Source organism: Vanessa atalanta, chromosome 10 (genome assembly GCF_905147765.1).
Source record: "Vanessa atalanta chromosome 10, ilVanAtal1.2, whole genome shotgun sequence".
Classification (NCBI taxonomy): domain Eukaryota; kingdom Metazoa; phylum Arthropoda; class Insecta; order Lepidoptera; family Nymphalidae; genus Vanessa; species Vanessa atalanta.
This window is the reverse complement of record NC_061880.1, coordinates 5,133,621-5,254,684: the sequence shown is the minus strand read 5'-3', so window position 1 is coordinate 5,254,684 and position 121,064 is coordinate 5,133,621. Positions and strand designations below refer to the sequence as shown.

Sequence of the window (121,064 nt, the reverse complement as noted above, 5' to 3'; positions counted from 1 at the left end):
GTATGGTTAATAAAGAGTAGTGTACTTGTATTATATTTATTAAGGAGGCTCTTTTAGAAATTTAAGTTCTTTTAGAAAAGTCGAATAAAAGAAACAAGAAATGGGTAACGATTTTAAAGGCGCCTACAGGCTACAAAACCTGTTATCCCAGGCAGGAGCCCCCGTGGCCATAGGGCAAATACACCACTGTTTCACATAGCAATTAAATACTGCAAGGAGCAAAACATCGCCAAAAAGGAAATATAAGCCAAGTTTTTATATACAACAAAAGAACTGACTCATTAGGTGGAATATATTATCAGCTGTGCTGTTCTGTTAGAATTCACTTCGTATATCTGTCGTGAAATGTCGAAAACCGACATATAGAGTCCTATTATCCTATTTTGATTCGTTAATCTTTAAAATGTTACCATTGGTATAGTCAATATATTTTCTGTAGTGAGTTTTGAGTTTCTTCTCACAGAATACCAATACTGTTAAATATCTTAAAAAAAAACACAAACATTTTTATTCTTGTTAAAATACTCCAAAAATGTATATTTTATCATAATATTTATCTGCAATAAAGAATATGTAATAAGTACGTAAAATGAATAAATTTGCATGGATATTTGACAAATATTCGTCTTAAGTCGCTAAGGCAGCATACATAATAACAAGATCCATATTAATGATCCGTCCAAGACATGATCTAGATTTAAAATTTATTTTAATATTCTTAGATTATGTAAATATAAATTGTTTTAAGTATTACTCTCAAGAGTGATATTATTTAAGGTATGTGTTTGAACAAGCTTTTTGCGATACGTACGGAGACAATTTTAATGAAATTATTATTAATATTATAAATTATTTACGGTATTGTAAAACAAATTTAAGTATTTTTTCAAATACGATATTTGAATGTTCTAGCATAACAGTCAGGCGTCCTGCCATCACAAGCAGGGAGAAATATAGATCATAGAAACACGACCAAAATGTTGAAAGTTTGTTCTGATAAATGATTGTTGTTCTGAATTTTAATGACACAAATAACGGCCACATTATTAAGCAAAAATGACTATATAGAAATTCAAATCACATTCAATTTTGAACCCTAAAATCTGACAATAAAGTTAAAATTAAAATAATTATGCAGCAACATTCGACTCACGTAAAATATTCTATAGTATATTTCATTTCTGCTAGAGGGAATTTTAAAATAAAACGTCACGTTACAGTTTTTTTTTTCTTCAGTTATTCGGTGAAATAAATATATAAAAGATTTTCTTATACTCCCCGGGGTATGAAGTCAATTCTTATTGTACTGAGGAAAAGTTTCTTTGTGAAAATGTTTTTACGCTTTCATTATTCTTGTGGGGGTGGTTAATATTGCCGAGTTTTTATAAATATTAGCCATACAATGAACTAAAGCTATTTTAATTCGCTATATAGAAAAAGTATATCATTATATTGATGTTGTAGAAAATGTCTGCAGACTATTAATTTTATTAGTATTGTGAATTATAGTATTTCGATTTGTTTATAGTTATTTCTCTGTTACTTATGATAATAATAAATAATATCAATTATTAACGCTTTTGTTATTGTTATGTATGTATAACTCGAAGATCTTATCAGTAGATAATGAAAGCTCCACGTGATCTATCTACCATTTTTTACATTATTTAAGAAAGGAATACGAGTATATGTGCAATCTGATGGTAAGTGTATCAATTTCACTCATAGAAAATAATATTACATCAATTCTAAAGCGGTATCATCTACAGAATCTATGTTAAAATATGCTATGTCCGTTGCACCGGTATAATATCTAACTTATAATTTAACAGAACACAGTAATACAAAAGAAGGAATTATTGTAGGGTAAAATGATTGGTGAGAGAGTTCCATCCAACCAGACAGTCTTGTAATAAGGTCTTCCATCAATTAAAACAACCGTCTTTTACAGCTTCTCTACTTTCTGGCCTCCTCATCAAATCAACTTTATGATACATTATTATTGTTATATAATAATAATATAACATAATTGCAACTTGTGGTCTAAGGTTACTTGGAAGCGAATTTTTATAAGCAAGGGATAGCATTTCTAAATATCAGTTATAGTGTGCCAAAAAGTTTTGACTAAATGATGGTCATAAGTTAATTTATAGACTTCCTAGAAGTTTTAAGCTACAACAGTAACTCAGAGGTGTCGCTGTATAATGAAAACTTTGCTAGAATATTTGTTACACTGCACTAACATGTCTTAAACTTTGGCATCGTAAAATACTTTGCGGTATAAGGGCTTCTTCACACAGATTGAAAAATGAAATAGTAAAAATAAATTATCATTATTCTTTTTTATCATCATTTTATTTCTCATTCTGTAGCGCGTTTTGTGTCCTAAAGTGTCGTGGAAGTGAATCGAATTAATTTTACCAGATATCTCGTATCATTGTTAAGCATTGACATTTGAATGGTTGTAGTATTTCATAGAATAGAAAATATTAAGTCGAAGAAAAATCCAGATACAATGACTCGTTTAAATATAAGTGATTCGATACGCACGTAGTTTTATTATTACATTTGAAATCTTACCGTAACTGAAAACCCATTGTTTCAGATTTTCTGATAACAAATTAATATTATAACATTTGTACCTATAGTCCGTTTATAACTGTGACTAGTATTTTGATGTGAGTGATTGTGTTTTTATAATTATTAGGTGTAGAAAATAATACTTGCTTATTTGTCTCTGTCATTGATGGCCATTCTAAAGGTCGTGTGTTCGAATTTTGCACTTGGCATATTTATATACGTCATACATCTTTATATTGTATTGTGTTGTGTCAAATGGCTATTTGATTTATTTATTTTGTGTTAACATAGCATCAATGTTAAACAGGTAGACGTTTTCCAATTAAATTTATTTATCGCATGGGTAGATTACGTAACGAATTCGTTTTTTTTTCAATTAAAAAAAAAACAGTATAATGAACTGTAATAAAATTTCTGTCTTAAAAAAAGTTAAATAAATTAAAAAATGATTAATCAATTGTGTCTGATCGCATAAGCCCTTAATTTCGCAATAAAAATATATTTGCACTGGCAAATGTTCAAACGCTGACGGCAACACTGCTTCCGATTCTATTTCGACTCGATATATTATATTATCTCATAGAACACATTGATATTTTATTCAGTCTGCCATAACGTGCTACCTAAAGCTACGATTTCATGACATTTCTACAAAATCTAATAAGTTTTCTTTAAATAGCAAAAATAAACTTAGTTTAAAAGAGATTCGTTATAATTAGAATATCGTGGTTCAAATATGCTTTTAGTTATTACCTAAATAATTTTATTTTGAAAAGAAAATACATATTCGAGAGCAACGAAGAGACTTGGATAAGGGTATCTTCAAAATAAATGTGATTTTTTTTTTTTTTAAAGAAATGAAATCTGCAATGAAAATAACCCTTAAACATTTAAATAAACAATAGACTCTATTCTATTTCAGTTCGAGTTTGGAATTCGATTTTATTTAAAGTGCGCTTGTTTCAACCGAATGTCGAATGGATTTAAAATATATTATGAAAAGAGAGTCATTACAATTTTTAAAAGTATTACGGACTGTCTGGGGTTTTTAGCAAACGCTTGTATTATATCTTTTGAAGTAATTCTTACATACCAATTTTCTTAAATACCACCAATTCACGGGACAATTGAAATAAATAAAATAATAATTACTAGCTACAGTATAATTGAATGGTCTTGAATTAAAAAAAGTCGTATTTTTTATATATCGAACAGACTATTGTATGATTTTAATAAGTACGGTAATATAATAAGAGGCTTTCTAGATACAGGCTATTCTTCGTTCACTAATTTAATGGTGGCGGCGAGAAACTTTGACCTTTTCGAAAAAAAAAAACTATTGCGATACTTTTTTGAAGTTAATAAAATATTTTTCCTTCGAAACGAAGTATTTTTTTGTTATATAAATCCCTAAGCGATGCACTTTTTTTAAACTACAGATATTTTAGGAAATAAAAGCATTTTCCATGTTTTTTTCTCATTGTGTACCATTAGATATTAATAAAAGATAACAATTATCTATAATTACATACTCTAAAACATTTTCAAAAGAAACAAATGAAAGGAAGGAAATTAGACGGACCGCCCGCAGCGGTTCGCCGAGCATTGTTCTTAGAGTTTTCTAGAATCTTATGAGAATTTAAAAGTAATTTCGATTGAGATGAAAAGACAATAATGAGTCCACGTAAAAATGGAAAAGTCTGTAAATTACGCTTGTTACATCATCTTTATTGTTAATATTAATAAATTACAAAATATTATTTTTCTTCATAAAATTTTATACAAAAATCTTCGGCAACTCGCATCCTTCGGCAACTCGCATCATGTCTTTAATTTTAGATATTTAGAATTTTAATTGATAACACATCTATTTATAAGATAGAAACGAGAAGATTAAATAAAAAAATATTTTGCTAATGTAACAGTAAATATATTATGTAATAAATACTTTTGAATAAATCTCAAATCAGGCGCTCAAACTCTTTAACGAAATTCTGCAATATTCTTATATATATTAGTTTATGTTTTGATAAATGCCAATTCATTTATATTCCACGAACTCCTCCACGAATTCGTAGACTCCCCTCTCCCTCTGTGGGAGGAAATCCCTGTGACGTAAGACGATCAAGGTTAGGCGCAGAGCGTTCTGTTCTTAATTTAGTTGGGTTGGCTAAAGTATTTTTTAGATTTGCGCCTAATACTTCCATTTTTGTGTTTGTATTTAGCTAACGTTTACAGTTTGTACTGTAAGTAGATACTATTTTTTCTAAGTGTGTATGGATGTCTAAATCTAAAACGGATAGCTATTAAAAGTCAATTGAGTTCGAAGACCGATTTTATTCAATATGAATAAAGTCAATCTGGCTTTAAATAAAATCCGTGGTAATTAATTTTATAATAATTTTGTCAAAAAACAGTACTCTATTGATTCACTAGAAGCATAATTGACTACTTGTAATAAAAAGTGTCGAGTTCAAGTACATTTTTAAATTATATAATATGATGCCCTGAACTCCACCGTTTTACCCATCTGCTTGCAGCATCACAGCAATAAACTAATAAAATTTTCTCCATGTTACGTGTGATAAAAAAATTGGTATAGTATGGAAAAAGGTTCCAGTGCTGTGTAAGTTTAGCGTTATTCCACCATACTGCTCCAATGCCGGTTGATAGATACGTATATGGTGCCTACCTGTGAATGTGAATTTTCGATTTAGATTCAAGTTTTCTATTCACTGGTCCATTTTCAAGTCAGAATAAAGAAGCTACATATAATCAAACAACTATTAAAATAAAAGATCAAAATTTTAACAAGGTACTTAACGTTAATTAACCTGTCTGTTAAGAAATGTAATTTATAAATTTAAATAAAAAAGTTAAAATATCGCTTGCATTAGTTATAAAAGGTTGAAATGTTAATAAGTTCAGACTTTTATAGCGGAGAATTGCCTGAGTGATCACAGACTAACACTAACGAGTTTTTAATTTAGGTACTTAAATTAAAAAAGAGAAATAGTTATCTCAAAGTACTAACATATGCTTTGAATTTAAAAAAAGTATATTCACAAAAAAAAGTATTGTTATCAATTCTCTTTGGTGTAGAAAAATTATACTGCAATGAGTTTTATATCAAACTGACGTTTGTTCAACACATGGGCAATTTTTTGTTTCGTCGGTGGTCGTTCTTTTGTGAGCGATCGTCCTGGGGAGACTATGTTCAGTGATTGATCCAAGTTGCATCTAAAATAACGCTGTTGTATCGTAGTTGCATCTGAATAGCACAAGCATCACGCAGATTATTTTTTTCTTCAGAAAACACAAAATAGACTTAATATGTAATATAAAATAACTGAAGTACAAAGTTTTAACTTATCTTTACAATGAATCTTCGTCAGAATTATTAAAATGCTCAAAAGCATAGCTTTTGCTTTGTAATTAAAGAAGATATTTAAACAAACCGATGAGTATACAAAAAGTACTCATCGGTTTGTTTAAATCGCTTCAGAGCGGTGTCGAGTCGATTGAGACCTATGCCTTGAATGGATTTAGTTGGATTTAAATAAAAGCGTCCGTAATTAACTTTTGTTTGCCGAGAAGAAACATATTAATTTAAAGTTACAGTTTCAAATCCACACTATGGAGAACAGCGGGGCAAATACGTTTATATTGCTTACCAGTTTACTTCGATTAACTTTTATGAATTTCGCATAACTTATCTTAACTCTTTATCACTTTTGGCAACAACAACCTATAAATAGAATATAATTTGAATAAGTTAAATAAAAAACATAGAAAATACCACATAAATACTCAATACTTTGGTATACTTACCAGAAATAATATACAGATAAACATAATTATGTTAAATAATGCTAAGTATAAATACTTGATAATTCTGTCCTAGCTGATAATAAATATATTAATCTCGCAATATCACGTACCTACAGAAGTTAAATGGTGTGGAAGTTAATTTACAAAGAAAAGCATATTCCATGCTAAATACTTTGTCATATAAATTGGAACAATTACATAAATTGTTCTAATAACTTTTTATTGAAAATGAAAATAGATTGTCTTTTGCGATTAGTTTATGGCAGTGAGTTCATTAGCCAAAAAGAGTGCGGTAGCGTCATTCATCAACGAATAGTGGGTGGCTCGTAATGGGAATTGACCACACAATAAACAAGAAACAAGCAAATACAGAAAAGCAAAAATGTTTTCGAGGGTAGTTAGGGATTAAACAAAGTGTCGTAGAAAAGACACACTCTGAGTATTTTTGCGAGACTTTAAAAAGCCGCTTGAGTTCATCATTTGAAATTTGAAAACATGATAAAATTAACAGAGCTTGAAAACAAAACTTATTCATAAGTATTTTGTAGCAACTTAAGTATATTGAAGACATCTTTAGCATCGTTTTGATAGTAAGAGATAGAAATAAACAACATGGAATAAATGATTTATTGGAAGGAGAATTAACAACGTTCAGGAAGGAATAAATGAAGGATTGGATAAGGTATAATTAAATTCAGTGCTTTTCAAAGAATTGATTTTTAAAAATTTCGTACAGTAAAGAATAAAGAAGCCTGCCTGTCTTTATCATTAAAACTGTCAATTATCTCATCTGTTGTTAATGTTTTATTTTACACTTGCCAAAAACTCACAATTACTGGTACTTACATATTAACGCCACCGCAGCAAAAAAAGGGTTGGGTTTAGAATTCCGTCGCACGGTTTTGGGGAAACAAAGTGTTGTTAAGGTAGAGGTTTGGTCCCTTATTCTAACAATATGTTTGTTGTGGTTTCTTTTGGTAATTTTACTAGAAGGCTTGGATTCATAGATTTGATTGCAAAATTACACAAAACCGAGTCTGTTCACTCTGACCTAATATGGTATTGTTGGTTTTACCCCTAGTGTTTTTTTCAGAAACCGAACGCCACATAGTTTCGAAATTGATAGTAAACAACCTATTAAGTTTATTTAAGTTTATATATATTTTTGCCAATATCTCAGGAACAGAGCATTTGTATTTTGCGCACATTGGTGTATTCGCCGAAATTTGCAGAGGTGGCGTTAATACGTAAGTACCCTTTTTCTTATAAATACATATCTCATTACTTACTTTATATCTATTTAGAAAAGCAAGGAAAATTCTGAATATTATTTTTGTATGAAAACACCAAAACAAACCATATATTTCTAAAAAATGTTATCCATCATATTTTTTTTAAAATGCGGTATTGATGACCACAGTTTATTTACAATTTTTCAATATTCCTGTTTTACTGGAGGACTCGGAAGACACTTTATTATATAAAGTTTTTATTTCGATAATTAAGTAAACAGTGATTCTTTTTAAATTACTTAAATGTGGAATATCCTCGAAGTTTATTTTTCCTGAGCATTACAATAAGTATCTTCATAGAAAAAGCGAATGAATATTTTCTAGGTAAGCGTGTTTCATTATAAGCTGCATTAATACTTACCATAAAGTATGAATATAATAAAATAAATGATTATGTAAAACTAGTAGTAGTGCCACCACAAAAAGAGAAGTACCACTCTCTCACTAATCGACGTAAAGCGTTAGCTAAGCTATATATATACTATATGTAGGAGTCCTCGCAAAATGCGAATACCTGACGTGAAAGATCATACTTGTTTTCTGTTCTTCTGCTGACTTCTCATCCGGACGGCTACTAGGTTACCGTCGATCCACCTCTAGGATGGTCAGTCTACTGTCTCGTCTGGAATATAGTGACGGTTGCGCGCTCCTCGCGGCCGCACTTTGCCACTATAAGTTAGCATAGTTTTTTCTCGTTGGATGATCCAGATGTTGCTGTTGACTCTCACGAAAGTTTGGTCTAACGCATCGGTGTCTCGTGCCGTAAATTGCCATGGGCGGTGAGGTCAGGTGAGCTCGTTTGCCACCTCTAATATTAAAAAGGACTTTGATTGCAAGTTGGAAATTATGGGTAATATACCATTTATAACATTTATTTAATAATTGCTGTTTCAATTTCTTTAAATTATTATATGATGCATAATTTTATTTATGCAGTACATTATCGCGTTAAAATTAAAGTATGTTGAATAAAGTAAGGCTGATTTCATTCATTGAGATGAGATCACTATGTTTTCATGTGTTTTTAACGTGTATAATATATCTTGTTCGCGGCAATAAAGCAAAATATCGTAAAAAAAACCTACACGTGTCGTGAATGCTATCCCTAGCACAAACGTACTTTAAACATGTACTTTCGGCTTACACTGAACAAAAGAGATGGAATTAACTTCGAAATGCCTGGAAAGGAGGTCTTAGCCCAGCAGTGAGACATTTAGACCCCTAAATGTCTCACTTCTGTGCTATGACCTAGCATGTATATTTTGTTTTACATTAATTTGATGTTGTGTTTTTAATAATGTAATTTTTTAAATATAGCCTTTTTATGGCATCGTTAGGCTAAGTGGTCACCACGACCCATAGACATTTGCGCCGTATGAATTTTTAATATTTCTTTTACACAACCAATGCGCCACCTACCTTGGGAACTGTGACGTTATGTCCCTTTTACACAATAAATTTTTCGATTACTTAATATATCTTAAATAAAAATAAATGTTAAAGATAAAGATAATAATATTGATAAACGTATGCGAATATGCGTAATTACACGTGTACATTCATGTATATTCAAGGCTTCGTTCTAAAAAAAACCATAATCGAATTTTGTGAGTTTTCGTTCAAAATTTGCATTTCAAAAAGTTGGACCTGTTACAATAACTTCCAAATAGTGCACACAGGTTGCCTTGAATAAATAAAGTAGTTCGTTATAATTTTATCACGTACCATATACATATACACACATGTAGCGATGTGATCATTCGAAAATATTTTATCTAGACACGACCCAAAGACCTACGTGCTTAGCCACCTAAAATAATCCTTGTTACGAATATGATACAGAGTTTTGTTTTGTTTGTTTGGTGAGTTCGATTTAAAAAAAAAGAGCACCGCAAGCGGTTTTTAGTTTCATGTATTAACAATATTCAATCTGTACAAATTACATAAATAGAAACCGATTTTATTTATTATATTTTTATTAATTTCTTCATAGTCGTGCCGTTCGTGACGTTGTTATATTACATAATTTATAATTGATTTTCATTACCAGGGAGTTTCACAATGTGCAAAACTTGATGTCGAAAAGTTTTGTATATAAAAAGAAACAGTTTATAAGAATTAAAATAGGGTGAAGGTAGGTGATTACTAATGATTTTATTTTAAGTAAAATTATATAAAATTGTATTTATTACAATAAAAAATTATATAATATTTATATATATATATATAAAATTTTATATAATAAAAAAATTATAAGAAATGAGTTAGTTATTGTAATTTAAATAATTATTTCAATATCACAGCTGTGGTTTTCGTAATTTTGAGGGCTTGCCGAGGGCTCTGGGCTATTTCCCCAAATAAGGTCTCTCTTAAAGGGAGGCTGAATAACTTAAAGCTTAATTAAACGTACTAATTTCACGTGTTAACATAATTAACATCATATAAACGTATATATAACGACTGACTAACGAATAAAACTTTCATTACACCTAATTTTAGTATCGCCGTGAATAGATTTTGCGCAGCCTACAGCTATAAAAACGCCGAAACCTTTAATATGTATAGATCTGGTCACACACAAAGGGGCGCCTGTCCACATTAAATTCATTATTTGTTAAATAATATAATTTGTATTTTTTGTTCACTTTTGTTTCAGTTGCAAGCACTTGCTTACAAGATCACGCACGCAGTGATATTTTGTAAGTAAGAGCGTCACTCATATGATTGCAATCCGATAATAAATAATACCTACAACTTTTAGGGGTGTATTTTCGTGGCTACATATAATCTACGCATTGAATGAATAATAGAAGGTGGGAAAATTCGCAGGTTAAAGTTAGTCACTAGTATATTTATGAGATTTATTATTTATGAAACCTGTCTATGTTTAGAAGAATGTTCCTTATTTTGCCTTAATTATGTCGTTTCTAAAAGTTTTAACGCTCAATATATCATAAGTTTTATTAATTTTATCAATCATTTTATTTATATATGTAAATTGAAAACTAAAGGTTTTCTTCTATTAAATTTTAGAATTGAAAATTTTATATTTATAATTCTCTTATAAATATAACTTAACAAATTAACGTAACTTTGGCTGGTAGTTATATAAGTAAATAAATAAATTTATTCGCTCGTCAAGTATACCGTTATTAAATTATTGCTAATATTTTATTGCAGGCGCAAGTCACTCGTAAAGTAATAAATACTTTAATGTTTGGGTGTCATAAATTGTCAAGAACACATTCTACTAAAACTAAACTATTAAATATTGAACGTCACAAGCATCTGCCCTGGCATTGCTCATTGCGAACGGGTTCCCCCCAGACCTACGCCTACTCGAATTGCGTCATTCTTAAACAGAGATCTTTAAACAATTGAAATGGCAACCTTTGAAATACGATTGCGTTACGATAAAAAGTGACAAGAATAAGTTATTGACACATTATACATTTTCAGTTGTAGGTATTTGTATAAGTAACAAAAAAACTTATATATTTTATAATACTGTCCATTTTTTATATTTTCTTTTAATTTTGCTAACCTTACTTGAGGTTTCGTTCAACACTGTTACATGACGTTTAAAAAGTGCTTTTATTGAATAAATAATATTTTGGTCATTTTATATTATAACGTTTTAACCACTCACGAGACTTCTCAAGAAAAAAAATCATATTTTTGTATCTTATGTTAATTTTAAGTAAATTTAATAAATCAATAGAAATACATTTTGTGGCACTGGACTAAAAACGGCGAGAAACGGCTCAGAAGCACTAATATGACTGAATTCATTACAAAAAATGTGGCCATCACGTGACGGCAGGGAGACGACAAATATCGAAATTGATAGCAAGTAAAATCATCGAAAAATACAAATACATAGTGAATAAAGTAAATAAAAATATTGTGTTGGTATACTCGCCAAACACACATAACTAGACTAGGGAGCATCTTGTATGTCTACGAGAGCATCATGCCGCTTCCCCTTACGGCACACGAGACGGTCTAACTCCCAAAGCGTGAAGATAGACGTTTCACATTAAAAATGAGCAATAACGTTCCATCAAATGATACAATATAATGTATCTACACTCATAACATAAGATATAAGGGAGGAAATGATATCGATTCAACTTTAGTGTAGGAATCATAATTAAAATCAGCATTTAAAACCTTGCAATCTCCCAGGACAAGAAAAATATAATCCATATTAGATTTAATTAAATCGATTACTCTGTCTTAGAAAGCTTTTATTAATGTTTCATATTAAACTCAATTGGTTGGTTGAATAAGTGTAGAGTATACGACTCTGAGCAATTTGGATTAATTTGAGCAGTCTTAGAATTTATGGGACGAGAACGCAGGGGTATAATTACATACGGTTCATCTGCTAAAGCCGGTGCGTACCAGTTCGGGAGCGTGTTCTGGCATAGGCCGTGACGTTCAGAAACTAGCACAGCACTGCCGCGATTACATTCACTGGTTACTGAATCGCGGTCGCATAAAAATACCTCATATCGGTTATCAAAGTATACATAATCGTAAAAGTATTTATTGAGCCATGATTCATCGCTCTTAATCACACGTCATGCTTACCATACAGAATAGTAGTTAAATTACAATTTTTTACTTAAAAAATTACAAAACACGACTCTACCTTGAATTAATGAATTGTATAATATATAGCCATCACTTGAAAATATATAGGGATTCCAACGATTCCCTATACGTCCAAATCTATTCAAAACATTTAAAAGTTGTGGATTCTTAAAAATGACATATATTATTGTCATATATTTTTATTTGCCGTACAACATACAGCTTTTCAGGAAATCGGGAAAAAAAGTCAATCAATCAATCAATTACGATTACTAAACTGTAATATTAACATAGTAAAAATTGCGTAGCATGTATCTCACACAGATGTCATCGTAAGTATGTGTTAATGTAAGCTGTAAACAATTATACTTGTATATGTACTTGAATCAAAAAACTTTAATGAAAGATATATTTTCAGCCAAAAGTAAGTGAAAAAACCTTTTACCTAATGTGACTTCTAGTACGTTTAACTCGATATACAAAGGTCCTTTGAAGGTCAAACGAGTCCTGCCGCTGCCGTTGGGTGGAATTTCAAAGGTATCTACGTGAAATACAGTTTCAAAGTAAAAAGAAATGTAGATTTAATTGTTATATATATAAGTCACAAAATGGCATGTATCGTTTTGCGATACGACCGTAATTTACAATGCACACATGTAACCATTGGTCTGGAAGATTGAAAGTTTATGCATCATTATATTTTCCGTACGTTTTCCACTCATTGTTTATTATTTGCAAATGGTCTATTCGATATTTTTAATTTTAAAATATCTTTTATGAAGTTGTTATAAAGAGTCATTATAGTATGTCTGTTAGTTAGGCCCCGTAGCGGTCTCATCCCACAAATATTTAATATTCGGAAATTGGGATCTATGAGTGTGTTCATGTATTTGTAAAGTGTGTGTGTGTGTGTGAGCGGTGTGCGTGTGCGTGTGCGTGTGTGTGTGTCTGTGCGTGAGGATTAATGTCAAATTCGAACACTTTCTACCGAGTTATGAGTATATTGTGCTTAATTTGTGCTCATAATTCACCTCGGTAGTGCAAAGCGTGATGGAGGAAGCTTAAAACTTTAATCTTTAATGGAGGGGTGCTTTACACTTTTATATGCATATTATATTTAATTAAATATTAGTCTAAAAAAATGCATGTTCGGAACGAAATTTAGCAACATAAATTACCACCAATGTGTGTAACCAATTTGTGTAAGCAATGGACGTGGTAAGCCGATTTTTTTATTATGAGAAGAAGATGGCTTTGTCCACCATATCTGTTAAGTGTTTAAGGGGTTGCATTTTTTGCCATGACCATATAACAAAAGCTATGAAATATCAGTATTCTGAACAAAGTACAAAGAAATAGTTTCTGAAATACATTAAAAAAATATTATTCGAATAAGCTGAATTGATAATTCATACTTTATGATTACTTTTGCATAATCAAAAATCTTCCAAGCTTTTAAAGATAAATTAAGAAAAAAAACAAGTACTCCCTTGTATATGGCGTGAGATGTATTCGGAAGAACAATCGAAAAATTTGGCGTTCAATAAACATCTTGAACCTTCATTTAGAAGACCCTACTCAAGCAGTGGCGGTCAAAGGTTTCTCAAGGTTTAATCCAATACGGGGTGTGCTTCAGGGGCTTACATCGGTCCTAAGCTATTTAATATTTTTATTAATAAATCTTTTATCATTCCGATTTTATTTATATATGATATGATGATTTTAAAAATAAAGTAAAGAAATATCATAGTATTTAATTAATATTGATTAAAATTATATTCCAAAATCGAGGTATTAATATTTTTTCAAGCGGCTTAATAGTTGCGATAAGCCTTTAATTTATGTATGTATGTATGTATGTATGTATGTATGTATGTATGTATGTATGTATGTACTCTGTCGTTCTGATTCTGTGTTTACCAAGTGTAATTTGCAAACAGTGTCTAACATTTCACACTTAGAAGTTTATTTGTATAGCACAGCACATATGTATGGGATAATCGCGGTCGCTTGTCAGATTTACTATGCCAATCAGAAGGTAATATAGAATATGAAAGCAAATACAAGGAAACAAAACAACTTGTGGGCGAACTATCGCTTGGAGTGATACTCTCCGGCGCATCATTCGCCCGACCGCCGCGTCCGACTGTATTGCAATAATTATACAACACGCGTATCCAATTATACAACATGGCCATTGCGGACATGTGTTGATATTATAAATTGCGAAATATTAATTCCTATTTAATCAATTCCTATACATGTAAATTTATGGATGGAATTTTGTGATAATATAAAAACATTATATACACTTTTTTTGTAATTTATTTGTAATATCATTAACGTATTTAATAAAAAATAAAAGCTTTGAAAAACTTTAGTAGTTTTTACGTATTACATATTACGGTGTGCATTTACTATCAGGGGGGATTTTGTGCCCGTCCGTTTTCTCATTCTAAAGTTAAATAAAAGTTTAACTAAAATACAACAAATAAGATTTTTTATCAGACAAAAACCTCATTACAAGGACTATGATAAGACTCATAAAACTATGGAATTACATATTTTACGGTTTTGGTAAATCATACTTTTAATAGCGGTAAAAAAGAAATTCGCTAACTTACAAAACATTGGTCTTTCCGACCAATTATATAATTGTAAGGAAAAATATTGTAAATGTGGGCGAGGTCGTCGACAACAGCTGCTTTTTTAAGACGAGAGTTATAAATATAAGTTTATTACTGTTTTGAATTTTATATCAATTTATAATAAACGCGAAAAATACGTTTAGAAAAATTATTATTTAAATCGGTATTTAAATAAGGTCCAAATCTTATATTAAAACTTCTATAGATAAAAGTATTGTTACTTGACCTAAACATTATGAGAGATTGACCTTATTCTATCTATTATTGTTTATGCTTTTATATTAAGTAAGATGTGTTTGTTAAATATTAGTATATAGAGACTAGTTCGATTGATATTGGGAAAATTATATTGGAATGTTATTGTTATGGGTCTAATTTTGAAAATGAATATTTAGACAGCTCGTTTCGAGGTGCCCAGTCAGTTTAAGGTTCATTTTAATAGATGTTAGTTTGAGTATGTCTTCGAATCCAAAATTAATCCGAATCCACGTCCAATCCAATCGAATTGACGTAAATTATTTATTATCCAACAATATAAAACCGTTGGATGATTAAGAAAAAAATAATGACATAATAAAACAGAAGATATTTTTGTCCGTAAGGTATTATTACAACGAGCAGAAAAAATATTGCTTACAATCGAAAGGAGCTCGTATATATTTTATGTTCAGTAAATTAGGTTTTATTAGGACGCTTATTGCTTTTACCATTCTCAAAATGTTTTCAGGTGCTCTGTAATCTTTAAATTAGAAAAAAATTAATATGCCGTTTAGTTATTACAAACTTCTAGTTAGTTAGTTTAATTGTGAAATGTTTTCGGATAATTCTAAGAATTAAATTGAAAGTAAACTGTACCTACACAAGCTGAATATCTTAAGTTCAATTCAATGGTGGTTTAAAGATATTTCAGTTTGCAAAGAGATCACCGAATATTTCAATGTTGAACTGAACGTAAAAGCCAGATTAGATATGAAAATTTCTTTTTAATTGTTTAGGTACACTTAATTTACTTTTAACAGACTTGAACATACAATTTATTTTTTAAAATTGTAGATAATTGTTTTTGTAGTATTGGTGTTTTCTGCAACATTATTGGAAAATAAATTCTGTAAAAAATATTTAAACGCTACTGGCAAAGATTTCTTAGGCGAAATTAAGCGGGAATGTCCCTTGAGGAATTTTACGTAACTTAAACGCATACTTCCGCATTCACACTAAGGAACTTATTCTTAGTTGGTTCCAAGAATGGGTAATATTTCTTATTCTTTCTCTTTGACTCTGGTGGTGGTATAATCACCATCACACCCACCAGTGCAAAATATAACAGCGCCTAGATTTTCAATACTCTATGGAGGGAAACGAATAATGTTCTTCAATTAGAAGTAGTATCATTTACAAATATTACTAATTAGCTATGTAGTAACGGTAGTTATAATTGAAGCGAGACTAACGTTACCCTTATTAAAATTCATAGTTGCTTTACAGCTCAGTGCTAACCGCCGGTACATTAATTTTAACGATCGCCTGGGCTCAGTAGTGCTGAAGAGAACCTCGATTAACAGATATTTGAATGAATATTGTTGTTTTATTATCTGAGACATTGTTGTAGGGGGTTATTGCTACCTATTAACACTTCTTGAGCCAGTTAACGCTTATATAGTTGTCATAAGTATGACTTAGCTTAGTGTCTAGTTTACTATCATGTACTATGGAGGTGTGAGGCAAGTGTTAAGGCAAAATTTATGAATAGAGCAAAAGAAAATTTAAAAACATTTTATGAAGAAAAATTCTGACTTTATTCTGAAAACTGATTAATCTACTATTTTATAAACTCGCTTAGTACATCATAATTCGTTTGCCATTACCTATTTATTAGTGGTTGGTGTAGTGTATAAATTGCATGGGAAGTATTAAGTCGACTTTTACGACCACCCGAGTTTGTTGAAATGTCGATCAATTTCTGTAACTAATAATAATAATAATAATACTTTTCACTTTTAACTATAAATAGCTAATAGTGTTTAAGCCAAGTAAATTAAAAATAAAATCTTATAAATTAGAAATTAATAAATTAAAACGCTGTTAATCATTTCTTTTAACTATAAAATAACCGCATCTGTTCTCTAGTAATTAACAATTATTATTATTGCCTTACAATAATAATTCTGATTATTTTTTCAAGATAACGTAAGTAGGTTAGGCGGATAATTGTCTTGTGCAATGAATGGGTCTTAAATTAAATTGTTCGTAATAAATCCTAATGAGTCGTTTAATTTAACCTTGTACTAAATGTGTATATTAATATGTTTTTTTTTTATCAATAAAGTGTTTTATATATTTCATTAAAGACCTAATCAATAGAACACGGAAATACTATTTAAATATTAAAAGGTATGCGTTAACCATGATAGGTTCGAGGTATCAAAGGAGAAGGTGTATACAATTGGAGACTAGCTTAAACTATTCAAGTACATTGAAATTAATTCTCATGTGTAGGGAACTCAAAAGTATTGATTGATGATTTTAAAATAAGAGAATGTACCGACTTTTGGTTGCGTTTAGTTATAATTTCAGAGTATTAAACTTTGGTTACAATGATATTCATTTGGCGTCGCTGCCAAATTACTTGTATGTGTTTTATGATTCGTAGAATATAAAACCATATACATATATTGTTTTTATATTTCATCTGAATCTCAAAAAATATAACATTTGTTGAGATTTAGATGAAAAATTGTGATTTATATACAAAGTGATTACATTCAAAGTTTGAAATGAAATGTGCCTGTAATGATTTCATAGCAGCCAGACTAATTTTAAATTCTGAATTGAAAGTATTGTGTGAATAAACGAAGCAAAAATTTTTATAAACGTTTCAATCAATGCAAGTAGATATTTTTTCTTGTATAAGAAATGATTGACAAATTGAAAAGATAATTATTACAATATTGCAGACGGTATACTTTTAGTAGAAATTGCTTAAATCTATAGGGTTTTTCAGAATGACTGTTTATAATTTCAGCGCTTACAATATTGGCGACTTAATACGTATCTAATTTAATTTTCAATTAAATTGTATAGCAAAAGCTTATATTTTATAGCTGAGATGGAAGTGAATTATGTGCATTTTAACAAATAAAACATTAAGCTTGGAAGAAAAGTTTGTACACACGATTTAGAAATAATAACATAAAAAATAAAACAAAAGAACATACAAAAAGTAACTGACTGTAAATATCTCACTGCTGGGTGCTGCCGGGCCTTCTCTCCTTTTCGAGGAGGAGCTTACTCTTCTAAAATACAAGTGACGTGGATACTAATTTAATAAATTAAATCTATACAAATTAGTTTGGTTTATAAGTTTTATTAAAAAAAAAAAACATATAATAGAAAACTAAATGTAAAGACGTACGTTACGTGTAATGAATTAATTTAATTTTAAATAGTTCTCGTCTCTATATCAGAAGATACTTTGCAAATCTTCGATACCAGGGTAGAAAAATGTCATCTAACTCAAATCGTAAGAATCAAATGTGCTCATTAAGCGAATGCTTCCAAATGAGGTTTGAGTCAGAGAAATGACTAGCCGTTGAATTCTGTTATTTTGTTACCAGGTGTACACACTGTAGTGTAGAGTTATTCTGTAAGAAGAATCTCAAACCTCACCGCAGAACACGGACTTTATATTCGATATTGACTACAATAATTATAATATATGTAATTACAGAATCGCACTGCATATCCCGAATAAAAACAGAGCAAGCGAAAGACGTACCCATTAAAAAATAGAAACAACTGCTATTAACAGTGAGATCAGTAATTTAGTTAACGCAAACTTTTGTTACATACATTACCAACCACCGAGTATTAATGTACACTGCTGAGTTTATGCATTACTCAAGTTATTCTAAGTACGTTTAAGTAGACACTAATAGCTTCCCTCGTGAGAGTTCACTTGTTAGTAGTTACCAAGTACGTCCAACTGCTTCTGATTTATTTAGACTTGTCTTCCTCTAATTCAGGAAAATTTCTAATACTATATATATATGCTATGCTATTGTATGCTATACTTATTCAGTCATTTTTTTTATGTAGTAGATATTTATTACCTATTTTATAACTATGTTCATAAAAATATTGCCTTTGAATGGGTTTGAATAGCAAGGTTTTAGATACGCGATAGTTCTTATACAATAAATACCTGATAAGCATTTTTTTCTTACAATCAAGTGATTCGTTTGCTTGTCTGCTTTCTTAAAATAATTTAAAATAATGAACTAAACTAAACTAAAAAAAAGTATACAACCCTTGCAATACAAAAATGAAATTATAAATAAAAAGGAAATATGTAAAAATGGGCTTATCGCTACAAATTCGATCTACACAACGTTGTGGACAGTAAGCCTAACGAAATGAAACCTCAAAGCTCAATACTTGAATAATGCTGACTCCGCACGAACCTATTTCAATATAATGTCTCGTTTCGCAATGAATAACTTCGATTTATGTTTAGGTCGACATGCAAATTGGATGTATTATAAGTTTTTTTTTACGATACCGTGCGAATGTACAAAGAAAACTTGGGTCCTATAGCTGTCGATATCCTTTGCAATCGTAAAATGTTGTTGAATATCCATTTATATTCAAATACTAGAAAGGTTGACATTCAGATTTCTAGAAAATAGTACTCAATGATTATTGTTTTCTTACTTATGTAACTAAGTAATTTTAAAAATAAATAATAGTCTTGATGATGTTAAAAAAATTACACCTCAATATTTGTAGATATTATCAGAAGTAACGAATTTAATTAAAAATACTATTTCAATACTTTAAGGACTTTGCCCCTGAATATTTTCCGTTGTTTATCACTTACCTTTATTTTGTATCTTGATGGAATTGAAAAGAGCTTTCATCTGAATCCTAAGGTGGCACAAAAGCCGAGTAAGGTAATGCTATGCGCATTTATCAATCGAGCACGCAAGGGCCTAGATTATGCATATAGTGGCAAGGAACTGTTGTTCCTATGTTATAGTGCCTGGTGGCGGCAAGCAGTCGCTGATAAAAGATTGCTTGAGTTACTTTTCTGCACAATCGACAAGTGAATTATCAAAAACTCACAATAAACAGAATGTTATTATTGAGCATTTTCTTACTTGTTGTTAACACTTTGCGATGTGGGCCAGCAATTTCGGAGTTATATATATATAAAAAAAAAATTATGTATATAATAAAAATAGCACTATAAAATAAAATACACAAAGATGGTATGTAGCTTTCAGTATGTCGTGAAAATATTGCCGGGTATTATAATTATTGCTAATTTTAAAATAAACATATCACGAAGTTATATCTATTTCTTACCCGTATGAACTTAGAATGTTATCACATAATTTCATCCATTTGTTACAGTCTGTACTCTGTAACTTAGACCCTAAAGTTAACAGTCAACAAACCTTCTACTATATATTAAAATATTAATTATAATTGTTTATGAAAATTTCATAATTAGTTTTAGGACTAGAATACTTGTCGCTGCGTAATGAATTCATTTTTAATTAAACTTTAAGTACTTTTGTCAATATTGTCATTGGATCAATTTTCGTTACAAGAATTTTCAGAAAAGACATTATTATAATTTTAAGCGGTGGAGACTAAAAGCCGTAGATCATAGTATTTTACAGTTACGGATAAATGCGGATTTTTTTTGTCACTGAACTCTATCGACCTTCATGTTCAGCTCAACTTAAGAATTTTAGATAATCTTAACCTTAAAATAAATTTTTAGTTTAAACTTATTGCGAATTGACTTGTTCGACCTTTTTTGTTAAATTGTGACTAAAGTTATTATTGTTAATTTATTAATCACAATTACTTATACAAAGAAAAAACGTAATTTTACTAAAATAAATAAACATATAATATCGAAAGAAACAGCAAAAATCAAGGATACGCTAAAGTATCGCAGTAGGCCAATGTGACTTTAAATGACTTTATCATCTTGAAAACGCATCGCGTTTACAGCCCAAAAATAACCCAAAGTTGGTCTAGAAATACCTTTCATCTTAACATTCACTGAGGGAAAAAATAAGTTTTGGTAGCTATACCATTACGCAGATACACAATCTTCAGTTGAAATTCACGTATTCGTGCCTCTGGGTCATGTCATAATAAAGAAATCCTATTATTTCCAAACTGTATTAGTAAACCAATGATAAAAGTCTATGAAATGAACATAGCATATAATAAATATCGTGTTTATATTTCGCGGTAAATTATACTACACAAAAACAAAAATCGTTGTGTTATTATTAAATATATTTGTGTGTTTATTTGTCTGTGTTTGATATTATGTTAGAGCATATTTTCATTGTGTATATGAGAATATTTTATTAAAAATGTGTATATGTCGTAACTAATTAGTTCAACCAGCGACCTGAAAGACATTCGTCCAATACTTAGCTAATTAAGCTAGTCGCCTGCAACATAAACTGTTTTGACCCCATTAAATCTTGTACGTATTTTAATACGATAGTTTCAGCTCCTGTTTTTCGAAGAATACATTGTGAAAGTTATTTATTGAGCAGCAACTTTTTTTTCAAAGGAACAAAATATATTACTGTAAACGAAAACTTAAGATTAAAAAAGTATATGCATCAATGTATTTTCATGTTAGTACCGTTGTTCTATTTATGAGTTACGACGTGGACGTATTCCAGATTGCGTTAAGTCATATATCATAATGATATCTTTGTGTTCTGAGAGTTTCTTAGGTCAGACATTGTACTAACCTTCTACTAAATACAGGGCGTTGCGAAGATATGTTCGATTTTTGATTTGTTTTCAAAAATTATTTATTTTATAAAAACGATAGCAGCAATTTATTAAAAACTAGGCTGTTAATTGAAAAACTAATTATATATAGGTATACTCCTGCAATATACATGAAAATAATTTAAAAAAAAACATGTCGTAATGAGATCAAGTCAGCCAATGTTAGATTTGCTATTTTCATGTGCATTATGAATAAGGATCTTAAGATTAATATAATGATCTAGTTGACGTTTCTATAAACATACTAATTTGAAACCATTTAGCATGTGACAACTAATGAGAGTTTTAGTAAACACAAAGCTCTCGACAACTAATAAGAGTTTTAGTACAAATACATACAATCCTCTCATCACTCAGATTGTGATGTTTACGACGTCGTGGCTGATAATGATCAATTTTTCCGTTAGGGTGTAAATAAAAAAAAAAAAAAACTAATTGCATAAATATTTCTTACTAGAATTGGATGATTGTAGTAAGTATACCAATAACTTTGTATTACAAAGTAAATGTGTAACATCGTACAGATTAAACTATAACGCATAACATCTTAGCGATATTTTAGGGCTTAGCTGGATTGACAGTTTTATTCTTATTATAAAATATGCCATTCCGGCGAAACGTGTTTCATGTTTCCTATTTATTTGAATGTTTTCTTTTAGAACGGAGTTTGTTGCATCTCTTGGCTTTCACGAAGGTTAAATATGTCTCCTGTTTTATAAAGATTATTGTTAAAAATGGCTCAGTTGATGCTTTAGTTGACATATCTTGAGGAATTTAACATAACGAAACGGGTTCAAATCTGGGAAAACACGATTGTGGCGCTTGATGTGGTTTTTTGTATTTTTAATTTATCTCATGCTTGGTGATATAAACACAGTTTCATCCAACCTATGAGTGTTGGAAGAAATTGTTTGTGTATGAATACACCAGATAAATCATATTAGAGCTCCAAACTAGCTTTAACACGTTAATATAATCTGTTTATACACTGAAGAACAAATCATAAAATGGAATGGTACTTAATATTACTAATTCTAAAAAAGTTTTATCTTCAAATATAGTATTATATTTCTATAAGAATAATATGTATCACCACGTTCATAGCCAATTTTTATATCGAGGAAAGGCATCATATCTCTTAAAGTAATTATAAAAAGGTATTGTAGTAGATTTTTTATTAATATAACACAATTACGAATGACGGATTGAAAATATTTTAGTTGTTAATTAATGGAAAATGTTACAATTGTATAAAAGTATCCTTAAATATTTGTTTTAATACGATATAAAGCGAGGGATGCCAACGGTCGAAAATGCCCGAGGATGAAGTCACCGTAGTAAGTAGATATGTATGTTACAGCCAAAATAATAAATCCGGATATTATATATATTATTTAGCCATTATTTATAACGCCTACTCAATTTCGTTACAATGATAATTGACACAGAACTAATCACATTAACTAGCAATTTTATATAATATCTCCGAAGACTTGGATAATACTGTAATAAATCAAGTAGGGATAGGTAAAGATTATAACATTATATTTCAATTTTCCTTAAGCATACCTAACTAGATATGTGGCAAGATTATACTGTTATTTGAAAAGTAATAATTATAATGTTTATATTAAGAATTAAAATAACATTGTCATAGATAATAATTATGCTTTAATTAATGTAGTTTGTTATATGACGATTCAAAAGACGAAGTAAAAGCCTACTCGAATAAAGTATATTTTTATTGATTCAACTTCAATTTATAAAGTAAATTACTTTGGCTAACTTTGACACGGTATTATGATATAATATTCGGATAAAATTATTAATTTATCACATTCTGTAGTCAATTTTGCTATTATATATAATGACCAGTCATTATATATAATAGCTATTTAATCAGTGTGACTGCAATGTATATACAATAATAGTATATTTCGATATATTATTAACAGTCCAAAATTAAATTATTTAAAATAATCTTAATTAATAAAATATAATAAATAAAAGTTTAAATAATACAATTAACGATGAAGATGTACTCGTATTTTCAGGATGTGTTTGACTAATAACGTCAAAAATAGAACAAATGAAGTACTAATTCATGTACACATTTCAAATAAAAGAGCAGTTAATGGCGTATAAATCAAATACATGAAACGACCTCTTGGATTTGTGATCGTAAACATTACGTTCCTTCAGTAGAAATAACACCGTTAGAGTCTTTATAGAATTATATTAATTGTTCTTAAAATCTAAACAAATTAAACACGTCACATCGACTGTCGATTGACGATCTTTTTTATAGAAAAAACCAAAAATATAAATATACATACATAAGTATCACTGTCACGTTATGTACGAAATAAAGACGATCGGAATTGTTTCGATTTGACTTCACTGCTTTTGTCTAAGCCCTTACTATTTAGCTATTTACTTGATCTACAAAGATCGCTTTCTACTTTTACATCGACTATCCCAAATGAATTGGATAACATACCACCGATACGTGGAGCTTTGGTCTCGACTCTTAGCATATGATATGGCATAATTGGATGCAGTCTTTCTTTGAGTCCTATGCATATCGGTGAATTTCCTCTTCGCCGGATGATCCAGACATCGTTGCTGACTCTGTCACTGATGTGGCAGTTCCAGATCATTACATATGGACCACCGGCGGTAAATCCCAGCCTGTGGTTTGGTAGCTTCTTTTAAATGATGTTACGCTGGTGTTATTTTAAAGTTCTTTGCGAGTTTTTCGTCCATTACAAAGGCCATAATTGAATCACTCGATTATTGGTCTACATTTCTGCTACTATAAAATTAATATCTCAGAAATACGTTACATTCAGTAAATTTACATCGCCAGCTGCTTAATACATCAGTCTTGCTATTAATATATTTGATTTATCGTTTTGAATAAGATGCGCGCCAAGGATGTGATTTATTAACTGCAGATAAAGGTTTCGCTTAAGACTCGTATTAGAGATTACCTATGCCCCTAAAATTATTTTAAATAAGCTTTTAAGTTATGATAAAAAATTACATTTGCAGTGGGAAAGGTTACGCATTGATGTGACTCAAGTCTGCTAGAAATATTTGAACAAACATAATTATACATTTAATATAAATGTATAATTATGATAAATTACTAAAGACTAACTTTTATCTTGGTCTTTCAGGGTAATCATTTTAATGTATAGTAAAGAAGAAAAATGGTGACATTCAAAAACATAGTTTTTTTTAATTATTATAATAAAACATTATTGTCTATTTCTATATATTTCAAACTCATAAGACTATGTATGTTAGTACATTAATATATTTTTAAGATGTGGCAAGTGAAGATATGTATGTTCATTTTAATAAGATCCGGTGTAACTGGCAGTTCTTTTTACGAGCAGAGCACAAAATAATGTGAAACGTAGCCATTTTATTGTGAACCATAAATCATTTGTGTGTTTTAAAATAATCACTTGGATTTCAATATCATTCCCGTAAAAAGATGGCTCAAGATATTGTGGTTATAATGAGAGCCGAGTCGTTTATATATTCATAAAGTTTATTTTATTGTTTGACGTTGCTTACAATATGTATATACGTTTTGTTTGCGTTAATATACCTTAATATATAGATAGATATATTATAAACATCGCAATGCGAAAGCGATTAAGTAATGTAATTATCTAACCGGTTTTATGCCTTTTAAAATACGCAGTTATTCATTTGTATAAAACCGCGAATAGAACCGATGAAACTTTTGTCTTAAACTCGAACTTTCTTTGTAGACGTGATTAAAATTCGTAACCGAAGTCCAATTTACATTTCTAACGACCTTTTTTAAGCTCTGGAAGCTTAATTTCATTTTGTCGAACTTTTTTAATATCGACGTTCAAAGGGAAAATGCTTTAAGATCTAAAGATTGGAATTATAGTTAAGTTTTTTCATTTTTATATGCGTATAACTTTTTACCTCACTTCTGTAATTGATTGATCTATGGATTATATTAATTGAAAAAAAAAGGTGTTTTTTAAATAAACAGGCAAAGATAGCAGCTCAGTCAACCTTGTTTTTTTACTATTGATTAATTATTATTAATATGCTTATAGTAGATCAAATAAACTCTTAGCTCGTATCATACAAATAAGAATTAAATATTTCAAAGTTATTTGCATTGATTACCTCATGTTTATCTAATCTGAAATTAATTGCAACACTTCATGTGATGTATTACTGCTCGGACTTTAGATAAATCTACATTTGAATTCTTTTTATTAAATTAAATTCTCGGTTCCAAACAACTATACAACAGCTAGACGGTGGGAATAATAAAAAATATAATTATGGTTTTATTTTCATCTTGACTCCTGAGAAAAAACAATTCCAAGAATTTTCCTTTATATGCTATAGCTTGTTTGTAACATACTTAATTCGGTGCTGAAGAAAAACGTCATGCGAAAACCTGCACGTGTGGACTGAGCAGCGTGGCGGGATTGGCTTAAAAAGTGTTACCTAAACAGGAGAGAAGGCTTCTGTCCAACAGTAGGATGAATAAATTAGCCGCATGTTAAAATACTCCTCTGAAATAATGAGAATTTCATTCGAAAATTAATCAATATTGCTAAAAATATAGATAGATAAAACAATAAAGAAAGTCTTTTTATTCAACTTGGATACAAAATACTTGTCTAACAGACGTTATTATGTAGATATGTTATACATCGCGACACAAATAGTTACTTACCCTTAAAGCGCTGTTGTAGTTACTAGGTCACACAGCGGTTGCGAGTGGAGTGGAAGCATTTTCTTTCAATGTATTGTTTTATTTAGGTTTTATATCGTACATTTATATAACAGAATGATATATTTTTATATAATCTACTTGATATATATAATTTATAAAATATAAAAAAGTTACAGAAATAAATCTACTTATGTTTTTTTTATAATATTAAGATATTTTTATTTAAATAACATGGTTTGTAGATATATGTTTTTAAAGTGTATTATAAAGATACAACAATACCTACATAACAACATATATTATTTCAGTAATACGTCTAAGAAGCAGCGGTATTTTTAGGATGTTATGGAGCTAATTCAATCACACTTATTTAGTGTGGACAGGCAGGTTTTCTCACGACGTTTTCTTTGACCGTCGCACACGACTCAAAAAAACAAAAAGTGAACCGTGAAAACGTGAAATATCATAATTTAATATTAAACATGATATGTAATTATTAAACTTATATTATACATGTAAGAAAATGGCGTATGCTAAGTCTGTTGTCAACATTTTACGAATGAGATACGAAGTGAATACTCACAGAATCACACTTCTGCGCTTGTTGAATTTGGCTCTCGGCATTTAATAAATCATAATCTTAAAAATTTGTAATCAAGAATGTATCTTAATAATTCCTGAATTAAAACTCGCCCTATATTACTTTTCGTGAACGTACGTTCATCATAGTCATAACCAAAAGTACCACTCCGGTAGAGTCCAGAAGAAAGATTAGGTACTTATTTAATAGAAAATCTCATTGAATTGTGTGTTGCTATTAAAGTAAAAGGAAAAATAAACACTTAGATATGATTTAAGAAAAGGAACTTACACTGAATTTAATATGAAAAGTTGAAAATAGTGTGTTTAGTTAGAAAGCCAAAACTAACTTTAAGAAAAGTTATATGAAACAAAAATACAAAAGGTCAGGGGAAACCCGTTAACGTAAAACGTGTGAACTTTTCCATACTTCGCTGTCACGTACCATATGTCAATTCCCAAGCTGTAGATAGTTCTAGAATATTCGATGTCGTTCAAGAACTCGCCTGACCGCGATAGTCGTTCATAAGGAATTGCTTCGTTAGTTTATGTAGCTTTAAATTATTGTTGACTTACAATGTATCTTTAGAAATGAGTACTTTTTAATGTGATGATAAAACTTCAGAACAATATAATTTAAAAGAAACATATTTTAAATAGAAAACGGACTTGTTTACGATCACAATTAATTAATATCTAAAACTACAAAGGGTTACAATAATCGTACGGTTTCTTTACATATTTATTTGACTATCAAAACCGGTAAATATTTAGCTGATTTTACTTTCAGGCTTCTGGGAGCGATAAAATATTTCTTGTAGTTATGTTTTGTCGATGTTTTCAGAGACTATAATAAGATCAATTGGTTTTATAATATTGTGCATTTGATAATGTTTATATCACGTGACTCGAATATATAAACTGTCATCATCTCAGCTGAAATAATTCCACCGCTGCAAGCGGTTTTTGTTTTGTCTATCATGAATGTGGAAATAAGGCAAATCCTTATCTTATATTTTGCTGTAAAGTATACAATTCATACTACCTTTGCAGTAGCTCTTGCTACTTCTCAACCGCTAAGTAATTGCTAACCTTACTTAGACTTGATAAGTTGAATATTAAAATTATTTTAAACTATAAACTCAATACATAAAAAGATGACAAAGAGAGATACCCTTACTAAAATGTTGTACTTACCGCTGTATGCGTGTAATAAGTGTGCTTGTCCGGATTTGAACCCGCCACCGATTACGTTCCAAATTATGTGAATTTCTCTGAAACTATATTTAGTAAAACTTTTAATTATTTTTAACAAAATTAAATCACTTATTAATAGTTAATACAAATCCAAATGTATCATCAAAGTCAATTACAAGCAATTCTCGTCACTTATTTACATCACACACCTGTTTCCATACCAATTAAAAAGATGCAGAGACACTGACCTGACCTATTTCCGTGCTCGTGGCACTCAGGTCAATAAAATATTGGCTCAACTGTTTTAAGCTCTATACACAAGAGTTAAGATCTATTTTTGAATGTTTTAAGCGAATACTTAAATAGATTCGCGAGACATTTGGCTATGTGAAGTATTGATTCTATGCACGTCGCCTTTGAGAACGATTAGACTTTTATTACATTAATTTTATCTCAAGAAGTTTCATTAAAACCTCTTTGTACTTATATTATTAAAACAAAATTTATTTTTTGTCTCGGTATTCATAAAAGTGGAAAAGTTTTTTATGGACAGATGTAACCTCAGTTTAATATCATAGGTATGGAAATAGTTTGGCACGACAACATGAGGCTTGGCTTAAATCGCATGTGTATATTTTTTTAGCCACCTACGTCCTAAGTATGGATTTATAAATGACGTAGCATCAGCTTCGCGGTAATCTAGGGTGTGTTGTTAGAATAAAATCAACACCTTTTTTACCACATTTTTTTATATTAGAAAATCTAATGTCATAAAATATCATTAAAATGGCAATAATATGAAAAGATTCTTAAACAATTTAACAAATTATATCAAATTACGTAAAATATCTTTTGTTTCAAATATTAGTTCCAGTAATTTTATTTTCTGATAAATTGAGCCTTAGTATGCAATTAAGAGTACGAACGATAAGAGAGTCGCTTGACATTTGCCAATATAATGCTAGTTAGTAAATGAGGCATAAACCAGTTTGATGCCACGTGTAATATTTTCAATACTTAAAATAAATTTAATGTATATACTCAGTCCTCAACAATATATAACTAAAAAATAGGGCAACTTTGTTTCCGATCTTGATTGCGCTGAGTCAAATGAGGGTAAAAATAAAAATATTATTATAAAGTAGAAATTTTAAAGCCAAGGACGTAACATATAAAATTCGTATCACATACATACCATGTTTAATTTTTTGTTCTTTGATAATGTTGCAAATATGATTATTCAATTTTAATTTTAACTTTATTTGTATAATGTAAATATTTTACATTTATGCCTTTGTGTAGGCAGTCGTTAATATATTTAAATTACTTCTTTAGGAGATCTTAGAAGTACATATATAATTTTATGTTACTTTTTTAAGGATGAAAGGCCTCAGTAACTCTGTCAGCTTAGCAATTGTCACCCTTTAGATTAATGTGTCTGAGAGCGACCGTGATCATGAGCTCAGAATAACACGAGGTCAGATTTAAATTGACACAAATCTGTTACGTTTGCAAAGTTTAATATCATCGACGAAGGTCAAGTTTATTTTTGTTGATAAATTGGTTTATTACATTATTGTGATGTGGTATAAGATAAAATATTTTATAGGGTATTTTGTAACCGGTATTGAATTGAACATAATATAAATGCACTAACGAATTCGTTCGCGTTATGTTCCCTTTTTTATTGTATTTTTGCAATTTCGGATTGAATTAAACTTAGTTGATTTTTTGTAACGTCATTTACTCTCTAGAAATATTACTATTCTCTAACATATATTTATACACACGCAAGTATATATATATATGTATTTGTAATCAACACACAATGATCGAATTCTGAGAATCTCAAACGTGGATACTTTTAACATATTTCTATTTCATACAGTAAGAACTTAATAAAAGAACAAATTAAAGGGTCACTTCAATAAATCTATGAATATATAGTATAAGTCTTTTATCAGTATTTAGTTTATCTTATCGATACAAGTATTTGTATATACTATCTTAATTGTGAATCAGATTTATCTTCCACATTATATTTGTTGATTAACTATACTAGCATGAGACTGTATCGATGTGGACACCTTATACTTTCTCGGCAAAACGTCGACGATAACCGGAACAAATTTGTGTCTGAAATCAAGTCTTCGTTAAACAAAGTCTCGGACTGGGGCCGGCTAAACCTAGTCCACTTCAACCCCAAAAAGACGAAGTTTGTTAACCGGTAAAAAATCACAATTTGTCGTATCTCAACGATTTGAGAACATTCCGATAGCCGCCACAGCTAGTATCGGAATACTTGACGTTGATGTTGGCGTAGTTATTTTTATTCGTTTAGGTCTTAATATAAATAAGTCTTATGGTAATAAATATTATTACTTATTAAATTATATGAGAAATATCTGATATAAATTACATGTACAACAACAAACATACAAAACAATGTACTTTATGTCTTATATTTTATAATAGCTTGAAATAAAAACAATGTCCGAGTCGTATTTGTGCAATAGCACTTAAACTATATGTTACAAATGAATACGAAATGTCAGAGGATATGATTCTACTATTGCTGAAAAGCCTTGTTATTTTTTTACTCATTGGAGGTTATTGATCAATTGCTCTATCACATGTACGACGCCTTTAATAAGTAGGTAAGCCGTTGCGCAAATTATTAATTCTTACAATTCCTTCAAACAAACGAATCGCAATGCTCATTTTTGTTCTTATTCACTACATTCAACATTTCTGTGTGCTGTTATTGAGAATTTAAATTATTTTAATTGTTGAAAGTTTAAGGTTAACGTTACCGTTGCATCTCTTCGCGATGCAAAGGTCGGACGATATAATAATACTAAATAATTAAAATGATGAGATGGTTAGTTTATTAGTAATATTGTATTTAATTAATCTATGCCACTTGTTTGGTATACAAATAAACATCGTTATGTACATATCGTAGAATATTTAAATAAATATTTTCTTTGTTGACAGTTGTCAAAACAGATTCTGAGACAGAATAGAGAAGAAACAGAAACTGAGATTATAAGAGATGATTATTGATTCTTCTTGGACTAATTATCTCCCAAATAATGGGACAAATATTCCAGTCACACGGGTCAATGACCAAGTGTATCTGGGGAGTGAAAAAGTCAGTCAGTACAGTCAGTCAGCTCATTATCAGATTCTAAAAACTTACGTACTATTCGACAAGTATTTAAAATAGCAGCTTTTTGCATGGTGATGTATGTGAGAGGTGGTAAATCAAGAATTTTTAAACTTTGGTGTAAGTGTTTAGGTATGACTCCGGTAGTGGAAAGCACGATAGGGATAATAAAAACCTTATTTAATTATTCCAGATTCTTATTATTTCTTCTTTTAATTCTGTATATTTATTGATCTTTTCCGTAATAGTTTTTAATAAGTTATGTGTGTTTGGAACAGAAACATCAATTAAGTAAGCTATTTTAGATGATTTGTTAACTAAAGTTATATCCGGTCTATTGTAATGAATTTTTTTATCAGTAAGAATTGCTCTATCATAATATATTTTTATTTCTTCATTTTCTAAAACGGGGTTGGGTTGATATTCATAGTATGGTTTTAGTGGAGTATTTGTGAGGTTATATTTGTGTGCAAGTTTTTGATGTATGTAGTGAACTATTTGGTTGTGGCGATGGGTGTAATCTGTTTGAACTAGAGTAGGGCAAGCTCCTGTAATATGTTGTATATTTTCTGGCATTCTGTGACATTTTCGACATAAATCTGATTCTATTGATTCTTTAAGTATATATTTTTTATAATTTCTTGTATTGTGATTATTGATTATTATTATTATTATTATTTTATGGCATTGGTTGGCTCACGAGCATATGGGCCAACTGATGGTAAGTGGTCCCCATCGCCAATAGACAAAGGCGCTGTAAGAAATATTAACCATTCCTTACATCACCTATGCGCCCCCAACCTCGGGAACTAAGATGTTATGTCCCTTGTGCCTGTGATTACACTGGCTCACTCACCCTTATAGCCGGAACACAACAATACAGAGTACTGTTATTTGGCGGTAGAATATCTGATGAGTGGGTGGTACCTATCCAGGCAGGCTTGCACAATATTACATATACACATATAATATACACATATTACCTGTATGGTTTTTATTCCAAATAAGGACATAAAGACTCTATGACATAATACTATGAAAATCACTGAGATAAATGATTCAATATCGATAGCACTTATACGATAATGAAATTTTGTAAATATTTTGTAAATATGTATGTATATGTATTTATATAGTATATATCAATAATATACGTAGGATATGTATTTTGTGTATTGTATTTTTATGTATGTTTATGTATTATATTTTTATTTATGTAAGTATTTATATTTTCATTTTTTTATACTACAGTCTGCACTATTTTGCCCGCTACATCACCCTGTCACTCACCTCCATAGGTTGACTGGAAGAAATCTCTTTTAGAGATAAGTCCACCTTTGCCTGTACATATATTACTGTACCATCATTGTAACATATTTTAGTGCAATAAAGAATATAAAAAAAAAAATTTTTAGTAATTATGTCTAATTTTCCTTATCTCTTGAACGACTGAGCTGAGCCTACATGCTAGACATAACAAATATTAAACTTTAGTATATTAGCATCAAAAATTTTACTTAATGGTTGATCGATACACATATAATAATTTATAACAATTATTACATCTTTGTTTATAGAAACGAATCGATATTATCAAGATTTGCCAGCTTAAGTAAAGACGCGGCTTATACATCGACGCTATATATATTATTACTGGCTGTGCTCCAAGAATATATAATTCTAGATTAGATCAATTACTTAAGGACTTTGCTAAAATTGATAAGGACTTGACTTAATGACAATAAATCTATAATTTTATAACATACTAACTAACTACTAACTGGCAGACGTTATCTACCTCTGAATATATATTATGCCCAGTGTCAAGGTGGTTAAATGGTATGGATGTATAAATGCTGCGGCATTAGTAGTGAGGTACAATAAATTTATTTTTTATAAACCAATTCTACAAGTCAGAAACATTATTATCATCATAATCTTTGTATATATAGAGATATTGAAGTAACTAATTATAATATTTATATTAGAAAAGCTAATTAAAAAGCTCTAGTTGAAACAAATAAGATAACTTGATTAAAATAGTATCCTTTTTTACAATACACATCAGTGCTTATAAAATATTATGAAAAACAGTTATTTAAATAACATCTGAAAAGAAACAAGAATTACAACACAATTAAATGAAATTAATTAATGCTGTAGCTGTACCTACTCTAATTTTAAAGGGTATTTTTCTAAAGTGAGTTAATTGTCAACCTATTTTTGTGTACAAAGGTGTTAATTTTATTTTTAGTCTAAAAGGTGTAGAAATAACACCTTCAACAAACACCAATATAATAAGTAACGAATAACAACATCGCTATATACTTTCTAATTATTCTCCAAATTGTATATAAGTAATTATTGAATACAATTAATATAAGTACATAACTTATCCTAAATGCGTTTTAGATTACACCACACAAAGAAACTATTTGTGGGACTTTACGCATATACATACGAATAATTATCTCTTCAATAAATATTTAATAAAATTTATTCTAAAATATGTCTAATACATACAAACATACATGTTATACTAAAATTTTTAATGTACTCATTCTGTATAATTATAATAATTATTGTCATTATACATTACTATTTTTTCAACCTTCATATAAATACTAAACGAGACAAACCATCTGCGCATGAGATATTATAAGACACAAGTGTGGGTGTAACCACATGCACAATTTCTATTCACTTACACACACTTACACACGGAATCCGACACGGCTGAAGGGTATAACAGCATAACGTGCATTCTGTAACACTGGAGCGTAAACTCTTGCAAATTCCTTATTCGGGGCTTTAATTAAGATTTTCTTGACAAAAGAATCCAATTACTTTTATTTGTTCACAGGTTTCTAACCTTGACCTCAGAAGGCCTTAATAGTCGATGGAATATTTACATGAAGCATTTTTCATTTACCCGTATTTATCACACCGAAAGATTTGTTTTCTAAAATTATATTTCATATTACATATGAGGCACATTCGATAGGCGTAAGAATGTGTGTCTACTGTATATTATGTTAATTTTCTTGCAAATAATAGCTGTTTATATTATCATATTTTCCAATTAACGTCAATATGCAATGTTACAGGAAATCTCGGTTTACGCCCACAATTATTGGTAACGGTTAAGTGTGTGTTGGACGCTAACAAAATATTTAGTTTTAAATGTATAAATTTGTATTTTTATTGGAAAAAGAATACCCATATTAATTAAATTTTCAATCTATACTCATTTTGATCCATATGACATGCAGGGAAAATTTTCTCGAATACCACTATTAACTTTTAAATTACTTTATTAAATTCAAAATTAAGGTATTTTTTGTGATAGTTTGGCTGGTCCGGACAAATTACTTGATTCTGGAATTCATAATAAAAATGCAAGGTGTGCAAATACTTGTCTCATTATCCAGTATACCTATATTTTTGCCCTTTTGAAGCAAATACATTTTTCTCTTTTAATATTTGATGAATAAGGAATATTCCAGGGTTTTTTTTAAATCGCACCTTTTTCAGCTGCAACTGCAACCCATTAATGTGCGTCACGATCATTCTTTTCGTGCACGTGCACCTTGCGCAATTATCTTCCTCCTGAGAATTTTCCGGAGTTCTAAAATATGGAAGTTTTTAAACATTGTGTACACCAGTTTTCCGTCAAATCCGCAATTCCTTGTATGTTGAAGGCGTCGATAACCACTTACTTTCAGGTGACTGAGTTTTGAACGCTAACTAAAAAAAAATTAACGCTTTGTTGTTATCTATCTGTCACTAATTCAACGCTGTTTAGTTTATTGCCCATCGCAACACAAATGTAATTCACTTCGTCCAAATGATTCGACAAAGATTTATTGATACCATTTCACAATATCGCACACTTATTTTTTGTTAGTTATATATGTATTAGTTATTAATCGTAATATATATATATATATATATTATATTATATGTACTAATTTTGTACGGGTTAAATTCACACAAAGTTATAAGCCAAATATTCGTTCTAAACGAGTGTCTACATCACGAAAAAAGTAACTATACGAAATTTCAAGTCATTCTGACCTATAGTTTTGGAGTTCTCGTGATGAGTCAATGGAGTTTTTTTTCTTTTGCAAATTCAATGCTGAGTATTCTAGTTATCTTACCGAATTATTTAATTCAAAAAATATAATTACAGAAAGTTAATTTCAGAACCAACCAAGTCAGGTTACATTCTTCAGATTTGATTTTTTGCCAATTATAAAATGTAGTTATGGCGTTAAATAAAAACTTTTTAATAAACAAATAAATATTTATGGAAAGCCGTACTTGTTGATGAACCCTACACAAATAAATATATACAGATTTCACTTTTTATCATTTAAGCAAGTCGATCTATTTGAATATGTAAATGTTCGGTGTATATATAGAATTGTTATGAAATGAAAAAAAAAACTATCGTTATGAAGAGCTCGATTATTCTACATTGGCTGTTGATAGTAATCGGTAGTAAATATGTTAGGACAATTGATTATGAGTTATACGAATACTTCAATCGAACGGATCCTGCAACTCGACAATTGTGTGATTTCGAAGAACAGCATCCGGTATGTGGATAATATATATAATATATCTATTAAGAATCCACCAGGTACCCAATTACAGAGACTATGGAATATGGACAGCTGACGCCTGAGTTTAATGTTAAGTATAAAGTGGTAGCACAATGCAGAAGACGATGATGATGTTCTTCTAATCGATATCAGTTAGAATTCAGTGGATAATAAACAATTGCGCTGGAGATTTATATAGATATATTAGACCAGTGTGGCACAAACACAGGTGCGCTCTCTCATAGTCCGATGGGATAATGACAATCCGACATAAGTAGAGAGACTTCTGGCGCTGGACCAATGTTTAGTGCGCATTTCAAGGCACGGGAGTGTTACCTTTGCCATCTTGCAAACTTCGACTTGCTCCTGAGGATTTCTTCTCAAAAAAAAAAAACAAAAATAAAAAATGGTCAGATTCATGATTTGAATAAAGCACCTCGGGATCTGCAGCCTTTTAACCAATCGCTAAATCAATGAAGCATTAAAACTCAGAAAACACATATCTTTAATAGTAAAAAAGTAAAGTTAGAGGTCTAGGATGATTTATTTTCTAAATATAAGTTATACAGCAATATTTTATCACTTGAATTTCAATCAATCTTAACCTCTTTTAGATCTATCTTTACTAATATTGAAGGTATTTACCAAAGATTAATAGTAATTGATTTTTTGTTGCTAATGATATAATGTTTATCTTTACAGACACCGATAGGGATACTCACAACGAGTTCAGGAAAGCCGGTAGATATAAGAGAGACGATTTCTTTGAATTCCGATGCGTTTTCAAACCAGTACCATATAGATCTACTCACTCACGCCAATGCAGAAAGGATTCCTGAGAGAGTGGTACATGCTAAGGGTACAGCTGCATTTGGTTATTTTGAGGTAACTAACGATGTATCACAGTACATAAAATCTGACGTATTTAATGGAATAGGAAAAATAACACCCACAGCTGTTCGATTTTCTACAGTAATGCAAAACCTAGGCGGAAATGACCTTGCTAGAGAAACGAAAGGTATGGCTGTTAAATTTTATACAAAAGAAGGTAACTTGGACTTCGTGGCTTTAAATTTTCCTGTTTTTTTCATTAAAGATCCTGTAAAGTTTCCTTTCTTTTTTCACGCCTTGAAACGGAATCCTAAAACTAATCTTTTCGATTTCTCCATGCGTTGGGATTTTTTTACTAAAAACCCAGAGTCTATACACGCAGTTTTGTGGTTATACTCTGATTATTGTATTCCAAATGGATATACAAAAATGGATGCTTTTCTAATTCACACTTACGAGATCAATAATAAGTACGGCGATAAGTATTTCGTCAAATTCAATTTTAGAACAGAGCAAGGTGTTGAAAATCTGCCATCTGATGAAGCAGAAGCTATTGCTGCACGAGATCCTGATTACTTTAATAGGAATCTATACAATGCCATCGAGAACAAAATGTATCCTGCTTGGACGTTGGAAATGGATGTTATGTATGATATTAAGAATATTGATTACAATCCATTCGAAATTACAAGATTATGGAAAATGGGTACTTATCATACTATTACTATTGGCCGTCTAGTTCTAGATAGGAATCCAGATAACTTTTTTAGAGTTTCGGAAATGAGTGCTTTTAATCCCGGTAATTTAGTACCAGGTATACCTGGACCAATGGATAATTTGTTTAAATCTAGAAGATCATCATATCGCGATACTCAAGTATACCGTTTAGGAGTCAACCATAATAGAATCGAAGTCAATTCTCCTTTGTATTGGAAAGTGTATGATCGAGATGGTAAGCCACCTGTAAGGGATAACATGATGGATGCACCAAATTACTATCCTAATTCATTTAACGGGCCCGTTCCTTATGTAGATCCGAGTCGGCCTAAAGAAAGATATACAATATTGGAAGCTAACGCAGTTGATTTAGATCATGCAGCAGATTTTTATAATAATTACTTGCAACGCGATCAGAGAGAGAGACTTGTTAATAATACTGTAAATTCGTTAGTTCCTGTATCTCCAGACTTGCAAAGAAGAGCAATACGTTTGCTAACTTTAACAGATATAAATTTAGGTATACAAGTCTCAGAAATGTTACATGATGCAATGCAAATGTCATCGATTCCTGATCCACGCGTATTGATAGTTTCACGCCAGAAAAATAATAATAATTATGATTCTTATTCGCAGTTAGTTAAATAAAAGATATTATTTTTCTTGTGTATATTGTCTATTTTTTTAGTTATCTGTTAATATATTATTTCAGATGCGTTTTAATATTGTAATTGTTTTGTGTTATTAATATAATTTTTTAAGAAGCGATTTTATTTGTTTGTTAATTATATTTATTAACGTTATAAAATAAGTCAGGCTTATTAGAACAATTTATTTAATCTGTTAAAATGTTTGTATTTTGTATTAGTAATATTTTTCCGAAATCACCTTTTAATTTGAAGCGTTAATAGCGCATTGGTTTACAGGATGCCTAGCGATGTAAAAAGTCGCAGATTCGATCCCGACCCCTCGGGCTATTGTCATCCCCACTCCTAGCAAAGGTTTAAAGCTCAATTGGAGGGGGAAAAAGAATATTAGTAATTGATTTGAATGGAGCAAATAATATTATTAACAAAAAGCTATTATTTTATTTTTATTATTTTATTCTTCACATCTCACGGGCCACACCCAAGTGGGCGGATACTTATTAAAGCTAAAGCTTTAAAGCTTTAATGTCCAGTTTCCTTCTGTTGCAAAGAACTCGCACATAATTTGGCATGTGTTTAGTATCACGATCTCTTGAATAATATAAAGAATTTTATTTTTGTTTATATATGTTTTTATTCTGTTGATGCTCAGTTTAATATAGCCCGACTTGGGGCTAGATTTCAGGACCAGGGCTAAAACAAGGAGGAAGTTTATCATAAAGATTTAATTACCCATAATTAGTCATGAGAATAGTCTCATCATTATCATCAGCCAAATATCAAGCATGCCAGTAGCTCCGGTTCTTTTCCACATAACCTCATTTCTGATTTCATCCTTCAAAGATACTCCAAATATAGCTGGTTCCAAAGCATGCTGAGTGACCTTATTTTGGTGGAATAGCCCCGCTGTTAGTGCGACAACAAAACAGTTTTGCTGTTTGGCGATAGAGTGATGAGTGGTACCACAAAATGTTTATGTATATTATATTTATTGTGTTTAATAATTATAGCAACGAGGTAGTGCATTAGGAATTGCTGGTCCAAAATATCAAATGAATAATCTTAATTTTAAAATATTAAACTAATAATAAAACACATCGATTTATTTTATTAAAATTATCCTTTTATCGATTACAGGCCATAATTAAAACTTCTTTGAAGCTATAAGCAATTAATATATTCTCATTTCATATTTCGATACCAAACGCATTTTCTTTATTAATAAATTTTACCTCTGCGAAGCTGGAGCGGATCGCTAGTTATTATTTTTTAAATATTTAGAGCAATTAGTTATATTTTGAGTCGATGTTAGTCATGGCAAAACTGTTTATATTAGAATATTCATGTTAGAAACTACCTTTGAATGTACCATTATTGCGGTTAGTTCTCATTCATTAGATTTTCATCCGACACAAGAAGTGTTCACGGTGGGCATTCCTTCTAAGCCGAACACGAATTAACAGATTAATTTACATCTGCGAATTCGTGTTCAGCAAATTAAAAACACAATTTGGACACAAAAAATCTCAGTGGTGGTTTCCCAGTTTATTGAACCAGCGATCTAAGTTTAAAAGTCTTGCGCTATATTTATATGCATACATATTTATTTATTTTCTTTATTAATATATCAGTCATATTCTTGGAGTTGGAAATCTGTCTGTTGTAACTGGAGTGTCTACAAGATATTTTTTTCAATAGATAGATTGATTCAAGACAAAGGTTTATATGTGAACAATGTAGTAGAGAAAAACTGATAATTTTAGAGGCTTCTAAAGTGATGTTGTAATAAATACATTTTTGTACTAACATTGCATACGCTGCCTGAACGATACGAGATAAATAAAATCAAAATAGAGTACTACAGTATTGCACACCTTAAAAAAGTCTTAAAAAAACTCCGGGATGCTATATAACAATAATATTTTTTTATCCTTTTCTTTTTACGAGCAATAATGGCTTATTTTCGATTTAAAGCAATACAGCATTAGTCCTTATCCAATTAAGTACCTTAAATACATCGTGCATTTTATATAGTTCAATATGGCCCAAAGCATGTAATTTAAATAAATATTTCATATATATTCTGAGATATTACAGATTTAAAACGCAGGGTAATATCGGTTAATCTAATGACTGAAAAACTGTGAACGTTGTAAGACATACTGTAGTATATTTAGTATAAGCATTGCACCCGTGCGAAGCCGGGGCCCGCCCCGTAGTTATAATTGACTAGCGACGGGTCGCTAGTTTATTATAAAGAAACACCATTTGTTTAAAAAAATAACGTAGATGTTCTTCCGCAATTGTAACAGAAATATGAAACATTCTGAATTACAAAATAGACCCACTACTTTTCAATTATACGATATTGAATACATATATTATTATACATTATTTCAACAATAATTATTGACGTACGTAATTGATAATAAACATGGCTTAAACTCGAAGACCTTAATGGATAAATTGAGAGTACTCGAGGCTCGATTATTATTTCGTGCTTGCTGCACAAACAAAAACCTTTTTATAGTTTTTATAACTATTATTTTATTTTGAAGTAAGTACCTACCTAGTTTATAATATGATCGTAAAACCAAAAATGTTTTTCCGTAGCAGGGTCGTATTTATTCATTGAATTTAGAGCCATTTATTTATGAATTAGTAGTTTTTAATTTATCCAATATATAATAAAACAATTTAAGCGATTTTAGACAGTTTTTTGTTTGAAGGACACTAGAATATTTTAGGAAGTACTTTAGATTCAATATATCGATCGACTTTTCGCTTGGAATCTTTAAAAGGTTCGGCTTCGCAGAACACATATGTTTGTGTAAGCAATTTATGATTTTGATATTTATAAATTCAGATTAACATAATTTCCTTATATTCAAATATGTATTTAATTATATATCCTTGTCATACGACGTGTGTGACGTTTGTGCATTAGACACAAAATTTAGTCAAAATTCTAAATCTTATTCGAGACTCTCTTTGAAACGTTGTCAACAAAGTTGTACATAGATACCATGTCTATTTATCTAATCGTATGTAAAACAGGACGATGATTAATAAACGTTATATATATATATATGTATTATTATTTTTTATTGTTTATTTATTTAAAAGTAATATTGAACAAAAACAAGATGTGAACGATAATAACTGCGATAGTATAAAACTGTGGTGCAGGTATTAACGCCCGCCAACAAAGCGACATTGCTTTATTATTTACACACACTTAAATTGTACATATTTGTTAAACATATAAATACAAAACACAATAGAATTATTAATTAACAGATTACAAAATTAAAGAAAAAAAAAATTACCAAAAACAAAAACAAACAATAAAAAGTAACATCGATTTCGCCAAAACAATTATAAGAATGAAGTTATATTACAATTTGTATATGTACTTAAATTAATCAGTTACATTATTAATAAATAAAATAATATAACATTAGTTGTAAAAATAACAATAATAAAGTAAATTAAAAACAAATACAGAACCATATATTTAATTATTGTATGAATTTAGTAGTTTTAATATTTGTATTTATTTAGTATGAATAGATATATAATCGTATGTATGTATCTCCAAAATAATAACGATCTTGATAGAAACAGTAATAAACGTGGTATTATCTACTACAACTTGGACTAAATGTTAACGGGGTCGGAAACCCGATGTTACAACACCGCAAATACATCCTTCGAGTTCAAGGTGCATAATTCTATATTAAAATCCTGCAAACACTTTTTCCGAGTAATTAATTAGATTTTTTTATAAGTACTATATATTAAAATCATAAAAAAAGATTGAACATTTATTAAAATAAAAAAAATACACACACGATAAGTGATAGATGAGTGCGAGTGTACGAGTCTATTTCAATTTATTAATACGTCACTCATATAGTGTTAATATCTATAGTCTTATTTGGCAAGGTACGAATTGTGTATTCATTAAATGGGTAGTATGTTTTATTAATGAGTATCTACCGTAATTTGGATTCACAATCGGAGAAATGGTTTAAGAACGCATAGAAAATTACGAATAAAAAAATAAAAAATAAAGACGGCTATATCATATTTTGGTAGGATGTCATATACCTTTGTCTCTTAATTTAAATAATGTTTGATTATTACGAGTAATAATGAAAGTCATTTTGTAAATATAAATTACATATTATATTTGGACGAGTTGTTTGAGATATAATACGCGATATAATAAAGAAATAAAATAAATTAAACGCATGAAAAACCGACGTGGGGTGCAAAGTAAGTGGTATACATTACATGCGGGCGGATAACGGTTGGTGATACTCATTATATGATAAAATTTGTTATTTAAAACAATATCACGGGATGGAGCATTCATCCCATATGAAGCTAAAACTACAGTAAAAATTTTGTTTTGGAATTCGAATCGGTCGTAGTCCGTGGGTCCATTTATATATAATATTAGCATATAAATACGCGCCTCACTAGGGACTAGTAACAACTTATTATAAAGACTATTTCATATACATTAAGAGTATATCTATACTAAAAATACTCCTCATTATTAATAATATTGTCTTTTAAAAACTTAAAACAGTTTTGAGTTCATATATTTATGAAGGTTTACATTGCCATTCCCGTTGTTGCTTCTTGATCTCATAAAATACTTTAAAATATAAATATAGTAAAAATAGAAAATAGCGCTATGTTACATAACTCTAAAAAAATTCAGATAAATTGCTTATAATATGCGGTGATTTCTCTTTTCTTACACGAACAGACGATTATATCTACCGGTGTATATAAATTTGATCAGTAAAAAGGAGCCGCCTTTATCAGTATGAAGTCCATGGAAACATACATATGTTACTTTTTTTTCCTCGTAATTAAATATGTGCAGTGCCATGACAATGAATTATACGAATATCTCAATAGAACGGATCGCTCAACATGTCAACTTTACGAGTTTAAGGAGGACCATCCGGTATGTTTAAACAGTATAATCGTTTTAATCCAAAGATAGACGTGACAATAGACCTGTTTTAGTTTTAATTGAACGCTTTTTCTTATTGATTTCAAAAGCGATGCAAAATATGTTGACCAATACTGTCTATAGCTATCGTTACAAAGTTTTTTTTCGCTACTGTATAAGTAACTAACTTTATTTACAACATTTCAACGACTCAGTTACAGTTATAATATATTAGATGAAGGTGAATATATAAACTTAAATTACAATCTCCGATTTCCGTTTTATTATGAATCGTTACTCAATCATTAATTATAATAAACAATTAATAAATAAAATTCGCTATATTGAATGAATATTTATTCCTTTATCTAATATTTTTAATAAAACATTATCAAATCTAAGAGGTTTCTTTAAATAACTTGTGTAATATATTATTATTATGGGTACTGAAATATAAGTATTCTTTATGTGAACATTTATTATTGTATTATATATATTTGTTACAGAAACCTATTGGAATATTAACGACAAGCTCAGGAAAATTAGTGGAGATAAGAGAAAGTATCGGCTTAAATTCAGATGTCTTTTCGAATCAGTATAATATAGACTTAATGACTCATACTAATGCTGAAAGAGTTCCGGAAAGGTTAGTACACGCTAAGGGTACAGCTGCATTTGGTTATTTTGAGGTAACTAACGATGTATCGCAGTATACAAAAGCAGAAGTATTTAATGGCGTTGGAAAAAAAACTCCTGTCGTTGTTAGATTTTCAACAGTTATGCAAAGTCTTGGTGGAAATGATCTAGCCAGAGAAATAAAAGGGATGGCTGTCAAATTTTTTACGAAAGAAGGAAACTTGGATCTCGTATCTCTAAGCTTTCCTGTCTTTTTCCATAGAGATCCAGTAGATTTTCCACATTTCGTACACGCACTAAAGAGAAACCCTAAAACTAACCTTTTTGATTTCTCTGCTCGTTGGGATTTCATAACTAAGAAACCTGAAAGTTTACATGGTCTTCTATGGTTGCTCTCAGATTATGGTATACCAAATGGATACAGAAAAATGGACGCCTTTCCTATTCATACATTTCAAATAAATAATAAACACGGTGGCAGATATTTTGTCAAATTTAATTTTAGAACTGAACAAGGAGTAGAAAATCTCCCATCCAGTGAAGCAGAAGCCATCACGGCACGTGATCTTGATTACTATACCAGGGACTTATATAATGCAATTGAAAATAAAAATTATCCCGTTTGGACTTTGGAAATGGATATTATGTCATTCGATGACATAAAAAAAATCGATTACAATCCATTTGAAGTTACAAGGTTGTGGAAAAAAGGCACTTATTACACCGTGCCTATTGGTCGTCTTGTTCTAGATAGAAATCCTGACAATTTCTTCAGAGTGTCTGAAATGAGCGCATTTAATCCTGGTAATCTAGTACCTGGCATACCTGGTCCACTTGATAATTTATTTAAATCGAGACGTTCAGCGTACCGCGATACCCAAATATACCGCTTGGGCGTTAATCACAATAGGATTGAAGTAAATACTCCGTTATATTCGAAGGTGTACAATCGTGATGGTAAGCCACCTGTAAGGGACAACATGATGGATGCACCAAATTACTATCCCAATTCATTTAATGGACCAGTTCCATATGTAGACCCAAGTCGGCCTAAAGAACGATTTACAGTGTTCGATGTTAATGCGGTCGATTTAGATCAGCCAGAATATTTCATCAAACATTATTTACGGAGCGATCAACGAGAAAGACTTATTAACAATACTATACCAACATTAGTACCTATAGCTCCTTATTTGCAAAGGAGGGCAATACGTTTGTTGACCTTAACTGATCCAAGTTTAGGAAGAGAAATTTCGGAAAAGCTACAAGAAGCGTTAAAACAGCCCCCACCTCCTCCGCTTCCTGTGTTAAATGGGCCGAAAAGGAAAATTAAATCTTAGTGAATGTTATAATTTTGTTTAATAACGTTTTACGAATTTATTCATGTAATATAAAATAATTGTTTATATTAAATTTTTAGTCAGATTACAACGTACTACTAAAAACCGACTAAGAAAATGTAAACCTATTTTCTAAAATGTATAAACTATCACTTCGCCATTTAAAAGTCAATCAAATCTTACGCTTTATACTCTTAATAAAATAAATGTATTTAAGATTACATGCTATGTCATTATGTTACAATGGTTGATTCGAAGATTGAATTTGTTGGCTTTAGAGAGCAATCATAGATTTGTAAATAATGTAAAGTTTTCAGTAATATAATATATACAAATATACTTTGAAAAAAGACCTTGGCTTTGTTATTTTTTATTCATGTATTTTTATAATACTGGAATTAGTATTAAAGATTGAGGAAGACAGTGCCCCCTATAACCAATAATTACTAAAATATATTCCAAAACGATTATCGGGTATTTAAAAATTCCATTCAATTATTAAGTAATTAAAAAAAGACAATGGATCTCAAACTTGGTACCATTATTAATGTTTTTGCAAATACAAGGTTTTGTGTTTAACAAGTGTTTCTCATTGGTTTATAGAGTCCTGACAATATGTAATAAGTTTAAGGTAAAGGAGTTAATGAGGTAAGGTCATTGATATCTTACTTTACAATAAAAGTAAAGAAGTTGAAGTTAACATATTTTAATTACAGAAAATAGTCTAATTATTCTGACGGCGTATTCTGCGGATTTAATCGGATTAAAGAGTGTCGGATTGGTGAATGTCTTTTCGAAAAATTTGTTTAATGTACTTTGTAGTATAGTTTACAAAAAAGTAAAAGTTTATTGATATATTTCTGAAGCAGATACAATAAAAATAGCAGTCGCCCAAAAGACAAGACTACGGCAGGGAATTCCACATTAACCTTTATTATGTACTTACATAGAAAACTCATCATCGGACTTATGTATGCTATAAAATTAATGAATTTTATATCACTATATCTATACCAATATTATATATGTGGAAGTAGCTCTGTCGTATGTCTGTCTGTCTGTTACAGTTTCACAGCCAAACCACTGAACCGAATTTGATGAACTATAGCATGAAGAAAGGTTACTTTTTTACGGCTAACGACCGCTAACTGGATTTAAATATCTAAAGGAACATACAGTTTGTATTACCTATAACGTTATTAACATGAATAATACTAGGTACGATCCTTAAGCTACCCTTGTATGTTTTTTTCGGTTTAACCCCTAGAAGTTTTTTTTTTATAAAACTGCAAACGAATTAATTGCCTGTTCTTTGTTGCGTAAGGCGAATTAGCTGCACTTTCCATATTCCGAGACAATTCTTAATTGAATTTTTGATAAACACCTAATTTTAATGACTTACAACATTCGATGTCCGATGTACGATGTGACTATTTATTAATATTATTTAAAAGCGCAACAAAAAAATTAAGATATCAGAGCAAAGTTTTACATACAACTTTTTTAATTAAAATAATACTAGGGGTAAAAATTGCAACACCCCGTCATAGAAGTAAGAATCTTAAAAGTGAAGAGTACCGACACGGTGTAATAGAGGGGTACGATGCGCGGGGCAACGCTTCTAAATAATAGACAAATTAAAAATTCTCGAATAAGTAATTTCAAATTTCAATATCTCGAAAAATATTTATGGCTGTCGATCTAAATTTTTGAAATGATTTGAATGAACAATACATAAAAAAAAAATGTAGCAATCAGAAATTTAACCTACTTACTTAATATCTATTCATTAGGTATTATAATTTCTATAAATGTATTTCGACACCTTAAACAATTATTTATAATGAGAATATTATGAAAATACACGTGTTATTAAAAATATTTACCATTATGTCATTTACCATCAAATTATATTTTGTTCAGTCTTATAGCCAATAATATAAAAGCGAAGTTGTTTGCCAAATATTTCGAAATTCGGTATATGGATAGATGGAGTAAATAATAAATATAAAAGTAATTAAATTTTTTGGAAATCCTTACGTGGTTTTCAGTACAGTGGTCTGCTGGTCGAAATCGTTACGTAAGGAACACGCGTCGTAAGGCGATCTTTCCCTCTCTTTCTCCGTCTCGTTCTATTGTGTATGATTTCATATATTATTTATTTAATCTTATTTTTTGTTATAATTATAATTTACACGGGATTTTTAATAACATTTTTGTCATTGTCATATCATTACTCTCAAACGTTTTCAATATATTTTATTGTGTCTGCTATTTAATACATAATATATAGCAAAAGCAAATTATTTTTAATCCGGTGATCCCGCGGCACCACTTTATTTAGGGATATTAGTTGTTTTCAGTGTTTAAATAAGAAATCGCTTTTATAAATCTACTAATATATAATTATATAATAAATATGAAAGTATCTGTCTGTCTGTTACGCTTTTATGGCTAAACATAAGGCTAGAATTCCAAGAATGGGCACAGGACATACTTTTTTTACTTTTTTTTGACACCTGTCAATCAAGTGTTTACAAAAGGTATATATATTTATGGATTATTAAATAATTATAATGCTAATTTTTATCATAATATAGACTATTTTATCCTGATTTTTTTTTACATTATCATTTATTAAATCAAATTATGCATACAGATAAAACATAAATTCAATGGCACAACAGTAACTATATTAAAAAATATATATATATAATTATTTTTAATCAACCTGGCCCACTGTTGGGAATTGAATTAAAAATATAATTTCTTCTAGTTATGAGAAGCGGTTTATCAACCTGATTCAATGCGTTCAAAAGGCGGTAGAAATTTAGTAACGTAAAATTCACGCATCTTCACGAAATTTCGGGCATGCAGGTTTTTCAAATATTTAATCCAGCGAAAACATTATAATAGATACACAAAACTTTGAGAAAGTTATGGGTGAGTGTCGTGGAATCTAAATCCTGCGCTGTAATCCAATGGTCTTATTTTATATCAAAGACTTAAACACTAATTCACTATTATTATAAAATAATAGCATATTAAAACTAAAGCTAAACTTAAACCCTAAACTTTAAACGTAATTTTGATAGCACGATGCTAGTTTTTATATGAAGTATTTTTATCACAAATCGAACCAAAGGTGGGCGAGGCCGGGCGTTCAGCTAGATTGGTTATAATAAATATTGGCGATTCAAACATTTTTAGCATAACGATGATTTCACTCATTACATTTAAGTTACTTCGAATATTCATTGCGATTACAGTGTAGGTATATAAGGAAGGTTTAACGTTTAGCATCGTTTTTATAAAATATGAAGCGTGCTGGAGAGGTTATATTTCATTGCCTCTTAGTATTTTTAGTAAATAATGTTGTGTGCAGTGACAATGAATTATACGATTACTTAAATCGAACAGATCCATCGACCCGGCAGCTTTATGACTTTAAAATAGAACACCCAGTAAGTATTATATGCCTTTGTTATAAAGGCTTTATAACGAACTCTTTTATTTATTTAAGCGAATGTTAAATTTTATCTTAATTACTTTTGTTAAATGTCACGTATTAAATACTCTCTACTTTTAGTTTTCGAGTACTTATTTTTAATGTACGTCAGTGCATAAATTAAAAATATAAAATACTTATACTACTAATTTGAATACCTTTCTAATCGATCTTGTTGAATATTATAAAAAAAATATAAATGAAGAATTTAATATGACTATATCTGTAATTAAAAATATAAGTTTTTAGAAAAAAAAGTGTAATATAGTTGTAATCCACGCAATTGTAGACAATAATAAAAATTAATATTGATAAATATTGTCCTAAAGCTTGTAGATATATCTAGGATACTATATTAATAATTCAATATTTTTTATTCATGTTTGATTACAGAGACCAATAGGTATACTTACAACGAGTTCGGGAAAGCTAGTCGAGATTAGAGAATCTGTAACATTAAACTCAGATGCGTTTTCAAACCAGTATCACATCGATTCAATTACTCACGCTAATAATGAGCGAATTCCTGAAAGGATCGTCCACGCTAAGGGTGGTGGCGCATTTGGGTATTTTGAGGTGACCCATGATGTTTCTAAGTATATAAAAGCTGATCTTTTTAACGGCATTGGCAAGATAACTCCTGCGGTTGTAAGGTTTTCTTCAGTAGCACAAAATTTGGGCGGAAATGACCTGGCCAGAGAAATGAAAGGTTTAGCCGTTAAATTTTACAGTCAAGAAGGAAATTTAGATCTTTTGTGCATCAATTTCCCGGTGTACTTTTACAGAGACCCAGTCGACTTTGTAAGTTTTGCACACGCTTTCAAGAGAAATCCTAAAACTAATCTGTATGATTTCACTATGCGATGGGACTTTATAACAAAGAGACCCGATACACTACATGGTATTTTGTGGCTGTTGTCTGACTATGGTATTCCGAATGGATACAGAAAAATGGATGCATTCCCTATTCACACATATGAGATTTACAATAAAAACGGTGAAAGATTTTTTATCCGATTCAACTTCAGAACTGAACAAGGCATACAAAATTTACCTACATATGTTGCGCAAGCTATCGCGGCCAATGATCTAGATTATTTTAACAGAGATTTATACAATGCCATCGCAAATGAAAATTATCCAGCTTGGAAACTGGAAATGGATGTTATGACATTTAATGATATTAAAAACGTTGATTACAATCCATTTGAAGTCACCAGAATGTGGAAAAAAGGCACTTATCATACGGTACAAATAGGGCGTCTTGTTCTGGATAGGAACCCCGATAATTACTTTAGGGTTGTGGAACAGAGCGCATTTAATCCAGGCAATTTAGTACCGGGCATTCCTGGACCTCTTGATAACATGTATAAAACTAGAAGATCATCTTACCGTGATACACATGTATATCGTTTGGGTGTAAACCACAACAGAATTGACGTTAATATGCCGCTTTACTGGAAGGTTTATAATCGTGATGGTTTGCCCCCTGTAAAGAATAATATGAAGGATGCGCCAAACTATTACCCGAATTCATTCAGCGGACCAATACCATACATAGATCCGAGTAGACCTAAAGAAAGACTAACAGTCTATGAAACTAATGCCGTTGATTTGGAACCAGCATCATATTTCTATAACGATTACTTGACAGAAGATCAAAGAATAAGACTTGTCAATAATACCGCGCCGTTACTCGTGCCAGTGGCACCGTTTATGCGTAGAAGAGTACTACGTTTATTTACCCTAGTGGATGAAGAATTAGGCACGCAAGTTTCTAAGCAGTTACAACGATTGCTTCAAGTTCCACCGCCTCCACCACCCGAAGTGCTGACAGTACCTAGACAACATTACGATGAAAATGATTACAGTCAGTACCTAGATTCAACAATTAAAATATATAGTTAAATTATTTCAATCGATTCTTATGAAATAAAATTGTTAATCTGAAATATTTGTTATTCAGTATCAATAACTTTATACTTAATACAAAAGAACGAGTGAGTGTTTTATTTAATTGTGAAATCAATTTGTCATTCGTAAATATATTGATTCGACAGTTTTCATAATTTTTTAAACCTTTTCCTTGATTCTGATTTTTTATCATCTTTAATGGAAATTAATAAATAAATTATTATATCTTAGGAAATCTATTACTAACATTTCATAAAAAATCACTGGTGTATTTCTCTTGTACAAATATTATGAATTATATAGTCTTTTTCTTGCAAGTTTACTTCAAATTAAATAAATTAATTAATTTTATAAATAAATTCCCCTTTACTTTGCTTTATACATGAATCCTCATTTAAGTATTTTATTATTTATCTCTAACCGACTGAAAAAAAAATTAAAGCATATAAACTACGAATTAATTTACAATTTACTTTTATTTGTATAACTATTAAAATATGCAAAAGTAAGAATTGAGTATTACTTTAAGTTGATTCCGTTAAAATTTTATTGAAGTTAATTTACTTTTATTAACGTCTATTAAGTCAGACTTTATATTTTATGCATTGTTTAACCTAATTAACAAAAAAAAAACACATTTGTTTAATTTATTGGTTAAAACATTGAGATCTATATATATATAATACTTTAATAACTCAATCATTCCTTTGCAACACTGTTGGCAATATGGAAAGCTGTACCAACTATGTACATAATTGTTTTCCTGCACTTTGCTAATTAAAATGATAATTGCATTGTAATAGTCGCTGAAATAACGGTCGTTAAGACGTGGATATTTGTAAATTGGGCGTATGTGAGTTGCATTAAAACCTTTTTATCTCGGTAATCAGGATCGAAAAACCTTAGTAAAAAAGCATGATAATTTACATCATACAAAACAAAATCAAAGTAAGAGAAATAAATAAGAAAAGACTAGTCTCTATTTAGAAATCACTTGGTATTTTTTATTGTTTTTTAATCAGTACATTAAATACTAGATCATTTAGATTTGACTTATTTTTTCAAAGTTTAATATGCATGACATGTTATTTTTTTGCAATTTTAACACTTGACAAAAACCGCTTAACCGATTATTAAAACATTTGTACTTAATGCCAATTTGTACAAATGATCATTTTTACATAGTTATTAGGTAGGTAACCTGTATTTTAGACGGGTCACGAGAGAAAGGAATTTTAATATTATCAAAAAACAAAATTTAACACACCGATTCTATGTTACTGTATTTACATGAATCCTCCTAATCACTATTGAGAATATAATTTCATTTCATTGTAAAATATTCAATGTCGATAGATTTCGTGCCTACAAAACAACAGTAGAAGCGCAAATGTATTGCTTGTCCTTGTGCCGCACGTAAAATCAAGGTGACGCAGGCGTTCCTGAATCCTGCACTTTTAACGTTCCAGGATAATTCGTGATTATATATATTTTTTGTTTATACCTACATCATTAATTTAATATCACTTAAAATTTTCTTTATTTATAATGAAATAATTTGATTATACTTTAATTAATGTTTAATTAATTAATTAATTTATTTATTTATAGGTTCGCTAGCGATTTTTACACAAATGTATATTTAAATAACGTTACATATAAAATTAAAAACATGCATAAACTGTGTAAAATCAGTTAAAAGCAAACACTGCATGCATACATAATTCTTTCTTTTAAGTATTGTTTGATAAATATAAATCTAAAAATAATGAATAGCAATTTACATTATATATTAATTAAAAATAAAGTTAAAATAAGTTCATAAATATTCTAAAAAATGGATACAATCATAATGCGGTTTCTGATGCAAATTTAATGTATAGATATAAAACAAAACTGAATTAATATTAATTTAGTATCGAAAATTTCTTATTTTTATTTTATGACTGGTATGGCGATGAAGGCAAAACCCCATTTATAACTTAATAAATGTATGCTCAACATAATATTACAAGTATGAAGAAAAGGTATAAGAGAAAAGTGTAATTACAGGCACAAGGCACATAACATATTAGCTTCCAAGGTTGGTGGGGCATTATATTACAACTCCTATGTCTATGGGTGGTGGTGAAAACTTATTATATACTATAAAAATGTTTAGCTAAACACATACATATATATAGTAAATTTATTTATTACAGCACTGAATGGTATTCGAAAATATACAGCGTCCAACCAATATCGACCTTACGTTTGAACCCAAGAGAAAAATTATTGGCGGTTTAATTCAGATTAGCGCGCTTTTGTTTTTTTTTTATTCATTTTCAATCTCTCTCTATATTTTTACAATAAAAATATATATATATAGTGTTACATGCCAGTATTAAATGTTATAAAATAATACCAACTAAAGTTGTACAAATTATTGATCAATTAATTACAATAATAATTGTAATAATATGTAATAATAATAATGTGACATTATTAATGATATTATTAATTATGATATCCTATGACGTAGCACCGTATTGGAGGCTAGGGCTAGTCTCGTAACATTTATTATTTGATCTAGCCAGTTGTATGGTTAAAGATATGCTAAATATATTAGTAATATTTTAAAATTATATTAATTAATATAATGATAATAAGAACATATATAATTTGCGTACAATTTCTGTTTTGTATGTATTATGTTTTTGGCTATGAATAATGCGGAGGCCGTGATTCTAGAGTGCTTGCTTCTATTTAGAGCTGTTGTTAAGAGTAATTTGCAGTAAACATATTATTGACGAACACAATGATATATGCCTATAGTAGACTCCTGGGGACCTGAAACAGGATATCTTTAGTAAAGTAGTTTATAGACAAATTAAACAGGAATGGGATCATTGCCGATCTTTGATGAACTGGGCGTCAACACTTGTGGAATGATATTTTCAATAATTTCATCAAGATAATGATAGAGTTCTTGTGAATCATGTTAAATATTATATACATGATTAACTTAAATATGTACGAATTCCCGTGAAACTTTTGAGTAAACATTGTTTATATTTGTTTAATTAAATAATGATATAAGCTGTGCACTTGCTCCAGGTCAAACTTACCAAACCTACCTACAACACACGTGTTAAGGCATGTTTATTTTCAAACAGAGTTTACTTTATGAACAATAACTTTCTGCAACATACCGAAATTTGTACCGAGAGTCAAAATTGATAACATTATTATGTATTATTATTATACTTTCCAAAATTAAATTTGACTAATGGAGTAATATGTTATTTATACGATTGTAATTAGAGTATCTCACAAACTGACAGGATTATAATAAAAAAATCGATTAATTATTGTTCTTCTAATATAATAAGATACTACATATATAAGTTTTTGAAATATAAAGTCAACGAATGATTTAGATCATGAATAGAGGCCGATTTTTTTAATTTAGAGAGAGGACATTAGAAGGCAAACAAACTAAATGTCTCCCAAGCTAAAAATGTTGGAAAGCCTGAAGCCTTTTTATTAGATTATTTCTTAAGAATTGACTCTATTAGTCATGCGGAAGAAAGCTATAATTCAATCAAAATACTAATAGATATATGGAGGTAAATTGTTATGAGAAATGAGTTTTTTTTTGTATATGTTAATAATTAAACCTTTTTGGGTAAATCAAACTAGAAGAGGCGATTTTATAAAAAAATATCCTTTGTTTTGCTGCAAATAGTTATATAGAATGTTTTACGTTTCATAACAACCAACAAAAATTTTTTTTCCATTTAATGCGTTTTTTTATTGTATTGAACTTTTATCGACATCATCTGAGGTCGAAAGTGGTGGAAATAATTGCATTCTTAGATGGTATCGTACTCCCTGCACAAGCACAAGTAACGAACATCCGTAAAACTAATTGCCTCGATCGAACTTGATATTTCTTCACAAACATGTGTAATTAGAAATAGTTTTAATTATAATATGTTGCTAGATTATGGAGTTAAATTTTGTCTACTATTTGGAGTGTAACTACTCAGTATTGATTAAAAAATGGTGGTATTTTTTTTTATAATTGTACATATTATTTTTGATTGTCACGATCCTTATGCTTATATGTTACATTACAAAAACTCTCCTTCCTCTCTTAAAAGAAGCTAAGCTAACTTAATTAATTTCTTAGTACAATTCCTGACGCACGGATCCTGACATGAATAAATATATTTCGCCTGTTATATAAATGCTTCTATAAGATGAAAGCGACACTATGTTAATCAATGTGGATTTCACCTAATTGGCATTGTATCATCCGTCGTCCGTCCAGATTCAGTAAGACAGTCTTTATAAAGTTGCAACCAAATATATAAATTAATTCAGGATATTCTAAATTTTCAACGTAAGCGTTATTCGAACCATAGCATTATATAGATTATGCAAATAGCGATCTATAAGCGACGGGTTGTTCCGAGCCCGTTGTTTTGGAAACTCCCTCGTGTCCACTCTGCTGGAAGGCTGCCTGTTAGTATGGACTTATGAATAGCTTTTTATTTTTACTATGACGTGCTTTATTAGTGATCAGGGTTAATTTTGGGACTCTCCGTATTTTTGACTAACACAAGACTGATGTTAATACTTTTAATATCTTTTGTTAATTTAGTTTATATTTTTCTTCTTTAGTTTATATTTTAACAAAATTTACGTTTTTGTAAATGATGTTGTTTCTGTTGAATATAAGTCAATATTTGAGTGGAACAGAAGTTTATACTGAGTAGAAACAAGGTAAAGTTTAAGAAATCAGTTTATTTTATGATTTTATTTTTATTTTATTTCAATTAATATAAATATTAAAGTAATTAAATTACAATAAATTAACACAAATAATATTAAAATACAACATGAGGATGAAACATTACATTTTACATTTAGAACCCGAAGCTTTCATGACCAAGGCTTTTAAAACTAACAAATCGTTTGCAATTTCGTTTCAAGTTATTTTAATATATAGCCCGTCTGGGTAGGTACCACCCACTCATCGAATATTCTACCGCCAAGCAGCAATATTTAGTATCGTTGTATTCCGATGTAAAGGGTGAGTGATCCAGTCGCTCGTCCTCTAATAAAGTAAAATAATTCTGATATGTATGTTGAAATGTTTTGTTTTTTGATAGATATGCCTCATTCTTTGTGCCTTTTGTATTCGGAATATTTTAGTTATTCCACATGAAAACAACGCAATATTTTTGTTCCGGATTAATGGCCAAGTAAAGTGTGTGTTTTTTAACTGAACATTTACTACAACGCTATACTGTATTAATACTGTTTTATAAAATAGCTACGCGGACGGATACATACTCCATCTGATGGTAAATGATTACCGCCCATAGACATTGGCGCCGTTAAATAATTTAAGCATTTCTCACATCGCCAACGCCTCCTTAACAATGTTATGTCCTTTGCTCCTGTAGTTACCTAATATACCTTCAAAACGGAACTAAGTATTGCTGTTAGAATGTGTGACAAGCGATACGTACGTGCGTGACGATACGGGCCCGCACTAAGCCCAACCATCAAGGAAGTGATCCAGTTATTACAAATATGCTAATTTTATTATTTAAGAGAAAAAACACTGTTATTTTTCTCTTAAATAATAAAATTTTGTGTTTTTTCTATTTATAACTTTGATTTACAAGGTGTCCCTTCACGCGCTTTATATAGAATATTGTATATAATATGTAGAAAACTATGTTGTAATATATACATATATCGGTGTAAAACTCATACATCCATTATTACCAGTCTAGCGCATCTTCACCGTCGGTTGGTTATTGAGCCTAGTTGAGCTTGTTTGACGAAAACTGCATGGAATGTTATATAAATATACTTATCGGTATTATTTAAATTCATTGATTTTTAGGCATCACCCATAATTTTGAATATAATGATAATCATTCTACGGCCCATGAGAGCAAAGAAGTAATGTTTCAAGTGTGAAACCATTGAGCTTTTTTTTTTTTTTGTTTAACGAGGAGGAAATGCATTTACGCATTCCGCCCGGTCGGGGGACCGGGACGGGTATGTGGGACTCAACCGGGAACTAATGCCCCGTGCCAGAGCACGCTAGACTAATGCCCTGTCCTACCCACTAAAACCATCCTCGGGTTTCCACCATGCCGCCGAGTGGTGAGGCCACGGGATCGCCAAGGGCATGCAACCGCGACCCCACCAGCGGCAGCCGCCCTAAGGCGGCTGAATATTCATGGAAAGCGCGCCTAGTGCGCGCCTTCCCCCTCATCCTCCACGTAAGAATGTAGCGAACTCGCCCGAGTTCGCCACTGGAGGCTGGGCGTCAACGAAGCTGACGCCCTGCGGCGGATAAGATGGTAGGCTCCGCCGCTGACCGCCGGTGTAAAACACCTGGGAGGCTCGAGTAGCGAGCCCTCCTACTCCCTCCTAGCCAACGAGGCCACTCACATGGTCCGCCCTGACGCCGATCAGGGACGTACCAGGAGCAGCCCCGCGGCATCCCGCCCGCCAGTCTTAGCCGTGGCCGACGAGCAAGCTCAAGCCGGCCCCGTTGCCCAGGGTACACCACGAGGAGGTGATTGAGCTGCTAGTTAAATATAAAAATAAAAAAAAACACTGACGGATTCATAAACTGCACCTGAACTTTGAGTTCAGGATTACTTTCGAATTAATATTTTATATTAAGTATAAAAACTTTTTAGATTAAACTAAATAAAGACTAACTATTTTATACTTAAGTCTAACAAAATTTAATAATAGAACTGTACAGTAGTAAAAGATAAAATTAAAGCCGGGAAAATAAATTTATGCATATTATGTAGTCCTTATTCGTGTGTTATTCGAGTATAGTTTGAAATAAATTATTTTTTATTTGCTCTTTAAATTATTGTTATCAGTAGTACTGATTATTGGTCTTTTAAACTCAACAAAAGTTTCGTAACTCAAGTAGATTTTCAATCCGAACAAGCCGATTAAAAATATGGCATTGGTGCGAAAAGGCTTGGATCCACGAATATAATTGCTAGAAAAATATTTATAAACCAGTCTATGGCTTTTAGAGTATACCGAAGGTTTGTAGAGACAGGTTCATACAAAAGGAGACCCGGTACCGGCAGAACTCGAGTAACCACCCGTCGTGACGCCCGCTTAATTTTTAACTTATCTACGAAGTGGTTTCCTCACGTCAGTACATCAAAACTTCACGAATTAGGTGGAGTAATGCTGGGACCTCGAAAAATAAGAGGAAGGATTGAGGATACGACAATCACCATTTTTAGACCAGCAAGTGGTCCAAAGCTGTCTGCAATTTACAAAAAAATTCGTTTAAGTTTTGCCCGTGAACATCTTAATTGGACTGAAGAGCAATGGACTTCCATATTGTTCATCGATGAGTGTAGGACATGCTTAAATGGTGCCTACGGTCGCAGACATTGACGTGGGGAGAGATATGCCCAAAGTTGCATTGAGAAGAGTGCGGTGGCATTTCGTTGATCGGGCGAACGAAACTTGTGTTCATCGACATGGTTCGTCAAAACGGTACAAAAGATTATTTGACAGTAAATGCTATATAACAGAGGTTTTCAAAGCTCACGTGGTACATGGGATTAATAAGCGAAAATTTTACTGTAATGCATGATAATGCCCTACCCCGCGACACAAGTTCAACAATATTGCGAAGAGGTCAGGATTCGTACCATGACTTGGCCAGCAGGCAGCCCACATCTCAATCCCAATGAACATGTTTGCAGCAAAACTCACGCAAAATTATTGTTTTTGTTAAAAAAAAAATCTGAAGTTAACGAACCAAACCGGTTTCAATTTTACATCGTATAATTAGTTTGAATACCTGGTTAAAATGTTTATTTCAATGACAAATTCATGCAGTTTATGAGTCCGTCAGTGGAGTTATTAAATTTTATTTTAGTAATAGTTCGATATATTTGTTTTCTTATTATTATGTGTCGCACATTTTATTGATAAACGTAAATAAACGTAAAGTATACATATAATTATATGCATTTGTGTTCGTGTGCAAGACGTAAATAATTGTGCGTTTGTTAACCATTATTTATACTTTCGGTGAAGCTATAACACAAAAGCGAATAATAGTTTTCTTTTTAAATAAAGAAGATTTTTTTTGAATTTCAGAATAATCAATCAAAATGTTTTCATTAAACTGCCTCATCACTAAATGTCATCACCACATAGCGGTTAAATACGTGAGGATTGAATGGCTTCGTGCGGCAAATACTCTGGCAAGCAATTGAGGTCACATTTTCATTTGAACGAACTGGAATGAAAAACTGGGATCGAGTGCAACCGAGCTTGGCTAATCTAACGTCTAAAAATAGTTCGTCAATATATAAATCTTTGGACCTGCGTCGGGATACTAAAACGCTCAATTTAATTTACTGAAAAGATTATTATTAGAAATTAAGGAAGCGATCGTAATTGCCATCTTGTCAATTTTTTTTGAATTTTTACTCATTAGTATAATCATTATAATGGAAAAATATATAAATGTAATTGGTACTGTAAAAGTATTTAATCGGCCCTTAGTACAAATTAGATTGACTATATTACAAATATTGTATAGTTTTGTAAAAGTAAACAATCGGCTAAGTGCTTATTAGTTTGTTTACTATATAGTAACATGTTATTTATTTAGAATTACGTCAAATATTTTCACTATCTATTTAGAAGAGAAATGGATAAAAATGTAACCATCACAATAACGTGATTAAAATGATTACAGTTACAACTTTTACTTATATTATTTAATGACATTAATGAACCGATATAAATCCGTTTCAGTAATTAAAAATAAGTATATATATATATAGCTCACAAGTGAAAGTAAATTATAATTAATTTGACTATTGTTATTATTACTCTGTGGAAATAATTTTTTAATTAACTAACTATACATAAACCGGTAAACGTATTCGAACACGTATTTGATGGTTGTGTAATTTGTATAATAATATACTTAAATATAATACCTATATTTAGGTATTAAGCTACTAATAGTGCCCCACGGTTTAAGTCGCGTTCAGTTTTAATTATACAATTAAAACTATTAAATAATCTTCGTAACATACAGTTTATCATAATGTTTGACGTTTGTGGTTTTTTCTCCGCTCGTACCGTAGTACTTTCAAACTTTATAGCCTAAACTTTCCTCAACGAACTATAGTGTTAGTACACTAGGAATCCTATAGTGGTCAGTTTTACAGGGGTCAACATTAATGAAAACTGTTTCTGGAGATCGACAATGTTTTAAAATCGAGAAATTAATGAATACAAGTTCTTATTTTAAGCTCTTAAGATAATATAAGTTGTGTTACGTGTACCAACTTGTTATAATTTGTTTGAAAAATTATTTATTGCACTTGACATTTAATGAATTATTTTATGTATAATATTTGAATTAAATATTTATGAGAAAATGATATAAAGTATACTCACTTAACCAACCACAAAGTTTTAAAATTGGTGTTACATAAGTATTTTGTATCAATCGGAAAAAATCTAGAGATAGAATTTTTAAAATATGGCACTGAGTTGTCTTTTCATTTTGGTTTTTGCCCAAAATAGTTTGCGAACTGGTCAATAATAAATATATTCAATTCGCATTTGTAGTTCCTTAAAATATGGTATTAAAGCCCTACCACCAAGTAAATTATATCATATTATTTCCTTTATTAACCACCAGTGCGAAGACGGGCGGTACGCTATTTAATAATATAATTTAAACCATTTGATACAATGTAAAATTAAAATTAGCATAAATTATGATCGTAAAAAAATTATCGTGTCATAAAAATTCAAGGCTGAAGTTCATGAATATTATTTATCAAGACGAAACGTAAAAACATTATGTAACAGTTTTTTCTTTTTCCCAGATTTATATTTACGAAAAATGAGGTCTAGAAAATACTTCCTACTTTTCGGAATTAATTGAAGAAGTAAAAACCATAATAATAGAATAGCACCAAGGGCAAAAAAATAGATCTCATCCATTTGCGAATAAGTAAACATTTTGTGAAAACAATTTTATCTGTATTTGTAAAGTTTTCTCATTCAGGGAACAAGGTCACGGGAACAACGTAACAAACAAACGAATGGATCTTTCCGCTGTTGCGCGCCATTTGTCAGCATCGTGTTCGTGATGTTATATACAACATGCGAATATTCGATTACTCATTCACACACATAAGTAAAACCTCTTTTTATTAAATCATCTTTCATAATCAAGCATAATGCCATCTTGTCAAATGATATTGCATTTACCCGACTTAATTAGGCAATTGTACGTACATTAATTGTGTTACAAAAAACACCAGATTTTCAGTTTCAAAAGTCGCATAGCAGTTATATAAAAAAATATCTCTTATTATAAAATATGTGTATAGGAGGTCCTATGTTGTAAGTATAAAGTCGTCGTGAAGACTAAAAGAGAAAACATTATTGATTATTATAGTATTAAAAATAACAATAATTTATTATTAGGAATTTATTTGCAAAAGCAATAAAATCAATGGAATAGTATTAAAGTATATTTATTTGATTATGTCACTAAAGAGCCCTTTTGACTTGTCGTTTTACAAGTCTGTCAAGTCTGTTAATAGTGGTTACCAGCAATAAATTTTACAAAATGAAGGCTCGTGGTAGAGTTTATAGGTTATTGACCTTATATTTTTCATTTCTATAGCCATTGTGATACCCACTTTCCTATAACGGATTATTGAATTGAAAATATAAATGGCGCGATGGGAACGAACCCATTACTTAAAAATGACATTGATATGCACGATGTACTTTATTTTAAAAACAATAAAGGACAAAATTGCTTAATATTTTATGTAACGATATATTATGTCACGAAAGAAAGTTCTAGTTGTATAATATGACATGTAGATAATAACAACATTGTATTAAGTATAGGATAATATAGGATAATTATTCATGAATACTAACGATAGTAACCTTTTATAAATATAATTAATAAGTAAATTATTAATTTGCGAAAAAAAACGAATAGTATTAACATTTTAAAAAAGTTTCCCGTACCGGGAATCGAACCCGAGCCTCCTGGGTGAAAGCCAGGTATCCTAGCCACTAGACCATACGGGATATTGGTAATCAATGTAAAATTATATTTATGCATCTAAGTCATAATGCAACATTTTTTTTTAATGTAAATCTTATAATTTGTAGTTTTAAAAACAGGACTTCAATTAATTAGCAGACTAGATTATAGTGACGATTATAGAGAAGATAAAATATATTTATTAAAGAATAACATATTTTATAAAAACATTACATTTTTATTTTGTAATATTACATATAAAAAAGGTAAATATTTCTGTTCTAAATACACTATATACATACATATTTTAAATATAATAAATATTTCATAAAATATTTACGTATTTTTATAATCAACTTCCTACCGCCATCTATTAGCATAGTAGCAAAACTACTTTGTCATATTGTGAAGTCAATACATAACTTAACGTGCTTCTTTTACTAAAAAGTAGATGTCGCCACTATAAAATTTGTTACTATGAGACACTATAAAATCTTACTAGATGGCTCTGATTTTATGGAAATATAATATTATAAAATTGTTGTCTGTATTTGTTTTTAAGACAAAGATTTTTAACAGATGCGTTTCAATTAAACATAATTATTTTAATAATGTGATATACATGAACATTATTTATGTTGTTTTACATTTATTTTTTAAATACTATTAATAGTATTAGTACTAATCTAAGCATTTCTTATGTCTGCTGTTTGTTGGTATGTTATTTCACGATAAAATTGCATTGAATGATAATTCTGAAATAACCTTTGTTTTGAAAGGTAAGTGTGATAAGGTGTGTAGATAATTTTTAGTTAATGTCATGAGGTTTAATATTATAAACGAATTAATTAATACATATAGATAATTATTTAAAAATAATCTAGGGTTTACTCGGACATATATAATGGTCGAAAGGTGTTTCTAGGTAAAATCGTTAGTAATAAAGGGGTAACGTACGGTCGGGTAAATCGGCTTTAGCATGTTTTTATTTTTAGAATGATGTACAAGCAATGGATATAAACACGGCAGAGCAAATCAATATTAATTACAATATATGGCTGATTTGGAAATTCTTTTTTCGAGAAACATACCTACATATTTGACACACAATGGTAGGCAAATCCTTTTTTACAGTAAATATGACTTTTATTAAAGTTATCCTATCTTAATTTCTATAATGTATGGTTAACTTTTTTATGATTTTTAATAAGCATTCAGCAATCAGAGTCCAAGACTCTGGATTTTATTTCACAGTAAACGAGCTTTACCACAATAACGTGATGCTAAAAAAACTTGTAAAAAATGAGTTCAGAAACCTAGTTATCTCAACCATTACCATTAGTAGATATATAAAATATAATGCCTTTGTGATGCAATTTTTTTCTCATTCTTTACATTACGTATCTATTAAACATTGAGTAGGTATAGGTTAGGGTCCGTCATGCTAAGCAGCGAGAGGTTCTGGAACGAGATGGTCTCTTTCTGCGAAAGTGTAATGTCGCAGAAAGAGGCTGCGGAGCGGGCGCGTGAGGAGAGTGTCTCCGCGGATTCGCTCCGACGAAGAAGACCGGGGAGAAGGCATCAGCACTATGCGTACCTTTTCCCCCGCTGTAAGCGTCGCCGGGAGTAGGGATTCTCTGTATCCTCGGAACTCCTCTAGCTTGGAGGCCCACAGTGGGCCAACCGACGGGGCGTCACGGTAGCTTGCGTAAGCGATCCCGTGATGCCCCTCCGTAAAGACAGAGTGGGTGCCGCAGGTTTTTTAGTGGGTTTTCTGGCGCCTTCAGTACCGGCGAGCCCACATACCCCCCACACCATGTGGGGCAAACGCGTAATGCGTTTTTCCAGCGATAAAAAGATGAGTGACATGCAGTTTACGATGAAATTAAATCAAAACAAAACCTTTCATAGGTTTCTTTCCTAAAAATCTGTTGAATAAACGCGAATTTTCGCAGGCGACCCATTAATTGATTTTAACTTTGTAATCAAGTATATCAATTCTTGAAGTTGATGAATCTTAATGACTGAATGACTTATTATTCTTATATTAAAATAAAAATTATACGTATTCTCATGTCATGTGTTTGAATCGGTTTTAGTAAAAAAAATAGGATAAAGTTCTATACTAGACTATTGTAAAAAAATCTTTTTATACCTTTTTCTTGTTCTTTAAATATATTTTATTACTCTTATTAAAATACCAGCTCTTTTTCGGTTTTATTTATTAATGAATATATCTTACAAAAGATATTACTTTAATCTAAAATGATAAAAACAAAAAGTTTATGTAAATATGTATATCTCTTTATTATTAACAATAATCTCTAGACAGGAGGTTCTTACAATAGACTAGAATTTCACAAATGTTAGTAGGAAACACGGAATTCGCTACAATAGTTAGTAACATTATCTACTGTCGTTAGAACGTACATTTATATAAATATATTATAATTTCAAGCGTTTTAACATGGATAATATTTTAAGGAACAAATTTTTAATACTGAAACAATACTATTTTAATGTAAACGAAATGGAACCAGAAAAAAAAAACAGATTATTCTTGGAAGCGACTACAGAAACAGTAGAGATTAAAAGTTTAAGCACAATCCTTGGAACGAGTATAATTTTTGATAGGAAATAGGCCGATTATTTTTATGGAACTTTCTACTCTAATTTGACGGATAAATTGATTTAACATTATTAAGCATAGACAATAGTGAAGCCCAATAAAAGGTGACGGCGTTTAGACTAGACTTTGTTTTTCTTTTGTTTATTCGACGTCACGTCGCCTCCTTCCGGGTCCGGAGGCGTAGTTTGCTGCGGCCATTCCCATCAGGTGCTTGGCGTGAATAGCGCCAGAGTAGCCACGGTTGAGACCCATGTCGAGAGCACGTTTCTCGCTGCTAAATATTAAATAATACCGTATTAATACACGCGTAATCTGTACTAAATGGAATCATAGAATTACGAAGCATCACTAATTAAGCAGTGTCAGTCTACTCCGCGTTTCTCAGTACCTACAAACCTGAATATGTATGATCTCAATTGGGCAATATTTTCTGTATTCAAGTGTCTATAAGCATAAAAATGTGTACACAACATTGAAATTATATAAACATGCTATAGATAAGCTATGAAAATATTTAAAAGAAACAACCAAAATAACGATTACAAGTTAAATTGATTGTCAAAAATTTTTTTCTTTAATTAAAAAGTTATAAGCGTTACGTTTCTTTCTTCTTTTCTTCCTAAACCTGTTTACTTCGTCGAACCAGTGATATTTTTAACTGTTTTTTTTTGTAACAAAAAGTCACAATTTTTTAATTAATTGATAATAATTAATTTATAAGAGAAACTTAGCAACTTCATTTAAAAAATAAATAATTATAACATAAGCTTTGGTATGACTGTATTCTGCAACTTTAAGGTAATGGAAAGTGAAATTGTGCTATTCACATTTTAAGCAACATTTATAATATTACAAATTACAATAGTGATCTTAGTTCTAATTGATTCTTACTGTTGCATATTTAAGTATGAAGGATAATACAACCAATTTAAGAAGTTTATAATCTTTAAAAAAACATTGCTGTTAAAACGAGGGAGTTATATCTACATGTTAGGACCTTTGTTGATGATAATAATAAACTAAAATATGCAAAAAAATCTTTAAGGTTGATTTTTAAGAACAGCGAAAATAAATATTTTTAATAAATGAACCATAAAACATATAAATTTCATAATCCAATAACAAACCTAATAATGTCCTCTTTAAAGCTGTAAAGAAATAAGGATTGTATGAATTATTATTAACCCTTTTTATGATGTTCAAATTAAGTTATAATTATGTATTGAAATGTTAATTATGTATTTATGATGTTAAAATTGTACTTAAACTTGAAAATTGTACAGAGTTTATCCTAAATATGAAGTTAAGATCATTTATAAACTACGATCAGTGAGGTTTAATTTATTTCCAGTATATTATATAAACATATAATATGTATGCATAAAGGGTTTTGTAAATTTATTTTTGGACCACCATAGAAGTTCCTTAAGTGTAGGAAGCCTTTCCCAATTATAGGGACATTAGGGTACTGTTACTGTATAGATAAATAAAATAAATATTTAATAGATACTAACTTTTCCATCTTGCGTTCCATTTCCATGAGTTCGTTGAGACGGTTCAGCATATCCATGATCTGCTCGGGTTCATATTGAACTCCTGGGCGATAGTAGTTGCCAAGACTGAAATTATATTTATATAGCTTCATGAACATAAGTTCATTTCAATAATGTTACAGAAGTTGAAGATAAATAAAATAAGCTAGCCATAATTTTTTTCAAGACTGAAATTAATTATATAGTGTCAATTTTTTTTTTTTTTTTTATTTATTGTTTGCTGGTATTGTGCTTACTTAAAATAAATATACGAGTATGTAATAAAGTACTATTTGCTCAGCATTAAAACTTTAATGTTTATCTCAAACTTAACCAAAAAAATAATACATTTCCGTTACTAATAATGGAAAGATTTTTTACATTAATTTATCTGTAGTATATTATAAAGAGAGTAATATTATAATATTTCTTTTATGATCCACACTTTAGGATACACAGGGCCTGTCATACTTTATAGTAGTTATATTATGTCGCTGGTAGAGCGGTTATTACATCAACATTAGAAAGCATTTTTAAGTAATTAGATACAAAAAACGAAACGTATTAACGTAAAAGTTAGGCGGGTCTGCACAGGACAGTGATGAATGAGTGATGAAAATAAAATATTTTATAACAACTATTTTCCAAAAAAATTATGGGTAATGATAAATATACTTTTAATTTTAATTTATAGAAGATTTTCTTGAAGACTATAATAGTGTCAGTGGAGTCGTAAAGTATATTTAATTTATCTAAATTCTTGTAGGAAGAAATCTTTCAGGGATTATCTTACCTTTTTGATTTTTGGCATTTTTTTTTAAGAATTAAATAAAATATATATGTAAATAGTATTTTTTCTGCATTGGGTACTACTACCTGGGGTAGGCAGCGGCTGGCATCACCAGGAGAAGCGCGCCGAGAAGGCAGAAGGCCAACAAGCTAGCTCGAACCATCCTAAAACAAAATTAATATCTATCGTAAATACAACATAAATAAATACAATGTACCAAAATTATTATCTTATAAGAGCTTAAAATAAACATATAAACATTGTAATGGTTATCTTCAAACTTATCAAATATATAAACATATATTCATATTTTAACATTTGAAAAAGTTATATTTAATTCTTATTATTAAAAAATACAATAAACTATTGATAATAAAAATGCGTGGAGTTAGTATTTCTTGATTCCATACATGACATATTTATTTTTATAGAGTTATTAAAAATTCCGAATGGGTATAGTTTATAGCTTTACATTTATTTTAGTTCTATGATGAAGAAACAAATTTGCTTATATTTTACCTACTTGAAGTTAATAATATATCAAAGCAATATTTTCTCATTCGTTAAACATAACTAGAAAATAAATACGGAATCGTATTATTAAATAACAATTGTAAAGATTTATTCGTTGCCGGAGCTCATCTTTAATAATATAATAAAGAGAGAGCGAGAATTTTGCGAGTTTGTTCCTTTCCGGAAAGTAAACTTCCGAACCACAGCACTCCTTAGAAAAAATATTTCAAAATCATTCCAGATAGGCTTTTTTATTATGTATATATAAATAAATTAGCTAAATTCATGGTTATATTTGGCCACTATTGGCCACACAACACACAACACATGGATATATTTTAAATCGATTGATGAAATTAATAATTACCACGGGATAAATCCTTATTATTATATATATTTATCATAAGACTCGTCAAGTCACATCAATGGTAATTTCATAATTAAAATGTTGGTATCGAAAAATGTTTAAGTCGACATGTATAATTGTATTAATATAAAAAATAAATATTTAAAGATAACTATATATATTATGAATACTTTTAACCTGACAGAGGATTTGTATCGGTCTGCGGAAAAGCGGGTTTTTTATAGTTTAGTACACAATATCGATATTTCTTTATCTTAAGGTGGTATATAATAATATATATAATCTTTTTATTCGAATGAACCGTGTTACATTACAATAAAAATTGTAGCCTGAAATATTATTCGTTCATTTCACCATTCATCATCAACGAAATTTTATACGCGCGAAAGGCTAAAAACAGACGCTGAATGCTGAATTTTTGTATCACGTGTAATAAATCAGTCTTTCGTGTATGAAAATTTATTGTCTAAAGAGCATTTTCCGTCATTTTTATAGGGTTTATTTAATAGAGAGTTAATTTTTTATTCAAACAAATGTTTTTATAATATCATTTAGGTGATTTTCTGACAATAATTTCAGAACTCAAATTGTAAAATTTGTAACACTCAATACTAAGATATAAAGAAATAAATAAAATAATATAAATAAATAAATATTTTATTTAATTTTTATTCATTTTATATTAGTAATGTAAGCATAGTACCTACATCTCATAATACATCTTCCATGCATTTACGTGAAAGTTAACCATTATTTTGTTAATTATCAGAATCACAATAAATATACAAAAAAAATATATATTGTTTTTCTTTTATATGGTAGACCTAATAAGACTTTGATCTCGCTAATAATTCTTGGATTTTAGTATATATTGAGTGTGCACTGTGCCTTAATCTGTCCACCACATACGATCAACAAGTCGTAATGAGAACGGACCAATCGATTAGTACTTACTGATGAGCGTTTAGACTTCGTTTAGATTTATAGGAAAGTAGCTTGAAGTCTTCAAAACTAAACCCTTATTCTGAAATGTGTTCTGATAACAATATATGCCTTTTAATATCGACATTTGACAATCTATAATCGTTTTATTTTTTAAATGTACTCGTTTCAATCAATTCCAATTTTTTGGTAATTATAAAATAATCAACTATCTTAGCATTATTTATTTAGTTTTTGTTACATAAATTAAAGACGTGACTGCGTTTTTGTTTCCGTGGGCGTGGGGACAAGGTCTCTTTCATATATCATTTCTTCTGCGAAAACTGACCCAGAATATAAATTATCAACAAGCGTATAGTCAGTAACCTCCATTTGATAAATGGGGAAACATAAACCATTTGAAACATTTAACACTGTTGACATTTTACTTGTGTCAAGTGTAATTGTGCTTTAAAGTCCTTACTAGCTGAGTAGCTTGGCCGCAACGGCCACAGACAGCCTCTTAAGCTGTACTCAGAATATTATTAGTGAATATCGAGAGTCCACTTCATACCACTTAGTACGACAATCAGCATACGATAACAACAGCTCATACAAATGAGCCTTTAGAGCCTATAGAGATCAGAGAGGTTTCGTTTCTATATACAAATCTCAGCATATGAACACACACGTAAACTCACAAACAAACAGTATTATGGCGAACTCAAAACTTATAGATTTTTATTAACGGCTTGAAACTGACCATTAATTAAAAGTTGTAACTTTGTTTAAAATTTTAGCACACGATGTTGAAATATTTAATTTTATTATTGTGATTTAATAGGAAATGTGTAGTCTTTATTTAATAGAATATTCCAACTTTTGTTTTGCTGTTTAATGTTCACGTTTGCAAAAAAACTTTATGGACCGTATTTTCATTTATAAATTAGGCAAAAATATTCAGAACGTATTTTATTACGTGTATTATACTCGAAAACTGTTAAATGAGCAACATTTGCCACCAAAACTTTACAGTCTGTTTAGGTTAAAAAAGTTTTTATGGGTTCACGCATAGTCGTTTAAATCACGTACGAACACTTATTCAGAATAAATAAATACAAATTGGCAGTTTTATAAAATATATGATTTTTAATTCTGTCACTGAAATCATAATAGATATAAAGTACTTAACAAAGTCAGCTTATGAAATAAACTCTTTACTGTTTTCTATATTTCAATGGAAAAGGAAATGATGTTTCATATTAATACAAGTAAAAAAAAATAAAGTTTAGATTAATAATATTAAACGTATTTTGAAAGCAGAAAAAAAACTACAAGATTTTTATAAAATGTATTTACTGTTTTTACTTTTTTTATTTTAAGGAGGTCTTCACCCGAATAATGTATTCTATATGAACTTTTATTTTTATTCGATCTGTCAGTTCTATAATCAAATTAGTATATATATATTTTTTAACAAAATACGATACTCACGAAACGCCCTTCGTCTGACGCCAAACGAGTAACGATAAATAATTCCAGATTAAGTTTCAACTTATACTGATTGTATTTTTGATAACAACCTTTATATTTGACTTCGCTTGTTTTTAATTAATTATCTAATATCGTAAAGCATATTAATGTTGAACGTGTATAAACATTTTTTCAAATACCTTTTTTAAATATTTGAATAGTGATAGTAATTTAAAAACTTGAAAGAAGTGTAGAAAGACAGGTATGGTAGCAAAATTGCAAGACGATAAGGTTTTTTAATTAAAAAAACATTCACAACAAAGCATTGAAAAGCGATTGCTAAGCGAACCCATCTAAAAAGCCACGCGACCAAAGGAAATGTCAGCACAGAAAACATTTGATTTTGACAGTCGCTTTGTAGGATATATGATATGGCACTAGGGTAATCTAGCTGTATTAACGATTTAAATATTTACACAATCATCGTTCTCTTAGCTGTACTTAATCGATTATATATCTAGCATATTTTAGAAATAAATGTGATTGTTTGTATAATATATTTATCGGCTACCCAACAAGAGCTGTCTTTCTCACACGCGGACGGATGCTAGTATTTTATAATCATTATATGTTTTGTATATGGCCCAGATGGCCCAGTGATTAGAACGCGTGCTGCATAACTGATGATTATGGGTTTAAACCCGGGATAGCACCACTGACTTTTCATGTGCTTAATTTGTGTTTATAATTCATCTCTTGCTCGGCGGTGAAGGAAACATCTTGAGGAAAGCTCCAAACCTTCTCCTTAAAGGGCTTTAGCCCAGTTGTGGGAAATTTACAGGCTGATACTATATATTTATATGTGTATTTTTAGGACTGCCACTGCTAGTCTCGGTAGAGGATTAAATATCGTCCATTCAATATCGTAAATTAATTTTGTATGAGCAATCTTCAATAAGGTTTTTGTTATATATATTTTTATTAGACGAGTGTAAGAGTGTAAAAATGCTTATCGGACTCAACCAGCCATGTTGTTAACAACGCGCTCTTGATACTAATTAATTTGACGTGAATAGGTAATCGATTTAATATTAATATAAAATATACGATGGACCAGATAGGCTATTGTTTACGTATATATTTTTATATTTATCATAAATATTTAATGATCTTTTGGTTAATTTTTCGCTTATGTATTTATAAAATTTTTTTTTTTTTTAAATGAGAAGTTTTAGGCCATATTTTAAGATGTATTTTCAGTGAGTATTTAGGCAAGTTATTTTGTATGGGATTCACAATAAGTAATTTATATTTTTGAAGTATTTTTTATAACGACCTTAAAACACTACGTTGGCATAATAATGCTGTCGAATGTATTATTCACTGAATGAAAGAAAATCTTCACTTTACGGTCACAAAAAGGTTCAAATTGAGGCTGGTATATAATTTTTCTCACTTCAGATATGAAAACTTTAATTAAAACTTAGTTGATTATTTTTATGTGTATGTGATTAACGATAACCGCCATCCATATTCTATCAAAGTTACTAGTTCGTGTCTCAAAGCATCGTCTGAAGCTTTGTGTTGAAGTTTGTATTATGCAGCGTCCGGACAACAGCGCTGTACACTCGTTACGTAACTTCGTGGTCACTCAAATATTAATCACAGTGACAACTGTAACGAGATGTTGTTAACGTGATTGTTTGAGTCGTTGTTAGACTAGATAAACCAAAAGTCAATGTAAATCAGTCATCTGAAGGTGACCGTGAATAATGCTAACCCGATTGACAATGTAATAGTTATATAGGTTATATACAGTGCAGTGGTCAGAAGATGTGTTCATATTGTGCTAAATATGTGTTTATAATTCATATTAGTTCAGCAGTGAAGGAAAACATTGTGAGAAAATCAGCATGTGGCGTGAGACAGTCTGTCACGTGTTTTTACGTTAGAATGATGGTGAAAATTTAATGAAAAATGTGAGAGGCTGTTACTTTTATCTTAGTTTGTAATACTTAACTTTTTCTATATTATACGGCGGGCTGACGAATGGGCTACCTGATGGTAAGTTGTCACCACTACCCAGAGACATTGTTATTTATTTTTATCTTTATGAAGTATTAGGCATTATTATGACCAATGCGCCCGTGGGAACTGTGGCGTTATGTCCCTTGTGCTTGAATTTACACTGGCTTACTCACCCTTTAAAACGAAACACAACAGTACTAAATAATGCTGTGTGGCGGATAATATATGGTGATACCTACCCAGGCTAATTTCAGTATAATCACAGAGTACATAGTCGTATTTTCAAAACAACTTCAACTAAAACATATATAATAAAAACTTTTAAGTATTAATCAGATATATCTATTGAATGATGATAGATGCATAAAAGTATATAACTTAGTATATACAATATACCTACAGTAATAGATCAATAGAAAAACATGAAACCTGCCATTAATGTACTGAGCACAATAACGGACAAATAGGTCAATGTATTGATTGTATTATATTATAATACTTGTTAGATCTCACGACTAAATATAGCTTGAAGTTTTCATAATTTCACCCGCTCGAAATCAGGACGTGTAGCCTGTAATTATGTTATAATTCAAAAGTGTTAATGGTTAATTATACACCGACCTGTAAGAAAGCCGAACAAGAAACACTTATACATCACAAACACAAGATAAATCCTTTGCCATTATTTAAGCTAAATCATATTAAACAGAACGTGAAACTAATTATTCTGGAGGCGTCGAAACAATTCCTTTCCGGTTTTCCGTCTGTTATATAAAGAAATGACTCGAGTTTGAAGTAACGCGCTCCGCAAATTGCAATTTGTTGTTAAAAGTTTCATTTGCAGTCCAAATTGGTGTAGCAACTTGTGAAATCGTGTTTGAAGTCCGTAGCTAGATTTAATGTTGGAGAGAGCTAATAGCGAGTCGAGCTGTATGTAATTAGAACACGAGTAATTGATTGTTTGAGATGTTTAACTAAATGAAAAATCTAAGTTTATTTTAAGTACTAGATAGAAGTAAACTATTGATTATATATATAAAAAAAATCCTAGATATAATTACAAAAAAAAAAATCTATGTACCTACGTTTTTATAATAATTAGGAATTTTCTGTTTCATTAAACTAATCAAACATTACTGCAAGGAGTAACACGTTTTATAAGTGCTGAGACTATTTTCAACTTGTCAAATCTCAATATAATCTAGTATAAAGAATAGAGGGGACTTTTTTATCTCTTAGTAATATTATTCAATGTTAATTTATTTTAATTGCCAAAATATGTTTTTGTAGTCCGACCAATCTGTTTAATATTTATAGATTCATAGTAAGCTAATAATATAAAACACCAGTAAACCTATTCTCGATTCCTTTCTTATCATACTATTTCGTAAAATAAATGAGCAACGGCTACACATAGGAACACAAGGTAAATACGAAAATAAAGTGAAACCCCCAATTATCGTTTATAATATTTGAGTAAACTTGTACCCTTTAATGTAGTCCCTGTTTATTTTATTAAACAAGAATATTACAGAATACCTGCTGGAATATTTTAATTAAAACTTAAACGAAACCTAAACTATTTCATACTGTAGTTTCTTAGGAAAAAATATATGATACGTATTTTAAATATCCTGAAATAGAAGTCGGCTTAGATTAGTCGTCGAATTTGCTTTTTTAGCTTATAAAGACACGTCTTTACAAAATAATTTGACTTTACTTTTTAGTATACGTAGTTTTGTATTAACTTTGTTTTGGTTACAATACCATATAATCTAGTAAATATGTATTAAATAAAGTATTTTTTTAGAATAATCTCTTACAAGTAACTTCTGTTTTATTTTATTTTTATTTATTTATTACTACAGTTTAAGGTAAGTAAGTATTATAGAACTTAAATAAGTTATAATACAAGTTCTTTAATTTTGGTTTGGTTTGCCTGTTTATATTTTAAGTGTTACAGGAATAGCTTATTATTTTTCTAGCAAGTTTTCACTTAATGTTGTATACTGAATATCCAGTACTCAAATCCCTGATCGTTGGTTAAAATATACACGTTTTATCAACTACGCCTCTTTTCTTTTTTAAATTTTGGGTACTCTTGACTCTATACTGATTTCAAGCTCACTTTGACGTAATAATATTTCAAACCTAATATCGATGAAATTAAATATCAAACCAAGTATACCTTTTTTATTTTCATAACATAAAACTTGTTTGCTTTGAAGTATCAAGTGTAGGTAAAACTCGCTTACCAAGCTAAGCAGACTGTAAAATTTCTGTTATATAATTTCGAGCATTAAATTTGTCCGGGTTAAATTCAGGGCCTACGAATTTTCCTCCCATCTAATGTTTGCCCACCACATAACACAGTAATGAAACCATTTTGATGCTTATTACTGTACAAACATAAAAACTTCTGAAAGAATGATTAAACAAATTAAATAACGTATTACATTTCGTACACAAAATAAAATTAACAGTATAGACTTAAGCGGATTAAAAATGTAATAAATAAAGAAAATAACGAGTTTATTTACATTTACTTTTAAAGATATTTTTATATGTCTATCTCTTCATTTAGAAACAGCTATATTTCGATGTTAATTTTGAAATTTCAAAACACATAAACGTATAGTTAAATTGCACACTTTTACGATAATTAGTACAATATACACATATCATTATCGGTCTGTCTAATTCTTGTCTTAAATGAATTTACCGTATTATAGATATGCTTAATTCCTTCTCTCTTTTGGGGAAATACCAGAGCTTGTACATTTTTTTAACTACATTGGTCATTATTAATTATTCATACGTTTAATTAATTGATTAAAAGGTAATTTAACTTAATTTAATATCAAATCATTTACCATTTTGCAATACATAATAAAATATAAAAGATAATAAACTTGTTTAAGTAAATGGAATATCAACTGAATACAATACCTATTTATCATTTACTCGCTACGGTTCAGTAAAAGTTCCGAATAATTATAGTTATGAGTTTCAGGGAATTCTAGCTTCTATAAATAACAACATAAAACAGGAAATATAAATAACTAATTTATATTTGATGTATGTTTCGTATGTATGTGTTTGTACATGAAATATGATTGTGGTAAGCTGTATGGTGAAGAAAAACTAAGCGAACAGAAGAAGTATTGCCACAGAGAGTTGGCAACATAAGGACGAGTACAGAAAATGATTAAAACACGCACAAGCACTACTGAGTTTTCATGTGTTTAATTTATATCTATAACTAATCTCTTGCTCGACGATTAAAATAAATTAAAGCCTATGACATACAGGTTGTGGTTAGTGAATAAAAATACTGCGACATCGGAACAGCGTGGTGGAATAAACTCCGTGGTGGATAAAAGGATAGGAGGTATAAGCCCTAAAATAAGATGAGCACGGCTAAAAAATAATGCAACATAGACAATGAACTGACTACAAATAAATGGAATAACACCAATTATCAACTTTGATAAGCTATGGTGCTATAACAACACCGTTTTTGTTACAAATGGATACAAATATCTTAAATGTTTTGTTACACTTATGAACAGAAAACATTGAATAGTATTTACAATAGAACACAGATAATACATTTTAATTCTTAATTAATGCTTTTGTTTGAAATCTCGTTATATCCTATTGTTATCTTTGTTTGAGAATCCGAGCGATTCCTTTAAAGTCTTACACTTTGAAACCTAATTTAGCTAAGAAATGTATTTTCCACGTAAATACATTGATTAAACAATATTGTCTTGCTATCAAAATGTGTCTGAAATTGAAAGCAAGCTGTTTATCTTGAGTTATTTTCTTGTATTTTCCATTTTTTTATGTAAGTTTGTTTTTATTAAGATTTCAGACTGCCATAATGTAAAATTTCATTACGATAGATTTAGTCTAATCGAGTTGAGGTAAATAAAAGTGTTATATAATAGGTGTATATTAATGCTGGATATATTCAAAAAGAGTGTATATAACCTCTCAAGACAATATTGACATATTTCAAGATAAAAAGTTTTTGTATAGGACGCATTGCTGAGCTAATGCCTCCTTTTCTTTTTAGTAGTTTAATTTGGAGCTTATTCCACCATGCTGCATCACAGCGAATCGAGGGACGGATATGTCAGATTTTTCTCTACAAAATATAAAATTCCTTCCATCGCCGAGGACGATACATGATATATATATGAAATATACAAAGGTTGTTATGTAAAGTGGGCAATATACACGTGAGATAGATCCTTTGACAAAATTTAATATATTCATAGGTCCACTACACACAATATTTTGTAATAAACATAAAATTGCATTTTCTGTCACTCTTTGTAAATAATAAATAATTTAATTTAGGAAATTTCGCTTTAAACATTTATTATAATTTCCTTAATATAATATACTAGATTTAAATATAATATTTAAAGCACACAGATACGTGCGAAAAAGGAAATTAAATTTAAATCCAAGCAGCAAAATAAAAAACGTTACCTCATTTATTTTATAGAAATTTCACTGACGTAAGCAATTGTACTCAGTTATGATCTGTAGAGCTATTCTATAAGACCAGAGTTGTAACTCACCGCAGAGCTCAAAAAATGTCAAAAATGATATGAATACTATAATTGTATTAACAGCTATCGTCAGTTGATTTTCAAAATATCACGAGTGAGATACGAAGTGAATAAAGAGAACTGCAAGAGATTTTGCCCTAATTGCGCCCTAATAAGAAATATTTGTACAATATACAATACATACACCGAAACAACAAATAACCGGTTTCTAAATTGATGTAAACCGGTTTGTAAAGTTTGTCGATTACAAATTCAAAAAACACTTTTAAAGAAATAAATATCTATCTATCGTCCCGACTTCGCTCGGCCATAATACAATTTGCCCTTTTTTTGCAACATTTTTCATTGATACTCCGCTGATCAGTTGTTCCTGAGATTAGCACGTTTATCAACCAAACAAACAAACAACTTTAGCTTTATAATATAGTATATAAAATCTGTTTGAAGTAATAATGATAATTTTTATTTGAGTTATCGAAGCTATCAATTCGAATATATGCTTTAGAAAAGGGTGTGAAATAAGATGAGGACCTAGAATTATTTTATTGAGTCGACCAATATTTATCATACAATATGTTAGAAGTAAACAAAATTATTTTTGACACATTTCGGTAAAGTCGACCAATCACAAAGACCATCTGCGCAGAAGATATAATAGTGTACAAATACAGAAGAACGAAGTAATAAAGAAAAACAAACCGTCACACATAGAATAAACTTTATTAAGTTTAACAAACACGGCTCTACAACCATAACAGTTGAAATAAATCTGGACTCCAGTGAGTTCTAACTTGTTACAACAAAACAAAACAAAAATTACTTGGTTTTAATTATATATATTACGCTTAGACCAATTCTGATAATTGGCGATTCGGTTAATCGGCGTATTACTATACATTCACATAACAAAATACAAGTCTGAACGGCGACAGTCCATCATGACCACAGATATAAGTTGCAGGAACAAAAGCTTTATGTGCTTTGTGAGGCCCCAGAATGTAAATACTATCTTTGGCCTAATAATAATTTAATGACTAAAAAAAATAAAATAGGTCTAGTTCTTGTATTTTCATACACGTGCTAGCAATTGCATACACGTGTTTGGACTTTAACCCACTGATACATAAAACTTACTCACTGAACGTATCGACAGAGCTTTTTTGTTTTGTCGTGCGAGAATTAAAAGGAATACTTATAAACCTCATTATGATGTGTTTCTATGAAATATAGTATCGTTCATGTCTTTAATAAATTTATTAAATAATTTAATATATTGTTTTAATTAAGTAAAATTAAAACAATACGAAGGATCTTTGTCATAAATGTTGTATAAAGCCAATTGTACTTATAAGCTGTTAAATAAGAATCGGCCACAGATGCAAAATTAAATACTACAAAATAATAAACTAGCTGCAAAGTTTTTAAACATTCGGGCCATTCATTCAAGTAGTGACCTTAATATTTGTATGACCTAACTGATCCTATGTTAGGCTTTGTTTGACATAATTCGCAAAACGTAACAAATTTCTAAATACATTAATGTCTTAGTACATTTTCAAATTCAAAGCTAGTAAAAGTTTGTAACGACAATGTGAGATTAATACGACTTCATAAACACAATCAGCAGGTACGAAAGCAATTTGACTAAAGCGCCCATTTCGCAAGTTTAATTTGTTAAAAACAAAAGATTTCATTTAAGCAAGATTTCTGCATTTTATCAAAGTCTGTATAATAATAAGTTCCTTAAGAGAATCTGGTATTATTGTAATAAATATTGATATTAATTCAAATATCTTTATTCAGCATTAAAACATTACACTTTCTTATTGATTGTCAAAATGTTTGTTTCGTTTCGGATAGAAACACCTCAGACCTGAGGAGAACCGGCAAAAGAAACTCTTATTAATAATAATTTATTTATTTTAATGCCTGGAGGTGATTGCTTAGTTCTCAATGCGTCCTATTATCTATGAAAAGTCACCTCTCAGCCTTTTACGTTTTTATATATATATATTTTACGTATTACTTTGCAACTATACTAAAAAAATCAAATTTAAAAGTATAGATGTATTTTTATATAATAACATGTTTTAATTGTTATTATGATTATTTTCCCGCTTTACATTTCAACATTTGTGCCATGGAGTCCACGCTAACAAAGCTCTATGTGATGTAAGATCAAACTAAACAATATACTAGTTGGATTTAGCTACAAATGTAAGAGCAAAGGGTAACTAAATTCAGCTCGCAAAACTAGTCTCATTGCTCGTTCAAATAATATCATCCCATTTTTATGCAGAACTTTTTTCTATAAAATCTACTTAATTATTAGGATTAACTAGTATTTTCATCATAAGTATTTAAAATGTGAGGAAAATTGATTTTACGAAATATTATATTTATTACTAAATTAATTTCACCGTTATTCTAAAATTACATAAGTATATAAATGCTATTCAGAAAACACAAGTTTCACTCCGTTAAGTTGAGATAACTTCCAGCCTGAGGGATTTAAAAGGAGTATTCATGACTCATCATGACTGCCGAAATTTGATGAACATGTTCCAGACATATTTATCGGGCTCTTGAGAAGGTATTTGTTATCAAAAGAGTAGTATTAATCTGCACAAACTTGAACAGAATTCAGTAATATTTAATTAATTACAGAGAAATTCTTATAATATTTAATAAAATAAAATGCTTATGAAAAGTTTATGAGTTCCAGGAAGTCTTCGACGGTACTTTTTATTTTAGTCTATAGAAATAATTAATAATAATTATCTACTAATTGCCCATTTAAAAAGTTATATACAGTGGTGTATTGATATTGAGGGTAATATTAAATAAGATTTATAACATTAAATTCAATAGTGTTACATATATGAAGTATATTTAAAAAATTAACATTGCCGGCATAAACATGTACAGATCATAATTTAAAAAAAAAAGTGAAATTTGATGCATCATCTAAGATGACCAGATTATTTGAGCAATATTCTTCCGTTGAAGTGCAATTTGGATATACATTTATGTAATATGTATATATCTTTATGTATTTTAAATTAATATAGATACATTAACTTATCGTGTAAACTACTTTACTTTTAATCATTAATTACTGTAACTAAACAAACGTTCTTTTCCTCCTGTATCGTTCGAGATATTTGTTCAAAAGTCCGAAATTAAGTTTCAGACTTCAGAAACTCACTTACTGTTGAGACAGTGAATTGTAACTGACAGAACTTTGTTATGGTTCTATTTCTTAACTTGTTGGATCAATTCCTCAGAATGTTAATTCCTCTATATTACAATATAGTATTTATTTTATTTTATTTAATAATATTCATATTGTTATAATGTTAATATTTAAAGTGTTAGTATATAAATTTTTGTTTTTATTATATTTTACAGCCATGGTTTGTTTATTTTTGAAACAAGCTGAGAAGTTATTAAGAAATGTTGAAAATGAGATGATGCAAAATAGATTTGATTTATTGCAAAATACGAGTATAATAAAACACCGTATATTTACCGCACTTTATTTTTTGTAAATTAATTTATGAATAAGTGTTAAAATTTTTATAATAACTAAATATAATAATGACCTTTATTTGAAAAATTCTTTTGATAGAAAGATGGTTGACCTGAGTATGTAAAAGATTGGATGAATTTTTCTTACTAAATTTAAAACAAAAACAATCTATAAGAAAATGTCATATGAAGCTGAAATTAATAAAATAATAATCAATATCGGTTTAAATTCCACGAAAGAATCGAGTGTCATAAACAAATGAAAGCCTAATAATTGCATATTACATATATTTGTTATTACATAATATTTTTGTTATTACTAAATAACAATGTTATTCATACTACTAAAGAGGGAAATATAGGCAAACATATTCGGAAAAATCAATTATATTTTGAACAAGAATATAATGAAATGTCCAACATAGTTCCTAGGGTTAGGGAAAGGATACAATACGACGATATAATGTCCAGTCACGCGTTATTTGACCCAAGGAAATAGTTGCCTAAATTAATTGTGTGCCTATTTCAATTGAATTCAATAAAAAAAAATACTAACCTCAACATTTAACATAATTTATAAGTACGCAATGTGTGCTTTTATTTAAATTGAGATGAAAGAGTGATTGTATAGAATATATATATATATATATATAAATATTTATAGCAACATGTATAAAAATAGTTATAGTTTTGATTGTTATCAGGGCGCTATCTACTGAGTGGCACTTAAGAAGAACCGAGATATTATTATAGTCTATAAAAGCACATGAAAAATCTAGATGAGTGCCCGCGTTTGAATCCGCAATCGTAATTAAAGAATTTCGTGTTCTAATCATCTGAAACTGGTCTGGTCATTCCAGCTACTACAAATTGATTGTACTCATATAAAAAATTACTAAACATTTTTTTGCAAATATTACCAATTGTCAATATATACATTGCAATATTTTATTAACTACCAATTAAAACTATACACGTGTATTTTATTCTGTAGGAAATAAAATGTATATTTAAAATTTGAATTTTACGCACCGCTTCCTCTGTTTTTCGAGCGCTAATGGTTTTTATAGAAATGGGTAATCCGGTTTATTTAAACTCACGCAGATTTTGGCTTTTCTATTAAATGTTATGCCATAAGTTTAAAAAATACTTTAAATCATTTCCTTGACCATACCCCGTTTGACATTTAAAATTTTCTCTTGGATGACAAGTTAAAACATTTCTACATGGTAATTCTATCCTTTCGCGCAAAATGTTTGCCATACGTTTACCGCTATTCAGTGTATTTATATGGGCTAAGTGTATTTGTAGAGTAGATTTCTGCTTGAAAAGTTTAGTGCATTTTACGTTTTGGAGCAAAATATCAGAAAAGTGACCGCCTTTGTAGATAAAAATCATTTACACTAAAATCCTAACTATAATAATGTAATTAATGAAATACGTTATTATAGAAAGTATGTTATTTAAAGTAATTTATTGATTCAATGTATGTTTATAAAGTGTACGTCAAAATTATATAATAATTAAAGCATTGAAAATAAATGTTTAACCGTGATATCGAAAATAGATAGAAACGAAGGCATTGTACTATTTAAAATGATTTAATTGTAAACCATGGAAACGTAAAAGTGCGCATTCGATTCGGTACTCGCATAAGTTTCGAGATGAGATGACAACAACAAAGAGACTTCACAGTTCCTTGATCACAAGTGCAGTCGCAGCTTTACTGTCGGTTCCGCACCGCAGACACTGACTACGCATGATAGCATAGATGCGTTCGATCCTATATATTGCCGTTTAAGTTTTTTAATGAAGTAATTAATTAGTATATATAAAACTAAGTAGTTAATTTATCGAACAACTGATTCGTACAACAATTGAAAAATAAATTATTGTATACACAATGCAATTCGGAGTTTTAGTGATAGTGTAAGAAAAAAAAAACAAAATAGACCGATATAATGTTTTTTTTCTTTATAAAAAAATATTATTTCAATTGTTTATATTACGTATAATTTTCTGAGAAATTGGTAATGATTTAAACCAATCTCGAAGATTTGCAATGATTAAAGTTTAAAAAATAATTCGATTGCCATTCGCAGCAGCCACGAATCGTTTAAATATAAAGTTTTTTTCGAATATAAGCAGAAACGTAGCGGAAAATTATCCAGTATTCTTATCTTCATACACTTTGTAATGGTTTTTAAGTTTGAAACTTTCGGGTTCGTTACTTTAAATTCACTTCTATGTTGAAGAGATAAGAATGCAAATTCAAGATTTGTAATAAATTTGTCAAAAATGGAGTTACAATAAAATTAAAATGCCTCATGGATTGACAAAGAATTTCCTTTGAGCAAATAACCTAAGAAACTTTTTTGCTATTGAATAAAAGTCAATAAGACTTTGCTAAACGACTTAGAATAGATAATTTATCGTATTTGAGAGCCATTTTAAAAGATTTGGGCAAAATTGAATGTACTTTTCATAAACTTTGAATTAATAATTTAACTTAGCCGATTACTTAAAAGGCCGATGGTCCAGTTTATATATGATGTGGAAAAGGTCGCGGGTTATGTACGGTACGAGGCTTTCCCTAAGCCTTTGTTTATATAGAGACAATAAAAAAGTAGAAATAACTTTTTTCTGAATAGAAAACAGTATCTAATTTCTAAGAAACTTATTTTTCAAATGTTCCTAAAAATAACAAAGCAATAAAAAAATATTAACGCTCAATGAAATTTATACGAGAAGAAATTTCATAATGTTCTAAATATATTTTCAAATTTCATTTACGACGTTGTTCTCTATAAAGATTTATATTAAGTTTCGTGGATTACCACAACATCGTAACTGATTCAATAAAACATTTTTATTGCTCCATTAGTCATTCCGAGTGTTCTCAGACAGCTTGAAGCAGGATTCCTTTGTTTCCATATTTCCCATGAAAAATATAAAAACATAATATACGTCATATTACACTGATGAAATCCATTAAATCCTGTCGGTATCAATGCTTCAAAATCAGAATCAAAATATTCTTTATTCGATTAGGCTCATAAAAGCACTTTTGAATCGTCATGTTATTTCTTAAATTAAAGCTACCACTGGTTCGGGAAGTAGATTCTACTGAGAATAACCGAATAAGCTCAGCAATTACTCTTCGATCCGAGTATTGATTTTAATGGTCTATCTTACTTGGCAAAATAACCGAAATTATTGTATGGTAAATTTCAAAAGTTGAAAAGAATAATCATTGTTTGGTCCGGTAGACCTTTAAACTAGGCTTTGATTAAACCATGATCCGCAAAGACCAATCCAGCGTAACTAATACATATAAGACATGACGTTGACCGATCGAAGTCCTATTTCTCTCTCAATGATTACGTTTGATGATATTATTTGCTAGTACACCAAATTGAATAAGGTAAGTAATAAGAATAGGTATATTTACTTACAGTCTACTTTAATAGAGGTCGTACAATATAATGAGAAATTCTCTACTCATATTTCAGTACTTATAAATTCAGTAAATAATGATGCTAGTAAAAAGCCTGTTTATTAAAGCTATTTTTAATTTGTATTTTTTATGAAAGATTATATTATACTTAGTGGTAGTGTTTTGTGCGAGCCCGTCTGGGGAGTTTCCACCTACTCATCACATATTTACCGACAAACAATAATTAGTATGTTACAATTATGGTTTGAAGGGTAAGTGAGCTAGTGTAAGAAAGGTCAAAATGGACATGAATCTTAGTTCCCAAGATTGGTGATTCATTGGCGATGTAAGGAATAATTTTTTGGACTAATTTCTATAAGCGATAGTGAAAAGTATGTACCGTATCTATTTTATTAAAAAAAATTAATGGTAGAAATCAAAGTATAACAAACAACCAAGTAGCAATTAATTAGTTTGCGCTTGATATTTGAACAAACTGCTTATTTTAAAAATAGTCTTCATATTTGATTGAATGTATTTGTATTGTAATATCTCTCTTTCACTGGAACTTTCCGAAATAATTGGGGCGTTCTATTCTTTCAAAGTGCTATATATTAAGAAGTGACTTCCACGTCTATCAACTTACGTTCCACTGATAATAGGATCCCAAAAGCATCTGACGCTTCGTTATTAACGTGACACCGTGATATAGTATAAAAAATACATATATTACGTTGCGAGGTATGTATTACTACTATATTGAATTATATTACTACAATAGACTATATTGAAATATATTTCAATGCATTTAACGTCAATAAAGTACATTAAGTATAGAGTAAATTTTGTTTATGACGATGAAACCGGGTTTTGAATTCTCTCAAGTTTTAAAGCTCTACTTGTAAGAAATAATTATTATATAAATTATTCCATATATTTTTACTCATTCGAATACGTTGATGAATTTTAGTTCAAACTGATTTACATAAAACTTTTTTCACTAAAAACAAAAGGTTAGTTAAATTACTAACCTTTTGTTTTACATAAATTTTACGTTATTATTGAGAAACTAGTAGGTAATTTATTTGAGTATATCTCAAATCGGGAAAATTATTATGCAAAGCCTCACGTTCAAAAGCTAGTTCGTTTATTTTAGCTTCACGGAGACAATATTCAAATTAATTTGACGAATTATGATCTATAATTAATAGAACTATGCAGACAAGAATAATTAATTAAAAATATCCTGTTCAAATATGTCTAATTACAGTCTTATCAAGAAAAAATGATCGAGCTATAACAAGAAAATTATAATTCATATAAGTAACTAAGAATTAAGCGATTGTAAAAAAAAACAGTTGAATACAAACCTAAGGGCTAGTGATTAGAGCGAATGTGATTAAATGTGAATCATTACCGAAGATGATAGATTCAAACATGGGCAGTCATCACTGAATTTTCATATATTTGATTTGTAATTATTTAATTTTAATTAACTTATGATGATAAGCAAAGAAGCCTGCATCTGCTAATAAAACAGCTATAATATGTATCTTGACCAACAACCACTGGAGCAGTGGAATTAACTCCAAACCTTCACCTTAAAATGAAAAGAAGCCTCAGCTCAGCAGTGAGACATTTACTTAAATATTCAACATTTTACTGTATTTTGTCTTTGTATATATATGTGGATACAATATGACTTTAAACTAATTAATTTATATATTTAATTAACAGAATTTGGCCGCGTTTCAATAATGAATTGCCGTTGATTGTATCCGCGTGATAGTTATTTAAATTTTGTTTATCTACGTTCAAAAGGGAGTGCATATCATTTTACATTATGGGACAAATTAAAACATTAAAACACTTTTCTAGGCTTTAAGGATTTTTTATTAAGTGCGCTTAAGCAAATGTACTTTATAATTTGTTACCATCTTGCCATCAACTATTTTGAGCACTGGTAATAATGTCATAAGCACTCAATCTTAAACACTTGATGCGCTTTGATGCGATAAGGAAGAAGCTAATAATATTTTTAATGCTAAAAAGATGAAAGGTAAACTTACGAGTAAGAAAAACATAATCATAAGTAATCCATTTATTTATGAGCTGTAATATAATAGCCATTTACATTTTTTTAACAAAAAAACCTAAACCCTCTCTTTTCGCAACAGAAGCTATAAATATTAACAATAAAACGTTTACCATACATTACCGACGGCTTAATGAGAATATAAATTAAATAAAATACACCTGTCCCGGATACTAAACCGTAAAGGTGAAACAAATCTTGGCGTTTAATTACCGCGAAAACGACATCATGTCCCACTAAATCCAAATATATGGTGCACGTGTAAGCGAAACAAGCTGAGTCGGGCGACACATGTTCAACTGTCCCGGCTATCACTGCATTTTACATTCCGTAAATTTAATTTAAATGTTTATTTTGCAAAAATAAATACAATTCGTATGTGACATTAACATTCAGACGTTAATTATAATTATGATATGGCTTATGATTTTAATTATTTGAGTCTATCAAACTGTCGCGGTTTCGTGTCAATAAATTTATATTTGTCAATAATATAAAATGGATGGTTCCGCTTGACTTTACTTTGAATTGTTACAAAAAAACTTTTAATCATAATAGCTACAATGTTGGCTATATGTCATTGTATATAAAAAAATCTTTCTTAGATTTCCTTAAATATATACAAAAAATGAATAAAAAATAGTTACTGTAATCATGACCGCGTGGAATGGTGGCAAGAATTACCCAGTAGAATCGCAATTCCTATCCTGTCACCAATGGGGCAATAAGGCGAGGTATTTATATAGTATATAATACTTTTAATGAAGCTTTTTGCAATACAACTTCGGGGTCCAAGTGTTTCAACAGCAAATGGGAAATCAAATATGTTTACCATTTTTAGATTTTTGGCGGTGTCGGAAATTTTCAAACATTTTATTTACCAATGATGAATTTATGATAACAGTGCATTTAAAAAATATATAATAGTATATCTATCTACATTGTCTGATCTTATACTTTGTAAGTAACTAACACTAAAATTAACGTGTGTAAATTCTTAAACGCTCATGTTTAAATAGTAAAACATTGAATTGATAGAACCATAACTTTTTTAATATCACGCAAAGAGGGGAATGAGTGGAATAATCCTCTAGTGGCATAGAAGCAGAACAAGAAGTATAATTACCTTATTACGTTAAATTGCAGGCGCTTTTTTCCTTTTTTAATTTTAAGTTAATTGTAGTAATGTGCTACTTCATTATAAAACACGAGGCAAATTAAAATATTTATAGTTGATTGAATCGATGTTTATCGTGAAACGCATATGAACGAAAATCTATTCCGTTTTCTTAGTCCAGTCATTTATATTGTCATTATATCTATTTGCACACAAATATTTGATGAAAAGTTTAATGGATTTAGATAATTAAGCTTGTACTCTAGCTTAGTCATATTTATATGTTTAGTTAAATTAATTTGTATTTGTTTATTTTTTCGGCCTATATGATTTTTCTTTATAATTATCAATATAAATTTACTTTTATATATTAATTTCTATTAATCAATTTAAATATATAAAAACTTAAATTGTGTTTTAAAATGAACCTTACAGCTGTTGAATTACATTTTTTTTTTATATAAAAGTATACGCTTCGGAATGTGAAATTCACTATCTCCGTACGTAGTTACTCTTTATTTAAATTGAATACAACGAATAATCATATCAATATATCTTCATTTTTAAGCATAATTTTTTAATTTGTTTTCTGGAAAATCTATAAAGAATTAAAGAGAACCTAAAATGTTTCATTAGGCGTGTCACAGCAGTACATAAAGTGATAACAGTTTTATGTCAGGAGTTAAGACTTAAATAAAATACGGAACGGAACTGCACCATAAAGAAACTTGTATTTTTAAATGGAGATTATTAAATTGTTATGTATGAACCTAGTAAAGAATTAGCGACAGAACTTTAATTTAATAACGGAACCGAATTTTTTTAGGTTTGTTCTTTACTAACTCTCTTAATATTGTTACATGATTATCTAACAATATTAAGATATATTATTCATGAATGATTATTAATTTTAGTTTCCTTTTTTATATTTTCCATTTTTATATCAGCTCATAATTTTAATTCTGTACGGTAATGTATCTACATTTAAAAACCGTAGTTAATTTTTTTCAGACTCAGAAGTATTACCTACTGTAAAGTACTACAACTACTTACTAAATATTAGAAAAAAACTAAAACAAAAATGGCGTAATTTAACGTAACGTAATGGTGTAAATTCCTTTAATATAGATTTTTTATACAAACTTAAAAGGTGCATCTAACATGATTCGGCCAATAAACATCTGAGATCCGATTCCGTAATGAATATTAAGTGCAGCTTTGCGACGTCGATTGTGTCTATTAGCTGCATTAGCACGCAATTATCAAGGAAAGGTTCCAATTAATTGTGGAATTTATTTATGGAAAGTCTAATTGCGTCTGGAAAGTCGAGAACATTCTCGTGTCAGACCGAGGGTTAATGAGTGCACCTCAAGAATTCCGTGTAACGTTCCGTTTTTTCTTTTAACATGGTATATTTCATTGTTTTTTTTTTCAAATTTCATTACACGAGGCTGCTTGTATGGGTCATAAAAAGTGATGGACATAATATTTGATTATTCTGACGTCATAGCTAATTAATATTCATAAAATTTATTATATTATTGCCGCATAAATAATAATACAATGATAGATTATATTTATTTTATATATCGAGATAAATAATATAACCTATCTTGTTTTGTTTCGGTTTGAAAGGGAACATACCATCCTAGTTCATAGGAACTACAAATGCGACCATAGGGTCGCATTAGTATAAGGAATGGTTAAAATTGCTTATTGCTCCATTGTTTATAGCTAGGGGTGACTATTTGCCATAAGTGTTAATTCAAATTATTCATAAAAAAATTTAAAGTGAGATTCTTTAAGTGAAGAAAATTTTCACCTGTCGTAAAATTTTAAGATGTTCTAGTGCTAAAGTAACAATGTCGCTATTATTTCTACTTCTACACTCGTAAAGCAAGACTTGAGCCACTTTCAGTAAGTGCATTTCCTCTTGATATTGGAAAACTCTATAATAATAGACTCAACCATAAAGCGATATTTTTCAAAGAGATGTGTCAAATAAAATTCACGAAAGCCATTCCAAAATGTTTGTTATTTCAACTGCGCACTTCTTAATAGAGCAAGATTTTAAATTATCAGCGAAAAATATTTTTATCGAAGAATATTAGAGCGAATAAATACCAAAGGGACTTCTTTTTTAATCAATATAATATAATTATATGGAGAAAAGCTCATCCATCAATGCTTAAACTTTGATCGATAGCATGCGATTCTTACAGAGTACTTACAAATTATAAATGATCAGTATCCTAGAAAGCACATACAGTATTTGTAATCATTACAGCATTGGAGCACCGTGACGGAATAATTTTCAAATCTACTCCTGAAAGCGGCATTCCCTAACACAGCCTAAATATCCCCAGTGGGACTTCACAAAACTAATTTACAAGAGCTAAAATATTGCCTTCCCCTAATTTGTTAAAATATATATCAAGTTATTTATTATTAAGTCAAAATCAGCAGCAATGTCATGATAATGTCATGCTCAGCGAATAAACGGCTGAATACTCAAATATTACGTACGTAAGTGTTAAAGCTTTAATTGTATTTGCACAGGCCGAATGTGCTTTATTAATTTTGCACCGTTTTAATTCGTTAACTCGAAAGCCTGCGGGATTATTCTGGTTAAAATTTAATTTACGATATACGCCTTGGTACAACATTTTATTTGCATAAATATTTTAAAGCTTTAAGCTCTGTTCCGTATGCGTGTCAGTAAGTATTTTATGAATTTAGAATAAGATAAAGTATTTTTATTCGTTTAGCGTTACTATTAAGTAGATATATCCTAACTTAAACGTGAAGTAAAATAAAAGCTATACAGAAATTACAGTTCATTTCAAAATTATTTTTTTACTTTCAGTTCGATAAATTTTCATTCATCTCGCATACAATTCTTTCATTGCCAACAATATTGAAATCTTACATTTAAAAAATCGGTGTTAATTCATCCATTTCTTTTGATCAATAAACATTCGTCTCAGAACTCGTCTAATTTTTCTTTGTTTTGAGATAAATTGTGATATACCTCAAGGCAAAAAAAAATAACAACAAGGTATAAAGCAAGGTTTTATGCCGATCGCTGTAATATTTACGCCCTATCTTTATTTTTATTTTATTTTATGGGATTTTTTTTTATATTTGGTAGCAAAGATTATGACTAGTACAGGTAATTTATTTGATTTAACAGATATTATGTCTGAAATGTTTGTATTATTGTCTTATTTTAGTGGTATAGGATAAAATATAATTAATTTATACGATGTAAAATTTATCGAAAAGACGTCTCTGGCTGGAAATAATACAATACATTAATATAATAAGAAAAATATCAAATTACAAAAATAATGAGATTATTTTTCTGTTCTCAAGGTAGGGTAACCATTTGTTAATGAGGTATCATCCGCACGGGAGTGTGCAAATACTGGTGCACTCACTATTCCTGTACTGTCATAGTTCAATAATCAGTTGGCAATGCGAAATAAATGGAGAGGATTTATTTGTCATCCCAGCCAAATCAAATCAATTTTATTCAAGAAAACTTCACAATGAAGCGTTTTTGACACACCTTTCTGACACAGCTACCTTCTAAGCTGTTACTAAGAATACCTTTACAGAAAAACCCAAAAACCGTTTATAGCCCTGACCCGGGATTCAACGTCAAAATCTGCAGACGACCTAACGAATCAAATCAATGTAACATAAATTACTTTTATGTAATGCTCAGAAACCTATTTACCGAATGGACATAATATTTTTGTTATATTTAACAAAATAAACGATCTATTTTGATCTAATTTAAGTAATCCTCTAACGAATAGGCCACTGCTAGCTTGGGTCTTTCGGACGATAATTTTATTATACCAAAACTTCGTTATCTCTAACTAACAAAATTCTCCCGATTTATCATCGAGGCATTGGTTTAAGTTATCTTTTATTTGTCTTCTACTTGTGCAGCTTTGAGTTATCCGATACAAGATCTGTTACAATAAGTTATTTTACAACGGCCATTTTCTGACCTTTTTGACACGGACGTCCCATTAAGCGGCCCTTTATTTATGTTGATAAATCGTCAGTGTTCCCGGTGAGTTTGAATATTGATATTTTCAAAAGGTCGTACCAAATATAATGAGATTTTTTTTACACCATAAAAACGATCTTCATTTCGTTTATTAAAATTGTTGAAATAAATTTATCAACAAGATGTTTAATTATTTACGCATACAATATTATTGTATACGCCGATGTGTTTCAATTAAAACGTTATAAATATTCATTTTAAAATTGTATTTTTAATACAAGTATAATATATTTTGTCAAGCGTATATTATAATCATACACTACTCAAACCTTCTACGTTTCGGAAAAGGTAAATAATGAAAAGTTAATGTCGTCGACGTATCACGTCTGGCTCATAACGTCACGTCACGTCCGGGTTATTGCACGATTTTTTCGATCTCTCACATAAGTAATAAATCACTGAGATATAGAAATGGTGATTATCAACCTTTTATGGTGTACAAGAGGACGTTATATGCGAGGAACTAATAAAATAGACATTCTGGTACAAAATATGTTTTCATATGTCATATATATATATATATTTATATACATATACATACGTAAATAAATGAAACTCTGCTTAGTTACATACTACTTTCTCCGTAAAGAAGTGTTATATATCAATCCAAGTACTCTTTTGATATGACAAATAGTAACGATTGAGTTCTAGTGTTGAATAATTTGAATAATTAACGCAACGAATCCAAATAAATAAAAGATACATAAAACTACTTGTAAAAATTATTATTAATACTTCAGTGTTAACAAAAAATATTTTGACGTAACTTAAATATTGTATTTCCAACGTATTTATAATAAAAGACTAGACGATTATACGTAACAGGGGAAACTTTCAAGAGGCGATTCAACTATACAATAAACTTCTTAAAGTATGAGTTTATAATAAACAATTTCCTTAATAGGGAATCGGATCCGTTGATTAGGAAAAAACCCATAATCTTGCTTTCGCATCAGGTAATGTTGTCAGTAAAATAAAAATTCTGTAAACGGTGTTTTTAAAAATTAAATAGATGTGGTAATTTTTTAAATAATCTTATTCTATTTGTCTAATAAATTATGCTTATTTTTTAATACGTGTGTATATGGATACAAAGAATTTTCTAGCGCTGTAAAAAAACTAAAAATAAAGCAATATTCACACTGTACAATATTGTAAAAGTTAAATAATAAAAAATGTCTTCGTCTGTTTTCTATCATATTTATTTCCTATATTATTAGTGGAAATATGTACATATATCATATATGAATAGTATTTTTTTCAATTTTGTATATGTCTTATTCTTGTCTGCTATGAATGTCTAATTCTTTATTCAATAATAAAACTTTATGTTAAAACAAAACTTGTGTAAACTTACTCAGTTATGTAAATCGTGTACGGTGAATTTGGTAATGGGTTGGGCTTGTTTAATACAGTTTGGTCAACACGCTGACATATTTTATATGGGGTTGTCAAGGCCTTCAAAATAATTGCCATATTTCACATATATCCTGTAAAATATTTTCAGTTATTTTCAACTTAAATCAAAATATTAGTATGAAATTTATTAAGAATCCATACTTTATTAATTAATCGTCATTTCAACAAAAACTATCGAATATTTTAATCCCTTATTATAAGGAAGGGGATTTATGCACGTTTTATTATTATATATATTTTGAATCAAAAATGAGTTCTTCCATCTTCCAACATGTTAAACGTTATGGTAACATAAGATTAAAAATATTTTTCAAGTAATGTACCCCTGTACACGGCATCCCTTTGCCACTATAATATGTATATATTCTCTGGAGACTTTTACCTGGGTTTATGAAGATCCGATTTCTACAATTGATTTCTGACTTGACAATTTGTCGAATATTCAAATTAAGAATGTAAGTTTTTTTTTGTTAAGATACATCGGAAAGGCCACGTATATAAAATAAAAAAAAAACTGTTATAAAAATATGTTAAATAATTTTCTTAAAAATATTTTTTTTGATGTAAATAAACATCAGTTAAAATATAATAAAACAGAGTTATATTAAATATTCATTTCGTTTGATATAAATATATTAAAATTAACTAATAAATTTTAATTTCTCGAGATTAAAATTTTACTACTTTACCAACTAAATTTTATTATAAATGAATCTCAATAATCACGGCGAATTTCTCTGAAAGATTTCCTCAAAGTTATTTCGCATTGTGTAAGTGAGATAAACCTAAAACGACTTACGGTAGGTATCGGGATTGTCTCACAAAGGAACTTCCAACCTATCTTCAATGGAACCATTTCATTTTTCATTCAATTCAATGTAAGCTTTATCTCTCATGGTATGATTAAGTTTTCGTAGGCATATCATTAAAAAATAGAACAAATACAGAGTAGGAATATATTGCTACATAAATATAAATTCCAACATTATTCATAACTTACTTAGAAGTACAAAGTTTGTGGTATGTTTAAACGAGTTCAAGTTGGGATAAAAGTTTTCTTTTCATTATGTTATACGGATACGGACGGATAAAGTTATAACATGCCTTTTAATTTATTTGCTTTTTTGTTATATTTCTCAATACAATGAATGTGTCTCAAAAGAAAAAAAAACATGTTTCGGTAGAGGTGATTGTTTATAATACAATTTGATCCTTCTTACTTTCAAATGTGTTTTAAGTTTTTTTTATAAATTCCATATATTGATGGCATAGTGTCATACCATTAGGAGCGGTTTCACGTATTTATAAAAAAGGTAATTAAAAAAAATAAACTAACAAAATTCATGAAACAAATGAAAACTAAAGATAACACATTATTCGCTGATATTATGTAAATGTATGCTATATTGAATATATTTTCATTAAACATTGCTCTAAATCATGCTGATAAAACAAATTAAAAAAAAAAACATTTAAATTCCCTCATTTATTTCGGGCTAAGATTTCTCAATCTATGTAAATGACATAGAAATATTTCGAGCTCATGACTCATGATATGTGAACGAAAAGAAAAAAGAAGTATAATTTTACAAAGATATAATTAGGGGTATATCTAAAGTAATAGTAATACTTCGGAATAATAAATCTAAAGTAACATACTCAATATCATCAATACTATTTTTAACGTAATTTTTATCATCGTAAAATTTAAACTTATAAATTTTTAAGTGGTTGTTAAACATTTGCAATTTATCAGTCCAGTCGTCGTATAATTTATGCTGCGAGCATCTCGGCGTGGAGATAATTGCCTAGATAAACTGTTAAGGATAATTTTTCACTTATCATCTTCAAATTTTCGAATGATTATATTTATAGTCAGAAGTATGAGCCCATTTGGTAGCAGAATTTAAAAACAATAACATTTATCATTAACTTGAATACAGCGCCACCTATCTCAAACCGCAGTACTTAACTTACTACGAAATATTATATTATACTGACATGAAATTCCTGACTACTTATTTTTAAAAATGTCAAGTAAATCGTTGAAGAGCGTGTGTAATATTGTTTCATGTAAAAAGATTACGCTGCTGATGTGACGGCTTAAGGCTCCCGACGCGAGAGTTGAAAATGATGTAAAAATTATATACGAAAATCGGCTTAGCGGAGCTTGTCATAAAACAAAATATATTTCACTTAAATGTGTTTCAGCTAAGTTGAAATTCTTTGGCACTTTAATCGAAAATCTTGGCTTTACCCCCGAGGTATTATTATTTACACTACGAGTATTTAGGGAAAAATACGTGTTCACTTGAAATACTTTTATGAAATTCAAGTTAAGAGTGTTTTTGTATATAATATAAATATAGATAAAGTAGAGCAACTATAAATGTCTAAAAGAGCAGTATTTTATACGTCTCGTTTAACTATTTATTACTTTAATTAACTAATAAATCAAATCAAAATTTGTTTTCAATACAGCATAAACTTGCTTATTTATTATCAAAAATGTATTGTTTAACAATTCTTCATCAGTTGAGAATATGATATATATACGGGTAAATATGTATATTATAACAAAAAATACCCAAAATATATTTTGAAATTAATGTGTATGTTAATATCGTAAGCGAAAATTCATTTATCTCTAAATAATATTAACACAACAATCAATTCAGAATTTAAAAAGGAAACTGAACTATTTGAACTTAATTCAAAAAAAAATATTTAAAAATATTTCAGAGAAGTCATCTGCCGCAGACTTAAACTTTATTTAAAATATATTAAGTGGCTTATAATCATTTTAGCCTGTGATTCCTTCGAGTTTCAAACTTAAAATAAGTGGAGCCCTCGAGCAGTTTCGACATTTTGATTATTTCGATTGAAGGCAAATGGGCGACGAGATATTTAAATTTAACGTAATTGGAGTTTTAAATATTTACATTCTAATATTTGTTTCGTTTATTTTGATTCTTTTTTATAAATTTTTTTAACATTTAAATATATTCCCAATGATATATAAAAAATCATTGTAGATACAAAGTGCGTAAGCCTAAGCCTAAGCATTTTAGTTTTCACTAACTTTACGTTCACTCAAGATGAGTGCCAAATATCTCATAATGCAGAAGAATTTTATTAAACGTCATCTTATTATTATTAGTACAATATGTGGACGAGACATAGCACGTCCTTTTGTAAGAGGCATAAAGGCATAGCTTAGATGCCATGTTTGTTTATCATTATAACCATACAAAGCACTTATCTATAAAGCATTCTCACTTAACTTCTGGCCATACTATATCCAAATATATTTCTAATTATACTCACAACATTAATTCTCTTATAAATTCTTTCAAATATTTTATTCCTGACCACTTGTTTTGTCTTCTCATTATTTTCTGCTGTTGTTATTAAACACACAATTTATGATACTTTGCCTAATAAACGATGAACATGGTTAGATGGTACGAGATTGAGGAATTTTATCTTAAATAGTCGATAAGAACATTAGTTAGTCCAAGGAATTAACTATTTCAATTGATTAATAATATTTTCAACAACAGTATCTTATTAAAAACATTTGTATTTCATTAAATACGTACATATAATTTTTTAATAAAGTTGCAACATTTCGTCGTAATAGAACTAAAACAACTATTGTTTACAGAATTTTACTCAAGTTATGTTGAATTTATTATGTTTCCGTAGTAGAGAAATCAGAGGTAGCAAATATTAGCTACGTCCCTCAGCGCCGTAGAAGGTACCGCTGACAAAAATAAATGTAACTGTAGGAGGAAAGTGGCATTTATACATGACGAACTATAACATTTCAGCTAAGCTTTCATTTTATTCAATATATTTATGAAATTATTCTTCATTTGTTAAAAGAAGTTATAATATTATTAGGTTTAATTGTGTTTTATGTGTGTTTAATTGTGCTTGTAAGTTTTTTTAGTTTTTTCGCAGACAGATATTATAAGTTCATAAATAAATTGTATATTATCTGCTAAAACTTAACAGTATTAAAAGAAGGAAAGAAAATTTTGCATTTTATTGTAAGATTTCGTTTTTAAAATTTTGAATATAGGATTAGTTTCACCACAACAAAATATTGTTTAATTTTCTTTTCATACTTTGTGAGGAATGTACGCCTTGAATTTTAATGAATGTAGCGGACTTTTTCCATTATACTTTCCTTAGATACGATATTTCAATGAAATTCAAACTCAAACTTTATTGTAATCAGTCCTTTCTAAAGATTTTAAATGTAAAAAGAAATATCCAAAGCTATAAGTGTTAACCGTTTGCTCATATATTCTAAAAGGATACTGGAGGTCCCCAGAGCATGAGGGTGCGAAAATTTTGTAATGTAAATGACAGGTATTGAAAAATGGTTACAAAATCATTTCGTTGGTTTTTTGTAGATAAATTTTAAAACCGTATTTATGTATATTCTGTGAGTTATTTAATATTCAATTTGTTTAAACATTTATTTATACATTTAATATTGTCATTGTAAGTTAGGACTGTTTATAAATTATTGACATCCATAAAACTTATAAATATTACAGATGCTTGTTAAAATTAAAAAAAGCAATTAATTGTTATCAGACTGACTTTATGTTTATGTCACTGCATTTAATTTAGCTCAGAACTTGTTCCAATACTTTAAATCTATCAGATCTATCAGTTTGCATTTATTTTTATAAAGGAAAATAAAAGAAACAATTCAATACTCGTTTTTTATTCACAGTCGCGACACTATAAAGAACTTCTATGTGTCTATGTGATTCCCGCTCAAAGTGAACAAGATTGTAATTATTGCACTCAAACGCATCGATGACCAGTAATACACGTGTTTTAGACTGACATGAGATGTCAATTTCACGCCTGCCGTTTGTTTGTAACCAAATGGTAATAATGATGTTATGTTTTACGTAACTACTTTTATATTTTAGAAAAAGAACATTTTATTATGTAATACACCGCACGCGAACAGAGCAATGAGGATTTATATTTATAACAATACATAGTATGCAAAATTGTATTATATTATTAACTTACATTCCAAAATTTTTTTTAGAAGCAATAAAATTGTTTTGATTAGTGCGTAGATATTTATTAGATACGTAAACATCGAATCCGTTCGTTATATTATTATATTATAATTTAAAAAGAAAGATACCGTTGAATCATTGTAAAATTTATATAAGTATTTAAAGATGCAATGTTTTCGAAACGTTTCCCAAGAGACTACTATTTCCATACAACTCGAGGAACATTAAATACAATATTCTAAATAGAGCCACCTCAACGATACATATGAATAATTCAGAAGCTTACAATTAAGTCTAATTTGACCATTTCTTTTAGTATTCGCTTATATTTCATAAAATAATAATATATCATTTATTTTCATAGTATTTGATGTAAAAACATAACGTCAATTTTTTATAACTTTTAAATTCAATATGCTTAAAGAAATTCAGAAATAATGTTATCACTTGTCACAAATATCGGCCGAGTTATTGTAACGGAACACAAAGACTTCAAGATAACACTGAAATCGACGTAAGGATCCGACAGAAAGCAGTCACATGATAATATTCAAATATCGATCATATTTGTTTAAATGGTGTAATATACGGCAAGCAGTTATCGGCTTTATATCTACTTGAATTAGGATCAATTATGTTTAAATAATTGGAGAGATTTAATTTTAAAAAAATTTAAGAAGGCCTTTTTAAATCCAAACAATTTCTTTCTTCAGTTCATATGTACATTTATATTACATAACAAGTATATCTATCGACATGCATCATATTTGCGCACCATGATAATAATTTTAATTTTTAATTATAAATTGTTTATTCAACTTATAAAAAAATCTCCTTATTTATATATCTTAACGTCTTTGTAATACATTCTTTACAGAAATATATCTTATTATTTTGTTGTTCTCTTGTAAATAGTTAACTAGTGAATCAAAAGGAATAGTTGCTTCATTTCTCTATTATTCTAATTTAAGCAAATGAAAGTCCATATAGAAGCTTTCGAATAAGGGTGAACCGCGAATTCTGTAAAAAAAGATTTGGACACGAATTCAAATTTCACCCAAGCCATCTACGATGTCAGATAATCCACAACAGCAAGATGTTTAAGGTATATTCTGCCTCCGATACGACTTGGAAACCATCAAGAATAAAGCCAGTTGTTAAAGGCCGAAAGTATTACATGTCCATGGTCACTTTCCATCAGATAAGCTAGACGCTTGTTTGTCACCATAAAAAACAAGGCCAGTTTCAAAAACTAGTCAACAGCAGGATATACACAACATTCGCAAATACAGGTGCAATATCTATCTAGTCTCATATGGGACGATATTCGGAGACTAGCGTATTTACCTGCACGTGGCACGAAGTGTTATAGAGCTAACTTATAAGTCGTGGACGAAAAAATTTTTCGACAGAAAACCTCCATATTTTTTATTGTCCCTTAGGATATGCAATTTGTTCAAATACTACATTATCATTATATTTAATACTTTTCTTTATTAAATCAAAGGTATTACTGGTTTTACTTAACTATGTCCCTCTTTTCCGAAGGCTAATTTCCATATTATTTAGTCAAATTTCTTGGCCAATTTATACCCAGCTTAAACGATTTTTGAGATGCGGTCTGGACACGGGTACTTCGCTATTATATCTCGTTTAATAGTTTACGTGTTTTCGCTCTTCAAAATTATGCAGAGTATGAAAAACTTTGTTCTTCTGAAATACCTGAGAAGACAAAACTTATAATAATATTGTCACGCAGCCATTAAAGTCAAAGTTAAATCTTTCATCGTCTAAGTTTTAAGTATTCTAAATTATGCTTTGCACAAATACATAAATATATAGTGAGTCGAGATTTACATATTTTTTTAAGATTTCTTATGTGCTTATTTCTTTTATGATTATGCACACTCAAGCATTGTTGAATAATTTCGCTAAGACACTATTCTATCAATATGTGGAGTTAATTCACAGTATGTTTTTATAATTTTTTTGGTATATACTACTCTCTAATCGGTCTCAACTGGAAGACAAATATTTTTAAGCATCAAAAGCAAGAATACTTCCGCATATTCTTTTTAAATTATTCCGCAGAAAATATCGTTATTGATAAATTGTATATATATGTTGAAAAAGCCCTCTGTCAAAGTAAGGGTGAAATATGATCATCACGGTTGATATATTGACTATTTCATAAAAATGAGCCGCCTATTTTTGCAAAATATATAATACTAAACGAATAAATGCGACAATGCCACGTGTTGCAGATTCAACTAAAAGTATAATTTATATTTACGACGGGTGAGCGAGCACATTTCGTGTACGCAAACTGTGTGTTTTTTCTCATATTTTTGGGAAAATTAAAACAATATGCCTTATATAAAGATCTTTAACACATAATAATCATTTGTAACTAGGGCAATACAACAGTTTTAATTTAGATTTAGTTTTAGATAATTTTTTATAAATGTTTATAACAGATTTAATCCAGCAATATATTTGAGTGAAACTGGTGAAGTTGCCCTCGCTGTAAGCTCAACGATAATATTATATAATGATAATTGAGCAAGAAAACCAGTTAGGACTTAACAATAGCATGAGCCCGATCCATTCAGATTAATTGATCTCTCTGATTAATTTCAAAGACATCAGAGAAACTGTTTGATCTGACTGTCTAAAATTACTAGTACCTTGAAAGCTCTAGTGAACTGTAATAGTTGATAATGAGGCAAATTATGGAATAGACTTTGAGTTTTCTTAGGATTAAGCATATTATACATGAATATATCTCAGCTAAAAATATGTGTAGGATCAATCAACAACAATAAAAAAATGTGTAGAATCTGGCTATCCTACAATATTCACACAGTATTCATCTTAAGAAAATTTGCTTCTATTTCCCATCGAGGCCGTAAATGAGATGTAATTGTGAAAACTAATCTAATCTTAGGAACTAATCAATCAAATAATAATCAATAGCCTCAACGGTCCATTATGTCAAGTAGGACACGAGGGAGAGTGGATGAAAAAATAAAACCTATAAATATCTTCCCTTCGTTTGCGTTATAATAACATCGATGTTCACGATGATTTTGAACGTGAGATTCGGTGTAATTAATAAAAATACATTAAGTAACACGACGTATATTGAGACTGCAGTGTATTTTGTATTCACTGGCTTTTATTTAGGTTAAATATTTTTTTACGGAAAAGAGTTACTTGCATTTTTTTACAATGATTATTTAAAATTACGTGTAGCATACTTGAATAAAGTAAATTATAATGTTGATTTAGATTTTTGACTGTATCCATTATAATTCTTATTAGATCCCTTTCGACTTTTGAGATATAATCTCGGAGCGCGTGAACCCCTTTGGAATATTTTAAAGTATTATGAAAGTATCATGTTTATAAGAATATTCATTACTTTCCATTGAATGTCGATATTTAAAAAATAATATACTTACAAAATAATGAATTGCAGGCAGGATATTGAATTGAATTGAAAATTATAAACGTTTGTTGTAATATCAATCCAGAAGAATAATAAATAGAGCTCTTGTAATTTTTATTAAGTACTCTAATTGAACTTTATATTGAACTGATATAAGAAACATACTTAAATCGTCCTTGAATATATTTTGAATATTACTTATTCATGTAAAAACTCTTCAAAGTTCCATTTACTCTGAGTCCTTTAACTTTAAACTAATACAATTCAGGCTATAATAATGCGAGTAGTAGAAGAATATTTAATAACTGACACCCTTTTCTTACTTCAGTTTGAGATATCGTTCGTTCCATTTATGTTAACTTTTTGTTTAGTAAACTTCTAAAACGCTCAGTTTCTGAATTATTTTCTAAATAATAGAACACGTCAAAGTAGATTTCGGATTTATAAAGTTATAACTAAACTTTCAAATTTTAAAAGAAATCTCCTCCTTTTGAAATAATTTTAATCTTGTTGTAATTGCACAAATATATTTTTATTTACCAACCAACAAAAAAAAAAATCCTTTGTTATTAACAAAGTTCGTACATTTTGAAGTTTCCAGAATGAGTTTCCTGTGAGGTTCCTGGTTAGTTTCTGTTACCGTACGGTTTTTGAAGCTAGTGATCCAAATACGAGCTGATAGTATTAAGCGATTCTTGCAAAATATTACCTATTATTAAATTAATAAATATGTTTAAAGACTTTTTTAAGGGCTTTTACTTAAAGAGAAGTTAAAATATTGACATGTATACTACATATACTAATAATAATAAAAAATAATTTTTTTTTATTATTATTGCGTATTTTAACTCTATAAAGTATATTTACTTAAATTATCCAAACATTACAAATCGCAATTAAAGAACTTTTTTATGTAATTATTTCAAGTTCTCAATACAGTCATTAAATGTTTAGAAGTTTTGATTAAAAAGTATAATAAAGAACGGAGGGTAATTTCTGTTATCCTATTTCCCGGTTGATATTTATCTGCCCTTAATTTTTGTTCTAGGTCAATATCATCATAAATAAACGATATTATTTTTATATATTATCTATTTTAAAATTAATATGTAGTTATCCTTTTATTCATACACTCTCTAAAGCTTATAAAGAAACTTTCAATAATGAAAGTAGACTGAGTGTATACGTATTGAATTTAGATTTTTTCATACAACAAAAGTAAATATTCATCGTATTCATGTGTAAATTTATACCAATATCTTACTTGACATTTATATGAAATCGGCTTAACGTTTTAAGGAAATTGAATCGTCAGAAAACGAATGTATGTATAATATTATAACAATCATTTTTCGATAAAAACAATCAAATTCGGATAAAATTCATTCGTCAAAAAGAATGGAAGTGCGCTATCGTTTATATTTCCAGTAATAAGATTTATATATTCGAATTTAAACAAAATGTCGACAGTAAATGACTAAATTATTCTGGTAAAAAAGGAATCGTAGATTTATGATACTGAATATCCAAATGTATTGCTTCAAAATAAAAAAATGAATATGAATTTTGTATTACGAACGAACACGGTTTTAGCTTTTTTTCTGTTCGATATAAACGACAACAAATACATTTTTAATATAGATTTCAACCAAGTCTTAATCTCTACAGAATGCCGAAACGTATTTCTGTCTATTAAATTTTTCGTAAATTATTATCGGACTCGACTCACTCACCATTTATAGTACGTTATTATACAAGAAACTCGTTCATAAGTACCAACAACAACTGTATATAAAGTTTCAACACAATCCTATGGACGTTGCATAAAAGCATATAATATTTTAGATTCATATGAATAAATATCGACCAAAATGAAAGTGTTTATATAGTAAAGAAAAATGATCGATTTGTACTTTTTGTGATCTGTGGTAGAAAATAAAATGACCTCATAGTCCGCGATTAAGCGCTCGAAAGATCAAATTATAATATCCTAATTTTATGGTAACAGCCACAACGTAATATGATAATGGAGGTCTCGGAATTATGCCTTTCCTTTGGAATTTTTGCCTAAACTGACCTAATATAAAAATTTGCGCCCAGTTTTGAAACGTTGCCATTTTCGTTGTCAAATGGTTGATATACTATTTTCAAACGCATTGATAGATATTATTCGCAATATCTTAAACTTACCTCACCTTTGTCGATATTTCTATACAAATGTATTTATTATTACCGTTAGATGTAGCTTTTTTTCATAAAGAGCACGGCTAAAGTTAATAATTAAGATTGTAAAAGATAAGAATCGTTAATTGGATTATTTCTCTCATACTTTTTTCCTTTGCTTAAAACCTCTTATAATTTTGTAAATCATAATTGTTTTTCATAGACTTTTTTAATAATCTTGATAAAATAATCAACATTCAAATCTAAGTATGGTTTGATAAAGAAATATAAGAAATACTTCGATGAACCTTTTTGTTCATAATTTTTCTTTGTATTGTATGACATTTTTTACATTTTATCGATATCCTTTGTTCAAAAAGAAAATTGTAAAGATTATATAAAAAATAAATGGAAATATTCAAACACTGCAACAGAATGGACAAAGTGTCTTAGTCATTAAAACTAAGCGCGACGAGTTTCGTTAATTTTATTAATCGTTGATGCAAGAACTTGCTTTGAAACGTAATATGGTATAAAATAATTTTCGAAAATATTTATTAAAAGTATTTTCCCTTCTAAGGTTGATTGCCAAAACCTCGAAAAGAGTTGTATAATTTTAGAATATGTTATATGTTTTCAATTTCGATTTGAAAAAACATTTCAGTAATGAGAAATCTACATTCTGAAATACTTGAAATCAAAATAATTATGAAAAAAAAAGAATTATTTATTCATACATAATTACCATACTCGTGTCTGAAACAAATTTACAAAAATTCGTAAGGGAGTGTACGTATGTAGTTAAGTATTTCAAAAGGTAAAACTAATTTGCATTTCATTAAGACAATATTATCTTTCTGTAACGAATTTAGTAAAGAACAAAGACAAGTTTATTTTTGTTTTTCGAAATTAAATTCACAAGTGTTAAATTAAGATGTTCTCATTAGAAAATTGGAATATCAAAATAGAGTTGCATTCTCTTAAATTCGACCGTAAATATATTATTTCCTTGGAGAATTATATAAGAAATTTCTTAAGTGATCCGATAGATTTTTTATGTGTGTGTAATGTTGCATACGTAAATACGTATGTAACATGTACTATATAAAATGGAAAGGGATTTCATTAGTTACGTATGAAGAAATGAAAATGGCAAATGTAAAACTATTTTTTTTAGATCTGACATGAAAAAATAATTGTTATTATATGTATTGTTACTTAGCTTCAGTAAACATTTATTCATACAATATTCAGTAATGGATTTATAAACACTTCGATAAAATTATGATTGCACTTTTAAGTTACAATCCCTTATCGCTTCAAGTGCGGAACTTTAGAACTTTTACGATCATTTCGATAAATTATGAACTTCGTTAAAATAAAGTAGTAAAAATTATTAGAAAAGTTGAATATTAAATTATTTTAAATATCTGGACTATAAACTGGGGTAAAATATAACTTACTTTCGAATTAATTGTTAATTATGCAATAAATTTTATTACTATTATCATTGTTTGCATAGTTTGAAACTTTTACGGTATAAAAAAGCAAACTTTACTAGCAATTATTGCTTTTAATTAATAAAGTAACGAACTAAAGTTTTTCTTAAAGTTATATCAAAATAATATGAAATATCGTCAAGAAAATGAAATTATATGTATAAATGTAAAATAATCCTATCTACTTACTTGATAATGTCAGTAGGCTTCAGCGACCAGGCTTGGTGAGGGCAACAAGTGTTGTGCCGCCGCCCGCCCAGAACCACCCTTATATACCATACCCAGCCGCCCACTGCGCGCTAACAGAGTTTACTTTCTGATTTGACGAATCAAAATTAAAAGTTACGAATATTTTTTTCCTTATCATAATATCACTTACTTATTATAAATTACGTAAAATATTTTTAAACTGAAAATAATTAAGTACAGTCACTGCTTTTACAATTAAATTATAAAAGATTTTTTTATATATATTCAATAATTAATTCCATGCATCATTTTATATTTACCAATAAATAAATTGTAAAAATATGCTTAAAAATTGTATTAATAAATAAGGAATATTATATTCTATAGAAGATTATATAGATGACTAAATGAACCCCTAGCTTCGACTATCATTCAGTTTGCGACAAAAATCTACCTAAATTGTGACATTATAAAGTAGATACCAATTTATCAATTATAAGAAAGCAGCAAAAACCTATTTTTGAGATTGGATTGCAATGCAAAAGTTCGATCCCACAGCGCGCATTTCTGACTTTTCGAAGTGTTGATTAGCGATTTTTCGTTGTTTTTAACTTATATCCGACATAAAATCGGTTACTATGTTTTATTTACTATATGATAAATATATGATTTACTAGATTTACTAAAGATCTTTTTTTTTTAATATTTAGTCAGCACACGCAGATAGAACACGTTTTCTTCTTGTTTCATAAATACTAATATTTCACGTTAAAATTTTAGTATAACTAAAATAATGTATAGTCTATGTTACTCCTCTATAAATTGACTTTCTGATGATTGAACATTTTTTTTTAAATTGGTTCATTAGATGCAGACTATGGATTACAATCTAACGAGTCATTCGTCTGTATGCTATCCCACAGAAAAAGTACATTTTTCCGGGATAAAAACATATTTTGTCATTCACTTAGCCCTTAGCTACCACTTTGCAAAAAAATCATGCAATGCTCTGAGAAAAATGAAAACAAATCAATCCTTATGTGATGCATATACTTTTCCCGGATAAAGGTGCCTTTGCGTTTTCCCATTCTATAACCTATATCTGTGTTAAAATTCATCCAGATCCATACAGCCGTTCTGGTGTACTAATATTCGTTCATTTCCATAACGATACATTTTATTTGCATTATATGATTATTACACGTATATCATGAAATGAAAAAGTGAAAGTGACGACCATGAAAAAGTAACCATTTAATCCAGTACTTCTTGGTATTCTTCATCAATCAGAAGAAGCTTTAAATTTAATTAAAGAACATAAAATTAGACTAAAAACTGCTTGTAAAGTAACATTGTTATATGTTTCAAAACGCAAGTTTTCAATCAATGTGTCTTACCTACCATAGCTTACGGTGATGAAGCATGGATACTAACTGCGGGACGTGTCCACAAATTTAAGTTCACTTAGCGTGCTACTGTGCGAGTTATGCTTGGAGTATCTTTAAAGTATAAAATAGCAAACTGAAGTGGCAGTGGGCTAGTTACATATGCCGAAGGAGCAATGGCTATTGGTGTAGAAGAGTCCTATAAGAGATCGTGGATCCGCAAGTGAAGCGATTACCTGTAATATATAGAGAGTCCTGACTGGATGAGGAAGGCGGATATCCGGGTGCACTTTATTAGAGGCCTATATCCAGCAGATTGTGATTGACTGATGATGAAGTTTATTTTGATTTGAATTATAATAAATGTATCTTTGTTACATATCATTTTTCTGGTAGTATACCGTCTATGGGTAGTTCAACGGTTAACGGTTATTCGTTTTTGAGTATATTGCATGATTTTTTTTATATAAGTCAATATCAGTACTATAAAAAAATACAAAAAACGTCTTGAACCTACTTTTAGTAGCGAATCAATAATAAATCGTTTGTTTATATGTAGTAATTGTACCTTGTTTGAAATCATAATAAATCATTAAAAATCAATAAATCTTTTAAGTTTTTCTATTTTTTCTATACATAGTTTTAAATATCATTAATAATTAACTTGGTTTTCTACAACAATGAAAAAAATATTAAGTAACTAAAAATTCTTGAGCACAATGCCCGATGGCGATTTATTTCAAATAATTATTTTTAGAAATTGTTGTTAATTAAAATAACTCTACTGTTATTCGCGTTCTTATCATAATTTTAAGACGAGACAATGTTGATAGTTTTCTTGTATCTAAATTTGATTTTTTACCCTTAATAGGCTAGCGTTTGACCGTGGACTTGCCTAGTGTTAAGCATCGACACGATGTACGATATAACCTTTAAAAATTTTATCCAAGGTAATATAATATTTTATATGTTTTTTTTCATATCTCTTAAAAAAATACTAATAAGAATTAATAATAATTTAGATATTTAATAAATAATATTTATTAAATATCTAAACGCATGTAATAGAAAAAAATAAAAATGGAAATATTGTTATGAAGTAACTTACGAAGTTATGAAGTCTTTAAAACTTCTCAAGTTGTTTTAACGCCTGCTTAAAGTTGTCGATCATGAGGAGGAAAATCTCATCGTTTTACATCTCAGTGACTCACGTACAATAAATTGCATCTTTAGACGAATGGAAAACGTATTGAATTTCATTCCATTTAGCTTCTTATTTTCCCGTTTTACAAATCAAAAGAAAGTTACCGTAAAGGATTCTAAATATTTTTTACTGATATGAATATTTCATTTTTAAAACGGATGAGATGAACTCTTGATTTGTAGTAGTAGCATATGACTTTTGATGATGATTTGTAAAGGCGGAATTGTATCCATTTACTTTATAGTTTATATACAATTTCGGTTCTGCTAAAAACGATGTAAATAGATAATCTCTTATATAAATAATATAAATACTTTGGGAAGACTCGCTTCGATAGTTGTATTAAGTATACGTATTCTGCTACAAAACAATCTCGAAATGCTGTGTCCTAGTATAGAAACTGGATGTTATTATATAAAATTAAATAAAAATACGTACAAACGATTACGAACGAAGATATATCTTTATGAGTAAATAGCGCTTGAAATAATTTACTTAATGTATATTAGATAGAAAAATTATATTCTTTCTTGAATAAAATACATTATTTATTATATAACCTTTACTAATCCCGTTGAATATAATATTCTGTTCACATATAAATATTTTTAATCTTTGTAGGTTAGCAAAACATAATATAATAAATTATAAGTAGATTTATTGTGTTACTACGTAATTACTATGAACCACTCTAAAATCATGTATCCATAATGTTATTTTCTAGTTTCAATGATAAGTTTTATGATGAGTATTATCATGACAATTTTTTTTATGTGTATAAGTATATCGCGGAATCGGTTGCTGTCGTATATTAATAATGTGTCTTAGACCTAAGCATCGGTTGCTTTGCTTTTTTGATTTTTATTTATGAAGGTAGGGGAGGTAATATACAGACACTTCAATACAGACTGTATTAAAACAAACTAAGTATTTTAAGCAAATTAAATAATATTAACTACAGCGAATCGCGATAATCTTATTAAACAAACCATACACTTTTTGGTCTGTAAGTAGTTTAATTTGAGGATAAAAGTAATTAAAATATTTGAAAATGAAGCTTAGAAGCCTGAACTTTAGTACCTATTATTGTAAAACTTTACGAACTGCAGGCTACGTGAAATAGTTAAGCTTTCTTAGTCTAGAAAAATGTACTTCAACTTTAAAATGAAACAGCTGCCAAGAAACTCGTCATTTTAAAGAAAAAATTCAATTCGATGTGGTAATGAGGATCTTAGAGAATTTAACATCTAAAAATATGTTTTATCTTGTCACAATTTCATGAGTACGAAACATATATTTTCATGATGTTGAAATTTCAAGAAAATCCATGCAAAGCTGTGACCGCCAACCGCTCAACGTTTGTTGTAATATACATATATACAATTCAGAATATCGACAACGACTTTAATATATTATATTTGAACAAAACACAAAATTTTAACAAAAAAAAATAACAGACATCAAATATCTTCTTCAAATTTAAACGGGACCAAAAGGGCAGTATAGCATAATGTATACTTTATACTGCCCGTTTGCCCAAACAAACAAAAAAATAATTTTCCAAATCGGTTATGACAGAGATCTGAGTTAATAAACATTTAATATATATGCATATATATGTTAAATATTTTTCCGATTCCATAACATCCTGCTATTTTGAAATAGTTTGAAATACGCACCATGAGCCCTAAGCACTGTAGGTCGAAGTAGTCTTATGAGATTATTAAATAAAACTGACATGAAATTTCAACATTTTAATAGTTACTGATGTACTCGATACATTTATAAAGATCTTCAATAATATTTTTCATTTTCGAGTTATAAATAAGGATAGAAGCCATTCACTTAAATGTGTGCAATATAAAACTTTTTACAGGATTTTTTCCTTCGTATAAAATAAACTAAGGAAATATAGTAACCGTTCCGTTCCCAACTAATGCTTAATCAATTGCTTCGTTACGAGCGTGCAGTGCGTGCCTTGGTTCTTAAAATTTTCTTTGGTCATTATAGCACAAATAGCAAACCTAGTTTATTGTCGTGAATAATATATTGCCTTTAATTCGTTCTCTAAATTGCTAAAATATAAACACGTATATCTAATACAATGTGGAATTGGACCATCATCTGGATCCCTTTTTGATCCGCTCTCGTTTCTGTTTTGTGCTATACTCGTTATGTATTTTTTTAAGTTTATTAGCTTTTTCTACCAGACAAAGTAATTTACAAACATACAATACATACAATTTTATTGACCGCTAAACCAAATACTTAGATTTAAATTGAAAAAATCGAACACAATTCCATATTTGAAGATTCGGATTAATATAAAAATTATAAGGCTTTTCTCCTCAGCAGTTAAGCAGGCAAAGCAAGGAGCAACAGGCCATATCTCTGATTGTGTCGGGTTGCTTTATCCATTATTAAATAATACTATTTACTCATTAATCAAATTAAGTACACAATAAGTCTAATATCACTTATGATTAATAATTAAAAGTTTTATTTTGAAATATTTGTTCTTAATATAAACTCCTCCTTCAACTAATCAATTTACGTCTTAAGAAATAATGTAATAACATCACCGTATAATAAAAAGCTCGATGTCAAACAATATCATCTAAGACGGTACATTTCTGGCGTCAGACAATAGCGTCGTCATCAAACAAAAGAAAATATGATTGGTGTGATGTGAACGAGTAAGATAGGCGCCCACGTTCCACAGAGTATCGGGTATACAAGTGGCGGATTCAGGTCATAGGAGAGTGTATCTTTTAGATATTTCGTCACTAATCGTTGGATTATCTAAATAATTAAGGAAGTTGAATATCAATTACTGTTGCTTAAGATAAGTACTCTATCTTTAATTACAATACTTATATTTTAAAGCGTAAATTAATACAATGTTTAAAAAAATAACTATCAACTAATGGTAACACTGTGAAATAATTTCAGCTCACAGATCCTTATCATATTAAAATGTGATAATATTCTATTTTTAAAACATCTTAAAATTAATTGGGTTACTAACAAGTATCGAAGTTAACTTATATAAATATATTGTATATTATTAGTTAGTTGCGTTAACATGACAAGCGGATTTAGAGCAATATTAAGGTTTGTTGTGCTTTAAGAAATCTACTTTACTTAGCTCGAGTTCAATTCAGTAATATGAAGGAATATGAATTAGTTAGTATATAAATAATAAATCAATTAAAAATAGAAAAAATAAAACAAATTAGAGCAATTAAATAAGTTATATTTTTCGAGTAATTATTATTTTATACTAATTGTTACTCGAATTTATTAACTACTATTATTGGTATAATATTGTTGACTCTTAGTGCAGGCCCGCCTAAATGAGCCGCTGTAGATGTCCATCTTATGTACCGTGGCTTGTAGTGCACTGTTGGTATTTATGGGCAAAGGTAACCCTTACCATCATGTGGCCGATTTGTCGGCCTATCAGAAAAAAAATATATGCAAAATATTTCATGAAAGTAAATAAATCACACAACGTCACCATAACGTTATTTAAATTGTTTTTCTACTTGCGCGTTTGACTACTCGACTGTATGAAGAAATAACCGTAAGATATTATCTCAACTATTATAAACATTACAAAGGTACATACTAAATAATATAAAATAAATGATGGCGGTACAAAGCTTTCAAAGTAACCATAAAAATACAGATAATGACTTTATTTTATTTTGTATTACAAAAAGTCCTATACTTTACTTATTTTTTGAACTCAGAGAAAATTTTCAAAAGATTCTCAAAGTTTAACATTTCATATACACCTAATTACGATAATTTATGCAAAAAATAATTACTAAATACACGCTCCCGATAAATTACTTTAGAAAATTAACGACTCAAACTGCAAATAAACTACGAGATAAGTGATTTGTTAAATTGATGGGATAAATGGTACTAAATCCGTAATGTAGTTGCGGAACCACAATGTGCTGATAGTAAAACATAGGCTATAAACTGAAATACTTAGTAATGTGGTTTATTTTACTTTTAATTTATTAGGTTAGGTCTAAAGGGCAATAAATGCCACCTTATATGTGTATTATATATTTAGAACTATTAATTGTTATAAAAGTACAAAGTACGGCTGTTTAAAAATGGAGTAGGTACCTACATCACAATTATTTTGAGCAACTCAAATGAAAATAAAATGAACATACAAACACACAAACCTACATATTAACACAGATCATAAGATGAAGGTATTTAGATTAACTATTTATTTTAGTTAAAATATTTTAGCAACAATTACTTTTTCACATTGTGTTTTTATAATAATAAATTTACTTCTGATGTATTATTATTATTATAAAAATAAAGATTACAATAAAGGTTTTATATATATTTATTTCAAAACTACGATGTAATAATTGTACTAATGAAATTAAGGGCATTTTAATTTAACGATATGAACACACATTCAGTAAAATTTAAAGTAACTCTAGATTATTTAAAGTAACTCTAGATATTAGATTATGAATATAAAATAATAATTCTATTATAAAGTTATCAAGACAACAAGGAAAAGTCGTATGTAATGCATAGTACTAAACATACGTCCAAGCGCCTAATATACTGTGAAAAATTCTAATAACTACATTTAATTGTCAATAATCTCTTCATGTGTACGATGGTGTAATTTGGCCGAGATGCGTCACTCCTTCGTCTATTTGCTCTATGTAGAGTTTTACGACGCATAAAATCTATGTCCTAATACAAGTGATCTTATGTCGTGCGTAACCCGAAACGATGTAAAATAAAGCAATCATATTAAATAAGAAGAAAAAATATTGGGAAAATATAATACTACATACTATATTTCCATGGTCTGTTTTCTTAGTACCGACAGAAGAGTACAAATTTGGAAAGGATGATCCGACCCAAATTAAAACTTAGACTCCTAGACGACAAAATGGTCCCTTTTTATTTATCGAATTCTCTTAACATAACTACGAGATTACTATTTTTTAATATAACATTTAGAGCAATAATATATTAGAGATCAGTTTTATTTAAAATTTAACTGCGATCATACTACCTTTTTTAAAATAGGAGAATTTCAAAAAAGTTGTTTCTGCTGTGATGACGATCTGCTCATGGCACTAATGTATTGATGGAGAAAATAAAATGTATAAAATTAATTTGATAATGGATCTCGTTTAAAGTGTTTAGTTATAAGTCTGCTCCTATTTCTTCTGAATCACAAACTGATCTAGTTGCGATGCAGTATTGTAAAATCAAAGATTGTATTTTAATAGCACTGAACATAGTAATATTTTTTTTGGTTTCTCATATATTATCAGTTTACTTATATGTTGTGCAATAAAGCATCTAAACAAATAAAGTTATAAATGATTGTTGCAAAGTCAATACGTGGACAGGAACTCTGATACAGTTTTCACGGATTATTCTTAAGCTGTTTCTACATTCGTTGGCTAATCAAAAGTTAACACGTATTATCTTAAATGTACATACATTGAAATGCATTCCAGGTACCATTTTTTGTTGAAAATAGATTAGCTTACTGGCAAATAGGCATCTGATTGTAAGTGGCCAACACTGCACATAAACATTGTCACAATAAGAAATATTTAATAAGATTTATGTCCCTTAAGCCTGTGAATCGCAACAATAGTAAAAAACAGAGTACGTATGCTGTTTTGCGGTATATTTATGATAAGTGGATGGTACCAATCCAGACGAGCTTGCACGAAGCTCTATCATCAATTAAGTTTTATATCATATAAATCCACTTATCTCCCAACTCCATAAAATTAAATTACCCTCAAGACCGATCTTACCTTCAAAACAGCAAAATTTTACGAACTATGAGTGCTGGCAGTAAGAAAATATGAATCCGAAAAACGTATTTTCATAATCGTACAGTTACCGATTATCATAAGATAACTCGTACCCGTATACTTGCCATACTAAAACCCGTATACTTGCTATACTAAAACTTATTACCTAAATAGGTATAAGATATAAAAAATCCACTCTTCCGTTTAGTTTATTTTTATACATATGTATTCGGCCACTACATTTGAATCGAATAGGCTCTTTTGATATTTTTGAAACTTTTTAAGAATTCGGCTTAGGATGAAATTATGTTCATAACGGTTGCTATTATATTAATTATTAAAAAAATCATGTCACAAATCAGATTACCAACTGAACTTGGTAACTAAATATTACATCTTTAATAATAAGGCATACAAAAAAGGCACAGAAAACAGAATTATGATATTCAAATTGCATTCCAAAATCGCTTTCATTTTTGTATGAAAACGAATGAATATTTAATTTAATGATATCAGTTTTAATACATTGCAATTGGAACAAAATATCGTAATATAGTAATAATAATTAATAATTCATGTAAATAAATATTATAAAACTAATGGTATTAGTTATTTAACAAAATAATTACATATTTTTAATCATCATAGTTGCGAGCAAATACATAATGTACAGAATAACGAATAGTTTTAGTTCGACGATTATACTTCTCAGTACTACTTCATCAAATGTTCTCAATTATTCTAAAAAAATATTTCAATTTTAAAGTATCAGTCATTGTTCAATTCCGTGTTCTAGACAAATTGACTTAACGAATATAAACTGAAAACATAGTACTATCGGTAACAAAAAAGCTATCACGCAATATGTTATAAAAGCCATTTTGTAAAAGAGCTTTGGCGAATGCACTCACGCTTTGTTTTCACTTGAGATAAGGCGATAACGTTCTACAATACAAGCGCGGTTTATTCAAATAACATCGGAAAACTGTGGGAAAAGCGCTTTATTTTAGAATTCGATACACGTGCTAACACTGTAATAAAAAATTAAAAAAGTCAACGTAAAGGAGAAAATGTCTTTCAATTTTATATGAAAAAATTTAAATGTCAGTACATACAAAGCATAAAAATATATTATTATTTCGTATAATATACGCAAACATTAAGAAAAAAAAGTGTTATTAGTATTATTATGACTTTTGCTCTATGTTTTAGACAGGCGCTAAATATTTACAAATAGAACCACGAAGTAAATAAAAATGTTAATCAGAGTTACATCAGCTTTTAAAATTTATAAAAAACTTCTTACGTTACGTTACCCTACTAAAACCAACATTTCAGTCTCATAATGAATTAAGGACGCCGTTTAACATATTAATTTTTTTCCGATAATGAGATAATTAATATGGTTTAAATTTTTCATAAATTTTGTATTTCAATAACTTTAAATATATTATTATCAGCAGGCATCCCCCACTTCGTGTGCAAGTACAAAATATACACTTTCATCTCGATATTCACGGCGGTGCAAAATGTTGTTGCTTCATGCCTCAGTTCAGAACAGATCATTTTATAATTTTATCCGTGAAATTTCAAATGTATGCTATTATTTTTAAATTTAATGACCAATATTTCAGAAAAGCTTAAAATATTTAAAACATCTTAAACGAAACACAATTTCAGTTATAATAACAATAATTGTATTACCCATTTGCAATTTTTATAAGCGCGTGATATAAACGTACATAACATGGTCGCTATCTTCGAAATGTGCAATTCCTGTACATAGTAGATACTATTATTTATCCTGGTTCAAGTTACGGAGCAGAAAAACTTTTGTAATTGCGAAAAAAAACTTTAAAATAAAAGTGTCTATCCGTATATATTCATTAAATCCTTTGCGTAAATAAAAACAAAGCATTAAGATAGCTTTGCTTGTCACATATCGTATAATGGGAAGAGGTCACGATGAGGAATGATCCCATAGCATTCGGTAGTAATGGAGAAGGTGCACTGGTGAACTTGTTTTTAACGTGATGTATAGCACTTGGCCTGTAGTCTCTTATATCTACTGCGGGTATTTACTTATGTAGGTATATATGTGAAGCATTAAAACATTTTCTAATTTCAAAAAGGTATGAAAAGAAGTACTACGTTCGAGAAATTCAATATGTAGCATTAAGAAGCATTGTACACGTTACACGTTAATGGGCATCGCCCAGACAGATACCGACACATAGAATCAATGAACTTTAAATGTTCTGATATCAATTACTTCTTCTAAGATTTCGCTTTAAACTTATAAAAATAACAAGAAAATTCTTTTAATATAAGTGAATTTGTAATTAACCATTATCTTGTATTTTTAAATTAAAATTTAATGAAAATAGAAAATACATTATAGAATGCGTGCATGATGATTGCGGGTTCAAACCCAGGCAAGCATCACTGAATTTTTATCTGCTTAATTTGTGCTTATAGTTAATTTCAGAGCCGAGGCCAAAGCCCAGTAGTGGGTCACTATCAGGCTGTTACTTTTTATGTTTTTTTATGACTGTGAGGATGTGATGATTGCGGTCACGGCGATTAATCTCAAGGAAGACTAGCCAAGTAAGTAGGACACGTTATTGTGAGAATATGAGTGTGCAAACATAGATGTACTTTGTTTCTCTAACTCACATAATCCTTCAGGAAGGATCTGTGGCTTTATGTCCACACGATGTCCACACGATGACTAGATGACTAGATCAATGAAGAAATCTTTAACTACCGTTTATGATTGTATAATTCAATATATATATAATTATGATTAGCACTGTAATTATGAAAAAAAGGTTTATTATTATTTTTAAAACTTGTTTAACAAAAATCCTTAAATGATATACATGCTGTATAACAGCGTTTGAGTAGTGAATACTTATTATACATAAGAAATAAACATAAAATCAATTATTTGTAGGTAATGCCTCCAATAAAAGAAAATTTATAACACTACAAACTGCTTGTTACAACAGAACAGGTATTCGAGCGAACCTTTACGTAAAATTACTACATTTACAAACAATCCAAACATTTCGTTTTATATCAAAAAGAAAAATTGTTTACCTATAAACAAATATATCGCAACCTGGAAATAGGAACTGTACTTAAACATTTAATTTCTTTTTATAGACTTCAATTGATGTTCCTAATTGAATAGATTTTAATAAGTTATTACGATCATGCATTCCAAACATGTGATACGAAAATATTCTTGTTTTTTTTAGTACTCGAGTATGAATCAAATTTATTAATAACACAACTAATAGTAACACATTTATTTAATAATGATACATACGGCAAAGAGGTACATAATTATTAGTTAGAGTCACAAGATACAAAATAGAAAATAGCATCAGGGATTAAACGACAGAGACAGTGTATTGACAGCATTGACAGTCTGAAGAGTGCCTAATCTTACACGTACACAGAACCACTCTCTTATAGTCTAGCACAGCTTATGCACCGATTAATATATTATTAACTTATTATAAAGTTAATTTCACAAAAAAAAAATCACATACGTATAATTAAAGTAACAATTATTTTATTGATAATTTAGTTACAATAGAATCTTTATTACGATTAATGGCTTTGTGTCGTTTCAAATGAACGCAGATTATTTTCACAATGTCATGTTAAATGAAGACATCCTAAAACGTATTTATATGTATACTTTCTATTTCAGCTAAACATTGTAGACATAGTAGATGTCTACATATGTAAAACTAATTTCATCCTAATTTAAACCGCATATATAAGATAAGTATAAAACAATCACATTTTTATATATTCTGTTAAATTAAATTATGTAGGGAGGAATGTGTATTTACATTGTAGAATGTTCATAACGTATTCATTATATTAATATTATCTCTATAATTATTATACCTCAAATATACAATAGTTATCTTCAATTATAAGGTCATCCATCTACCAATTAGCAGTAAAAAGTATTTGTTTGTTGGCGATTTCGATATAGAGATACAATAAATCGGCTATCCTCTGGGAAATCTTTGTTTTCAGGAATAAATAGTCCTATATTTTTACCGACAGTACATGCAAGTATTTTTAAATCCGCCTCTCAATTTTCACGTGACTTAATATTATTACGAAAAATTACCTTTCGTAGGTTTATAGAAAATATTTCACAAACGTGATCTTATTATGCAATTTTAATGTAATTATAATATTTATATATATATTGCTACGCAAATGTTATATAGTTTTTATTTTAATTTTATTATTACCTTAATTGTAATTTTTTAATTAAACTTTATTTTCTTTCTTAATAATACATAATAATACGACTGGTAAATTAGCTTATGTTGAAATTAGTTAAAGCCACAAAAAATGTATTTATATATATTTATCCTCATGACGATTGAGATTCAAACAACACTTAATATGAACTTTATCAATATTTAATGAGACTAATTGATTTAATCATAAAAGTCATTTCATATGAAGTTCAACATTCGCGTCATTTCTCTTTACGTGACCCGTGACTTGGAGATAGCGATGGTTGTTTACAAACTCTTCGTATATATGTACACAATTGTGCAAATGTATTTTTTTTCCAGTTTATTTGCAAAGATCCCCGCGGTAACTTTGTTTATTGAAATACGGGGTGAACGTGAAAAATGTTTCGATTGCTCACTTCGGTAACATTATTTGTTTTGGTAAGTAGTCAAACTGAGATTTTTATCAAAATCTAATATATTTTTCTATGCTTATATATTTGCAAGTATGTAATTCAACCATTATAATGTTTATTATTAATCCGTTCTAATCATATCATATGATTTACGTATTATTTTCGGGAATAATATTCCTATGTTATTATTGGTGCTGTACAAATTAATATTACCAATAAGTGTAGATAACCATTGTTTGTTCGTAAAATTACCAATATAAATTAGGCAAGTGTCCTATTTTTAAAAATTAATTTATAAAAAGATAAACGATAACAACATTCCTTGTGATAACACTGTGAAGACCAATTCATTAAATTATAATTATTCGTTACAGACTTAATTTATATCTGCGAATTTACACAAAGTTTATTTTATTAAATCACTAACAAATTAGACGCATTCATTTAACAGGTATAACATTTATGATGAAAAAGTGTTTCACATACAGAATATGTAAACTATTAATGTGCTTATCTATTTCAATTTGTACAAAAGGTTAACTAGCAGGTTTCTTGCTGGTTCTTTAAAGTACAATCTATATTCCCAACAAGGGTTAACTTAATTTTTAACTTGTTGACTTTAGTAAGATGTTACTTGTAATATCACGTAATGATGTTACTTGGATTACTACTGCCAACGGCATACTGAAATAAAAATAATCATGACAGGAATAGAAATAAAACGATTATAAAAATAGCTAGATATCGAAATTAAAATATTGTATTACTTGTGTATCCATTGTAATAAACGACTGACTGAACTTGGAAACTTGAGTATTATTTATAAAAAAAGGTTATTTATTTTTCACACAAATCATTTTCATTTTCAGAGTGTAAATGGAGATTTCTTGACACAAGAGAGAACTAGAGGAGCCACTCTTGTAAGTAATACTCACATAGATGACAACTACAACTATTATATTAATGCTGTTACGATTGCAGTTAAAGCACATTCTACAGGCAACACAGAATATATTACGGGATAAAAATATTCTGATTTTAAAGTGCATACATAATATAATATATATTTTTTAATTTTTATACAGATAAACTGTTATCATTTATTATTTTCGACTGTTTTGTAATTTTTTAGAGGCTGACGAATACGACCTACAAATATGAATTCAAAATAAACAGAAATGGTTTTAAAATAAATACAATTAATTGTTAATACTTTCCAATTTAACTTAATTTGAATAAATAATTGTTATACATTATTCATACCATTGCCATTATTCATAATTCTTATACGTTTTTAGAAACCCATATCAGCATGTTGTGATATTCCCGAATTAGGAGAACAGAAATATTTAACTGAATGCTCCAACCCAAAACTGCCGGGTCCAGTAAGCAATTTTAATATTTATATTATAACAATTTTGAATTAAGATTCATTATAAGATAATTTTGTATATTTCATGAAAAACATTTAACACTTTTCCCTTAGGAAGCGTATCAGAAGTTGTAGAATAGTAAATTAAAAATATTCTGTAAAAAGAAACTCGTTAATCTTAACCGAAGATTGTTGATTGTTTGGTCATTCAGGCAAGAATCGCTCTGATTTTTATATGGTCAATTAGTGTTTGTAATTCAGCTGATTAAAATAAGAAAAATGTTATGAAATCGGTGTACAGCCATTATATTCTAGTCACAAATAATAATTTAACTTTCAGTGTAACGATGTCCAATGCGTGTTTGAAAAGTCCGGTTTCCTTGTAGACAAGCATACTTTGAACAAAGAGGTATATAGGGCACATCTCAGGCAGTGGCTTGAAGGGCACAAAGGTTGGGAAGATGCTATAGAAAAAGCCATAAAAGACTGTGTTGACAAAGACCTAAGGCAATACCTTGATTATCCCTGCAGAGCCTACGACGTTTTTACTTGCACAGGAATTGCTATGTTAAAGGTATTATTTGCACAATACAAGTAGTATTTTGTTAATGGATATTTTGTATTTGGTTAATTTTGTCAGTTATTACAGTAAATAAAATAGTTTAAGAAAATATTAATACATATATATGTCTTTTTTGTTGCAGAAATGCCCGAAAGATGCGTGGAAGTGCTAAATACCAGAAAACGAATAGGTATATCACAAGTTAATAATTTAAAATAAAACAAAATGTGTCAACGATTTACTGATAACCTTTTTAAATAAATATTTGAATAATATGGGACCGTTGTTTTAATTGTATTAGTAACAGATTTAAATAATAATAAATGATATTAGTGACGGTAAATTAATAATTTCATAATTTGTTTGATTGAGGCCGAAATATGGATATCTTTTGTAGCGACTTTAAATAGAAAATTAATCGTCATATCGTCATCTAACCTCTTTTAAATGAAATCGTCGTTTACGTACAATGGAGAGAAATGTTAGTATTTGTAGATTTTTTTTTACATACAATCCCATATTACAGAAACTTATATACGTATAAATACCATATTATAACAAGATTTATGTCAAAGTCAAAGTCAAAAATCTTATTTAATATAGAAGTATTGTTATATATATTACATCTGCTTATTGATAGTGAAAAATATTCTTCTAATGATATTAACACATAAATGTGAAAGCTTATTTTTTGTCTTACCAAAACAACCTCGAATAATGAAGGACCCGAGGCCAGTGTGAACAAAATATGCCGATAGTTCAACGTACCTATTGTTGGCCATCATATCCAAGGTCTAACCCTGAATCAACATGCATGACGTCTTGACATCCGACAATCATTACATGCTTATTACGTCTTGTAAATATTTAACCACAGATAACTATTAATTCATGAACAATGAGTGAGACTTTATGAGTGAGTTTTAACTGATTAGAAACTTATTTTGGGGCAGAATAATTTAACCATCAGCTCGATTTAAGAACCAAATAATATAAAACATTGTTTTTAAATATATATGTTTTAATTTTTATACACATAGTACAGTATCACGTAGTTTAGTTTATTTCATTTTGAATTTAAATTAAATATTCGTATATATGCTATATATATAACTCGCATTTATTTAAATCATAACAATTTTATATCCAATTTCTTTTTTTCACTTATTTAAAACGTGTGTGTCAGTCATATAGACAAACAATATGAATTCGTCAGTGTTTCATTTTAACTACGGAACATCCTTTTAAATAAAATTTTATTTTTATATTATTGTTTTTTACTATAAAACCAAGCCTTTTAACCATAATGTGTCACCCAATAACAAATAAATAATAATAACACTGTGCCTAAGTACCACTTATTTACACCTGTAACG

At 29.3% G+C, this 121,064-nt stretch overlaps 5 protein-coding genes and 1 non-coding gene across 7 annotated transcripts; 4 read left to right on the top strand and 2 right to left on the bottom strand.

Moving 5' to 3' along the window:
* The first annotated feature begins 35,930 nt into the window (after positions 1-35,930).
* Positions 35,931-38,624, top strand: LOC125067069 (catalase-like). Its single transcript, XM_047675449.1, has 3 exons — positions 35,931-36,074; positions 36,783-38,263; positions 38,555-38,624. The coding sequence occupies exons 1-3, from the start codon at positions 35,931-35,933 to the stop codon at positions 38,622-38,624; spliced, it is 1,695 nt and encodes a 564-aa protein (XP_047531405.1).
* A 4,494-nt stretch (positions 38,625-43,118) lies between these two features.
* Positions 43,119-46,855, top strand: LOC125067068 (catalase-like). The gene is made up of 3 exons (XM_047675448.1): positions 43,119-43,262; positions 43,757-45,201; positions 46,777-46,855. Exons 1-3 carry the CDS (start codon positions 43,119-43,121, stop codon positions 46,853-46,855), a joined length of 1,668 nt encoding a protein of 555 aa, XP_047531404.1.
* Positions 46,856-48,543: 1,688 nt separating this feature from the next.
* LOC125067067 (catalase-like) lies at positions 48,544-50,642 on the top strand. The gene is made up of 2 exons (XM_047675446.1): positions 48,544-48,690; positions 49,128-50,642. Exons 1-2 carry the CDS (start codon positions 48,544-48,546, stop codon positions 50,640-50,642), a joined length of 1,662 nt encoding a protein of 553 aa, XP_047531402.1.
* An 11,085-nt stretch (positions 50,643-61,727) lies between these two features.
* On the bottom strand, positions 61,728-61,799 carry Trnae-uuc. The gene has a single exon. It is a non-coding gene; the product is annotated as a tRNA-Glu (tRNA).
* A 2,291-nt stretch (positions 61,800-64,090) lies between these two features.
* Positions 64,091-104,676, bottom strand: LOC125066896 (diuretic hormone class 2). Of its 2 annotated transcripts, XM_047675208.1 has the most exons (5): positions 104,636-104,676; positions 66,793-66,870; positions 65,899-66,003; positions 65,512-65,532; positions 64,091-64,658 (listed from the first exon to the last, which is right to left on the bottom strand). In XM_047675208.1, the coding sequence occupies exons 2-5, from the start codon at positions 66,867-66,869 to the stop codon at positions 64,526-64,528; spliced, it is 336 nt and encodes a 111-aa protein (XP_047531164.1). In that variant the 5' UTR covers position 66,870; positions 104,636-104,676; the 3' UTR covers positions 64,091-64,525. The 2 variants fall into 2 exon arrangements, with proteins under 2 accessions (XP_047531164.1, XP_047531165.1); XM_047675209.1 differs by lacking the exon at positions 65,512-65,532.
* Positions 104,677-117,629: 12,953 nt separating this feature from the next.
* LOC125066713 lies at positions 117,630-119,966 on the top strand. Its single transcript, XM_047674945.1, has 5 exons — positions 117,630-117,779; positions 118,624-118,674; positions 119,053-119,139; positions 119,467-119,700; positions 119,831-119,966. The coding sequence occupies exons 1-5, from the start codon at positions 117,741-117,743 to the stop codon at positions 119,858-119,860; spliced, it is 441 nt and encodes a 146-aa protein (XP_047530901.1). The 5' UTR covers positions 117,630-117,740; the 3' UTR covers positions 119,861-119,966.
* Positions 119,967-121,064: the final 1,098 nt, after the last annotated feature.

Bases quoted from the DNA above. Each gene is read 5' to 3' on its own strand.
- LOC125067068 (XM_047675448.1), top strand. From the start codon at position 43,119: ATGAAGTCCATGGAAACATACATATGTTACTTTTTTTTCCTCGTAATT. The intron at 43,263-43,756 runs GTATGTTTAAAC...TATTTGTTACAG, and splicing joins AGTTTAAGGAGGACCATCCG to AAACCTATTGGAATATTAAC. The intron at 45,202-46,776 runs GCCGAAAAGGAA...ACCCCGTCATAG, and splicing joins CCGCTTCCTGTGTTAAATGG to AAGTAAGAATCTTAAAAGTG.
- LOC125067069 (XM_047675449.1), top strand. From the start codon at position 35,931: ATGAAGAGCTCGATTATTCTACATTGGCTGTTGATAGTAATCGGTAGT. The intron at 36,075-36,782 runs GTATGTGGATAA...TTATCTTTACAG, and splicing joins ATTTCGAAGAACAGCATCCG to ACACCGATAGGGATACTCAC. The intron at 38,264-38,554 runs GTTAGTTAAATA...ATTGGTTTACAG, and splicing joins AATTATGATTCTTATTCGCA to GATGCCTAGCGATGTAAAAA.
- LOC125066713 (XM_047674945.1), top strand. From the start codon at position 117,741: ATGTTTCGATTGCTCACTTCGGTAACATTATTTGTTTTG. The intron at 118,675-119,052 runs GTAAGTAATACT...ATACGTTTTTAG, and splicing joins GAACTAGAGGAGCCACTCTT to AAACCCATATCAGCATGTTG. The intron at 119,701-119,830 runs GTATTATTTGCA...TTTTTGTTGCAG, and splicing joins CAGGAATTGCTATGTTAAAG to AAATGCCCGAAAGATGCGTG.
- LOC125066896 (XM_047675208.1), bottom strand. From the start codon at position 66,869: ATGGTTCGAGCTAGCTTGTTGGCCTTCTGCCTTCTCGGCGCGCTTCTC. The intron at 65,533-65,898 runs GTTAGTATCTAT...ATTTCTTTACAG, and splicing joins ATGGAACGCAAGATGGAAAA to CTTTAAAGAGGACATTATTA. The intron at 64,659-65,511 runs GTTTGTTATTGG...TTTAATATTTAG, and splicing joins TTTAAAGAGGACATTATTAG to CAGCGAGAAACGTGCTCTCG.
- LOC125067067 (XM_047675446.1), top strand. From the start codon at position 48,544: ATGAAGCGTGCTGGAGAGGTTATATTTCATTGCCTCTTAGTATTTTTA. The intron at 48,691-49,127 runs GTAAGTATTATA...GTTTGATTACAG, and splicing joins ACTTTAAAATAGAACACCCA to AGACCAATAGGTATACTTAC.